We start from the raw sequence: 117,257 nt of genomic DNA on the forward strand, positions 1-117,257 counted from the left end.
CCCCAAGAACAGAGAAGAAAACAATCTTCATGTGACAAGTAAAAAGTAGTAATTATACACATGGTTAAGTGTAAATACGTCACAATAAAAGCTGCTCCACAATAAACCCTTTCCTTGCGTTTTCACATGCTGATCCAGATACTGAGGCAAGGCTCGTCTACATGCAACTGCATCAGCTATTATACACATTTCCACATCTGCACATGTGGATTAGGTGAAATGCACCGTTCATGTCACAACATGGAAGCTTAATGAGGACACTTGTCTGTAGCTGTCTGTGCCCTGCCACCTGTCAGAGCCGTTACCCGACACACGTCCAACACATGACAGGCTCCAGCCTCCGTCATCAGGACTGAGTCCATCAAAACAGCAAGAGGGATAGACGGTGGTCTTAGTCAGGCTAGCGTCCAGAGACAGTAGCCCAATATGGCCACAGGAGGGCAGTGAATTACAAGACGGACGTTGACAGGGCAGCGTTCTGTCAAATAAAGGATGCCGTACTGCTTAACGTGAGCCTCCATTATTCTACTTGATGTCAATATTTAGCTTTAACTGACCAAGTCGGCCTTGTTTTCCCTGATAGCACATCACTGGTAGCTGCTTATTGAAGGCGGTGTCCGTGGTTGAAAGTAGACAGGCGGTGTTAAGGATAAGGACCATTTCATCTAAATGGAAGTGGCAGCAAACGGAGAGAAAACAGATACAAAAGTTGTGCATTGTGTCAATCAATAGCCTATAGGGAAATTGGCTCTACTCTATCCAAGCACATGGTCTAAAGTGCACAAAGCTTGTGCATTTTGGATGTTTGCAAATCCAATTTTGCAAGTTGCAGCGGGGCATGGGTGCATGGCTCAGGGTTGTATTCAGTCATTTAATTAATCATGGAGGTGCAATATACCAATGAGTGTGCCTTTTCTCTGTCCCTGTGAAAGCCAGGTGCATTTGCACCCTTGTGGATTGCTATTTTGACAGTGTTCTTGCCAGGTAAGAACATTTCTCTGCAGAGGAAGCGGATCTCTGTCAGAGCAGGGACAGGACTCACAAACAGCTGTTTATGGCTTGCAGCTCTCACTCTCTTCATCTCTCTCTCTCCCTCTTATTGACTGTCCCCTGCCCCCATTTTTCCCCATTCCCTGGGGGAAATAGAATTACGGCTGAAAGTTTTATTTACAACCATGAAAAGCAAGTAGGCCAAGAAACCACACACTCTGTCAGTCTATGATCTCCTCTGCACCGTTTCAGTATTAGCTGGGCTTTGCACTCGGACTTATGTGTTGTGTGTGTATGTGTGTGTGTGTGCAATTCATCCACCTGGTGCACATTATAACAGGCCCTTAAGATGACAGTGAAATACTGTCTTCAGACTTGAGGGTGAAAAACAGACAGGCAAATGCATCCAAACAATCACCAGTGTGATGATTACTACTTCTGCTGCAATCATTGCAAACTGAATATATTTGGACGAAACAGACTGAGCAAACAACACGAGGACGTTACCGTATGCTTTTCATTCCATGGACTAAACAATTCATCAAAATATATCCGCAGATCAATCAATTAACCAAAATTATTGTTGCAGCACTGTATCACATCCCATATTTTCATACAGGCTGACGAGCGAAACCCCTCATAGCCATCACATATGTTGCAAATAAGTTGAATTATCTCATATCACCAGAGCAGGTCATAATTGTTTTACTGTGACATATAAAAATCACCTTACAATCACATGCACCGTCACACCTTATTTGGACAATTCTGTAGAGTGATTGGCTAACACATTATATACTGCTACGGATTTTTTTCCACATTATTAGTCTTTCACATGAGCCCCTGATTGAACATAATGATTAATTGAGTTAATTGTGTAATGATTACCCTTTAATTTTCCTTTAATCGGTTCTTGTAAAAAAACCAATGGTGTGGAAACTCTGTAAGAGGTTGCCCTTTACACAACACCACACAGGAGCTTTCCACTTAAAAAGCCCACATGTAGATTAGCTTTTGAGAGCCAGTCTTATGTAAATTGGGAATCTACTGTTAGATTGAAAGACAGTAAAGCACTGAAATGTTGTTACATGAAGATTTGTCAACTAAACACTAATGCAGCTCATTAAGGGGTTACTGTTGTAGTTTAGGTACTGTATTGTGAAATTTAATTCCATTATATCTTTTTATTTATTATGTGTAGCATATTATGACTAAAAAGGTTCTATATTAATACTTTTACATGAATATAAAGAACTTCTGTAACTTTGTGATGTAACTACAAGGCTTCATCAACAACATTAGATCGTTTTTTGGTGCTCAAAACCACACATACTGTATCCTCTAGTCGATCAACACAGTGTTAAACATAACCTTTAATACTCAACCGAAAGGTTGTGACTTGAATTTGGTTAACATCTTCATGGTGTTTCATACCAGGGTGCTTGTAAAGTTCAAGGTATCATGTTCGGGATCATGATATGATTTGCATTTCATTTTCTGTTAAATGTCAAATTAGGCCTGTTATTTAGTATGACACTGTCACTAGTAGTTGCATTGGGGGTGCTAATTGCACTACTGCACCCTCTGGCAAGTGTCAACAGCCACTCCAGTGGGAAAGGGAGGGAAATGAGAAAGAGGCCTCCCGCAGCCATCTGGCAGTTCCTTGGGATCAAGTCCTATTATGTCAGAAAGTCAGAGATGATTTGGAACATATGAACAGGATCTGAATGAAGAACTTTCCACAAAGGATGAGAGACAATAAACATGCCTCGTAGTCTCCACTCGTGTCCAAAGACATTAAACATGGTAAAACACATTTTTGTTACTGGCATTGCTTCAGCATGGCAGGGCCAATCAGAAACTAAGCTTAAAGAATTAATTAGGAGGAACAAAACTGGAAAAATAAAACTTAATTAAACATGCTTATCCTTTTGGCCAGAAAGCTAGAAACTTGACGCCAAGTAGCCTAAAGACCAAACTGTGTGGTGTTTTGTTGGATTAATAAGGAAGCTCAGCCAGAGTCCTGTTTTATTTGAATTTCCATAGCATGTCGACCTGCTAGAGACAGACATCCTCTCATGTATAGCGACAGTGAATTTTAGCCAGAAAAATAAAGAGGGACTGGGAACATTTTTACAAAAGAATTGAACTGAAACACACTTATTTTGTGACAAAAAGGAGGAAAAATGAAATGACTGATACAGTCCAACCCTGATCCTTATCAGAGCATTCAACATCTTTTGATAAGCAGCTCTTTTCATCAAAAGGTCAAAACCATTTCAGATCCAAAAGGCTGAAAAGTGTATGAGTAACTCTTTCCCCCTCTCTCAACAAGTGCCAAAAATATAACTGAATGGGGCAGCGCCGCGATTCCTCCTGTGATTTCATGTAATCTGCACCATTGTATTCAAATGCAAATACCCTGTACACACTGGAGTGGGGGAATTGTTGTTCCAGAGTGGAAGGATTACATGAATGAGATGAGTAGATACATGTTGTTGTCTGGATCTGAAATTGCTGTGTGAATGGGTAGAAATGTGATATTATTGCCCTTTTTAGACCTGATATTAACATGAGTCACTCTGCAGTGATCCAGTCCCAAGTGATCAACTCAGAGTACATCAATCTGTACTTGGATTTAAAATGTGTCTCCAGTGACAACTTGATTGGCTCTCACTCTCACTTTATATGCAAATAAACAGGTATGTGAGGCTGCTGGGTGCACATGTGTGTGTGTGTGTGTGTGTGTGTGTGTGTGTGTGTGTGTGTGTGTGTGAGAGAGAGAGTGTGTGTGTGTGTGTGTGTGTGTGTGTGTGTGTGTGTGTGTGTGTGTGTGTGTGTGTGTGTGTGAGAGAGAGTGAGAGAGAGAGGCGCTGATGACTGGAGTGAATCAGTGCGCTGTGCACAGCTCTACAGAAAAATAAGATGTCAGCCATTTGAAATAGTAAAATATTTTTGGTTTATTCATAATGTTGCTAGTAAGACTAATGAGATGGGATGTGAGTAGAGTAGGAGGTCCATCAATTAGGAAACATTTGGATCCCCACTGCTAACATGTGGCCACATATGGCTCCAAATGTGCAGAGTGATTGTATCTCAGATGTGTCTTTAATGTGTCTCGGGTGCGTTTGCAGCCGTACTTAGGGCTGACCACTTCTGATCGGATCACCCGAGACGGATGTTAATACCAGGAATGAACAAGGACTATGGTCTATTAGGCCAGTCATTACAATGGTCTCTTATCTGAGATAAAACACAGAGGATATTTAATACACTTCTGTTTTCTCTGCTGATGAGATTGCACGTTTCATCAAGGCAGTTCTCGCAGCTCTGCACCAGTCCAGAGGTGGGGAAATGGACCTGAAGCTTTTAAACTGAAAGGAACAATAATGCACTTCAGGCAGTTTAGGCTTTGCTAGCAGTTAACCATAAACTACTACCTAGCATGTTTAGGGGCTGTATTAAAGGGACATTGTGTAGAAAATACTCCCATCTAGCGGTGCGGTTGTATATCGGAACCAACTCAATTGTATTCTTTATGCTGCATTCACGGACGACTGCCGCTGCATGTAACAGGAACATGTAAACAAGTGGTCTGTTGGCATGAGGCAAAATGATACACACATGACATATGTTGTCATGGTGATGTCGTATTGTTTACCTTACCCACGTTTTACAGGCCCTCTCTTGTCGACTAAAATGACATATACTATATCCTATGTATATATGAATGGCAAATTCAAAGCTTACCAGAACACTTAATTACTTATTAATGAAACATGTACTTTGAATGAAATAATAATTTTTTTTTAATAGACAACAAGAGAAGTTACACAATGTGCCTTTAAAAGTAAGTACGCAGGTTTGTTTGTTTGTTTGTTTGTTTGTTTATTAGATCCCCATTAGCTGCTGTACAAGACAGTAGCTAGGTCACAGATTAATGCAAAACTCAGCCAACCAGAAGAGCATCAGACATTGACACAAAATGTCCTGTTCTTGCTCGACGTCCAAAGAACAGCATGAGATGTACTGTAACACAATACAGAGTTGTTTTTTTCCAGGGTTGAAAATCCCACTGATGGTATGAAACTGAAATTATTCAACTGATTCAAAAACCTTGCAGAGAGATGGACAAACAGTCCAACTGTAGATGGTTGGAAAGTGAATTTCATGGAAACACAACGAAAGGGGAATGAAAGAACAACATAGTTCAGTCGCTGACTCAGAGAGCAGCTTTTGATGGCTCAACCATTTGCAAATGGAGTTATTCATATAATAATGACAGGCTAATTCTGCAGACATCACTGTGATAATACAAGAAAAGGAAACATGTGAAAATGCCCAATTAGAGTCCTATAAGTGATGATGAAGATAACTGCCATTATGAGCTTTGACTCAGAGGGGAAATGATTGACTTCATCACAACAACATACCTGTCAGCTCTGCACAGACACAGCTCATCATATCGCATCACATTTCTGTTCACGTGCCAGTTTCCTGGGGCTGAGTATGCCAGTGACTGTAGGAAGACATCGACTGTACTGCTGCACACCATACCTTTGTGTGTTGCAGGATGCATAGGAAGGAAATAAAAACCTGAAGCTCAAAGCACGTGAAGTCCATAGAGAAACAGTTTTCAAGCTTGGTTTCCTGATCAGGTCTAACAGTATGGGGTAAAACAAAATGAGATCTTAAGTCATCCCATATAGTCTACTTGCCAGCCCATAGGGCCCCATTGTGAACCCGGAAATGTTGAGTACCCCAAAGTTTTATGTTAGAAATATATAGTATGGGTCTCCAGTATTCAGAAACTGCCGGATGCTAACTTATATATATTGGGCAATTAGCACAATTGACATAATTAGCATAAATTAGCATAGTTTCCTATATGGGCAATATTTCAGCAAAATTGACTTGGCTGATCTGGGCAATATTGGAGTGGTTTTAGGGGTTATTGATGATGCTGAATCCATTTCTGACATTTTCAAAAATTCAAAATGGCTGTCTAAACCGGTAGTGACCAGATTTAAACCGCCAGTGGGCCGATTTTGATGGATTTCAATCTGGTCCCTTCCGGTTTAGACAGCCATTTTGAATTTTGAAAATGTCAGAAATGGATTCAGCATCATCAATAACCCCTAAAACCACTCCAATATTGCCCAGATCAGCCAAGTCAATTTTGCTGAAATATTGCCCATATAGGAAACTATGCTAATTTATGCTAATTATGTCAATTGTGCTAATTGCCCAATATATATAAGTTAGCATCCGGCAGTTTCTGAATACTGGGGACCCATACTATATATTTCTAACATAAAACTTTGGGGTACTCAACATTTCCGGGTACTCATTTTTGGCAAGTAGACTAATATGAAATTCTGGTGCCAAATATTCTAATTTTATATTATTGCAGAAATTTAATGTGATTACATTTTCTATTCAAGTAGAAATAGCAGAGAGCACCACAATGGCTTTCCAGGCTGAAGGGCCATTGGCTTTGACAGTGGGGAAGGACACTGTTAACAGTGTTGACAACCAGTTCATCAATATTCATTGTGTAGGCATCTGGCTCTGGAAAAGAATAGTTTAACTCTCAGTTCTTACTCCATAGTAATACTTCATTAACTCTGTGCAGCCACACACATTTTACCTAGGTCCATGTGTATACCTTTTATTAGAATATCTTTGCACCTGTGAAACACACTAGGTCTTTGACAAGTCTACAGTTGATTTGCCATTCTAACTGCTCTCATTATTGTAGCTGAGTTCGTAATTAAGTAAGTAAGTAAGTAAGTACTTTATTTATATAGCACCCTTCTCAGTACGAATACACAGAGTGCTTCACAGCGTAGATAAAACCATAATACAGTACATAACAATACGCAATAAAATATAGAAACTACTGTGCATATTACATAGGAACAGCACAGATGAAAACACAGGAGAACATCATGTGGCACTTGACCGACCAGAGGGGGTCAAGCCAAAACAATGTTAAATGAGAGGTGAGTCACATCCCACAACACATAACACCCAAAAGCCCTTTTAAACAAAAGTGTCTTCAGTTGACTCTTGAAACAGTCTGCCGACTGGGCAAATCTTAGCTCCAGTGGGAGCACGTATTGATTATAAGCACATGTACTTTGGGATCAATGGGCTTCATTCACCAATATCTTCTTAAGAACCTTCTTAGATTCTTTCTTAAGTTGTTCTTAAGAGGTTCCTTAAGAAAACCCTACGTCAGATTCATCAACGCGTTCGTAAGCCTCAGAATTGTTGGCAGCTGTGTTCCTACTTGATGAATGCCATCTCCTCGTAAGTTGAGGGCGTGTGCCAGGTGAGTCTAATTAACATATGATTAGCATAGGTAACCACCCCATCAATGCCCGTAAAAGGGCATGAGACTGCAGGGCCGTGTGCACACAGCACCCACAGGCACTGAGCAGAGAAGGTGAAGTGAGAAAGAAAGTTGAAATGCGCAAATGAAAATCTGGGAGGGAGCACCAGACTCCAAACATAAAAAGAACTTAAATAGTGAAGTGGCGCTACTGCGGCAGGAATTAAACAAAGAAACAAACAAAAGGCTTATATTTAGTTTATATTTTATATTTATATTTAGTAGCGTCAGCCGTGGATGCAGCTCTTCGGTTGTTATCAGAGAGACCACACTCTCACGTGTGCCATCATAAATATCATCATATTATCACATATGAAAAAAAAACAGTTGTGTGTAGTGTGAACACTTACAGTAAGTGCACTGTTGCAGCCCGCAATTAGGAAAAAAAAATCATATCAGCAGCTGTATGCCCCCCCCCCCCCCCCAAAAAAAAAAGAGAAAAAAAAACTGATATGAATTAAGTGTCTATAATGTTTTTTAAGAGACTGCAATGATTTGTCAATTATTATTATTAATATATATGATTATTAAAAACATCATAAAAGATAAGAAGATAATTCTTATTCAAATCATATAATATCATACAACTGCAGAACAAAAGAAAACGCTATAATCGGTTATTTTTGCAGAAGTCTCAACACCTAAAAGTGCGTAAGTACGTTGTTACTACTGTTCGTAGATTTTGTTCTTAGTTAAGAACAAATTCTGGATAAGAAAACATTCATGAATGCCACAATCTTCGTAAAAACTTCGTAAGTAGGACGGTTCGTGAATGAGGCCCACTGTTTTTAGATTAGTGACATCAAAATGCTAGGACATGTGTAATTACCTCTGTGAATTTAACCCCCTCAAGTCTCAGCCCAAGCTAATTCCAGTTTGATTTTATACTAAATTTTACAACTTCTTACTAAACACAAAGGTGTAAAATAATGGCTCTGTAATGTGAGTGTTGCTCACAGTGGGTAGGCCAGTGATTTGTGCAGCAGCCATCAGCGCTTGAGTGTTTGTGTGAGTGACTGAGTTGGAGGTGCGTTGTAGAGTGCTGTAGTCTTTTCAGAGCAATATGAATGCAGTTCATTTATAATCTACCAGTGAGACAAATACTTCATCATCTTCATATGCTCTCATTCATTTTTAAATGTCTACTCAGACCAACAGCTCTATTCAGTTTATTATCACATACAACAAAGCAATGCATCAATCTTCCAATTTGAGAAACTGAAACCCGTAAATGTTCGGCATTTTGTCTGAAAATAAAACTCAAGCAATTATTCAATTCTCAAACTAATTGTTGTTTATTTTCCTTCCAAATTGAGTAATTGTTGTCTACTTAACATTACTGATTACCCTTGGTTACCTAATTTTACACATTATGTCATTTGGAAGTGGCTGCAGCAAAGATAATAATAAAGCAAGTGGCCTTTTGTATTAATGAATAATGAATCCAGTGTTTGTAGCTGCCAGATGCTCAAAGAGTTTTAAAAAATGTTAAAGTGAACAGGAATCCGCTCCACCTTCTTGGTAATACAGTCTCATGGTCACCATAGAGACATAAAATCTTCAACGCAAGGGGGGGTGATAAATATACCTACAGATATCACACAGCTACACTAACGGAAATGCTTTTTGACGTACATTCAGTTTTCATTTCACCACAATCATGTCGAATCACCATTAAAAGAGCACGCTCACATATACCCAAGATTGGTGATATTTATAGTGTTTCATTTTAAAGGTGGCCTCTAACTGCCTCGGATTTCTTTAAAGTGTCCCTTTTGTGAATGGTTTGCTTCACCTACAGCCAGCTGTAACACTGCCATCAGAGAGCTTTCAATGTACACTATCCTCAACAGCTCTGCGTGGTCAGAATCAGTTACAGAGTTTGCTGTATATGTACACTAAAATCCAGCAGCCCAACATTACAGATCTACAACAGCGGGCTTGATTTGAATCGACTGGTTTCTATTTTTTACCTTTAGTAAAATAAGATTGTGTCGATATCTGTCCAAACAGAATGTAATGAATCATCTGAAGAGGTTTTTATCATGATTATTACAATATGAAGGAGTCCATTTTAATTTACATCTTTCCCTCCTAGCGAGGCCAACAATGCCCTTCTGCAGCCAAAATACTGTCCAGTAGAAATAATGGAATAATAAAAGTGTTTACAACTATTCTATCATACTTAATCATATTAGAATGCATTGTATTGCATGGACGCAGGCCTGAATTGATTTGCACTGAGTCACCAAGTACAGATTTTGATTTGTATAAAAGATGTTTACTCAGGCGGTATTAGAAGTACAGACACAGTGACATTTTCTAACATGGCTGGGTGCAAATGTGTTTGACTGACACGCTGCAGCACAGTTTTGCTCCACATTACATGAAATCAAAGACCAGAGCCGTGGTTCCCTCGTGTGGCTTTTGTAATTAGTTATTCATGCTTATAAAATGTTGATTAATTGAACTGTCCCTTACCACAGAAATAACACACAATACGAATATAGGGCAACTTTTTCTTCCCTCAATTAGTTATTATTGGGTTATTTCATACAGCAAGTCGTTACAGTCCGTCTAAAACCTATTCATTTCATTTCTTGTGGAAAAATAAAAGTCAATAACAGTAAATGAGGGAAAAATGACTTCAACTATGTGACACATTTGCAGCCAAGAGAAAAAAAAAGACAGCATATTGATGCTTTTTACCTCTTATTTAGTTATGACCCACAATTCCCAACTACAAGTAAGACGGCCTTGAGGATGCAAAGACAAAAGTACAGAAACCCAGCTGTAGAACCAGGTGTTGGTTCAGAGTAGAGCTGAGGGGGATGTCCTGAGCCGAGAGAAGAGGATCTGTGGGGAAAGTAGACATGACCAAAGCAGAAACCCATTTGCAGCGGGGTAGCGAAGTGCCCGCGTTACACTAGAGCACTCACAAAGCAGGGCTGATGTGATGTATGCAAAGAGAAGAAGGAACGTTGTGATCCGACAGAGGCTTGGCTGTCGTACGTCTGGATGCATAAATGCATAGTGAGCATTGTTGAAAGTCAGGGAGTCTCATTTCTCTTTGTATCCCAATTAGAGGATTTATTTTTTTAATCAAAATCAAGCACCTTGGTTTACAATCCACTGGATTAGCTAAAGACATAGGTTCAAATCCACCTTATTAATTACTCTATCCACCTCTGAATTCAAGGATTCAAAGGTTTAGTCGTCGCATGAGGAGGCAAATGCATTAGTGCATTTAAAAGACCAGAAAAAGACTTAGAATAAAGGAGATATAAAGGAGGAACCTATTGTGTAAAAAAAATGTTACAAATGCCACAAAAATGTTACATTTACACCTCCCAAACTCAAGGAGATCATACTATAAAACTTGTGATTCATTTGCTGTTGAAACTTTGAGGACAAAGCGCTTGACAAGGCTCAACTGAGGCCATTCAGAGGTCTGAGTTCATCCACATGGTCTGACGAAGGGACATTTCACTGTCTTTGTGTGTTGCACCGGCGGTCACAGAGGTATTTACCTTGAAATAAAGGCTGGAACCATCTGTTGCTGAGGACCATTCATAATCCTACCAACTGTTGCTATCCTCCTTCCGGTGTAGGTCCTACAGAGTGGCGATCACATTGCCTCTCTATCTCTCTGTATAAGGCTCTATAGTAGTTTCCAGACCATTTACTGAGGCTTCCTTTTAAGGGATGTTTTCCACAGTGTCATATAGACACACGGTGGGTCGTGGCAGGTGAAGGAAACACTGATATTGTTTATTGCTGGTGAGTCACACACATCTCATTGTTGCTTCTGCCTTCGCCTCCATTGTTTGTCTTCTCTCTGCTTTTTGATTTAGTTTTCTGCTTCTGTCCTTCAGTTTATATAAATACAATCTACCATAACTCTAGATCCTGCTCTCAGCCGTGCACTCGATAATCCACCATTGCATTCAGCTCAGTGGAAAGTAGTCAAAAGGCCTGCTTGACAAGCCATTAAATGTTGCTAGATGATGTGATACGCTAATTAGCTAATTACTGATTTCCTAATCAGCGTATTCATGGCGTCATTGTCATATTTGCTTTCTGCTTAGCATCACCCGGTTTCAGCCCTTTATGTTTGCTTCTCTTCTATCTGTGCTCATAAATACAGCACATTTAATACAGCTCAATTCCCAATAATTGTTGTCAGACAACAGAACAGGTATGAAGTAGACACCGGCACACAGCCTATTCAGATAAGATGCAGTCACTTTCGAGCCATTTCCAAGCTGCTGCTGCTGCTGCAAATCCTGATTTTATAACGGCCAGAATGTCTGTCTCATTTTGTCTCTCATACAGAGCACAGCCTACGTCTGGGTTACAAACTGCTGCTCCTCCTCTCTGCCACTCACTGAACAGAGCGGACACAGAGAGAGGTGTGCCTCTCGCTCGCGGGGCAGCACTGGCGACTCTCTTCAACGGAAAGTAGCTAAGGTTTGTTGTTCAAGATATGTGGCCTGGTGCTTCAAATATTTATTTATTTTTAAAAGCTGTTGAAAGAGCCTGAAAAGACAAACTGCTGTGAAGCTGTTAATAACGCCCCATAGGAAGTGTTTGCGGCACATTATTTTCAAATGGCAACGACCGGGAACGGTAAAAGTCCAACACTTGGTTGACTAATGGTGTGACCACCAATGGGAACATTTAGGGTGCATTCAGGAACCAAAACAGTTTGAAAAATGCATCTGTTTGCTTGTTGTTTTTTTGTTGAATTGGCTACTAATCAAGAATGGTAGCCAGATGGCACAGAAGTAAAGGTATTGAAAAAATAGAAAAAGCACACACATCCCTAACTGTGCGTTCACACCAAAAGCATCAGTAGCGTCAGCAGCATGGTCAGCAGACGCTCTCAACGTTCTGTTCACTGGCATCTCACCGGCTGCCAGCTCCAGCAGCCGGCAGCCAAAGGGGCGGGACTTTCAAGCAGCGCGGAAGATGTGTCCATTCAGGCACTCTCAATTTCTCCCACTGTGAGACTCCCAGTCTGCAACTGGCGACGCTCCTCATTTGCATAAAGTTGAACTTCTCTAAACTTCTAATTTGACGCTCTCGACACCCGTCGACGCCAGTCTCCATTGAAAATGAATGAATTCTGGCCGCCGCGACGCTCCTGATGCTTTTGGTGTGAAAGCGCTGTAAGTCTAAACGCTGGGTGCCGGACAACACAAGTAAATGATAAGAAAAAGGAAAGTCTGCACTCCAACAACAGCTCCAGAGCTATAATAATAATAGAAACCCTTCCTCAGACAGAATTTAAGGTAACCATGTTAAAATAAAAGTCAATTGGATATTGTGAACATTTTACAAGTGTATTCATTGAGTGGAAATGTATGTAATTTTTAGTAACTCAGGACTTTGGTCCGTCCAGCCAGATATAAATGGAGGGTTCAGACCGTGGTGAAGATGATTCAGTAGCATCTACCGAGTCATCTTGACTTATTCATTTAGCTGGCGGCCACGTTCCGTGTTTACTTCCACATAGACTCAGTGACAGGCATCCGAAACACTTCATGTATAAACCTTGTTTACTTGGAAAGCTTTACAATGGACCTGCAGCATAACTACATTATTTTGCAAGAGTCCTAGTCTCCCCCAGATATACAGCGGTGGTGGCCAGTGCAAAGTTAACATGATCTACAGGGTCAGAACAGCCACAACTGTAGATCTGTGCCCTGTAGAAATATAATAATGGGGTTGCGGCTGTTCCTTACCATATGCTGGCCTCTGATTTTCAGTTTCTGAACTCGTTTACTAAATAACATGTGTGTAATTTAACCAGTGTCATACAAGTTTGGGGGTCAGCTGTAGGGGGGGCAGTGTAGTAAATACTGTATGTGTCTGAACCTCTGAGGCTATATAAGTAAAGTCCAGGGAGAGTTCACTAGTTCAAGACTGAGAGAAAGAGGGAATGCATAATTGAAAAGAGGTGGAAAAAGAGGGAGTGAGAGGTGGAAGAGAGAGACACTTACAGTATGTGATGCATATCTCGGATGGACTGATTCTCTCCGTGTCACGTTGTGTGATGTGACTCCGTCTTTTATTTCTATGATTTCAAAGCAGACGATCACTTAAACTCTGATGAATCCTATTTCAAGACTTAGAAAAAACAAACAAACTGTAATCTGAGTGCAATTGTCAAGCTGATATCAACCCACTGATGTTTAGCTAGGCTGCATGTTGCCTAGCAACGCAGCAGCAGAAATTTGAAGGCACAGGAACTTTTGTTTTGATGATACTTTATAACAAAAGAAGCATTATTAAATATTACTTCTCCACCTACGAAACACTTGGTCATAGAAATGTCATCATTTGATGAGATGGTTGATGAGTGTGTGGCTGCATACTGCTGTTAGAACATGAGTAATGGATGACACTGTGATCATGTGCTCCATTACCCCAGCTGGATGTGGTATTATCCCTTAAATGATACATGTGTCCTAACAAGGGTAAAAAAAAAAAAAAATCTTGCCTCCCTCCCTCATTTATTTATGTTTTGTTTTTTATGTTCCACACATGTGAAATGGAATTTATTGCGCAGCACATGATATATACAGAGAGAGACAGGGAGGGTGTGTGGAGACCCTGCTGTTCTTAATGTGGCCATCCATCACTTGCATAAATCACAATCATCATAAATCATAACCCTCAAGCACAGATAAGCATGCATGTGCATGCAGTTACATAAAAATGCTCACACACGCCGAGGCATTTCATTAGGGACTTGCTCAGAACATTCCTAACCACAGCTTGGTGGATCGGATTTCCTTTGGGATATTTTTGAGCTCTACCTTTAGACCATAGTGTGCATCTCATGCGTAATGCATACATGCACAGAATCGCTCTCTGTTTGACTTCAAATGATGTTCTCTCAGAGCAGAATAGTCTCGCAAGCCCGTTTAGATGTAGGTCAGTATAGCCTCGCTTCTAATGAAGTGCATTTTGTGTGGTGAGAGGAGAGGATAGTGTAGGAGGGTAAACACGCTTAGGCTCAGTTAAACATTAACTGCAGAGACAAAACACACTAACATCTTCAAATTAGCATGAAAAAATATGAACTCATTTGAGGTGACAAAAAAAAGGCATGAATTTGAAGGTAGAGTTTCCCACGGCTCAGTGGGGGCGGCTTCTCCTGCTCGCTGCTGTGACAAATTTAGTCATCTGATGATGTCATTTACTTTCATATGCATATCAATCTGGATGTGACAGAGTTAAATGGTAGTGACTGGTGTTCAGCTTCTGTTTGATTACAAGCAGGCTTTAATGATATAGTACGGTACAGTATAGTTGGCATTCAACACATTTCTGTCACTGCAAAGTTTGCATTTTCTCTCAACGTCATGGAGCTTGGCTGAAGGCAAACCAGGAATGATATATAAGACGGCTATTCACTCTCTGCACAAGGCCACATACTTTCTGATCACAAAGACATGTAAGAAATTAAATGACATGGAGATCAAGAACTGTCACCTCAACCATATCAATGCAGGAACAGTATTTGAGTGTCAAACTCACTGAAAACTGAATTAACACATTAGGTGTTATATGAGGCAGCAAGTAAACAAGCAAATTACCCACATTTATCATCTCTGTGCAGAGGAAGTTTGAAAAGTCTGAGACTGAATATTTTGGAGCGGCTCTTCTCATGAATAGATCAGTAGGTACAGTCTGCACCTAGCGAGAGAGATAGAGATAGACAGATAGCACTAATATTAATCTGCATACACATATTTATGGGATGCACAAAATAATTATAGCAACTCTATCCACAATACTGTATATTGATCTCTACCTTGTTCCCATGCATGTATTGCATTAATAATGTATGTCTTTAGTTATGAAAACAAATTGAGAAGCCTTTAATGAAAAGCTTCCTGTCACACCATTATTAATCATACATTTCCATTCAACACCGTCTTGTTATCAAGCAGAGGATAGCAATTATTTTTATGTTCTGTTCTAATTGCTTTTATAGGTGAGGTTTAAATATACTGTAAGCCCATAGTGGGTTTCTACCTCACCCGCACATGTCTTTTTTCAAAAAAAAAAAAAAAAGTAACTTTATTGTTGCTTTTATAATCGTGCAAATAAAAATAATATATATAAATAAAATACTTTCACTTTCACTTTTCAGCTGAACACCTGATTTTACAGAGAATTTCTTTGTTTTCTTATAATACAGGCAAGTCTATTTTGATGCAAAGGACGCATTCTGTCTATCGATCGCACAGCATCGACACACTAGGGCTGACCCCAAAAAATCGAAGCTTCAAAGCTTTGTTCGTTGCCATGGTAATCGATCATGAAGTCCGTGATTGATTTTTTTTTTCTTTTTTTCCCCCCTTTTTGAGACCGGGTCTCATCGCAATTGTTATTAGGCTACATTGGAATGAGTAGGCTACTTGGCATCCTGGAAACCTGCCTGATTTTGGAGACATGCCATTGTTTGCCATACATCCATTATGTTCGCTACGCTTTATGTTCGAAATAAAATTCATTCATTCATTCATTCATTCATGTAGACATCTTTGTCATGTTTTTACATTCTTCCACCAGCCACTGACACATCAAACAAAAAATAAATCAATGCTTTAACTAGGAAATTTTAAATCGAAAGCAACTGGACTTGGTTATTTGTCTAGGAAGACGTTTCACCTGGTCAGATGCTACATGAACTGATGAAGCCTCTTGGATGAGAGGTGAAACGTCTTCCTAGACAAATAACCAAGTCCAGTTGCTTTTGATTTAAAATTCCTTTGAGATACTATGAGAATATGCATGGGCTTTAACTAGGAAATATAACTTGCTCATGATTAATCATGTGTTTGTGTGTGTGTGAGAGAGAGAGAGAGAGTGTGAGAGAGAGAGAGAGAGAGAGAGAGAGTGTGAGTGTGTGTGTGTGAGAGAGAGAGAGCGCTTAGGAGAAAGTATCTATGTTGCAGAGATCAAGAGCTTATACAAGCATCAGCACCCAGGAAGGCTTTCCTTTTATGTGTGTTGTTTTCCTTTAAGCAGAAATAAACCCAGTGCTCTAATCTGTCCTTTGTCTGTATCGTACGCAGCGATTAGAGTTTGATCCATGTCAGTCATGATCTCATTTGACGGGGTTGTGTGGATGTAACACAGAGGCTTGCAAATACACCCTCCTACGTGCGTGGGCCATACACACATACATGAACACAGCTGCACTCATATACACAGACCTTGTTATGTGAATAATTTCCAACAACCCAAGTGGGGGTGCAGACGCCATTCCACTGGTCTCATTAAGTTTCACTTTTCAGAAAGAGACAATCAACTTGACACATCCAGCCTAGTTCCTATTGTCTGTCTCTTTTCCCGGTCTTTAGGGAAATGAGGGAACACGCAACTTCACACAGAGAGGGTGGGGAGGTAGAACAGGGTAATTGGAGCCCTGAGAGGAGTAAGAGGCTTCTGATCCCTCTGAGAGTGGCTGGCATATGTCTGTGTTACTTCCAGCTGTCCTGACTGAAGGCAAACTAATTACATCATGTTTGTATCCCGCTAATTAGTGTCCTAATTAAAAACACATAAAGGCATTGGAGGGGGGTGGATGATAGTAGAGACTGCTCTGGACATCTAACCTGTGTTCTTGAAAAGACCGGGGCTTTGTCTTAGAAGTAGTTTTCCTTTAGAATACGTACAAAGAAGGGGAGCGGCATTTATATCTGTTTGCCTTTCAATTAAGGTAGTTAGTGTTGTTTGCGATGATATCAAAGCAGGGAAAGTATAGACTCACATGTGTCATTCTATAAAGTTCAGTTTTCAGTTCCCAGAGTCTCACAAAGTGGGTTCTCATGCACGAGGCATGTACTGTAGGCTACAGGGAGAGCTGGCCAGCTCGATGGGAGGACTGGGTGGTAGACTGGTCCATGGGAAGGGAGGGCAGGCCGGTCTAACAGCAGGGGAAAGGGCGGGAGGGGGGGGTGCAGGCGGCGGCTGGTGCAGAGAGATGGAGCTCCGGAGTCATGTGTTGGGCTCTTATAAAATAACGAGGGAAGAGGGATGAAAACACAGCACACTGTGTTGTCCTCACTCCTGTGTAAAGGCCCCCACACACCGCCCCGACGCAAACCGACGGCCGACGACTACATCGCCTCTCATCGGACACAGTCGACAGAAAGGAAGCAGTGAAACACACCACCTCGACTACTGCCGAGTCGACTACACAGCAGCCTGTACGTTCTGCACCAGATGCAGTAAGTCTCCCTAACAGCGGGTGGCGCTAGTCTCGTGCCAGTAATCCGAAACATGAAAAGGAAATGCCGTAACGGAGAAACCATAGAAGAGACCACAACATTAGCTTGTTATTAGTTTTGAGAAGACGTTTTGAAAAACAAAACTTGGCAGCAAAATGATCGCTCCGGCTGAGCTGATGGTCGCGTTGTCTGCTCTCTGGCTCGTTCTTTCCTGAGGAGGGAAAAAGTACGGAGTGACCACACAGTTTGTTTAATATCGTCACTTCTGTCCCTCCCACGCCCCTCCCACGCCCCTCGAACCGGGGCCGCCTGCGGTGAGGACTGTAGCCTCTACATGGGGCGGCCGCTCTACCCACTGCGCCACGCACCGCCCCGAAAACTCACAGTCTTTCAATGAACACCAATGATAAAATAATAATTATGTCACTATATTTATAGTGTTTTCTGTCTGGTAATTACTTAGGGAAGAGGGATGAAAGCACAGAACACTCTTGTCCTCATCCGTGCATAGGCTGTGTCACTAATTTGTATTACCCAAAACTTTATCAGCATAATTAGAATTAAACGAATTCATGCGCTTTGAAAATACAACACACAAAATATATTTTGACTGTCAAACGAATTGATTCTTAAGAACTACAAATGCACACAGCCTGTGTTCATAAACCAAGGCTTGAAATGAGCCATCCAGACTTCTGTGACTTTATGATGTCACAACAGAGCTGTTACCGAGCTCAGACATAAACTCAGCCCTGCCCGTTTACCTGAAAACTGCTATGTGCTATTAGATTACAATTATATCAAGATGGTTCATGGTTCTTAAAACCACAAACACATTTTTATGGATCAACACTTCAAACATACAGTAAGACAGGGAAAGTGTAAAATATGGGACCTTTAAACAATAACGAAGGTTACGATATTGTAACCCTAGTTATATTAACACAGGCGGAGCCCTCTACTGGACTCTATGGGTATATCTCTCCTCCAATCGCGTACGCGCGATGGCCCACTGAAATTTGCATGTACGTAGCCGGCCAGTATGGCGTGCCTACCTTTCCCGCCCTTTAGCGGGCTATATAAGCAGATGCACCGCCAGCTGCCCTCATTCCACCAAACTTCAGCGTAAGGCGAAAGAGCGGCAGGGCCCTAAGTAGAGGGCTCCGCCTGTGTTAATATAACTAGGGTTACAATATCGTAACCTTCGTTATATCTCACACAGGCTTCGCCCTCTACTGGACTCTATGGGTACAGTAGGCGAAGCCCTGATTTATGTACTCCCTGCCGCGGGAGAGGCTCCGCCCACTGACCACACCAGCTACCGGTTAGGTACCAAGACCCAGTCACCACTTTATTAATCTTAACCACCGTATGGAGTGATAACGGGTCCAACTTCATCCCAGTTAGCAGCACCTGACTAGGCTGGGTGAAGTTGTGGTCTAACCTCGCAGGGGTCTCAACCCTAGACCTCCTGCGCACCTCATTGACAGTGTCCTAGCAGAGCACAGTCCAATGCAGGTGCATGACACCCTGTGGGGATCAAGTATTTAAAACACTTGACACATCCTTCCTCTCACATGTCCTGTGACCCTACAGTGAGCACAGACCTGGAGAAGAAGCCTGATACATCCAAGAGATAGAACCTTATGAACGGGCAGGGTGAAGACCACGATGCCGCCGTACATATGTCCTCAACACTCGCACCACTGAACAGGGCCGTAGACGTCGCCACACTTCTTGTGGAGTGCGCCCGGACCACAGTGGGCGGTTCTCGACCCGCTTGACTGTAGGCTGAGAGGATGCATTCACACAGCCACCTCGCCAAGCGTTTCTTGGACAGGGCTCTGCCAGCCGTCCCGTCACCATAACACACTGGTCTGTGTTCCTGACAGTGGCTGTTAGGTCGACATAGTATGTCAACGCACACACAGGGCATAGGAGATGCAGTTTCGCCTCCCTCGAATCCTCATGAGGGGAAGGGTGAAAAGCCTCCAACTGGATGATTCTGGACCGAAATGAGCTCCTTATGTTCTTAGGAAGAAAGGAGGGGTTCGGTTTAAGGATGGCACCACTGCGGTCCCCGCGAAGGAGTAAACAACTCGGGTGGACTGACAGGGCACACAATTCACTCACTCTCTTGGCTGACATCAGAGCAAGAAGCAACGCTGTCTTGAACGACAACACCTTTAAGGAGGAGCGTTCCAAAGGCTCATAGGGGTCCCTTGTGAGGGCCTCGAGTACCAGTGGCAATTCCCACTGTGGTACAGAAGTGCGTGCCACTGGTCGTAGCCTTCTGACCCCCTGCAGGAACCGTTTTACCAGAGGGTGGGCGAAGACTGGACCTCCGCCCAACCCTTCATGGCATGATGAGATGGCTGCAGCGTAAATCTTAACAGTCGCGTGAGACAGCCCTCTATCAACCAAAAGCTGTAGAAAGGAAAGAGTGTCCCCCACTGAACATGTCAGTGGGTCCACTTCCCTCTCTTCGCACCAATGCTGGAAACCCAACCACTTAGCCCTGTAACAGGCAATGGTGGATCCAGCCCTAGCCGCTTGGATGGTTTTCACCACCTGCGCAGTCAGCCCAGCCCGCATTAGCCTGTCCCTTTCAGGGGCCAGGCTTGAAGCGGTTGGCCCAGGATCGGCAGCGCCTGTATCGCGCCTGCCTCCTGTGACAGTGCCCCCCGGATTTGAGGAATGGGCCATGGTGGGGCCGCCATCATTGTGGTCAGCTCCGCGTACCACGGAGCCGACCGCCGGTCGGGAGCCACCAGAATGACCCTCAGCCGCTCCACTCTCACTCTCTCCAGTAGCTGGGGGATGAGACGGAGGGGGGGGAAGGCATAAAGTAGCCCTCTTGGCAATGGAGCGTGTGCAAACGCGTCCACCCCCAAGGGTGGATGGTCTTGCAGGCTCAGGGAGAACCAATGGGGGCAGTGGGTGTTCGACCTGTTGGCAAACAGGTCCACCGTTGCCCTCCCGAATCGTGTCCAGATCTGCTGTACCACTTCTGGTTGCAGTCTCCACTCGTCTTCCAGGGGCCGCCCCTTGACATGAGGTCGGCCCCCCTGTTCTCGATTCCTGGAACGTGGAGGGCTCTCAGAGATTGTAGGTGCTCTGAAGCCCATGACCACAGGTTCTCTGCCATCGCTAACAGGGCAGCGGAATGTACACCGCCCTGTCTGTTGATGTAAGCGACTGTGGTGCGATTGTCGGTCCTCGCCAACACGTGTCTCCCCCTTAACAGGTGACTGAAGTGTTGGAGAACCAGGAACACTGCCTGTAACTCGAGGAGGTTGATGTGGCGGTCCTCCCCCGGAGGCCACACACCACCTATTGCTCTCCCCAGGCAGGTGCCTCCCCACCCCATCAGGGAGGCGTCCGTGAACACCGACGTGTACGAGGACACTCGTCCTAGTGGTGTCCCGGTCAACAAATGTCGTGGGGACCTCCAGTACTGCAGGTTGCCCCGCACTGTTGGAGGGACCGTCAGCAGCCGAAGCTTCTGCCTCTTGAGGTCTAAGCGTAGGCTGGTGAACCATCTCTGCAGGCGACGCATGTGCAGCAGTCCTAGTGGAACCACCGGGTGAGCGGCTGCCATGTGCCCCAGTGCTTGCGTGACGGTCAAGGCTGTGACACGTGGACCCTGTTGCAGCTTGAGAACCTCCTGCTGTAGGGCTGTCCGTCTGGACTCCGACAGAGTGGCTCTCAGGCTGACAGAGTCGAGCACAATCCCCAAGTATTCGACCCGCTGGTTTGGTTGGGGGTTGCTCTTCTTCCAGTTGATGGCAAAACCCAACTTGGTCAGGTGAAGTATCAACTGAGCTGTGTGAAAAATGGCCCATTGTTTGGACCTGGCCATCACGATGAGGTCGTCCAGATAAAAGAAGACCCTCATCCCCTGGCTGCGCAGCGGCTGTAGCGCTGCGTCCGCACATTTGCTGAACGTACGAGGGGCCAGGGAATAGCCAAATGGCAGCCTGTTGTATTCGTAGGCTGTTCCCTGGAATGCAAAACGCAGGAACTTCCTGTGTTTTGGTGCCACATCGACGTGAAAATAAGCGTCCTTCAAGTCGATGGTTGAGAACCAATCGCCTGGTTGGACGAGTTCCAGCAGCCTCCTTGTGGTTAGCATGCGGAACGTTTTGCGACCGATACGTGTGTTCAGGGCACGGAGGTCCAGGATGGGTCTGTAGCCCCCTGTCTTTTTGGAACCAAAAAGTATGGGGAGTAAAAACCTCGTTCCTTGTCGTGAAGAGGGACAATTGACACAGCCTGTTTTGATAGCAGGTCCTGAATTTCCCCCTCGAGGAACTCTATGTCTTGTTGAGAGGATAGATTCATCTCTTGTATGCCCCTGAACGCTGGGGGGAGCCCGCAGAACTGGAGAGAATATCCTAGTCTGAGGGTCCTGTCCAGCCAGTCTGTCAGTACACAGCTGCTCTGCCATGCTTCGTAAAAACACGTGAGAGGACGCGCAGACAGCTGTGGAGCGGCTTTTAGAAAGCTGTGGTACACAATTTCGGCCCTCTCCGCCGCCAAACCCACCATAAACGGGAGTTTGGCCCATGGGGGGCCCTCTGTGAAAGGGCTGAGTCGTCCCTGAACGCACCAGGCCCGTTGTCCGAGCTCTCGGGGCCGTCCGTGAACGCACCTCTATGTCCGAGCCGGCGTGGTGTCACCTGAACGCACCACCGCAGCCCGGCACCTCACCGTCATGGCGTCCCTGCTGCTGTTAGATCCGCCCGTGGAAATAACACCCACAGGACCAGAGCGGTCAGACACGTTGGCCGCTCCACTGCTGTTTACCGGGGAGACAGTTCGTGTTAGCCCGGCCGCTTCACTGGAGCGGCGCGGGTTAGACGAGCGTGAGGCAGCCGTCTCATTGTCCGGAAACACAGGCAAGGCAAGGCAAGGCAAGGCAATTTTATTTGTATAGCCCGTTTTTACAAACAGTTTGTCTCAAAGGGCTTTACATGGCATCGTAACAACATCCTCTGTCCTTAGACCCTCACATCGACTGAGGAAAAACTCCATGGAAAACCCTTTTAACAGGGAAAAGTCGGAGAAACCTCAGGGTGAGCAACAGAGGAGGGATCCCTCACCCAGGACGGACAGACGTGCAATAGATGTTGTTACAGACAAGAAAACAGTTTACAGTTTGTCATAGAATGTGCGAAATATGGAAATGTTAGCAGGAGTTGATGAAGGCAGTCTCTGGTGAGGGGAGGGGGCGGGGGGGGCGGGGGGGGGGGGGGCCGGGAGAGCTGGCCAGCTCGATGGGAGGGCTGGGTGGCAGACTGGTCCATGGGAAGGAAGGGGAGGCCGGTCTAACAGCAGGGGAAGGGTGGGAGGGGGCGATGCAGGCGGCGGCTGGTGCAGAGAGATGGAGCTCCGGTGGATCTGCGGAAACACAGAGAGAGTGCGAGACACCAAGGCCAAACTACAAAGTGCAGCAGAAAATGACAGTTCAAAAATATACTGAGGAGAGGGGAGGAGAGGAGAGGAGAGGAGAGGAGAGGAGAGGAGAGGAGAGGAGAGGAGAGGAGAGGAGAGAAGAGGAGGAGAGGGCTCTGTGTAACCAGATGTGTCCCCAGCAGTCTAAGCCTATAGCAGCGTAGCTATAAAATGGTTCAGAGCTACCTGAGCCAGCCCTAACTAAAAGCTCTGTCATAAAGGAAGGTCTTAAGTCTAGACTTAAATGTAGTTAGAGTGTCTGCCTCTTTGACCCATGGAGAGAGCTGGTTCCACAGTAAAGGAGCCCGGTAACTGAAGGCTCTACCTCCCAGTCTGTTTTTAGAGATACTGGGAGTCACTAACAGACCTGCGTTCTGGGAGCGGAGTGCTCTGGTAGGACAGTAAGGAATGATTAGTTCTTTCAGATAGGTTGGAGCTTTATCATTAAGAGCCTTATAAGTCAGCAGAAGGATTTTGAAGTCTATTCTAAATCCTACAGGAAGCCAGTGGAGATAAGCTAAGGTGGGAGAGATGTGCTCTCTCTTCCTAACTCCTGTCAAAACCCTTGCTGCGGCATTCTGGACCAGCTGGAGACTCTTTAGAGAGTTTTTCGGACATCCTGACAGGAGAGAGTTGCAGTAGTCTAGCCTAGAAGTGATAAATGCATGTACTAGTTTCTCAGCATCACTCTGGGAGAGGATATTCCTAATCTTAGTGATACTGCGCAGATGGAAGAAGGCGGTCCTAGTCACGTGCTTTATGTGGGAGCTAAAGGAAAAGTCCTGGTCAAAAATGACTCCAAGGTTCCTCGCGGTTGTACTCGGGGTCAGGGTGATGCCATCTAGAGTAGCGATCTGATTGGAGAACGTGTCCCTGAGATGTTTAGGTCCAAACACAATAACCTCAGTTTTATCTGAATTCAGTAGCAAGAAGTTAGAGGACATCCAGGATCTAATGTCTTTCAGACAGTCTTGCAGATTGATGAGGCGGCTTCTGTCATCTGGCTCCATGGACAAGTAGAGTTGCGTATCATCCGCATAACAGTGAAAATTGATTGAGTGCTTTCGGATGATGCCACCTAATCAGCCCTGCCGTGCTGCTGCGAACGATGCTTGTCACCGCTGTAGCCGTTAGCTCGGCGGTGACAATCATCGCTCGTCAGCCGGTCAACACGCTGAGCCGGACGCACCATGGAAGTGACACGGTGTCGGCTAGCAGCGCGCGGGGCTAACTGTGTGGTCGCTACAACCAGTGGGGAGCGATGTTTTCTCGTGCAGCCTCGCCGGTTGTAGCGCTCATATAGAGGGACAACGGTAGCTTTTACCCGGTTGACAACGGTGCTCCGCTCTACCGTGTCTCCCACAACGGGGACGGTAGAGGGTGTGTTGTGTGAGTGTGCTTGTGAAACCGTGACCGGGGGGCCTTGCTTGCCGGGCCCGCTGCAGGGATGTGACGGTGTAACACAAGCCACCGGCAGCCTGACCGACGGTGTAGCGGTGGCTACACCGGTCGGGGCTGCGCGGCAAGCGGGGAGCATGGTGGAGGTGGGAGGGGGGATTTTTGCTCTGTTAGTGGAGTAACATGTTTTAATAAAAACATTTTTCACATCCACAGAACAGTGAACACAAGCAGAACATACAGAACCATATGAACAATGAGGGAGGGCGGCGAGGCAGCCTGCCGGCGCCGTCCCTCCCGTTAACTGTCACTTTGGTCGCTGTGTGCCCCAGGACAGCTTCGGCCTGGGTGTGCTGCGAGCCGCCGCGGGACGGGACGCGCTGGGGTCCCGTGCGGGGCGTTGCTGAGGCGGGCCCGCTGGGGCCGGCTGTGGGTCAGCTGGGGGATCTGCCGCGAGAAGCCTCTTCGCTGGCGGCGATCCCTCCGCCTCGCCGTAGCGTAGCGGTGGGCAGCTTGACCTCTCCCTTCTGCTTGGCGGCGACAGCGAGCGGTAGATGACGGCTCAGCTGCGCCTTTTCCTCCTCCAGCCTCTTTAGCCGCTGCGTCACCGTAGTGAGGAGCCAAAGAGACCAGACCGGTGCAGCCAGAAGATCCTCTCGGTCCCTTCTGGGGAGGGCGGTGAGACCTAGCCAGACGTGGCGAGAGCCGACGCCCGACAGTGACATCACTCGTCCGGCAGCAGTAGCAACTCCCTGTCTTGTTCATCTGACCGATGGTCCGGCCGAGATACTCCATAGTGTCAGAGGAAGGGGGGGCGTCGCGCGGGAGTGAAGCCGCCGCTGCTACGCCCAGCACACCGAGGTTGTTTGCTGCTGCTGCTGCTGCTAGTTGCGCGCCCAGCTGGGATATCTTGTCAAAATATTCCAGCGTGTCCTTATCCTGCAGCAGCGGTGGTAGTGGCTTTCTGTGTCCTGACCAGCCGGCTGAGTGTGGGATAATGAGCACAGCCAGAGCGTCTTCGAGCGGGGGCACACCGGGGAACACAGTCTCCGTCTCGCCCTGCACACGCGGAGGCGGCTCACCGGCTTCGGGGGCAGTGGGGGGGGGGGGCAGGGGAAGCCCGACACACTCCGCTGCAGTCGTCATGACTTACGGGAAGTTGAGCTTGATAGAAGCGGCGCCAAACACCGTCGAGCCGTCGGAGAGGGAGAGTTCATCCTCCTCGTCTCGTAGCGGCGGCGAGTCTGCAGCAGAGGCTGAGGCGTCTGGGCGGTGAAGCTTCATCAGGCGGCGTGGAGGTGGTGTACGCTGGAGCGGCGTCCTCCTCCTGCTGTCGCTGCTCCAGCCCGGCGGTGGCGCGCTTCCTCCCGAGACGCTCGAAGCAAATAAGATGTAGGTCTGCCGGGGCGATGATACCGTTAGGGCAGGCCGGCAGAGGCGTTGTTCCTGAAGCGGCGACTCCATCCTTGGAGCTAGTGTGACAGTGGGCACTCGCCGACGCTGAAGTAAAAAGGAATGAGGGCAGCTGCCGCTGCATCTGCTTATATAGCCCGCTAAAGGGCGGGAAAGGTAGACACGCCATACTGGCCGGCTACGTACATGCAAATTTCAGTGGGCCATCGCGCGTACGCGATTGGAGGAGAGATATACCCATAGAGTCCAGTAGAGGGCGAAGCCTGTGTGAGATATAACTGACTCTTTTAATTACATCATCATCATCATCATGGTGTCTTTTTCTGCAGTAGCAATTTTTGTATTAGTGCAACCAGTTGTTTATCTTGATGGTCTGATCTTCTAATAATTACAAAACAGTAGTGATGAAATGCATCCATTCATTCATTTTGCTCTTTTTTTTGGAAATTTCTGCAAATATGAATGGAGACCTGTCACATTGTTGGCTACTGTTCTATCTCATACATTTTCTCAGAGTAATGGTTGCATTTTATATGATTGGCTGAAAGCTGAGGATTGTATTTGTTTATGCACTAACAATAACATTGGATGCAAAAATACAGACTCTTATTTTACTAAATAGACAAACAGCAGAGAATCTGCACTATAGTAACAATTCACATTTACCTTGTCACGCATATAGAAATGCACCTTTAAAAAATAAATCACATGAACCTTATTTAATACATTTTTATGGAAAAAAAAAAACACTTTGTCAGAAGAGTGATCTACAGCTGTGTGTTGGATGTATGAAGGCCCTCCATGTGCACTGATACAGCCTTTATACAGTATCATGAACTTTTCAAGGGTGTTCTCTATGTTTTCAAAGCGATGCACACCACTAGAGGGGACAATCCCAGACTTAGGAGCCAACTCCTCTCAGGATTTCATCACGAGCTGCTGCCCCTGTGACAGTGTTATAGGGAACTAACTAGGGAGGAGGAAACGTCAGCCAAGTCATCTCTGAGTCTCACTGCAAAGTTGTTCAGAACAACTGCAAGCGTTCTTTTCTTTTCCCATTTGAACATTTCCCGATAAGTAAAAAGCTCAAGTGTGGGGAAGGACAGCATAGAAATGCTTCTTTTTTCAATGTTGCATGAGCAAATGTAATACCCGCGGGTAGATTATTATGAGATCCACAAGGGACAGTTGGTGTTTGTCCCAGAGGTAAATGAATCCTTTTTTTTGCTCTCCAAAATTATAAGTCTGACTTGGATCTTCAAGATGTGTCTTGACAGCTATTGGCTTGTCACTGGACGTCACATTAGCTCTGGCATTTTATATGCCTGGAATGTGCTGTCCTCTCAGACAGTGACAGAGGTTTCTCTGTGATCCTGAGCAGAATTAATAACCAACAGCTACATTTCCGCCACACGCTGCCATCCTGTATCAGTGGGAAGGAAGAACTCCTGACTGGAACGTCCGCCAAGTTCATCCCGGGTCATTGTCAGCTGGTTGTAACTCGAGGACGTTACCTTGGCCTCACTGTTAAAGACGAACTACTTCTGTGATTTTTTTTTTTTTTCTTCTCTATCATGGATGTGGTGCCAGCATTTTCAGAGAGATTTCCACAGCCGGGCGGAGGAGGACAGCTGTGCCTTCAAATATGTGCTGCAATATTGCTCTTGTTGTGAAATGCGACTCGGGTGTCGCCCCCAGAAAACAATATTGGAGAAACAGCAGCAACTCTTCCTGCAACTGGAAAATTCCAGTACTGAGAAAGTGCAGAGGTTCCTCCTCTTCACTGCGGGGAAGCAGTTTGTCACCGTGTACGTTAGAGAGCGGTCAGTCTCGCTCACCAGAAGCAGAAGTGATGAGGTCTGGTGAGGCAGAGTGTGTTGACAAAAACATCTTAAGCTATCAAGCCCTTTAATGCAGAGTGATGAATAAAAAAATAAAAAGAAAGCATTTCCAACTCGTGGCTGAAAGCCATCAAATCACTAATGGCTATTTGCAATGCAAGTGTTTTGAGAGGTGTGAGTAGCAGAGTGAATAACAATGCTCCTCATTCAGCCGAGCACTTGAAGAAAATCATGTTGGAGAAGCATAATGAGTTTCTTTCTGCAAACAACAGCTCCGATGTTTGTGAGGCAAGAACATGTGAGCTGTGCTACAGAAGAGCAAGACACACAGATAATGAGCTGAAGTGACTGCTTACTGTGTGAAAACAGAGAGCTTTAACCATCAAATAACAACACGCGATGGCCTTCAACCACAGGCACAGTCACTCACCAGAGTGCATGAAGAGTACACGCTGGATGGATTCAGGTTCAACAAGACAAAGTGTGAGAGCGACGATTTCAAATTGATAATCCCCGGTAAAAAAAAACAAAGATTAGGGGCCAAGAGAAGTGTTTTCACACTACATTTCCCATGAGCCTCCGCATGCACAGTGAAATTCTTGGACCAGTGCAAGACAGACGAAAGCGAGAGCATTTGCCAAGAATGTTTTCATTAATCAAGAACGAAAGTCGGAGGTTAGAAGACGATCAGATACTGTCGTAGTTCCGACCATAAACGATGCCAACTAGCGATCCGGCAGCGTTATTCCCATGATCCACCGGGCAGCATCCGGGAAACCGGAACTAAACGCCGGGCAAGTCGACCACTAAATAATAATATCAAAATAACTATAAAGACAAAAAGATAATATTTATCGAAAATGGACCCATTAACAAGTGTGGGTAACGTAGATTCATTCACATTATTAAGAGACTCTTTTATAACCAAAAGCAAAATTAAATTATATGAATACACTGTAACCTGCAGAACCTATAACCCATCAGAAATTGAAGACAGAAGCTAAAATAAGACTATATTCAAAGGGTTAATGGGGTGCTTGGTGGTCAAATAATTAGAGCAACTCCAATGTTAGCAAGGTCTGAAGCGGTGATCGCTGGTTCAATTCCCCACCAAAACTATCTTTACCGCATGTCAATCCCCCAGTCTCCCCACAAATTCCCCAAATATATGTATAAAACAGTCACACTAGTTGCCATGGTATGCTTATATAACAGTGGATTCCATGTATCTCTTACTTCCAGTTATCAACAGATAAACAACACTGTCAAGGACAGCACAGTAGCACACGCTTCATTACTTGTTGCAATGAGGCAAAACATGTCTGTAATATCCACAGTGTAATCTGTGTAATCACAAAAATTAAGTGGGTAGATGATCGGCTCATTTCTCCGTTGATCTTTTTTTTTTTTTTTTTTTCTCCCACCTGACTCCATGTGTGCATCTGACTGTGCAGAGGGCTGTGTGCCCCTGCGTCTCCTGTGGAGCTGGCATCAGAGCTGACATTAATGTGCATGTGTTCAGAGCTCAGCTTGAGCCTCTGCTGCGAGTTGTTCCTGGTTTTTTTTTGGTGCACTGCTGAAATTGTCTAAGGTATGACAATTTGTGCAGCTGTCTTCACTTCCTCACTCACATCCACCTGAGAGGTAGATAAAGCGTTGAGTGAAGACTTGTCAGCCTGTTTGATAACATTTAAATCAAAGCTCTGCTCAGGGCATACTCGTCTGAGCCCCGTGTTACAGAGATCTGCCTCACACTGACAACAATCTCAGCTTCAGCAGCAAAAAAGTTGAACCAGGATAATTTCCGGGCGAGATTCTGAAAGCTTTAGAAATTGCTTAGCCTGGCAAAACTCAATAGCATTTTGTGTAATAATAAGGCATCGTGGATTTACCTGTAGCCAAGTGGCGAAACAGCCTATTTTTGAGGTTTAGTCAAAGAGTGGAGAATTCAAGAGTGTAAAAACCCTGAGGGAAACTTGGATGGCTGTGCCTCTGCCTCTCTTTTTACTGTGAGGATCAGTTTATTGCTACATTTACAGGTACATGAGGAGATGAATGTCAAAAACACTTAGTAATTTGTAACAACATCTCAACAAGCTTGACTTGACCAATGGGAAAGCGCTGACATTTAAAGGTCTTGAATTATTCACTTGTTATGATTTCTAATTTACTACTCTGGTAAAGGAAACATGCTATGTGACAGGACAGAGCTGTTTATTTCCACTAGATGTATTTTACACTATTTACAAATATAACTCTGCATTACACCGGGAATACATCCAAGAAGTAGGCAAATTCACGCTTTATTGAAAATGTAATGGTTAAAATAAAACTAAAGTTTGTTTACTGTTGTATGTATAGATACAGCTATGGGCTGCATTTGGATGGTCATACTTTTACAGTATTTGCGACTTGTGGCCTTGCCCGTGTTATTCAATAAGCCTATTATGTGAGTGAAGAAAAGGCCTTTTATATCAAATATCTGTAAATGCATGAGTAATACAATATCCCATAATAATTCCACATAATTACTGACATTGTGCGGTAATTGAGATTTCAGTTGTAGCAAAACAATACATGACAAAAAAGTGCAGGTAGGCGAGTTCAATTGAAGTTTTTCCCGTTTGATTATTTCAGCGTTAATTAAGATTTTCATAATGAAGACTTAGGAGAATTCTGCAGGTTGGTTTAAGCTGTGGGAGACACTGAGGGAGTCCGTCCACCTCAGCCTTCTGAGCTATCTAGAAGCACATGAGATTTCATCATCTGCTTAATTGCTTACCCTAATTTGCTTTACTGGCACTGTCACAGCCCCATTGTACTGTTATCAAATCACTGGGCACTGTAATTAACTTTACATTGTAACCACCACCTCTGTAACTGGCACAGAGCAGCTGTTAAATGGCTTTCACTTTAATGTCTTTGTTTTTTTTCTGTGTGTGTGTGTGTGTTTTTTTTTCTCTTTTCTTGCAGAATGAATACACATGTCCACGCCCCCTACCTGGTGCCTGGCTGGGAGATGTGCCTACCATCCATTAACCCCACTGAAAAAGTAACTGCTTTGGATGGTTGCAGGAAAAACCACAGAGAAACAGGGATACACAGGAGAGGGGACATGCGAAGACAACCCATCAGGATCCTACTCCCATTACTCACGCCACCCAAGAATACATTTCAAACGGTCCTCCATGCTAACAAGGACAGCTGCGGACCGAGGGAAAAGAGGAGATACTACTGTCTTTTTCTTTTTCTGAAGATTTTATAACATGTTTGTTTTTTTTGGGGCCTGTGGTCATTAGCCATCAGCTTTGTCGCATTTCTTCATGCTTTCATCACACAAACACTGACGTCGATCATTGTGGAAATGCAGTCCTATGGTGAACGGCAGAGCAGTGGAGGAAGACTCATGAGCGCTGATGGATGGATATAACCAACGCGGGGATGTATAGAAACTGCAATAGCTTATTGTCTCCATGAGGACAACGTGGCATTGTTTAAAAAAAAAAAAAAAAAAAAAAACACACAGGCAAACGACTGTACAAAAATCCAAGAGGCTTTAAAAAGTGTAAACTGAGCAATGAATCATTAATGAAATGCACTGAAGTAGCTCTGACCGCTCTGCTAACACAGCTGCGTATAATTTAAAGTGAGTTTGCATAATTTGATTCCATACAAAGCATCATGTTTTCATCTTTCAGGATTTTTTTTTTCTAAAGAGACTAATCAAAAGACGATGTAAATGTGCCTCACTGGAGCGGAAAAGCGATGAGATGACTCACTGATTTCTCGTGCACCTGTCAGTAAAGAATCAGGGCGGAAATCGAAGTCAGCAGCTGGAAGATTGTTTGAAGCATGTGAAAAAGTTGCCAGAGGAACGCAAACTATCCTCCAGCCAATGACTTTGGTGAGGTTTACTTTTGTTTTTGTTTGTTTGTTTGCTCTTTTTAAAAAAGTTTTTTTTTCTAAGTCGGAGGACAGAAATCAATCAGAGACAAAAGAGGGAAAAAATGAAAAAAGCTCCTATCAAGGCTAAAAATGTACTTTTCTGCAATTGTAATGTTGTTAATGTTGTACTTTATGAATATGTGTTCCTGCCATTCTCAACACCAAAGAGCCAAATGGAGCACTTTTTTGGCATTTGGCTCTCCCAACCGCGGGTTGTAACAGATCCAGGATTTCTTCTCTTAAAGGTACTTCATGTAAGAATGGGAAGTCTTTTACACATTAATCACAGATAATTGAAATCTAACTGAAGAAATAAGACTTCCTTGGTTGCCTGTAATAGTTTGTGGACTGATTTCTATTTAAAGGACTTGGGATGTGATGGTTAGACTCTTGGGTGCCTTTCCTTAATGCCTACCTTCCACACCACGCAACATTGACTTCTAAAATCCACTACCGTCCATAAAAAGCTGCACAAAACAAGAATAAAGTCCAACGTTATCACATGTTTATAACAGATGGTCCATCATCTCAGCCCGTTGCAGTAGCATCATTGCTAGTTTTTTCAAAACCAGACCGAACCCCAGACTTTGTTTTAGCGCAGTGATGAGTCAGAAATAATAACAGCATGAAGTTTAGTTACCTCATCTACTATGATTACACTACATCCAGACTCGTACATGTCACATCAGTGTTGTGGTTGATTCCAACAACGCTTGCCAACGGCACGGCAGTTCATATAACAACCACCGGAGTCATTAACATAACATAACAAGGCTTTCCTGAACATTACATATAGTACCTTTAAAAGAAATCCATCAAAGAAAAAAAAAATCTAAAGAAGCCTCAACTCCTCTCACATCCAGCAGTGCTCTGTTAACTGAATTGGCTTTCTTTTTCCTCCATGTGTGTAACGTGTTCGTCTTTGTGAACAAATGTTGCAACGGCAGTCTTGGTTAGGAAGCACTTGTCTGAAAGATAACTCTGAGCACTGCTTTACATTTTGTGACTTCTGTTTAACACGTGCTACACTTTCCTCAAAATAATCCACTCGTCTCTCTCTCTCTCTCTCTCTCTCTCTCTCCCTCCCTCTCTCACCCCCTGGAAGAAACAGCAGATGCTGCTGTGTGCGATTCCGTTTGTGCTTGTGTTTCATCCACTCTAAGTTTTTAATTATATTTGAGACGCATTTAGTTGTGAATCGTTTTGTTTCAACCTGCGAACATAATCTTTCTACGCCAGAAAATGGTAATTTTCTATTGTAAATTTCTGCTTTCCCCCCTCTTCAATTTGTTGATATTTAGTAAGCAGCTGTATTCTTTGTTCACTTTCAACAGTATGTTTTATAATGAAAATAATGACTTTATTGGTGAGCAATATGAATTGGTCAAATTAAAATATTCAGTAATCATTTTTTTTGTGTTCAGGCTGTATGCATGTGTGTAGGGGTGTGTGTGTGTGTGTGTGTGTGTGTGTGTGTGTGTGTGTGTGTGTGTGTGTTTTGTGTTGGCCGCTGTAATTGAATGAGCTTGTACCGTGTTCATGTCTCCATTCATAGCCGCTGAAGTCTCCACGCTGCTCCCTACAGATCTGCAGTGACGAGGCTGTCACATCAACATTAGCCTCATTAATTTAGAGAGCAGAACATTGATCTCTGTTCGACCGTTCTGTTCGCGGTGACGTTCGCGGCGGGCCCCACCAGCCCTCTAATTACGCTTCTTGTGTAATGTGTTGCATATCTCAAGAGGGGGGCCACGCTCAGTGAATTTCGCCGCACATTCACTGCACTTGGAACACGTCAGGCTGTCAGCTCACAGGTCCAGATGGCCGATCTGCCCGTCGCTCCCTGTGGTATTTTCACATCCACACACACATACACTCCGTACCTATCTGCCCCCCCTGCTACTACATCTCTTCCCTCATCCTGCCTTCCTCTCTGTCGGGTGCCCACATCTCACTCACTTTTGATTTCTTCCCATTATATGTGACGTTTTTTGGTCACTCGCCCGCATCTCCATCCCCTGCTTCCTCCCCATCTGTCTAAAGGGTCACTTCACCCAAGTTACTGGACTGAGAGTTTTCCCTTCCATCCCCAGGGGTATTTGTCTGTGCAGATAGTTTCGCTTTTACCCTCCGTTGCCATTATATGAGCTGACCAACACAGAAGACAGTTTCATGCTTTGCAGCAGTTATAAGCTTATATGTTATCTATTTCTGTAAATACATCACATTTGAAAAGCTTCCCTAAATCGTCCTTCCTGGTTTCTCAGTGTTCAAGGTCATATTTTCAAATTGTTTTATCTGACATCCAATCAAACAGAAAATCTTTATTGCATTTTAGCTTTAAAAAAAAAAGCACTACTTGGGAGATTTATTTATTTTTTCTAACAATCAAACAACTAATTGTTGTGTCTCTGCAGCAAAGATTCACAGCAAGACAAACCAAGGACGCAGTGATTATCTTGACCAACCACTTGGCGCCTTAATCAACATAAATCAACAAAACGGCATGACTTAATCATTCAGGTTGTTTATCAAGCAATGATTCAATTCAATTGCTTGCTTTTGTACTGTTGTATAGAAAGAAACTGGGAAGGAAATTATTGATTTGATTAATCAAAGATTAAAGAAATCGCTTATTGCAGCACTAGTACAGCACATGAAAAATATTTTTATAATTTGAGTGAACTGATCTTTTAATATACACATTCTGTGTCATGCATTCAGTATAGCATGTCTCTATACTCTGTTGTGTCTGCTGTATTTCTCTGTCCTCCCTCTGTGTCTGTCTTATCCACTGCTGTTCTCTATGATCTCCATAACTCAGTCTGCGTCTCCGCCGCTGCATGTCCAGTGGCAGCACAGACAGGGCTGTATGCCTGAGAGCAGACAGCATGCATAATTCATGCAGCCTAGGCTCCCCGTTGACCCACGTCCAAACAGTTGGCACTCTATAACGCTTCCACAGAAAGGCCCCAGGAAGAAGATTTAGACTATAAGCAAAACACACTGATGTAAGATTTATCAAGCTGCTCCCACGACACTGTAAACATCATAACTTTCAAACAACGTCTCTATCATGCCATCTCAGACTGGATGATAAAAGGCCAGTTTAAAGTCTGTGAAAACCTTTGAAGCGCAGATACGCACACGCAGGCCAAGCAAGACAGTGGATTACTATATAGAGATTTGAAAAAGCTAAAAATTCAGACAAAGATTTGATAAGAGAGAATTTCAGTGCTTCATGGTGACTTCAGAGATGGTGAGATTTTGTCACACATTACAACAAAAGCACAAAATAGATGCAGCGGAGGAAGTTTTCAAACCCGTAACAAAAACAGAGCACAGTTTGCAGTGGTAAGACGTTTTCAGGAGAAAGGAAACGCAGACATAATCAGTGCCCTTTCTTCACTTGATTGGCGAAGGCATGAAAGAAAACTGCAGATAACCTGTTTGATTCTCACATTCCTCCTCTTCATCATCATCCTCCACCTCCTCCTCCTCCTCCTCCCGGCTCTCACTTCAAACAAATGTGCCACTAATAACTTCACCTAACCTCACAGCGATTGATTCACAGAAGAATCATTCTTTTATTTAAAAGCGAGTTAATTGGATTTGACACTCTGATGTGAAGTTTCGTTCAGGAGTCATTCAGGAATGTTTAAGAATGACTTCTAATTACTCATACCCTCATATAATCTGCAATGCCGCTCACCAGGTGGGATTCACTTTGATGATGGCTTCTGGAGCAGAATGAATCACTGACAGCTTAGGGATGAAGTCACTAAATTGGAAGGTAAAATACTGCAGCATAGAAGGAATGGCTACTCTTTATGTAAGCACTGTTTATTTCGAAACGGTTGAATCGTTGCTTTCGCAACCCACACGTAGAGTGATGTTCAACAGATCATCTGCTTCGGCCATCTGCTCCTGAATGAGGAGCTGCAAGGTTCTCGTTGCGATCATCTCCGATACCATCATTGCCAACTGCTGGTCGATTCTTCATCCTTTTTTTCCCACCTCCCTCTTTTATCTTTTTAAATCTTCAATCAAAATGAGTACACACAGTGCCATGGAAACGGAGGAAATGTTTGCCTTTTGCCCATTCTTCATCGATTTTGGAGATTGCTGCCTGCAAGGTATATATGTCCCACTCAAATATTCACACTGCATGCAAAGTCAAAAGTACACATCCACAACCTCTTAGCCATTTCTTTTTCAATACACAGTGACATAAAGCGATAGCCCCAACACCAGTGTTGTTTTTCAGGGCTCTTTCTTCAAGTGTTCTCTTTCACCAAATGTGGTTTCTCTGTGGGAGCAGGTGGTGGCAATTGTTGCTCGACAAGAGCCATATTGTTTTCTTCAGAGATCATAATACCCCCTCTGAGAAGTGCTACATCTTCAGGGCAGATTGGAGGCTACAGTGTATCACCATTGTTAAATGATGAGACTGGTTATACGAGCTGCAAATAGTTAGATTCTAACTTAAGTGGAAAACACTATGAGAGTCAACATGGCTTTGCTTACAATCACTGTAGACAGCTGAATAAAGGAATTAAGTTTGATGTCTCTTTTATAGTCTGGAAAGTAAACAGCTACTAATGTTATAGCAAAAACCTACACTCTAATTGAAGCTACTGTACTTCCTAACTCAAAAATAAACACAAAGGATTCCGTGATGAAATTAGAAGAAAATCAAAGTAAGCTGCAGTTCATTCACTCAATTCAGAGGAAATTGATTTATTCCATCCACTCTGACAATTTGAACTGAGTTAGAGACAGGTTAATCGCCCACAGGGATACACAATTCAGCAACTTGTGACCCTGCAATCAACCAACACCCATCATGAGTGGAAAGTTAAAAAAAACAAAAAAAAAAGAGCTGACAATGTGTGACACAACCACAAATCTCAAACAAAAAGGTCCTTTTCTGATGTAACCACCAAGCAAAACTTTCAATACTTCAAACGCAAACATCCTCTTCAGCCTCAAGCACCGAGCAAAATGTTCACTCTCAAACAAATAGGCCCAAGTCCTTTTCAGCCAAAATGTTCAACACAAGTACTGACAACAAAACAAAAGCAGCTCAAATAAATCAACAGAAAATTGAGTTTCGTTTGTAAAAAAAAAAAAAAAACAACAGTTAGGCGACTAACCTGGAAGTGGCCAGCTATCTTGCTGTTGTTCAGGTGCTTTGCAGTCCGGGCGTAGCTCCAGTAATCCGTCGTGACCCGTGGGTCAAGGCTTTACTGTCCACAGCCTGTGGACCACAGGGCGACGGTCAACACGTCTGCACCGTGGACTCTGTCCACCAGAGGCCTGGTGCTGAGGAGAGGAGAGGAACCCTGTTGGTCCAGTAGACCGGCACCATTAAAAAAAAAAGTGCGTGAATTCATACGGAGACGCCATTGGCTGGGACTGGAGGTGAGAATTAATGACGGAAGGAACGGCATTTATTTGTAGGCTAGGCTATTTATTTATTTAAGGGTTAAAATAACAAACAAACAAAAACTTTATTTCTAAGTGACCACTAGCATTGACAAAGTCAAGAAAAGAGAAGAAAAACAAGTCACTTACAACAACAAAAAAGAAGATAGCCTACTGGTCAACATTTTAAATAAAGACATTAAACATTGCACAAATATGAATAGTCTTAACTGCTTTTTGTTCTGTACTACAGGATAAAGAGTCAAGATGTAGCCTAGCTATTACTCCATTTCTATTTTTAGCACAGAGAAATGTCTGCATTTGTGGATGTCAACAGGCAACAAGCAAGATAAGATTCATAAGAAAACATGCATGCTTATTTCTGTAATCATAACAGCTAACTTGAAAAGGCTTCTTTCGTTTTATTTTACAAAAAGACCAGACTTTTTTCTTCAGTCTATGTTAATGACAACCTTACAACGGCAGAAAGTTGCATAAGGGGGCACTTTCTTCGACAGGCAAACAGCGGGCAGTGTTTGAGGGGTGACAACAAACCTCATGCCTGAAACTTCACAAAACACCAGCCTCATCTCCACAACAAAGCATCTGCAACTTTTACAGTGCCCTATCTACCCCATCACAGATGGAGATGCATAAATCTAAACGGAATAATCCACCTGACATGAAGCACCAGGCTAAGATATGTCAGCTAAGCAGCAGATAATTATCAGCTCACGGATATTAAAGTGTGAAATCAAAGCCTTGGAGCTGAAAGTCTCTTCTTATGAAACGTACTGCAGCAAAGATAAGCAAGAGATGACCATCAGTATGTGAAGCCTACGGCACAATGTTGGTCATGTATGCAGCTGTCTCTAGAAAGAGAACACACTACTGAAAGGGCTAAATGTTAATAGAAAAAAAATCCTGTCCAGTGGTGTTACTGTCACTTCCTGAAAAGAGACCATCTACATCGCTTCAGGAGCTTCACTCATTCTTGTTTTCTCAAATTAGTCTCCAGATGTATCAGCAGTTTTGCCCAAGAGGGTTGTTTTACACATAGCCTATCCCATGACAGATCAGTGTAGTGTAGAGTAAGCAGGGACATGAATAATGTCAACTGTAAAGTAACACATTATGGATCTAAATTTAGACAAAAAGCTTTCTCAGTAAATGGCTGTCAACTTTTGAACACATTAATTAAATCAAATTAATTAGACTCCTTAACCAGGGGTGAGGGCTGAAACCACGCAAATTTAACACAGTACAGAGTATGTATTTATTTTTCATGTAAATGTACAGTGGGTACTAGTTTAATTTGGACCGATTCACACATGATTCTCATGTGAGAAACATCCATTTTTAACTAGTACCCACTGTATGTATATAAAACAAAATGTATAATGTAAAATCTGTTGATTGAAACAAGACACTGAGCCAATTTCACAGATCGGCTCATACAGTATGTCCAACCATAAACATATTGTGGGCAAATGGTATATACTAAATATATGTCCATCTCAAAGCCTGTATGTTGTTATTAGTATGAGAATAAGGTTTTGATTCCGTCCCAAGAGGGCCCCCCCCCCCCCCCCCTTCCTGAGTGGCAACATCAGAGCAAAAAGACTGCCTCTCCATCCTTCTTCTCCCTTTTTCTTCATCTTCCTCTTCTTGTTTCGTCAGACTCAGGTTCTTGCCACCGATGCCAGCCTTTAGAAACCAGATGAGAAACGTTTGACATTTCTTGCGCTCCCTCGTTGACTGAATCATAAACTCTTCTCTTCCATGAGAGCAAAAGGTCACAGCCAGGTGACTTTATGTTCCTGGTTTGTGTCCATGGTTATGTCCATGTGCTCATTAAAGATGCATCTGGATGATATTGGTGCAAAATGCAGTCTAGTGCAAAACACTTTATAAGACATAAATCTTTTCATATTCTTTGCCAGTTTTGCAGTTTCTGTCTTTTTGTGCTGCTTCCAGCTGAGAGGGAAACTTGTTGCTGTAATTTGTAAGGCTATCTCCACCACGAATGTCGGTTTCTAAAAGTCAAAGCAGAAATCTTAATTAAAACACCATAACACTACAGGTTTCTAGAGGAATGATTATTATAATAGAGTGATATTGTCACTTTTTAATCTTACGAGAGAACATATCTACACAAAATGTTTAAAAGTGACCTGGGACTGACTTTCTTTAGGATCGGTTCACTTCCAGTGGTGGTTTCATCTTAATGATATAGTAAACTATTATATTTAAGATAATAAGAGTTTTTATTGAAACCTATTGTCCATAAAGATCAAAGTAGCACTTTTAAAACTTTCATAAGAATAAAAGCTATATATGTTATTGTGTATGCAAGAGATGAAAATTAGAAATAGCTAGAAAGCACATCAGTTTCAGTTTCATGCTCCATACTGGAAGTATTTCAAACTGCATCGTTCATATCTATAATAAAAGAGAGAGAGAATATAGGAGCTGGAATTACAAAAGCTAATATATAATAGTGAAGCAAGCTGCTAAACAAACGCTTTCCTTTGAACTGAAATAGTTGTTACATGAAACATTGATTTAGCTTTCAATCCAATAATACAGGGGAATAAATAACTATATAGATGGGCTAGAACAGCTGCAAATTCACACAGTCTGTAGGAGACTCGATTGCTGATGACAGTGCTGGCCAGGAAGACACAATTACAGACTCAAAGATGATCAAGTGAATGAGGCGTACAGGCAGACAGGCAGGTAGACCTCTGGAACACAAACAGATAATCCAACAAGGAGCCGGTGACAGTAGCAGATTTGAATGGTGGCTGGGGTGAGGAGGGAACGCTGAGCAGATGTCTGAGTGGGCAGGCAGACACAGGAGATGGAGGATAAGGACCAGGTGAACAGGTGGGTGTGGAGACTGGGCACATCTGGTAGCAGGGCTGCAGGGCTGCAGGGATGAAGGGAGCAACCGATCCAGGAAGAAGTGAGCGGGGCTGGAGACAGGGGCTTAGGGAGAGAGAGCCTGAACAAAAACAACAATGAGCAAAAGACAATTTTCCTCCTAACACTCAAACACAAGTGCTTCAATCGATTAAAAGAGGTAAATAAACTAAAAGCATCATGTTGCACCTTCCAAACAATAACCAAGGAAAAAAAAAATAGAGCTCAGCCACAACAAGTAATTAACTCACAATCAATAGCAATACGAAAACAGCACCTGAGATAACAGTGTGACTTGAGAGAGAACAAATTAGCAGCAAGCACACACAAAACATCAGACACAAACCGACTACACAGAGCAAAGGTAAAGCACAGCAGAGCAGAGGCAGCTTACTGTGGTGAAGTGAGGCTGATAATTCATCTGTCTTTGGGAATTTGAGGTGTTGACAGCAGATGTGTACATGGCAAACTTGTATGAATGTTTATGTTTGAGACGTGAGTCAGGATTTATTTAGAAGCCGATAAAATAAATAAATATCTGGAGCTGAGTCGATAATCCCAAACCTGCAAAAAGTGCAGGCTTATCCACATTTGGCTGCATCATTGTGAGCCTTTTAAAGCTTTCTCCAAACAAAAGCATTTTGACCAGGCCCAGCCATTTGTTAGGAGAGTTACCAATCAATGTCAGTGAAATAATTTTCAGTCGAGCATTTAGAGGAGAGTGGATGCCACAAGAAAAGCTCAATCCTTTGGCGTCTCGAGATGTGTTTTTTTTTTTTGCTGGAAAGATACCATCTCAGCCATGACAGTCTCATTTATCTCTATAATTTACTAGAGCCACAAATATAAGGCAACACACATTACATTAATGCTCTTAGAAGTATTCTTGCTATGCTTTGTGCTGTGCTTGATGGGAAAAGTGCAGTTTGATTGCTGTGACCACTTTGGATTGCAGGTAATGTTACTTTCATTATTTTTGATGTGTAGTAGCTTTAACAGGAGACCGGTGCTACAGTGTTTGTGCAACAACTATTACCAGGCCAGTTGATGGCAACATGAGTCAAGATAAAGCCCCTAATTTGGCCAGGATGAGGTACACTGTAACATTAGGAGAGGACTGCACAGGAACATACTTGAATAGCCCAATTAGCCCAATTATATGATTCAGATTCACATCTTCATGCAAATTGCAGTGGTGGCTCTAATCTGATAATGGCAGGAGGGGAAAGTTTCAGTGCCTTCAGGATGTGAGGGTTGTACCTGACTGAGGATGCAACACCACAGGGTAACTTGCACAGCGTGCTACATAACATTGCCAATGCCAACATTTGAGAGAAAAAAAAGAAGAAGAAAGTGTCCTGCAGTGGAGGTGCAGCTTGATAATGATCTTCAGCCAGTGCTCCTTGGCCACCCCAGTGTCAGGGCTGCAAGTGATGGGATTGTGGCCCAATATATTGGATAAGTGTAAATTAATTTTCTAAGATGCATCACATTGACCATATAATGAGTTTATTTTCATATTTGTTATTGGCCTTGAAAGGAAGAGGGATACAAAAGGTTCAATTACTGTAGGTAAGACATGATATGATTCAAGCTCAGTATCACTGCCACCAACCTGCTATTTGTCAAGCCACAGAATTTCTCTTTTCAGCTTCCTAGCATCACAATTTCAGTGCTGCATTGCTTTTTCTATTTAATTTCGATCCATAGTTATTTTGTGTATAGGGAGCATGCATCTTCGGATCCCGCGGAATGACAAATTACCAAGTACATTAGAGACAAACAACTTTTAATATCAACTCACCTCTCTCCCTTTTTCCCACTGGCAGGCAGCTGATGGATTGTCTACGGGAGTGGAATCCTGCCACAATCACTCTGTAGCGACGCCATGGGCAAATTCATCTTTCCAAAATGAAGCACCAACTGGGTTTTAACTCACACTGAACACAGCGAATGATGATTCTCAGTAAAAAAAAAGAAAAAGATTAGTATTTAAAAGACAAAAAAAAACTCCTTGTGTGCCAATTAACACATTCTCATTTTTCTATACTTTACAGATGGCTCCACAACTACTTGCTGAGGTACATGCAGTACCGTCATCACACAAACTACAGATGATATAGTATATATACTGTATGTCTATAGTATTACAAAGGGGGAAATATACTACACTGTTGTGACTGTCATATCCTGACACTGGCTATACAGATGAGCCATGTGCTAAAAGCCCAATTCTGGCTGCTTTTTTAATTATTTTTGGTAAATGCAGAGGAAAGGAAATACTATTCTATAATATATTTTAGTGTTGACCACAAATGCAAAGCTGGAACTATAACCATGATGGCCTGTGACTGACTGACTGACTGACTGACTGACTGACTGACTGACTGACTGACTGAGTGGGTGACAGAGTTGAGTGATCTCGACTCCACCAGTTGTCAGCTGAATGCCACATGGCTGAATTGAGTCTTCACATAACCTCAAAACAGTTTAAGAGGCTGTTTAAAGCTCACACTGCTGCTAGCTCAGGGTATTTGTTGCTACAGTACATCTGTAGATTGAGGGACATTTTTCAAAAAAGCAGCAACAAATTAGTATTTTTTTTCTCCAATCCATAACAGCATTCCAACAGAAATGTAGATTCTAATTGATATCTACATAACTCTGCATGTCTAAATGGACAGGTAATTGCACACACACACATCCTTATACTTTATACTACTTTGTTGCAAAAGCAGCAGCACTCCACTTCTCCAAGGACGTATCAAAGCTCTACATTATGAATTAATGAGGTTAATACACAGATTGGTTCTATGTGTGATTTCAAAAGAGAACAGAGGAACAGCATTTGAATGGCGCCGTACTGATAAATTACCTGCTGGTGTTAACAGACGAGCTAATGCTCACATGCTCAGAGGTTCAAACAAGAAAAGAAACAGTAATGAAAAAAAATTAAAAAAAACACGTTGATATATATATATTGAGCATTCTTCTACGCAATTTCAAATACAGGAAGTCCTATCATATTCTACTGTAGGTTTTGATCTGGTCTAACATGTCCTGTTAGGTCTCCAGCTCAGAGAGTAAACCATATAAATGTTTTCTAAAAAGTCAAAATGATAATGAGGGTATGTGCATTGACAAACATAAACAAATGGTATAGATTACATTACATTTTCATACTCATCTTTTCATAGTCACTGACTCCTTGTGGTCCATGGAGTGGGGGCGTTGTCATCCACTTCCATCAGGGCAGACATGTTCCATAATAGGATAAAGGTGATCAACTTTGTATTGATTTGCAGTAACCCTTTTCTCTAATGGGACACGAGGACCCAAACCATTCCAGCAAAATCAAAATGCCCCATCCCCCTCTCCCCCTTCCCCTCCCAGTGCAACAGAGCCACCAGATCCCATCCTGCATCCACATGTTCAGGCACCTGAGGAAGCCCTTAGTTCTACCATAACCACACAGCCCACACGCACAAATACACTCACAGCACAGTCACCAGAGAGCTGTGAATAGATTTTCTCTATTACACTTTAAGTAGGTTGGTTAAAGGTCTAATAAGGTCTTGATAATAACCTATTAACTGTTAAAATATTGAATAGACTCAATTAAAAAATAAGCTATATTTAAATATCACTTCACAGTGTTACCTTGAAAGAAATGATAATTGACACTGATAGTTTCAGATGTTTTTTTGTAAACATACTTATATCAGCAGGTGTCTGGTTTGTGCTTTACCTTGAGCCTGGCTGAGATTAGCATGCACATTAGCGATACATTTTGTTGAGTGGTGCCGCTTAACAGCTCTGTGTGACAGCATGTATGTGTGACATTTCTTTCCATTCTCCAGAATAATGGCTGTCTGGAGTATTTCTCCATTATAAAGTGATTTAAATGTTGACTCAATTAACTCAAAGACTGGTTTTCTTTAGGGAGACTAGAATATTTGAAATGAGGCCAGAATTATTCAAATATGCATGAAAAACATATGGAAACTTGTCGAAACGCCATGTTATTTATGTCACATAACTGAAAATAAAAGAATACAGTAGCTGGCTACGTCCAAATGTGTCAGTCTTATCAATAAAGCAAAACTGACAACAGCCACTGGGAATAAAAATGATGTAAAAATAATAAACTAAGCACAACTGATATTCCAGAATTGCAGAACAACTCATCACATATGCACAACACAAGCTATAATACATTCAGAGCTATGCCCACTGGCACGAGAACGCTTACTAATAAAATGAGATTTTAGTGAAGGCTCTTCCACAGGCTTGCAACCTCAAAAGCCTGAGCTCTCTGTGGAATCGCTAAAGAGTTTTAAATGAGCTGACCTAAAAGGTCTGGGCCATCCGGTCCATTTAAAGGCTTCAAAACAAGCAGCAGAAACTCTAGAGTCAAACTGGGGGCCAGTCAAAGGAATGAAGACCATGATTAGGTTATGTCATCTCTCTCAGCAGCAAGAGCAGCTTCACTGCATAATGTTAACAGGGAATTTCATACAATTGATTATCTGCTAAAATCCAAAAGGTTTAAGGAGACAGAGCTCAGTATTTTCCTCATAGCAATTATAAGTTACCGAGCACAATGAAATCAATGGGATGTGGCTGCGTCACCTCAGGGAGCCATATTAAGGATAAATTGGAGCCAGGATTGAATCCTGTGGCTGAACAACTGTGGTAGCCATACAGTAGAATAATAATAGCTTGATACTGTAGCTATACTGAAGAGGTGTTCTTGAACCCTATATTAAACAAAGCAACCTAATGAGTATGACAGAAATGTACTTTAATTCAGCTGTTACAGACCCTTGAAAAAGAATGAACATTAGAAGGAACACTCTAACAAATGCTGGCTCAACGTAAAAAAAAAAAATTGAGGTAACAATTTCCATGGATATTTTTAAGTTATTTCAACTTAGCTAGTATTAAGTACATGCCACAAGACTTCTCTAGTTAGGCCAACTTAATTACTTAGGTACAAGCAACATGATTTCCCTTGTCCTACAAGCTTATTTAAGTCAAATCAACTTAATTTTAATTGGGTTAAAATTACCCCTTTTAGTTATTCTAACTTATTTATTTTCATTTCATTCTACTCAGAAATGTCCATGGAAATTGTTACCTCAATTTCTTTCAGTAGTAAGAACTTATTTATCTAAGTCAGAATATATCACACATTGAACTTTCAGTTTGATCTAACTGTTTATTCAAAGACAAGTCCGCATCTCACTCTACAGCAACAGGACTGAGTGTATATGATATTTAAAAAAAAAAAAAAGTAGCATTCATAAAATAAATTAAGAAACTTACAATATAAAATATCCCTTTAAAACAGTCTTTTGAACACAGCATACAATAAATTAGGAAACTTACAATATAAAATAGCCTTTTAAAACAGTCTTTTGAACACAGTCTGAACATTTTGACAGTCATACTCTTGAGACTGATTTTCCCATGAATGTTGACTCCAGGGCAGGCTGACAGTGGTGATCTGTCTTAATTCTTGGTTTATCTGAATAAAAAGAAAAGGCACAAATAAGTACAACATGCTAATTTATACAATTTGCACACAAACTACTGCAAAGAAATGGCAGTGCACACTCATGCTATTCTAACAACTAGCTTATAACTAGTCCTGTGGCATCTCAACAATATTTGTTTGTCAACACAGTTGACAACTGCTGACAGAGAAACAGCATCTAGTGGTGAAAAACGATTTCTTATAGCCTACTAACTGTACTGATAGCTGTTGTGAATAAAACGAGTCAAGATTGTACTCACCAAGCTGTAAAGTTTGCAAATGGGTGTCTCCAACTCTGTGCTCTGGTCACTGGTGTCTTTCCAATCCTGTGCTTCCAACAGGCATGCCGCATGGTTCGCACTAAACATGTACTAGCAGGTTAGCCTTGTACTCAACTTCTAACAAAATACCGACACAGATTTTGTTGTGATTTGATTTGAAGTTATGCTAACTGAATACACTTCTATGTTAAGTTAAGGCTGAAATATCTGTTCAAAATTCATGTATTATTGAGTTACGACAATTTTATTTATTTTCATTTAGACCAACTTATCAAATTAAGTTATCAACTCATTATAATGTATATGCATAACAAACTTAAAGGGACAAAGAGGAGTTTTGGAAAAGCGAAGCGTTTTCACACTACATTTATGAGCCTCCGCGCACCGTAAAATTATTTGACCGGCGCAAGACAGACTCATCAAAGAGGTTCAGTTACCGTCGTAGTTCCGACCATAAACAGCGATTCAGCTGCGTTATTCTCATTAAGGAAACGCTGGTCGGCTCGACCAGCATTTCCACCACCACTAATAATAACAAAATAACGATAGAGACAGAACGATATATTTATTGAAAATGGGCCCATTAACAAGTGTGGGTAATGTAGATTCATCCACATTAACGTGAGACTTTTTTATAACCGAATAGAAACTCCTCGTTGTCCCTTTAATTTTTTAAGCAGAAAAAGCTCTTGATTTTGAGCTATACAAACTAAACCCATGAATCACTTTTTAGAGTGAAGACAGCATCAAGGTCCCAGCATCAACAGGGAGGGGGTCAAAGTCATCCATCAGGAGACAGTGGACAGGTGGAGATCAGTCATGAAGTACATTCACATTATCAACAAAGAACACCCCCAATCCAGAGGTTACACTCTTCATCTCACCTCCATTCGGTGTATGGCCACTTGTTATCTCATGTCAGGTCACAGGACAACTCCTCAACCAACTCCATTTGATGCTGACCACGAGGTCAGAGCAACCTAAGTGGGCCTTAGAGATTGGATTACAGTATATGGTCAAACATAAACTGCTCACAAAAAACTGGGGATATTCGACTTTCAGATGACATTTCAGAATGTGCTATACTAAACCTTCACAGGTGAACTTCATTTGACCTTCTCTAAACTTCTGAATTCACATTTCCAACTTTTCAGTGTTTCAGTGCTTATAACATAACATGCTGTTCTGGCGATTAACCGCAAAAATCGCAACAAGGGTCCGATCCATCAATCCACCACTAAATACTCTAGTTCAATGACAGTTTGTATTGAAGACAGTCCTCTTCATCTGGCAGTTCACATTTAAGCAATATTACGCGAGAGGGTGTGCTTTAACGTCATTTGAGCACGACGGTGATGCGGTCAGGACCGAGGCGCTTGCGCTTCGAGGGTAATATTGTGATTATACAACAATTACCAACAAAATAAAGCGTATAATTAAATAAATATTCATGTTGATGGACGTTTTGCTCTCAAAATTAAAAGTTTTTTGCGAGTGTGCTTCCCGTTTCCATGGAAATACATGGGGTCTGACTAATAACTGAAACACAATCAGTCACGTCAGTAGACTCCTATGTGTAATGGAACCTAGTTCACCTCTACAGCAAATAGTCCGAACCTTAGTCCCAGATGAGTGAACTCTGAGCTGACGTTCATGTTTTAACGCGGTCTCGGACTTTCCCCAACTAAATCAACACTGCACAAACTCACCCAAGTTATAACAAAGATGCCGTTTTTTTCCTTTCACAGATGTAGCTTCTACAACCGCAAACTCTGCATGTAAATGAAGTTATAGCGCCGTGTCGCCGACACAGCTGATAGAGAAAGACAAACGATTACTCCAGGGGCCGTATTCACAAAGCCTTTTATCTTACCGCTAGCACTGCTCCTAACTCGCGCTAAAAGTTTTTACGTAGGAGTTTTTTCTTAAAAGCTATTCACAAAGCTGCTGAGACCGACTCTTACTAAGGATAAATCACTAAGAGCAGAGTAAGAGTGACGCCCTGGTGACGCCCCGTTGCTATGGATTACGTCAATTCTCGTGCACGAATTCGAGGCGCTCAACACGGTGATTGGTTGTTGAGTGCCGGCGGCGCACCCCCCCTCCCCCTCCTCCCTCCTCCTCGCAGCCGCCCGCTCCACTCCACTTTTTTTTTTTGCCGTCAGGTCCGACGGGGCTTTTCAGACAGCTTCGAGTCCAAACCACTGTCTCTGCTGCCGAGTTGGGCTCTGAACTTTCTGTCTTTCTCTCTGCCATCTGCATCTTTCTGCTACAGTTTTTGTCGCGTCTCACTTTCACTTTAGCAGTGTGACGCTGTGCAACTGCAACTCCTATGAGGGTCAGTGCGTCCACTCGCAAAGCAGCCGCTGGTTTTTTTTCTTCCCACATTTTAATATTAATTTTCACATTCGTTGACAGCCCTAATATTATATGGTGATCATAATAATGATGAGACAAGAAAATACATTACCCACATTTGTGGCCTATAGCAGGATTCGAACCCAGACTGAAAACAAGTTTAGTGAATTGGAGGAGCTGCCCTATCACGTGAGCTATTACTACTAACAGATGTTTGTGTCTAGCGCACCCACCAACTTTTAAAAAATATTTTTGGTTCACATCAGCATGACTGCATCGCAGCGGTCACAGTCACCTCGGTCCGACCGTTGTGACGCCTATAGGACAGTCCGTCACCGTCACTACTCCCGTTTTATAGCGAAAATGTTGGTGATGACAAAAAAAAAAAAAAAAAAACACCGACAAAAAGGCACTTTGGGCATCAATGAGCAAAGGGGCAGGTGCTCCAGCTCCCCCCTCTGCAGCAATTCGCAGTCCTCCATACATTTGCCTGGCTGCAGCCATTTCTGATTCTTTGTGAATAGGTCTTACTGAGTTAGGAGTCCTCACCAGGACTTTTAAGCTCTCCCAGACTTAGGAGCTACTTTTAGGCCTAAAATACTTTGTGAATTACTCTTATTTTAAAAAACTAGGAGTCCTAAATTTAAGACTGACACGCCCACTTTTTTTAGGAGTTGCTCCTAAATTCGGCCCTTAGGAGCTACTTTTAACCTTAAGATTCTTTGTGAATACGGCCCCAGATTATTTAAAAGCCCAAAAGGCGCAAGCGAGAGAGAGGGAGAGAGAAACATACAGGTCATCACCTCCGTTTTATCCAATGAAATATTCAGCTCCAGGCCATATTTTAAAAACATATTCACCGCGATCACAACTCGTGTCTCTCCGACTTTGTAACGTTACACACATGGGAGGGAGACAATCCTCTCGGCTGTAACGGGGAAGTTTACAATATATTAACAAAAAATAAAATAACATAATTGTTCTATAAATGTGACTTTGGCAGCTGTCAGGAACAACCTACAAGAGGTCAATGTAGTTGTGATTTATTTTCACGAGTAATAAATTACGAAAAATCCATGTTGCCATGGAGATGTGTAAACAACATGACATGGCGAAGTAATATTTTCAGTGATAAATCAGCCGTGCTGTAATGCTGATTTGAGCACGTTCTAAATGTCTTATTGACCAATCAGATTGCTTGGTCGGAACTACTTGTTGTATAATCTGACATCATGAGACCAAGATGACACCTAACAATCCATCAACAGCACCTGGACATGGATTCACATGGGAAGTGTCCGGTTGAACAGTCACATAGAGACTGGAAGAGTCACAGAAAGGCAGAGAAGTGGACGACCTTTGGTCACATGACAACTTACTGAGACATTGATATTTTTTATTGTGGTACACCCTCCACTGTTGTTGGCTTTTGTTTCAATAAATTGTTTGAGATGAAGAAATTACCATTCCATACTTTCAACCGAAATTTGAATATCCTTAACTTTTTCTAAGTAGTGTACTGAGGCAAAGAATGAACTTCAGAGCTCAAAAAAAAAAAAAAAGGAAATTAGGGCTAATTGTAGGTCCAGTAAAACCTTTGAAATTCTCTTGAAATACTATCATCTGTTTAAAAAAACAACAACAACATAATAATAATTATCATGAACATTTGGCACAATAGCATGTAAGCCGACCTTTATCCAATTCAACCTTGATCAAATTCAGCCATAATCACTATGAAATCTCTGTAAAAGTCCTTCTTAAAAAGCATCATTTAATCCTCAGAAATATTTTCAAAGCAGCAAAAATGTATCCAAGGTTAAAGAAGTTGCATAGTAAACAAACACAATATAATTAACTTGCTTGGTTATTGCATGTAGCACCTCTGGAATGTCATCATATTTCGGTTCATAATAATTTAGTTTTTCATTATCCTGTGCTTCACACTGGCATTGAATTAAAAAAAAAGAAATAAAAAAGAGACGAATGAATGTCTTCCCACTCTCAACAAAGACAACTTTTGTTCAGGACTGCATGGAACTGGAGTGTATAATAGCCTGCATGCACACACATGCAAGCATACACACTAACACACACAAACACACACGCCAAGAGCTAAACAGAGTTCAGAGGTCACAAAACACAGAAAAAGTATTACATGAATGCATCACTGAAGAGATGTGTGTTTGCCTCACATCCTGTATACATGTCTATCTAATATCTACACATGTCTGTATATTCATATACAGTGTGTGTGGTTACATATGGATATATCATATAGTTCCTTTTCATACTCTTCAAATATACACCGACTCCTCGATACCATCTTGTTGGAGCTCAACTGGACCCGGTTAGTATGCATTAGCCACGTATTCAGGTCAGTCCCAGAGGGTTAACACTCAGCATAATCCACGCTAGTTGTTAAGAATATCCAAAAATATCTTGCAGCTGTCCAGAATATATAGGTCAAAAAAAAAAAAGAAGAAAAAAAATCTGTGAAGATGTCAACACGAGACACAAATGTTCTTTTCTTTTCCTTTGATACAACATATTTAAATGCCAAAAATATTTACCCTTGGACAGGAGGAAGCTCCATCACAATATTTTATATTTTTACATTTCCAAATCTGTGATATACACTAATTGTGTCATATGATTTGACATCCCCCAGGTGGTCCTCCCTGGGTGTCTGGCAACAACATGTCTTCTCAAAGAGGATGAAAGACCCAAATAGAAACCCAGAATATGACAATCTGCTCTTGTCCTTCTTCAGTGTTGTCCTATTTTATGATCTGTCAAAATATGGCATGTGAATACCATTGTGTGGGGTTCCATTGCTCTTGCCCCTCTTCACTAAGTCAGTCTCAGTATGTTTAAAATATACAAGTGTTTTGTGGATTTTTTCTCTGCTGCGTCACAAACAGTCATTTTAACACAGAGCTTCAAACAGCATGTCTGCTCTTTTGCTACATTTTATGTGGCTTTAAAATATTGAAGAAAAAAAAGAGAAGAATATCGATTTCCAGGCCTTTGTATTCGTCCGTCTTCTCAAAACAGAGATGAAAAGGAAAAAAACAAACAGACTAAATAAAGACCATAAGAAACAACCCATAACACTTCACCCTCAGTAATATAATCACTGACCAATGGTTATCTCCTAAGGATTAATTCACATGTTAGACAGTTAGTCAATACATATGTTAATATTTCATGTTTGTGCAGGTTGGAGCAGCACAACTTCAGAACTGCAAATGACACTGTGGGATTGTTCACTCAGGTGTATGGAACAAAGTGGATATTGTATCTTAATTGAGGACACTAACAAGTTAGCACTGAAGATGGGCACTGGACGGGGTTAGGCTTACTCCAGCAGTTACTGTAGATAATGAGGGAACATTTGGCACCCAGGGTAGTGCAGAAAGTAAAGAAAACCAACCCACTCATCCATCCATCCATCCTCTATACTATTTTTCCATACAGTTTAGCAGAGGTGGGGTGGTGGGGGGACTGTGGGAGGAAGCAGGAGAACCTATAGAAAAGATTCATACAGGTAGAACATGCAAACTCCACAAGGCCTCAGCTCAGGAATCAAACCTTCAGAACAGTGCCAACCACAGCAGGTGCAGCCCATTAACCCTCAATTCCCACCACCTGCCGCTACCTGGCCTGTCGTCACCAGCCCAGTGACAGCTGTGGGATTAAACCAGAAACAAGGACATTCAGATATGGGTTCCACAATGTGCAAAAAAAAAGTATCTATATTTTAGTTCGATTTAAAGCAGAAGTAAGCGGAATGTTTGTGTTAATCTAAGTCTTAAATAGTTGTATCTTCCAACAGCAATCACTTCTATAGAGTGTTTGGTCTGAAACACGGGTCTGTCAGTCACTCTGCTCTGCTCTGAGCCCAGGAGAAAACTTTCCTTGTATCCTACAACCTTTATCCAATGAGGAGAGAGAACGGCATAAAGGGGCGGTCCTCTCTGTGTGTGCAGCCAAGGGATGCGTGTGAATGTGGTGACGTAGGGACGAGGGCGGGGACTGCTAACTCCATCGGCTGACAAGAAGTTAGACAAAACCACCGGATTGCTTACTTCTGCTTTAAGTTGTAAGGTTCTTTTTTTTAAATTATTATTCAGAAAAAAATATAAATTGATGGTGGGAATTTTGCTTTGTCTTCTACCAAACAAGCACGTCCCTTTACACCTTGAGATAATAATGGGTTGACCAAGGTTTCACTCTGGCAACACAACACTTTTGTGGCAAACAATGCACAACAATGTTAAAAGTAAAACACATTTTTTTATTAAAAAAAAAAAAATGCAGCTCCTGCAACTGCAGTTGGCCATATTGCGATATCGATTACATTAAGATTAATTGTGCAGCCCTAATTCAGATTCACCAACAACATTAAAAATCCAATTATGGGTCTCAGGACTCAGTGGTTGGGATTTACTGTAAACACAGATCCTAGTCCACATTTTCCCCTCAACACTTATGTATGTATGTACTGTACTTTTTCTCTCACTTAGATGGAGTGGCTATTGATGGGAGAGATAACTTACACCAAGTGCACTTATGTATGACTGAAAAGACATTATTTTCACAAGACCCATCTCAAACATTCACCATCTTTGACATACAGTACTGTAAAGGGTATTTTTCAACCCTGGACTGTGTTCTGCTGTAGATTATTTTGAATACCTTTATCAAGGTATAAACAAAATTCAAATTGCAAATCTCCATGTGGTTAAAAACATCAGTGAAGATTTAAAAAAAAAAGAAAGACATCTGCATCTGCCTGCTCTCCTGCTTTCAGTCATTATTGTCAATGTCCTTAGTTCTGAATTGTGGATGTGACTAGAGGGTGTGTTGTGAATGCAAAGGCAATGTACTGCCACCGCGGTGTACTGGTTCTCATTTTTGTTGTGCATTCATGGATGTTAGTCCTGGTTTGGCGGCTGGGCCTGGTTTCTTCTGGTTGTGCATCCTCTGAGGCTAACTATACACCTTGTTGCTCATGTAATTATTTTATGTTCCTCCCCCACGTGGAAACCTGAGTGGAAATCTGCCTCTCGGATTTGTTCTGGCACCGACGCTGCGCCGCACATCGAGATGTTGGGCTGTTGTCCTCGATTCAGCCTGGACAGGCTTAAATGAAACCAAGGAGAACAGGCAGCTGATCCAGTGCAAGCTGGTGATAACAAAGACAAATAGTAAGCCTGCAGCACCAGAGCACTGCTCGGTGATCAGAGGGTGTTGGGGATACTCTCCAGGAGAGAAATGGGGGCTGACAAAAATCCTTTCAATCAACGGTGCAATCAAGTGATAACACTTAAATCACTTTCTCTGGGATCACTTTATTGTATGATTGGTTCATGCTGCTATATCTACAAGAGTGAGCACAGTCTACAGGGTCTACACTCTGGACAATGTTGGCTTGTCTCCCTGAAAGTTAACTAATACTCCTTCAAAACACACACACACACACACACACACACACACACACAAATTAGAATGCATTGTAAAGCTGACTTTTCTCAAATTATTTACATGGGTAGATAAAATTATCACAAACAGACAGAAAGACAGAAACTCAGTATTTACAAACTTAATGTTGATAATGGACTTAGCAAATCCCCAGATTTCATGAAAGTTTTAATGTTAAATCCCAAACACTGTTTTCACAATAATTATGCATTGCAGTTAGCCTATTGTTTATGAATTGGAATGGTTGACATCTAAATGCTTGTTTAAAGATGAAGGTTAAATAAAACATTAACTTTAATTGGTCTGAGACGGGAACCGAATACCAGAGTGAAAGTCTGATGACTCTGACCTTGTTGCCTTTTTGAATCATTATATAAAGAACATGGTTGGGATTGGGCACCGGATGTGAAAACGGTGCTGTTCAATCATTGTGCAATGTGGAATAATAGTATTTTCAAAGAAAACTACCCTGGAACTAACGTAACTGATTCACAGCTGCAAAGACAGCTGCACGGATGATTCATTAAGTTTTCAAAACAAACAGCAAAAATCATGATGTATGGTAAATACAGGAAAGCTGCTATGGAGAAGAGGAGCACAGGTCTTAGTCAACAACATCTCAAAGACACTTGCTGGAACATTAGCATAACAGAACAATACACAGTGAAAAGATAATTGACAGTCAAATCAACCCCTTGCTGACATAATTCAAAATAAATGAACATTAAGAGGTCTATGTATTCCATGGCTGCTAAATTGCAATAGTGTTATTTTTATCTCATGCACCTGTATGTCAGAATAACATAACAATAACACTAGAAAATGACATAGGACATTTGTTTGATGGAAGAGGCTGTGGCTGGTTGGCTTTTTACAGCCACAAATACAGATGACACTGCAGTGCAATGTATGAATTTTTAAAGTTGGTGCTGTTGCCTGAAGGCAAACGCTAAGGCGAGTGCAACAACAGGTGTTTACAAAGGCTGCTGTAACTACAGCAATATTACTTCACTGGAAATCTTATACTGGACATATGAAAAAATAGTAATACATTTGAAAAAAAAAATCTAAAAAACTAAATACGCACACATAAACACACTTGGTCCACAGAGCCGAGTGGAGCCTGATGATGAAAGATGCTTAACTGCCTTTGCTGTTTTTAATCTATTAATCTAATTATTTTGGCCTCTGCACTTAAAGGCCTGAAAATGTATTACTACATGTTCCCCTTCCCTCAGTACAATCAAAACATCAAGCAAATCATCTTTGATTTGATTTGATCGTAAATAGAATATTTCCTCAGTATTACGATGTTACTGTGTAATAAAGACTGTGCAGTGATTTAATCAAACATGTGCCTTTTATCAGTGAAGATCTATGCAAAGAGTTCAGTCAAGGCTGCAAGGAGACTGTCCTCCTTTAAACTACCCATGATACATCTGTGCAAGCGGCTCTTTATGGCTTCTACATTTAATTGTTAGGAGACCATCAGTGGAAGTGGTAATTACGACTGGAAGAAAGGAAGACTTCAGGTGAAGAAGTAAAAATCCAGAAAGCTTTAGGCTGAGGTTGTGGTGACTGGATTGATTTTCATACGGGAGATTGTTTCCTGTTTGAAACCGATCGATTGCTTCTTCTGAGAGCATTCTACAACCTTTACCTGTGTGTTTATTCCTGTAACCATGACGACAAAGCTCCTATACACCTCCAGGATATACTTACTTCAACTCAAATCTCTTTATGTTAAGATATTTTAAAACTACACTTGTTGTTTTTGTTTCCAACCCGAGGCAAACCATGACCGTTAAACAACCTTATAGCTTCTCAACTATTTAAAGCAATAGTTCTTTTTTTACTCCTGTACCCATGTAATGTTAAAACCAAGTCCAGCCATTTGAGAGGGCACCTCATCTCATCTATTACTATAATTCATTCACACAGTGAGACTGTGTGAAATGCTCATGCTTTCACAATGATCAGACTCCACAGTATCCCAGAACTGACCTGCACTTAATGACAACCGCACCGCGACAGTGACAAGGCAAGCTGCCAGTCCCCCAGATGGTACATTACTGCATGCATGCCTTAAGCTGGTGCTGATATATAGCAACGAAGGAAACCTCCACACCATGGAGTCCCTGAAATAGCTCCCCCATCTGCTTTATCCCCCGTCTCAGTGGGGACAAGTTGGAAAATATGCGTGTTTATTATAATGTATGGGTATGGGATTAGTTCAGAAACTGAAATCCACAAGAAAACTGTTACTTTTTTTGACTATTGACAAAAAAACGACCAAATCAGTGACCGATGGTACAGAAAAAGTCTCACATGCACGGAGACGGGCTGCTGGCCTCGATTCAGCCTGGACCGGCTCAAATGAAACCAGGGAGAAGGTGGGCAGTTGATTCAGTGCAAGCGAGTGATAACAAAGACAAATAGTAAGCCATGGCGCCAGTGGAGACAGAGACTACCATCCAATGATCAGTGGGCGTTTGAGAGACTCTCTAGGAGAGACATGGGGACTGACAAAAATCCTTTCAATCAACCATGCAATCAAGTGATAGCGATTAAATCTCTTTCTCTGGGACGTTATCGTTGCGTGACTGCTTCATCCATCTTGCGCTCATTCGAATGTCTGTTGGTGGTTTTGTGGGCGCACAAATGCGCGTGTGGCTCGGCTCCAAGCCTCTCAAGCAGGTTTTATGGCTCTCTGGGAAACAATGCAAGGCATACGGTATGAAAGGTCCATTTTCCCCTCGCAAACTGGTTTAAACACAACGCGATCTCTCTGAGCTTACATGCACAAGCTAAATGCATGGTCTCGGTTTTAAATGTTCAGATCAGAAATCAGATAAAACACTGATTCAAGTTCAAATATCTCCCATTGATTCGTCAGAAAAAAAGAATGAAAAACAGTTGAAAGGGGAAAAAAATGGAGTGAAGGTTGTGGAATTAATGAATGACTTTAATTTGCAATCAAGAAGTGGATAAAAGTACATTTTACATCACTATCGAGCAACATGGCATGCTTATAATGCATTTCAGTACATATTTCTCATAACTAATGTTCTACTTTGTTCTGAAATAAAACTAAAAGAAATAAAAAATAAAAATCAGTCAGCAGTGATCAGACGTCTGAATGAAAACAAACCAGATATGCAGATGTTTCACTGTCATCTGTTACACTGGGAATATATGAGACTTGGTTGTTGCAACTACATTTGTGAAGTATGCTGTGACCTTCAGCAAAGCATTCTGATGCCGGGCCAACAAGAGAGCAGCGCTTATTGTTAACGCCACACTGACCACAGCCTTGCTCGTGAACAGAGACGTTAGTTTGGATGATGTTGTTTCCTGTGCGGGGTCCTTGGCGGTCTGACCGCGCCGTGCCGCCTCCTGCTCCTCCTGGGTCAGGGTCGTGGGACTAAGTTCAGCCAGTACTTCAAGAGCCGCTCGCTGTCCGGACTGCACCGCGCCGCTCATGTAGCCGCACCACTGTGTGGCGGTCTCCGTGCCCGCCCAATGGATCCTTTAAATCAAGATAAACATTGAGCTTGATGTTGCTCTTCAAAAAGACATTTATTATATTCTCTGTTGGAGCAATTAGATCCCTTTCAGCACATTCATACAGTGTCTTCAGCCTGTAACATTCATTTGTATCAGAAGTTTTACAGAGTACATGTGATGTGATGCTGCTGACTGGTGGTAGATCATCAGACTTTCTGTCTGATGAACTGATACACTTCAAGTTGTTGCCCTTTAACAAGTCTCCGGTGGTTTCAGTGCTCCGTGTCTCTGTGCACTGAAATTTGCAAGAACATGCTCAGCAAATTAGGTTGCGCCTGTTCAGCCCTGTAGGGCTTACTCACCAGAAAAGCACTGTAACAATGCTACTTCTCATTCACTTCACTGACAGCATATTCAAGGATGCCTCATAAGCCATATAAATTACAGCCCACAGCACCCAAGTTTGTTGTCCACATTAGTCCAGATCATGTACTTTGCAGCTGCTGCACCAGTTAACCTTCAGCTCGAGTAAGCATTGTAATAAGACAAATGTGACCATAAAAAAAGTACTGTACTGTAGTGGGCCTATCAATGGGAAATGGGAGAATAACTGTTGGGGTCAACATGAGGTGTGTTTGATGTAGTAGAGAATGATCCTGCTGCAAGTAGCTAGGCTAAGTATGTGCAACTAGATTTTAAAAGAATAATATGAGTGACCTTTGAATAGCTGTGAGTGACTGCACCAATGACCAAAGACAAGGTTTGTTTGGTCAATCACACACGGTTACTTCAGATAACAATGAGCCAACAACATGCCTCAGTTCACCTCATTATATGACTTACATGCACAAGGCCTCACAGATGGGCGCTAGTGTCTTTGCTATTGAAGCGATGGGGGCACTGGATGAAAAGATTATGACTATGTCAGACTGAAACTAGCAAAGACACGTGTTGTATTTTATGCTGCGTGTAAGATAGAGCACGGTGTAGACACTGCATTACTTTTTCATCAGTGGCTGGCCATGTGAAAACCCACCCCCCACCCGAACATGATGGAGAAACATAAGAAAACATTTTGCTCTTTCCATCCCATGGTCTTGAGAACTCACAATTTAAAGGGATAGTTCAACATTTTGGCAAATTGGCCCTTTGCCATAATCCATATAGTCATAGCAGTAGGTTCATTACCTTAAATTGTCGGTATAAGATGTTTTTAGAATGGCGGAGCAGAGCCGCGAGCTGCTCAGAGCTACGCTATGGAGGCTAATGGAATTTCTTGGTCTCCCTCCGTCTCGTAACGTTCAGTTATTATCTCATAGCGTGGTAAATGTGCAGGTCGCAACTTGTCCACCAGAGTGTTTTGGAGTTGTTGGATTGTGTATTTGATGAGTTTGTTGAGGGAAACCAAGAAATCCCATGAGCCTCCATAGCGTAGCTCTGAGCAGCTCGTGGCTCTGCTCTGCCGTTCTAAAAATAGCTTGCACCAACAATTAAAGGTAACGAACCTACTGCTATGACTATAGAGACTGGCAATGGGCTAATTTGCCAAAATGTTGAATTATCCCTTAAAAGCAAAATACAAGGTGGTGGACAAAATGTAATGCTCTAGGATACACTTGGAGAGAGATGGTCGTCTGTTGTTCCACTGATTGGAAAGGTGGAGTTGAGCAAAACCACAACATGAAGAATACCAACCCCGCCTATTGAGAACATAGCGGCAGCGTGAGAGGAAAAGAGGTGTGCTGCCTGAGAGATTCCTCCTCCTACAGCTGGTCACCCTATACAGCCACTGATAGATAGATAGTATCACATGTGATGGTACTGTATGTCCTAATGAAGTATCTGGACACTTGGGTCACATTATGCTCTTCAGTGTTCCTCAGAGGTGAGCTGAGTCACTCAGAGCCAGCTCTCCAGATAATGGAGAGGCCCTCCTTCAGGAGGTTAAAGTGCTCTACAGAAAGCAGCAATTTCACCAACTCTGTTATTTAGTGACTGTAGTGTAATTATTTTCTGCCGTCTACAAAAAAACAAATGCCTGTAATTCTGCATGCAGGAAGGTTGGAACTTACTAACCTGGGCTGCATGTAGGTGAAGATACATACTTCACATGGCTCTATCTATCTATCTATCTATCTATCTATCTATCTATCTATCTATCTATCTATCTATCTATCTATCTATCTATCTATCTATCTATCTATCTATCTATCTATCTATCTATCTATCTATCTATCTATCTATCTATCTATCTATCTATCTATCTATCTATCTATCTATCTATCTATCTATCTATCTATCTATCTATTATGAAGCCACCTCCAAAGAGGGGCTGTACCAAAAATACTCAAGTATTATGCTGTTGAGCTCTAGGAGCATGCTGGCTCAGATGTAACCAGAGACTATGCTACTTATGTTATTTGTGATTATGCAGTAGGTGTTACTGTACATGGGTTCCATCATGTGTCAACCCATAATCCATAAGCCTTGGGAAGGGAAACTGCAAGGGGTAAATAGGTTACATCTTAGGTAGGTATTATGTCTGCATGCTATGATGGAAATTTGTCATGTGCTATTGTCTAATGTTGTGTTGACTTTATGACTTGTGATTTACGGTGGCTAGCGGTACTGAAGTTAAACTCACTCACCCATAAAAAAGACTTGCCAAGTAGTCATTGACCTCTTGATGAAACGGTTAGCATCGTCACCCGTGATGTGGGAGACGCAGGTTTGAAACCCGCTCAGGGCAGACCACAGCACAACATCGGTCACACTAGAAAAGGCTGTGATGACACTCACAGAGCTATGACTGTAGTTGTTGTCACCTCCAGTGAAAAGTTCACTCCTCACTCTCGAAGCGACAGCTTTTTTTGGTTCATCTGGTTCAGGCTGCACCTTGGAAAACGATGTGACTGAACGGTGCATGTAAATATTTTATTTACTACTAGGCATAGTATCTGACATCAACTGCTCCCTCTACATACTCTATCTGTGGAGTGTATGTATGAAGGACGCTCCACTAATTTACCATTCAGACTGCTTGCGAATTCACCAGCCCATCATACTTGCATATCAAGGCTGTCCTCCTCCACCCCTGTCTGCCAATCGAAAGAGCGGAGAGGGGTTCCCTCGCTGGACAGCATCCTTGATGATTAATGTATGTTGTCTGAGCATTAGAGATAGAGGCCTCGACAACAAACTCCTCTGGATGCCATACTGTATGAACGCCTCTCTGATGTGGTTTAACAAGCTTTGACAGTGAAATTCACAAAGGGGTGTTACTGTACTCATCAGCGAGGATTCAATCAAGAATTGGACACATAGACTAAACAGAGGATCGGTGTGTGCCAAAGCTTCAGTGACAGATGTTTAGAGGTGAAGATGTTCCGATAGCTGCTCCGGGAATATTTTAATGGACTATAACTGTGATCAAACTGCGATCCTTTCATTGCTGTAGCTACTCTGCTATGTTTTGTCTGCTGCAGCCAGCCGGGGGTTTCAGCTCTGCTCTCTGCACTGTCAGTGCTTGTCAAAGACAGTTTGTGCAAGAAGAACCTCTCACTCTGTGATACCAGTGCACAGCCACAATTGAACTAAGTGACTCTTTGGTTCCAACAAACCCGACAGAGTGTGACACCTCCTTTCTAGTGGATTGCATCACGTCTCTGTCGGGGATGGCATTCTTCCAGCTGAACTTTCATTTATATCATATTGGTAATTTTATCTTATAAACTTTATAATTTTGAACCATGGCCTTCAGTGTTTGGATCCAGAAGCTCATAAAAGTTTATATGTGTGTGATTACGACTCTGTTATTTCACTGTTTCTGCATCGGCAATGTAATCAACATTTAGATAATGTAAATATAAGTTTTGGATCAGACTTGGTATCAGCAGATACCCAATAAGACTCAAATTGGGATTTGGGCCAGAAAGAACTTGGTTTGGATTTGCCTGTTCAGAGGCCTTTTGATTGTTCACTCCAATCTACTCCCAAGAGTCCTTCAGTAGTAGTATTTCAGCCTTCAACAGCAGACTATCCTAGAGCTCAGACTCAACAGGCTCGGTGTTGTAATACATACCAGCTGTCTGTCCACCAAAGGATTGGACTCCTTTAGCTACTGTAAATGGCTATTCATGGATTTTGAACATGGTTTCTTATCAGGGATAGATGGTGGTGCTTGGTACTTCACAAGAGCTACAAGCCACATATAGCAAGTGTTATACAGTAATAGACTCTGAGCTGTGGGTGGATTGGAGGCTACAGTGACTCGCTATCGAAAAGTGATTAGACGGGACCGGGGTAACTGGGTTGGATGCAAACCTCAGAAGAAAAGACATTAGAGAGACAAGACTTTTTCATAATATATAGAATTTCACACCTATTCCACATGTAACTCTTGCCACCTTAGACCCCCATATTTTTGTACCTCCCAATCACAGTTATGTATACTAGAATATGGAATTTATTACCTGTACATTTTTTTAACTTATCTTTACAACAATTTAGGAGGGCACTAAAGTCACTTCTGCTAACCAGTCAATACTTTCCACATGGTCTGCCTATCTAAACTGGGATTACTTTATATTTTTTACCATATTTTATGAAAAGCTTTTATCAAGCTTTTGTATTGCATTGTACAATGTTAAACCATGTTTGTATTTATTATGCATAAACGGTTTTTGTACTTCACAAATGTATGCACAGTAGCTTAGTACTGTAGTTGGAGAATGCCATCCTACAAGCCCCTGGAGGGTTCTTTTGGCATTTCTCCTTCACATTGTCTTGGATTCTATATGTTATATCTTTTTAAACTTTTCGATATGTGAAATAAATAAACAAACTTAATGACATTGATCTCCAGCTCTTTGAGTAAAAGAATTAAATTGGATACGTGATAATGAAGCAACAGCGAAACTAACCATTAACACCTTTAAACTGATAAAGATCTCCATCTTGGATAAATTTGTTTACTTGTTTTCTACAATTGCAGTTATACTACAGTTGCAATCTATAACACCATAGGTTACACGGTCCCTTACTGAATCACACTGTTATACAATTATGTCAGGGGGAAGCTCTGTAATGGATTTATACAGTAGTGCCTCAGCTAGGAGTGCAACCAACCCAGAGATGACTCAGATAAGGATATACAAATGATAATGAAAAAGGAAAGCAATGGGTCCAGCACGTATGGTAATAAAAAATTCAACAGACAGGAGCGGTGGAGGGAGAAATCAACCATTACAGCAGGATACATGGCAGGTGGTGGTAAACAGCATAATAAGCAGCGGCATCATGATGAGGAGAGTGAGAGCTTGTCAGATTAAAAAATACTGCCCTGTGACCTTGACTCAATCTGATCAGCGTCTCGTTTAAATACTGGAGGTGTTTATGAGACAAGTTAACCCGAACTGACCAACTGACAGCACCGATGACTGCAGTGTTCCCGACACAACGCTGTGTCCCTAAACGCACGCACGCAAGCACGGCGGTCTGCCACTTACAGTGAAGCCGGCGACGCGGGCAATTCCAGAAATGCAAAAAGTACGAGATTAATCCGATCTGTAGAACTGGGAATAAAGATAAAAAAAGAATCCCTCTGAGCTCGTGGGATATGGTTTTGACCTCTGCTGTATACAAACTCTTTAGCTGTATTCAATTTAATCACATTTCCCGGCGGGCTGAGTCGAATATATATCATAGCAGATGAACAAAACGGATTTAGAAAGAAGCTGGTCCTCGTTGTCACATTAAACACAACAAACTGTGGGAAGAATAAAGCTTTCTTCCTCATCTGTCATTGACCTTTCCAGAGCTGTCTCTAGGGAAAAAAAATGTTGTTTGTTCTACAGCACAGTGAGAAGTCTTCTGTCTTATCATCTAAACAGGAAACCTTACATGTCACATTTGATCAATTAGCACAGAAAGAATAAAGGTGTGTATGTATATTTCTCCTAATTATGACTGAGTTGATGTATAACACAATCATCTCTCCACTGAGTGTCTTCCTCTCAACTGTGTTGACAAAGTGTCAAGTGTGTGCGGAGAGTGTTGCCAACTCTTGTGTGGACAGATATTTGGAGCTGCTCAGTGTGACTGTATGAATTCCTCTGACACTTCTTCACATCATAATCTTTGTGTATTTTGGAAGGCTGTATAATTCCCTCAGGGCGCCAGTTGTGTTATGTTTCCTCCCCCCCTTACAATTGTAAGAAATCAGTAAACCGCCTCTGTTTGTGCCGCACCGGTGAGATCTTTACTAGATTTCGAGGTTTATGTTTTTCATAGTCAAAACCACTTTGTCTCCACCTGTCCGCTGGCAGGATAGTGTTATTTTGTTGCGTATGGGTGAAGTCGGGGTCCTTATCCCATGAGTTGGAGGATTCGGCAGGAGTGAGTTATAATAGAAAAGAAGAAAGACATTTTTCTTTTATCTGCTTTGCCCCTTGGTACCTGAAGTATCTCACCATTTGCTTTCTTGCTTATGTTTCCATCACTTTATAATGCCGTCGGTTGAGCGAGGAGGCAGCCTTTCTTTTTTTCTTTTTTTTTTTTTGGTTCATCCTTATATAAACAGATGCTTTGCTTTTGGCTTTGTGTGGGCATAACACAATATGTTGGCAGGACAGGATCCTCCTAAGGCTCGTTCATACAAAAATCTACAGGCATGCTGTCTTTTCCAGCAGCGAGGGTTTGTGCAGCGGCTCTGTAGCTAAAGCTTGCTCATCAGGTGTGACCTGTTAGATGTATTTAGGTGTGTTATGAGGGGCCTTGGGACAAAAGACTCTGTGCTCAGCCTTCTTGAACTTTAAAAGGCTGATTTGACAAACCTGACCGCAAAGCTTAAACAGAGGGAGCGCGATCTAAAAACAGCTCCTATCGATTGTTTTTAGACTACATATGTAACATACGCATGCTGGGAAGAGATATCAGCTTTGATCGCAGCTGAGTGCTGCTGTGTTGTTGAAGCACATTGTCTGGTTTGGTCACCTGTGGAGCATTGTGCTGTGACCTTGTGCTTATCGGGAATGGCAGGTGTTTGGAGCGTTCATTTCTTGCTGAGCGACCAGATGTTAGTTGGCCGTCAGGTTTGTGTTGTACATATTAGGAGTGTAAACATCAGGTATTATTACCCAATGAGAAGCAAAAGTCAGTGTTTAAAACAAAAGAATGCTGTTGACAAATGATAAGTCCCTGGAGAGTCACTCTGGTGCGTGAGTGTTCCTGCTGCCCTTAAAAACAGAACAGAGAGGGAGTGATGGGCTAATCCTGACATGGCTGAATGAATAGAAACTTCACTGTGGGGATGCACAGAGATGAACTGCTGAGCTCAGATGGAGAGCTCATCTTGTAAATAGTATATATAATTATCACTGCCATTTAATAACTATTGTATAATCCTATGATTTTAACATACAGCTCATCGATTCCTTACATTTACAAATGTATTCTGTCTCACTCTGTGTGTCATGGGCTGAATGAACTAATCCCTCTGAGTTGGCAGTTATAATCCAAACAATGTGAGGAGCAGCATAAACATAAAAAAAAATCATCCCACCAAGCAACTCCTACCACTGCAGTTTTTATTTCACCTTCAGCTGAAGCCGTTAACTTAGTAAAGCACGAACCTGCTAGAGACAATTTATTCATAGTTCTTGGCAGCTTCTCTTTCTTCTTCCTCTCCTCTCTCTTCAACCGAGTAGGGAGGGTCTCTATAGGTGCTGTATCTCACACACTGACCACTCAGGCATAGTATCCACCCAGGATAATTACTCTAATTATAACCACTACTCAGTGGTCAGTGGGAGATTCATACTATGCCAGGTGAAATCCCATAATCCACAAGACACTACCTGAATCCACTGTGCTGTTAAATACAGAATGTATAGAGCACTGGCTGCATCTCTGTCAGCCAGACATGGGCTTGGCTTCATTACATGTTCTGGATTAGTGTCAAGGTCACAGCTCGTCCTTGAGGATCCATTTCCTATATGGGCTAGGAATATGGATAAGGGGCTACCGCCCCATGCCGCCGCTCCAGTCATGTTATGTAATGAGCTTCCTCTGCTCCCCATGGACTTAATGTCATTATGGAGATGAATTACCTGGATCCCCCTCCCCACCTTTCGTTTTATTCGTCCAGCCTTCTGCATCTCCGAACAGGCCATTAGGAATGGATTATAGGACGTTTTCCTATGAGAACACCACTCCTCAAGACCTCTTGCCATTTTGTTAGAGCTGGACTAATGTGTGTCAGTGAAGGCATAATCACTCCCACAACTCACGTCAATGATCTGTAGGCACTGGGTGCTGCTGGTGAGTAATACCTGGTCAGCAGGGTGAACTGCAGACGCTGTTTTTGTGGTATAAAAATAGTACAGACATCCAGCAGCCATATCTCTCAAACAATCACGTGTGTGCAATGATACGATCTGCTAAAGCAGGAATTCTAAATTCAGCTTTTGGAGGAAAATAAACAACTGTCACGCACGTGAGCTCCACTACGGGTCTTTGTTGTGGACACACAGGAAGGTGACTCTTGAGCAAAAGGAAGAAGGAGAGGTGCGATGCTGTGGTGTATTTGTCATCAGTGGTGTGATTACCTGCCACAGGGCTTCCTCAGGCTAGGATGGTAATATGTTAGCAGACCTGGTGCCATGACATTAACAGGGCAGCCTCCACTGTAGTCCTCCTTAGCCCAGTCCTGTGGAGCAGAAAAACGAAATGAGTCTCTTATTTCATGGCACAGTCCAAAAACATTGGCTTGGTTTCAACAAAACCACACTTTCAAGCTATAATCGTGTGTAATTTTATTTAAGAGCAAAACTCAACAACCCAGCTGGGCCAGAGGGTTTCACTCTGTCTGACACTGTGGGCTCCCCTTAACAAAACTGAGACAATCGAACGCTCTCACCATGGAAGTACCGACAACTATCACCGGATTACTTTGATACTGACGAGCGCTTGAAAATGTGATGATTCTCGGCTTAAATTCAGGGGTTTTAATTTTACAAGTCTTTTTTTCTTCTTTTTCTAAATGAATTTATGGATTTTTATTCATGATAGACATTGGCGATAACGACACACTCCAGATGTCTTGGTCATACTTCAGGGACTGCATGAAGTGGAATAGATTTCAACATAAATTACTTGATAAGAGTTATGAAGTACCTCGATTACCTCCACGAGCTGCAGCTGTAACCACTGTCTGTGTTGATAAGGCAGCAAAAATCAAGAAGCTCTGATATCCATTGGGTTGGTGTGAAATCAAGCCAAATACCTCTCAGCACTGTGCTATCAATTTATCAGCTTTTTGTCTCTCCAGTTAGCGAGGAGTTGTTGTTATTGTATTCTGTGAAATGATGCTTCCCTCGAGTCTCTTTGTCAACAAAACCATCAAAAATCATCAACCTCCAGTTACCTCGGGGCAGTTTTTCTTTCCATCCTGCCTTTCAACAGTAAAGTGAAGGGACTAAAATCTACATGTACATTTGTTTGACTTGCTCTGTTTCACAGTCTACCAGTGTTTGCTCTACATCATGTAATGGACCTAAGTAGCTGCTCTGTATGCGTGTGGCATGTCATGATATGGAAATCTACCGCATGCAACGTATTCTTAGTGTGGTGGTGGTGGTTCATGATGGAAGCTGTGGAAGCTTCATCCCTTTTATATGCATTTTATTTGATTAATTTGGTGGGTTATTTAGAAAACTCAACAAAACACAATTTCCAATATCCTCTTCCTGATGAGTAGTTTTAAGCAATTAAAGGTTTTTTTTCCCCTTGCATATATCATTTCATTTAAATGTGACAACAGATTTCCGGCATTCTGTCTCTTGGTTGGAACTGAGAAATATTGCTCATGCATGAATTTAATCTTTAAAAAATTAGCAACATTAGAGGTTTTATTTCTTTTTCAGGGAATTCATGTTTCCATTTCTCATTTGCCATTTCAAATTGCACATTAAGCAGGTTAATGGAAATGCACCTAGTGAGGAAAAAAATATAGTCACGGATCAGCTGTTACCTTATGCCTCCCTTAGCATCCTTGAAATTGTTTCCTGTCACAGAGTCATTTCAAAACTCCTAGGATCACCTTGTAATCCCATGCTGCCTTCCCACCCTCCTATTAATGTTAATTCCTTCAGCTGTAGTAATAATCATATGTTTCTCAACAGTAGTGCCTTTCAAGTGTCATAAACCATTGTGGCCCATATTTTCACATTCCATGAATAAAATATTGCAGTAAATGGCTCTAATACAAAGGGGTAATAAAAATGTAATTATCTTATCATATCTTTTGCTCTGCCCACATTAAGACCCCTGTTGTAATGTTAATGATATCAAACTGTTTTAAAGACAGAGCAATTGTAACCACTTTTTAGTGCGTGGTTTGCTCTGTGTGCTCTGGTCTATTCTATATTTCTTTTGAAAGAAATCAGCTTTGTTGCAGAGGTGCCGACTTTCGCAACACAATATTGCTTTCCTCTCTGGAATCCAGAGAAAATATGTAACTGTGAATTTGACATTACATATTCTGCTTCAGATCAAAAAATATGGTTGCTTTATTGCAAACATCTGCCTCTGAAGTACTTACTCTCTCCTCATAGTGGATGAAAGATGCCGCCTCAGGACCCAGGTATTTGACCAGACTAGAAACCACAGCGTTGCTTCTCTCCCCAGCCTGCAAGCAGAAGGAAATCACTTTCCAAACTCGGTCCTTCTTTTATATTCACCTATCAATCAGGAATATAACAGCAGGCAGCTGGAATATGAAGACTAGAAACCTATCTGAGCTGGACACAGGAAGCAGCAGTCAATTTGAATAACTCAAGCATCGTCAGCACATGCTCCTGGTTGTATTATCACACACACGGTGAGTTATTCAGAGAGCAGCTGAGGCCTGAGGGCCAAAAGGACAGATCACCATAAAGCATGCTGACAGATCCTCATCTGCATGTCACTTTACCTTTCCTTCCAGCGCTAGCCTGGTGCAATAATTTGGATACTCATATTCTCTTAACAAAGGGGGAACAGCAGCATGGTGACAAATTGCTTTCAATATAGAACTGAGAGAAAAAAGAATAGAATGATTTCATGTTCTGAGCCGACTGCGTGAGAGGTAGATGTAGAAATGATGAAAAAAATCGATAGATAAAAACACTGACAGATAATATTACTGGCTAAATCATAATTAAACAGCAAGCTCAGTGTGCGGCCGTAACCTTGATGACCACTTGCTCACAGGCACCAACACTGTTTTCCTCTATTGAGCAGTGAAGTAGCAGGGGGAGGTTAATTATTTAGCACCCTGTGCAGCAGAGACACAGCTAGTCTAGAGTTTTGTAGCAAGTCAGGATAATGACAGTGATGCCAAAACAATGCAAGACACAAGGCTCCGATTTATTTATTTATTTTCAGGTATAGGGGAAGAGACAGGGTCTAAATGAAAATGTCATCACAGTATGACAGAGGGAGGAAAAAGCAGAAGAGGAAGATGTAGGCTGAGTGAACTGAATGCAGAGTGTGGTTACTGGAGAACTGTGTGAAATGTAGCCTTATCAATCAGCAACATAAGCATAAAGGGAGACTAATGCAGCATGAATCTGCTACCAAAACTGCTGCAGGAAAGGATTTACATGATAAATTAAAACATAAAGACTTGCATTGATATTAGCTGAGTCCCAGTGCAGAGACTGTATTCTTTGCAGGCTGCATGTGAAGGCCGGCTGCGTCACAGCGGCACGACGAGTCTGTCCTTCTCTGAAGGATCCGTTAAATGTTGAAATGTGTCCTTCATTTGTTTTGCAATGGAGGATCCAGCAGAGTCTGCATCCTTCATGTCCAACAGGAACAGCATGTCTTATCCGTCCATACGCTCACATTATGTTCATTTGGTTGCATTTACTTTCAGCTAAAACATAATTAAAGATATCACCATGATGGGAGAAAGAAAACATTTGCCACTTTGCTTGTTTTCTCTTTGATGTGACCAGTCAATTACTTTAAATCCTAACAAACAAACAAGTTTAAAGCAGAAGTAAGTGATCCGGTGGTTTTGTCTAACTTCCTGTCAGCAGATGGAATTAGCAGCCCCCGCCCTCGTCATGGATCTATTGGTCCTCGTCCCTACGTCACCACATTCACGCGCATCCCTTGGCTGCACACACACAGAGAGGACCGCCCCTTTATGCCGTTCTCTCTCCTCATTGGATAAATGTTGTAGGATACAAGGAAAGTTTTCTCCTCGGCTTACAGCAGAGCAGAGTGACTGACAGACCCGTGTTTCAGACCAAACACTCTTTGCTGTCGGAAGATACAACTATTTAAGACTTATATTAACACAAACATTCCGCTTTTTTCTACTTTAAAAAGCTGACATGTTAAAATTAGAGATGCATTTACAACAATGGATATTGAAACTGTCTGCTACGGTGGCCACTTAGAGATGATGCATGACAAAAATTCACATCACATGCGAATAAATGGCGGCAAAACGGGAATGTTTCCAGAGAACACAAGACGGTGGTGGGGGTAGCATAAAGGTGTTTGAGTCCAACTCATGGCCCTTTGTTACACTATCCTCCCCCTCACTCTTTATTCTCTTTTGGAATAAAGGGAAATTATAACGCATTTGTTATTCAATGCTTGTGACTCCAAGAGTCACAATTGCACATTGAACAACAACTCCTAGCCAGGTTCATCATGTTTTAGAGTTCCCTGGAAACACTTCTGTCGTGTTGTGGGACTGAATTTATTTGCATGTATTGTCATCAGAGTTGGAGCCGATCATTGTCTATGTCGTTTAACTGCCTGTTGTCCCCTGCTGCCGTTTCAAGCCTGATGTTAGTGGGTCTTTGTGACTTTCTGACCGGTGGAGAAGGAGCTGAAAGCAGAGGAAAGGTCTGCATGCTGTTTAGGAAATCACCCAGTCTCTATTTGACTTTTTTCTTTTATCAACAGTGATCCAAAACACCAACCGCTGAACCCCCACATAGTGCTGCTGAACGCTTGCTGGGTCTAAATACTGAGCGCTAAAATACTGACAGTGGTTCCCCCAGCTGTGACTTTTATGTTCCCTTCCACAGCCGGTGAGGTCTGCACCGCCTTTCTGTTGTTCCTGAGAATCTCTGCTGTGACTGGGGAGCGCATTCGGCTCAGCGTTTGAAAACTTGGAGGAGTGCCGTGAGACCATGAGGCTGAGTCGACTGATGATGCCAAATGAAGCAATTCATTCATTGTGCAGCATCAACAATTGTTGTGTGGAGCTTTGTGTTTGTCACCTGCAGTCGCTGTGGACTTCATGTTGCTTATCTGTACAATGCCATGCAACTCAAAAGCACCACACATTCAACAATGCTACAACAATTTAAAGAAAAAAAAGCAGAACATTACAACCTTCACGAAGGATCATTCATTTCAGGTCTGTTGTATTGAACTGCGTTAGTACCTCTAACCATGTTCTCTCTTTTAACCCTTAGATGCATAAGTGGGGTCAAAAATGACCCCAGGGGTTGTTATTCTTCAAAATCTTTGAAATTAAAAGTATTTATATTTTCATATTCCAGGTATTCCTCATAAAACATGTTTAAAATTGCATTTTTTGTATCACTACCCCACTCTTCCATAAGCGGGGTCAAAAATGACCCCAATCATTTCCTATGGAATCTCCAAGGGACCTTTGATTCTTATCAACATTGACTGTCAGTATACTGTTACTGTCCCACTAGTCTCGCTCGCCAGACCCTCCTCCAGAGAAGAAGGTCTGGCTGGTCCGCCTATGATTCTGCGATCAGAGAAAAAAACGCTCCGGCCGTTTGGAATTTTTTTAACCAGTCACAATCGATGGGGTCGGTGCCATAGCAACGGTGCGCTTGCAAAATATTGCCGGTTGGAAACTGGATTTGGGCCCGTGGTGTAACGGCGGTTGGCAACCGCTGACGGATATTTCTTCTTCTGTTCAGTTCAAGACACGGATGTATAATAGATCCATGGTTCGGTTCCTGTTGTGGTTTGTTGATGTTTCCCTTTACCAGGCGGACTGTGAAAGCTGCAGCACGGAGGCGGGACTTCCGCCGGGGGGCTCGTTCCGACCAATCAGAGGCTAATCGCAGCAACGCACTTCCGTCAGGCCAGACTACTGTCCCACTTACACATCTAATGGCATCAGTCTCATCACTCAGTTGGTCATTTTTACACAGCAATGTACATGTAAGTATTATCTTCATTTATGAACTTACTGTATTTTCCACATCCATGAATTTTCTGTGATAGAGTATAACGTTAGTATTATCGTCATCAAATTAGCCTACTTGTTGTTACAAATGAGGCACTATTTAGCTAACTACAAAGTAGCCTAATGTTAGTACTTTAAAGCAGAAGTAAGCGATCCGGTCGTTTTGATGGAGCCGATGGAGTTAGTAGCCCCCACCCTCGTCCCTACGTCACCACATTCACGCGCATCCCTTGGCTGCACAAACAGAGAGGACCGCCCCTTTATGCCGTTCTCTCTCCTCATTGGATAAAGGTTGTAGGATACAAGGAAAGTTTTCTCCTGGGCTCAGAGCAGAGCAGAGTGACTGACAGACCCGTGTTTCAGACCAAACACTCTATAGAAGTGATTGCTGTCGGAAGATATAACTATTTAAGACTTACAAACATTCCGCTTACTTCTGCTTTAATGTTAGCTAGTTTAGTAAGGAAGCTAACATTACTGCATTTGTAGTTTTCTTGAGATTTTTGGGGATTATTCTGTCATATGTATTTTAGTGATTATGTATGAGTTGGTATATTTGTGTTTAATTTTTTGTATGTTGTTATTTATTGAGTCTGATGTAAAGGCTTTATATCCTGTATCAGATATTTTTCATTAAATTTCATTAAATTAAATTTGTTGTGTAGAGTGAGACTCTTAATATATTTATAATTTCCCTGTAATAAAAGCTCTGTTATACGATTATTGATTATTGATGTGATGTATGTATATGGTGTGTGGGTGTGTGCGCGCACATGTATGTCTGTGTATGTAATTACATATAAATGCAGAGACATTTACTTCATGGCTACGTATTGATTCATAGAGTATTTTTGTGTGCCATTCAAACATTGTCCTTTTTATGTTTTCTCATCTGAAGTATCATGGCCTCTATAGGAGGCCAGCTGGGATTACTGAGGACCTTGCCCGACAAATGATCCTGCTGCACACAGAAGAGAGAAGATGTTTGTGTGTTTACTTACATATAAATGCAGAGACATTTTCTTCATGGCTACGTATGTCAGGACCACATAATGTGGTCCAGACATAAGACTGTCTTTTTTGTTAAGTTTTTAGTTTTAGAGTTTTCTGTCTTTGTCTCATTTCCTGTTTTATTTTGAACTTGTGTGATTGCCTTCCCCGCCCCAATGTGTTTCACCTGTGTCTCGTTGTCTCCCTAGTGTGTGGCTCTTAAGCTGTGCTTCCCATTCCTCCTGTGCCAGATCGTCTCGTCGTGTCGTTGTGAGCTTTCCAGCATTATTCTCCCTGAGTATTCCTCGTGTGACCAGTTTTGTGTATTTTTTGACCTTTGAGCTAGCCCGCCGGATCTGTACTGTTGCCTGATTGATTGACTTCCTGGTTTTGACCTTTTTTGAATAAACGACCCTGATTCTGCCTGAACCCTCTGACTCTGTATTGTGTTGCCTTTGAGTTCCTGACAACGTATTGATTCATAGAGTATTTTTGTGTGCCATTCAAACATTGTCCTTTTTATGTTTTCTCATCTGAAGTATCATGGCCTCTATAGGAGGCCAGCTGGGATTACTGAGGGCCTTGCCCGACAAATGATCCTGCTGCACACAGAAGAGAGAAGATGTTTGTGTGTTTACATATGTGTGGACAGTGTAATGGTCCCCGGACCTACTGAATGTTCTCTGTTTATCCTCCATAGTCAAACAGACAGACGGACACACAAACAATGGATTTTGACATTTTTTGATACCTGATTGATTGTTTTGTGATCAATGTGAATAAAAAGTGATAAATGAACATGTCAAAAATGAAATCACTCTTTTGTTGACCAAAATATAATGAAAATCATCATCTTTAACCAAAATTAAAGACATTTATTGCAAAAACGCATTGATTCTAATTGGGGTCATTTTTACCCCACTCATGGAATAGTGTAGGTATTGGTTGCTCATGCATCAAAGGGTTAAAGTGATAGTTCAACATCTTGGCAAATTGGCCCCTTGCCATAATCCCTATAGTTTTAGGAGTAGGTTTGTTACCTTTAATTGTCGGTGCAAGCTACTTTTAGAACGGCGGAGCAGAGCAGCGAGCTGCTCAGAGTTACACTACGGAGGCTAATGGAATTTCTTGGTTTCCCTGATCAAACTCATCAAATACACAATCCAACAACTCCAAAATGCTCTGGTGGACAAGTTGTGACCTGCACATTCACCACGCTATGAGATAATAACGGAACGTTACGAGACGGGGTTGTTTTCTAGGTACACTAATGCAAAACTGCTGATGCACGTTCCCGTCCAGAGCAGTTTTTCAGCAAGCAGTCTCTGCATTTGCCCCGAAAACAACTCTGTCTCGTAACATTCCGCTATTATCTCATAGCGTGGTGAATGTGCAGGTCACAACTTGACCACCAGAGTGTTGTGGAGTTGTTGGATTGTGTATTTGATGAATTTGATGAGGGAAACCAAGAAATCCCATTAGCCTCCGCAGCGTAGCTCTGAGCAGCTCACAGCTCTGCTCCGCCGTTCTAAAAAAAAGCTTGCACCAGCAATTAAAGGTAACGAACCTACTCCTAAAACTATATGGATTATGGCAATGGGCCATTTTGCCAAAATGTTGAACTATCCCTTTAAATGTAACATATTAACTCACTTACCTTGACCTTTGTGTGTGCTTTTACACAGATGATTTCTGCTTCCACTTTAAGGAAAATTTAAAAACTCCTTTGACACAAGTTGAATTCTCCTGAGCTCTTTCCTTACCGGCCCCACACTGAGAACCCATTACCTCTTTGGTGGTCCACTGAGAAGCCTGCTGTCCTGCGATGAAGCCCACCAAGGCAGCGTTACCACTGGGGCTGGTGGCATCAAAGGTAACACAGAATGGACTGCCAGTGGAGGATCCTGTCACTACTTCCCCAGAAAAGCCCTTCTCCCTCCAAAAAGCCTGTGGAGAAACAGAGGCCACAGCTCGATTGTAGTTCAACAGTCCAACACAAAACAAGTAGTTAAAAGTAAGAAAAACTCTGTCAAGGGGATAAGTCTTAGTCTTTAAAGTGACATATTATGGAAATATCACTTTTTGAAGGCTCTTTAACATATATTTGGGTGTTTGTCTTGCCTTCCGGCCCCTCAAAATGTGAGAATTGACAAAAAAAATCTGTAATTTGCAGGCTCCATAGATTGAAATCCATGTGGTTTTATGAGCTGTTCCCTCAGTTGTTTTCCAGTGATGTAACTAGTTTTCAAATTTGCATAATCCCACCCCTACCTGGGACCGGTAGAAGGGTTGGGCGGGGCAAGCAGTGGTTCATTTACATTTAAACCAGCAGTTCTGAACAGGGCTGTTTTGAGCGGATGAAAGGAGAGCTGTGATGTTTGATCCATGTTTGACCACAACATGCCACAGATACAGTATGTCTTTAAGACACCTGGGGACTATTTTAATTTGTGGAAAAGGGGCATAATATGTCTCCTTTAATTAGAGGAACAGGTGGTGGCTACTTTTGTTTAACAGAAATCTTCGTCCATTGAGACAAGTTGTCATAATACGTCCAGTGCTATGTCTGAAGGTCAGATTGGAAACTACAATGAGTGACTGGAAGTGACAAGATGGGAAAAGAACAGAAGAGTCAACGCTGGCGTCGCTTTTCTTCACTGGAGACAGCTCCAGTGTGTATTGGAATGAAGTTGGATGCTAAACTTGCAACATCTCCTCTACAACTCCGTTTTAATGCCAAAGCTGTGTAGCAAAACCTATTATTCTGTGTATTGTGCTAAAAACCCTGACATATGTTCATGAAAGCCTGACACTTTTTTTTTTTTTAAAGTATATTTTTTGGCTTTTCATGCCTTTATTCGATAGGACAGTTGAGAGTGTGACAGGAAATGGGAGGCAGAGATGGGGGGAATGACATACAGGATAGGGCCGTCCGACGCGGGACTCGAACCGGGGCCGCCTGCAGCGAGGACTATAGCCTCAACACATGGGGCGGGTGCTCTACCAACTGAGCTAAACACCGCCCCAGAAAGCCTGACACTTTTGACCCTAATAGTTGTGGCGGAGGCATGTGTACCTTTAGTATAGGAGAAGCTGAATTGACCGTGAAAGCTGTCTTACTTAGTCCCACTGTACTTTAATTGTGTAACATTGTATAACCATCTGGACACTATACAGTTTACAAAAACCTTGGTGTCAAACACACAATATACTGCAAGAATATGAATATAAAAGGTCATTGCAGGGTCAAGGCAATTCACTTTGTTGCCTTACTGAATCGATACATTTAAGTCATTGAATTCTGGTCAGGCCATTGGTCATCACCTCTCTTGTAGAAAAGCTAAGGAAAAAGACATGTTTTCTCAAAAAGGGTCAAAATATTGTTAATAATTTCGATTTAACTTCATTACATGAGTAAATACAAAATAATCTTTTAACCTAATTCCTGAACATGTTTCCCCTAAAGCACAGAAAACACAGTTGGGATATATTATGCGCCAAAACACCTGTTCCAGTATTTTCTGTTCAGGGGCTCAGTGTCAGCATATGCCACTATCCTATTTCTCATTGTTGACGCGCATCACTGCTCCAGAAAATAAGTTTTTCTTTTGCTGGATCAGTAACCCAGCTATTTTACCTTGACTTTTTATTTTGTGTGTTTGGCACGTCTTTTGTGTGTGTGTGTGTGTGTGTGTGTGTGTGTGCGCTATAGCCGTCAAACACAGCGACCATGTGGAGCAGCCTGTTGTGTGTTACACTTCAGCAGCATCAAGACAATTTGCAATTTAGACATTTCAAACTCTCTTCATATACAGTAATTGCATATGAGGTAGGTATGTGTTGTTTCTGCTCAACTAAATTTTGTTTCGCTACTGTAGGATCACTCACCATCATCAACTGAATAGATGTGCATGTATTTGAAGAGTGCGTTCAGGTTATGAGTGAGTAACCTACAAACTGAATGCTGTGCAGTTGATTTGTTGTGATTATCGTTACGCTCGTGGTGCATGTGAGATGCACTGGCAGCAGAAGACAAAAGCATTTATGTAGGACAGTTGTAGTGGATGTCGCTTGTTTGCTCTATGTACTGTAACAAACATTCATTCATAAAATATGCATTGTTGTACTATCATGCAAAAACAGAGTAGAGAAATGTATATTATAGTTCCAAAACGTATGCATGAATAGAAAAAATACATTTTCATATGGATTTTTTTTTACATTATAGTTGATATGAATACATTTCAGATGGGCCAAAATTATAGTTTCAACATTTAATGTGTTTCAGTGGTTCCTCCTAGGATGGCATGAGAAAAGTGACACAAATATTTCATGAAATAATAAGTGCTTGTCTCTCCTGCACGTGCTGTGTAGCCTGCTGACAATCTTGCAGTCTGATGTAATAAGTGACTCTAAAGTATCTGCATCAAAAACCTCTTTGCCAGTACAGACTGTCTTGACTGTGCATCAAAATAATGGTTATATTAATTTTGTGACTTACTGAGATGAGTTGCAACAGCGGGGAAATGAAATCAGTGATCGCTCTGTCACTTCTGCAAACTCTACGTACGCCTGTGTGCATACGCATATGCAGTTTAACTATTTGCATATGCATGCACATATGTTGGCCTGCATCTGGATGCATATTCATTGGATTGTGTGTTAGTTTAGCCATCCATGCTGATTCTGTCTGCATCTGCAAAACACTGAGAGCACGCTAATTCTTAAGTCTGAAACGCTAATTGCTGCGTATTTATTTATGCATGTTGTTTTCACGTCTTGATTTTCTTATTTCTATTTTCCAGTACAAATGCTGCCTTGATTTGTCACATGATCACTGGAGGAATTTATTAAGTATTCCAGTTGTATAACATTAACTTGCCCATTGTGACTGTAAAAGAATAACTAAGAGTTATTTACATTTGACTGTGCTTCCGCTCCCCTCGAGTGTTTCTTCAAGAATAATTAAAACACAATGTTCTTGCATTATAATTTTAACTTTACACAGAAAATAATAATACATAGTTTGTAGTGGGAAATACATTCTGGCATGAGAGTAAGTAGTCTTCCCTATGCGGACAGAAAGTGATTTTGTTCCTTTCATACAATTTTTCTCCAAGGCCAGCACAACACAGTTCTGCTCTGGCACCAAAGGCCACATTTGAGTGACAAGTGTGTAACAAGTGTGGAGTATGATGTCTTTGCTTCATTCAGTCATAGACCTCAGGAGATTCTCCAAGGAGAAGGCACAGTTGCACAGAATGTTGGATATATTTGCACATCTGCATAAACAGGCAGGTATAACACCTGTTGCAATCCGTATCTTCACCTGCCTTCAGGATATGTCCCCAAAAAACGAGCTACTCCAGGCTTCAACATTTAAAGACTGTCATGAATTTACATCCAGAATTCACATAAGCTCCATATAATGTGGGGATGATGCCACTGCTCTAAAGTGTTGCCCCGGCAAATCCCCCAAAATCAGGCGGTGTTTTCACAGGTAAGCTACGACGCAGATGTGAGTCCCACCCTATGAGGCTGCCCTAAGGACTTGCATCCTGAGAGGGACAAGCTGTTGCTTCCAGGATTGTCTCCTACTGTGAGGCAGATTATCCAAAGCATGAGTGCGGATTCAACTGTTTATGCTGAATATGCAAAATCCGTGGCCTTACACAAGTGTTGTGACAAGAGCATTCAAGCAAACTGCTCAGTCAGCTCCGTCTCTATATACTGTATATATGTTTTGTTTTGTTCCCTCACATCTTCAAGAGAGGCGTCTGCTGCCATCTGCCATGAAAGTGATTTCCTCTGGTCATGGGTTTTATTTTGGGATTGATCTGTGATTATCTGTCATTTTTCCATTAAAATAATGATCAAAATTTATGCTACTAGTCACCGATCACCTTTAAACCAATCACATGTGACTTGTACTTTGGTGTCTATGGCTGAGAAAAGCATGGTGCTGTTCAGTTAGGATAACAGGTGGTTCCTATGTCCTTGCTCCTATGAGACCTTTCAAGAACCAACACCACTAATAGCACAGTGGCTCCTACTCTAACTTAAAATTTAAGGAGCATAAGCAGAAAATGTATAGGGCCCCACAATGCAAATATTCACATTCATGATTCTCACACACATCACCACCTGTAAAGACAGATTCCAGATGTTTTGAGTCCATATTTCACCAGTGTTTAAACCTCCCAGCAAATTTACTGGTTGCACTTGTGCAAGTACAATATAAAATTTACTTGCACCCTTACAAATGTTCGGGTTAAATGACCCTGTTCAGGGGCAGTCTGGAGAGCACAGTGTCTTGTCTGTGATAGCTGCTGTATCTCAGTACTTGAGCACTCATGTTTGACTGTACTATCAGAACAGTATTTCACTGCTTGGTGTTACATGCACCATGTTTAACAAAGCATTTCTTTTTACTGTGACTTCATTGCTTGGGCTGTTGAAAGTTGCATGCCGAGCAACACAGTACAGAAGTCCCCACAGTCCACTACTGCTGTGATAATTCAACAACCTAAGTGCCAGCTCCAGTTGTTGAATAAATGCATTTGAAATTACACTTGGCTACTTACTAATATAAAAGTGAAAGTATTTGTAATGTTCACCAACAGCCAAACAGCTGAAATACGTCCAACTGGAAAGAAAAGCTTTCCACTTGGTCAGATCTTTTTTAAAACAGTAAAATTACATCCACTTATTGGTGTACATAATTTGCAAGTAATCAAGAACTTGTTTATAAGGTACTTATAAGCACTAAAAATGCCCAGACCTTTTTGTTTATTGGATGCTTTTGATGTCAAAATGAAAATCCTCTCCTTTGGACAGTGGACACAGGAGAAGTGAAGGGGAGGCATGGAGGGAGAGGTACTATAAGTACCAGATCTCAACACATAAACACGAAATCAAGCACTTATCAATCAGTGTGACAAACACTTCCTGAAGACATCATCGTCTAAGTCGTCTATCACAAATACATATCCATAATGCAGCGAGGATGCTTTGGAGCTCCCGTGACAATTTTCTCACCTTTAAATGTTCCCATTGAAGTAATCCAGTGATAGCTGCCTGTTCATCCACAGACATGTAAACACAAACAGGAACTGTGAATTTGGACTATTTTTAATGCCACTTTGCCAAATGTGAAAGGTAGGCTAAATACTAAAATGAGGAGACCATAATGTGGATCCTGGTACCTGCTTTTGACAGTAAAGAACACATTTGTTGAACTCTTGCTCTCTTCTATCATCACAGTGGCTCCAAAACAGGCCCACATGTTGATGTCAGCATGTTTCCATCTATCAGATTAGCAAGCACATTTCAGTTTCACTCCATTTTCACACAAAAGTATCTTTGTAAAGCATCCACTTAACAATACAAGGATGTCACAGCAGATGGGACTTCAATTACAAAAGACCAACGAGTTCGCTGGAAAAACCAGGTAATTGCAGCTTTTTTAAAATGATGTACTGACAGGGGCACCTGAAATACGGTTTTAGTCTCAATGTTTTTGCAAACAAAAAAAAGAGTTTTCTCTTATAACACAGCAGTTTGAATATTTTGGACTCAGGATTGTCTTGGGGTAAGTGATCCTGAACGAACAGTGGTATGAATACATTTTAGAATAAGAAATAATTTATGGAATAAAAAGAAAGTAACTGCTGGAAACAAATTTGGCTTTAACAGACCCACAGTCACTGAAACCGGATGTTTCCAGTGAAAAGTGATCAGCCTGCCACGACACCGTGCCCGCATTTGTTCCACTCTATCATGTAGAACTGATTTTGCTCAATGACATTTGTGGATTTTTGGGCACAAACAGCTTTTATCGGGCTGTGAAAGTGCATCTCAAGGGAACTTAACCCAGATAAGAGGCAAGTTTGACTTCTGTACCCAGTATTGTGACACTTTGATGGTAAGGAGGACGGTTTGTAAAGTATTCATGGGGAAAGACTGTCTGAAAATGTTCTGTAAATCTGACTGTTAGCCCAGATAGAAGACAGATAGCCCAATTTATTTTTGGACCTTTGATTGTCACGTCCTGCGATGCACATGTATAGTTGATACATGGATATGCTCCATTTATGTGACCTACAATAACTTTGTTCTGCTGGGTCTGTGCACACTGGCTCTGTCATGGAGCACTTGATGCAACAGAGCTGTCAATGATCAATTATCAAAGTAGTTTCACTTTTGCTTTTTCTGCAATGCAAAGCCTGTTTAGATGCCATTGATATGGACAGTGTTGAACAGAAACTATGTAAAATATAGTCAAGTCTAAAGGGCCTCAACTTGTGCATCAGTATCAATATTTATCTGTGCTATGTATTTTAATTGGTTTCTGACCTACTGATGATTTGATGTGTGATCTACAAAACGGGTGAGGTTAACAGATTCTCTGGAAGTCCACAGTCGACTGCACCTGAGACTCTGTAATAAATGATGGATTCAGGTTGACACTGCAGAGTGCAAGAGTGTGTGAAAGTCAGTGAGTCTGCAGGTTTTAGAAGTACACACATTTGGACTGAGCCTAAGTTAATGTCAGACACTTTGTCTTCATCACTTTGTGTCATCACTGACAGCCATCTGTTATTTTTGACATTTTTTAAAATGCAACTGTGTATTAAGGGATTGTTTGAAGCCATGGGCAATTTTTTTTTCTTGTTGTTGTTTTTTAAATCTGTTCTATGTGGGGAATTTAGAGAACTCTATATTGTGCAAATGACAAAGGAAAAAATGAGCTAATTAGAAATCAAAGCTACTATTTCTTATTCATCTCTATCTGTTAACACATAAATGTCTATATTTGGAATGGACATTTGGATGGAAGCAGGTCCAGATGAATGTCCAATTAGTCTTAAGATGAAGACACTAATAATACAGACGATAAATATTACTGAAACGTGTCCTATTCACACTGCACTTATGAATAGGGAATGACTGCTGATCATTGAATGTATTCATAGATGGACACCACGATAATTGCTAAATAGTGAAGCAGAACTGACAGCAGTATAGCTCATAAACCCTGTCCCCTCCATGTCTGCAAAACCAGCAAGACACAGTACACACAACTTCCCAAAGATGTGTCTTATTAATTTATGTTGTAAAGTGTGCTTTTAATTAGCTATTTGATGTTATGTGTAACACAGTGGGTGACAGCTGTGCCTGTATCCAGGATATCTTGTTGCTATTAATTTTGGTGGAGTGGGAAGAAGTGGAGGTAGTGTGACTTAAAGGAGAATTCCAGTGATTTTCTAAGTAACGCTCTACAGCTCTAGGTCCCCGAGCGCTACCATAGGAAAAGACCCGAGAAAAATATGTGCAGCCAGGACCTAGCTCTCTAAGGAAGCCAGCATGAACAGAGCTGTGTGACAAAAACACACATGTACTGTAGGACTGCTGTCTCATGTTAAAGGGTTAGGGGGGAGTTTCTATTTGGTTATAAAAAAGTCTCACATTAATGTGGATGAATCTCCGCTACCCACACTTGTTAATGGCTCCATTTTTGATATCATTTTCTCTCTATCGTTATTTTGTTATTTTAATTAATGGTGGAAATGCTGGGCGAGCCGACCAGCGTTTCCTTACTTTCGGTTTCGCGGACGCTCATGAGAATAACGCCGCCGTATTGCCGTTAATGGTCAGGACTACGACGGTACGAACCTCTTTGAACCTCTGACTTTAATTCTTGATGAATGAAAACATGAGTCCGTCTTGCGCCGGTCAAAGAATTCTACGGTGTGCGCGGAGGCTCATAAATGTAGTGTGGAAACGCTTCGCTTTTCCAAAACTCCTCGTTGTCCCTTTAACAGAGTTTATGCACAGTCAGTGTTGTGTGGTAAGGCACTGGTGGATGTTGCAAAGCATGTGTAGTGATATTTTGAGCATAATAAAGGCCAAAGTCACAGTTTTAAAGTTCTGCCCCCATCTAGAAAGAGGAGAGGTAGGTCCTGGCTGCACATATTTTTCTCGGGTCTTTTCCTATGGTAGCACTCAAGGACCTAGAGCTGTAGGCCGTTATTTAGAAAATGACCGGAATTCTCCTTTAAGGCATCTACAGAGAAAATATGAGAAGGGCTGCAACGTGCAACAATGTTTCTTGTAGCTGGGAATTAAATATTTCCTGTGGTGAAATGGTATAACCAACCATTAGGCCAGTATGATGCTCACATTGCACCTGTTTTGATCAGTATTGAAGCCGTTTGCTGTCTGTATTTATGTCGGTTTGCCTTGGCTCTTATCTGTGCACTGGTCTGTAGCGTTATTGCGTTTCTGACCCTCGGATGCCTCCTTTCAGTTTAACCTTCTATATGTATAATTTCTACATTCCCCCTCCATCATTGCCTGCCATATGTCAGGGAAAATTATCTATGCAGCTAACCTTAACACTTATAATTTTCAGTGCTCTATTCTTGTGTGAAAGGATTGCATGCCTCCATCACGTGGACTCCACCTCCCACTTGGCAGAAAAAAAATCATATTTATAACTGTAGTTAGACAAGCAGGCTCGCCAATCAGTCTCCACATAAGACTGCTAACACATGAGAGTCTGAAAAATACGTATTCTAGATCAGTGACCAGTATTTTCATGTTTTTATCAGCATCCAAATGCATCTTGGCAACAAACCAAGGCTCTGATCAAATGAATGTTTGCATGAGCACTAATGATTTTCTGTTTATTACAGTAGACAAATTTAATCTACTAACAAGGTGCACAGTCATTTTGTTAATTAATTGTGTGGTTGCAGAGTGTAAAATGGAGAAGATTAAATAAATCAGATTTCATGTGCTAAAGGGCTCTTTTGTACTAAGTGTTGAGATCTACAAAGAACTTGTGCCAAATAAGGCGTCTGTTTCCTGCTACGAGCTCTCTGGTTTATAAAATGGGTCAACATTCACAGATCTGAAAACCATCTCCACTTCACCTCTGCTACTGGGACCATTCTTACAATTTACATGAAATAAAAAAAATAAATGGTGTTTTTCCACTAAAACTAGGTCTTCAGATGTATTTTTGCTGGCCAATTCTAAAAAATTATAACTTGTTTCTGCTGCACAAACTCCAATTTGCAATTTGGGGTAGCTTCTTCTCCGACAACTCTCAATCACAAATTTCACTTAAGACAACAAATAAGGAACCAAATGAGAAACCTCATGTTGCCACCATTTGTCAAATTGGCCCCTGGATTATAACTGAAAATATTCAATTTGACAAATTTACAGTAATAACATACACAGAATAATAGCTTGACGAGAGCTTGCAAGTGTAATCAGCTGAATTATCTGTTACCACCCATACAGAAATAAAATGTAAATTCTACAAATTCTAATATATACTGTATATAAATAAACAGCTCTTCACAGCGCAGAGTGACTGTGTAATGTATAACGTTTGTGCCTTTGTATCATCATAACATAATTCATACAAGCATATGTTACACAGTGTTTTTATCCTGTGTGACTCACCGTCTGGTAGGTAATGATGAATTTGATCATGTGGCCCACAGGCATGTTCTGGGTAAGGAACGCTCTCTGGCTGGGCAGGGCTGGCTCGTAGTGGATCTTTGCTGTTGGGAAAACAACAGTACACCGTGAACACAAAAACAACAGTACACCGTGAACACAAAAACAACAGTACACCGTGAACACAAAAACAACAGTACACAAAAACAACAGTACACCGTGAACACAAAAACAACAGTACACCGTGAACACAAAAACAACAGTACACAAAAACAACAGTACACCGTGAACACAAAAACAACAGTACACCGTGAACACAAAAACAACAATACACCGTGAACACAAATAACTGTGTCCTCTTCGTCATTCCAGGCCTGATGCCTGAAGTGGCTCCAAAGGTATTGCTAGTGGGCTCAGCTGAGCTGAACAATCAATTTCAACAAAATTTCACATTGTTGATGTTAAAACATAAAACCTGAATAATTGCAAAAACCTAAATTCTCTATTTATTTTAAACACAAAACCCCTTCATTTTATGCTTTTAATTCAAATGTATAATAATGCTAGAGTGCATAAGTGGTAGAGTAGCCAATTAATTCACTCATATCTACCAGTGTAAACTGCTATTAAATGGAAAGTCTGACACTTTTGAATATGATGCACATCAGTTGAGACCCTCCAGTTGAATAACACTGGTGACCGTCAAATCCAACCCCAAAACATATTGCAAATGTTTTTTATGATTTCACCATGCTGCCTTTCTGTGTGTCAAGGGATCGTTTTGGACTGGTCTGAGGTCAGTAAATGGCCTTTTGCCTAAAAACATCTCTGTTCTAGTTGTATGTTACAGAGCGTCAGCTCCCCTCTGGAAATTTGGGACAGGGAACCAAAAGGTGAAGCAGCTTTTACTTTTATGCACCTCGCTGGCTGAACAAGCTTCCTGATCATCACCTATCACCCATCACCAAACTGCCAGATCGTTTAAATCCAGGCTTGAAATTTTACTTTTAGCTCCAGTTTACCAATTTAGAGAGTGTAATGTCTCTAGACTTTTTACATATTTTGCTGTTTTAGATAATGCACCTGTTTTGTATTTTTTTCATTTTGTCTACATGCCCAGGGATAACAGATGCATATTAACTATGAGCTACCTCTGGTGCGATTTCAATTAATTGTGTACTGTTCCTGAAAAAATAAACCGTTAAATAAAATAATATAACAAACATAAAAATCACTGGTTTATTATTATAGTTTTATTTTAAATACTTGTATTTGGTTTGATATATTTTTTAATGGCTCTGAAAGTTCCATTTGATGCGTTTACATGCACTTGTAAAGCACTTTGAATTGCCTTGTGTCTGAATGCTGCTTTGTAAATAAACCTGCCTTGCTTTTTTTTAAATCCAAAATGTTTAACAGCTCCTTTCAAACCAAGGATGGAAACTTTTGTGTTGTCTCAGACCAGACCACTTTTCCATTCTATTTGTTTGCTATTTCTCTGCACGTTGCATCAACTGCTGTATCAAAACGGATAGCTGTGCTCCTTAAAGGACCACTGATGGCTCTTACATCTGTAAAAGGTCCATTTCGCTGATGCGAGAGTCGGGTAACATCATCAGGACCATTAGAGGTGGTGCATGTCATACAGAGGAGCAGGACTGTTTTCTGGGCCTGCTCTGGTGAGTGAAGCGACATCTGGCCAAAAGCCAGGCTTTTAACGAATGAACCAGTAGAAGACGTGAAACATCATTTAGAAACTGTCAAGAGCCTGTCAGCAAGCTCAAAATAATGCCCTTAATGCTAAACAAAATTGATGAGCCTGATGCAGTAAAATTGAAAAACAGTGACATGATAAGTGGCTCCAAACTAATTTGACATGGTCACTTAGACATTCAAATGACAGCACTGTACACATGACATAAGACCTGTCAAGTGGTGTCGTATCCATAATGCTACTTGTTTTGACAACCCCGGCTAACTTAATGGCAGGAAATGCCTTCTACCTCATTATTTGTCAGGCAGATGTTAAACTGTCGATGGCTAAATGAGACGTATTCTTGCATCTTATTCTTTTGAATGCTGAAGCGCTCCACGCCGGCAACACCGTCATCGTCTCTTACTAGCGCAAATGAGCCGTGGCACTTTAGGGGAACTTCACCACAACTCAGCGTCACGGTTAAATCAAGATGACGTGTATAAACAGGTTCATCGCGGAGGCAGTTTAACAAAGGATTAAACACACAAATCTGCTGCTGTGTGCTCAGGAGGTGTGAGAGGGCTCAGTACTCTCTGCTGCAAACTGACTGGTTTTAAATATCTTAAAAACAAAAAGTATTGTCTTTGGTTCACGTCATAGTCTAGCAAAAAATCCTACACTAAACTTACAGATTTCAGGACAATCAATCAAACAAGATGATAAAGTAAGACTTTTGGGCGTTACCCTTAGTAATACACTTTCGTGGTCTGAACATATCAATCAAATTGTCACTAAGATGGGTAGAAGCATCGCTGCTGTTAGGAAATGTGCTACGTATTTAACACCTGCAATTCGCAGACAGGTAGTACAAACATTGGTGTTGTGTCATCTGGATTATTGTTCAGTTATTTGGGCTTCTGCACCCAAGTCTGAGCTTACAAAATTACAAACAGCTCAGAATAGGGCAGCTAGACTTACTCTTGATTGTTCTTCTAGATCGAGTGTGGACCGTATGCATTTTTGTCTTGGATGGCTGAAGGTTATTCATAGGTTATCCAGCAGTTTATTGTTATTTATTCGAAACATTATTCATAATAAGTATCCTACAGATCTTTTTAATCAGATTGGTTATAAAGCTGATGTTCACCACTACAGTACCAGAGCTTCAACTCAAGGTCTACTTCCATTACCACGACCAAGAACTAATTCAATGGAAAGCACTGTTGTATATAGAGGCATTTGGTTATGGAATACTCTTCATTTAAATATTAGGACCATTCCCAGTAAAAAAGCATTTAAGAAACATGTAAAGTCACTTTTTAGACTTAAGAGTTAATCTTTCATGTTATCATTTTGAGAACTTTCTCTTTCTTTTTATTGTAACTGGATCTGTGTATGTTTTGTAACTTGATCTGTGTATTGTTATTTTATTTTATTATTTTGAGAACTATCTTTTTCTTTTCCTTTATCTTTTCTTTTTATTGTAACTGGATCTGTGTATGTTTTGTAACTGGATCTGTGTATTATTATTTTATTTTGTACTTTTGAAAAGGACCCCAGGAAGACTAGCCTGGCGTTTGTTCGTCGGCTAATGGGGATCCTCAATAAACAATAAACACAATACAATCGTGTTATTATACTATTGTCCTACATTCTGTCTGGTATGCAGCACTTTCCAGACTGCTACTTTTAAAGACATTGCTTTTTGGCACCTTTTGAAAAGGTGGCCTAAATTACAAACCTTATCCACCGCAGGGTAAATACAGAGGATTTCTTCCCTGTCAATAGAACTGAAAGAGCAGCTCTAAGAAAGACACACTATCTTTAGCTTCACAACTTTTCTGGGTTTGCTTGCTGTTTGTTATAACTTCAAACTACACACACAGACATAAGAAAGAGGACACATAAAGGAGGCGCTGATTGCTTTGTCTGAAGAAAATAACGTAAAATTCAAGCTTTTCATTACTTTATTTCCTCCTGAGGTGACTGGGAGTGCAGCATATTCACATTTTGAGCCATGTTGGTCTGTCAGTCATTTGTTCCACCTCTCTGGTTCAGACTGAGGTATTTCAGTCACCACTGGATTGATTACTAGAGCAGATATCTATGGTGGCCAGGGGATGAATACAGACTCTCAACATTCATCTCACAACACCAAACAGCTGTGAAATGACATGTACATTTGTAAAGCGTTTCCAAGGTTTCAGAGTGGGGGCTATTGCACGAAAGTGGAATTAAGACATCCAGAAAAACTGAAAAAAGAGGCTTGACAAAGCCTCATTGCTCAATGGCTCAGTTGCATGTTAGCTTAGCCAGGATGACCAAGTGCAGATAGGTCAAACCAGTTCTAAGTAATCCAGATGCGAGCCTGCTTTCTGAAACAGATCACGGTATCGATCACTGATTCACTGATGAAGACGTGGAAAAGACACTCGCTGCAGCAAACTTTCCACTGAGGGAGCAGCTGCTCGTTTAATTTCCTTAATATGATCCGCGGGATCAGAGAAACTTGCCTGACAGTGAGTCAATAGCAAATCAACTAAAACTGTGTAAATTGTCAAAAAAGTGAACGGTAATAATTACAATTCAGTGAGTCAACATTTTTTCCAAATCAGCACATCACATTTGCATATCGGGATGGATGCCTTTCACATTTAAACCAATATGGTACCAATACCCGGTACCCACAACTGGTACCGGTATGCAAAGGTGTGTATTTGTGTTAACTGAAGTTATTTTGTTATAAAAATTTGCGAAAGCTTCAGAATTTTTTATATTTATTGTTATGATTAGGTGCAAACAAGCAAGTCGGCATAATGAGGGGTCTTCCTTAACGGCAACAGAGGGATCTCTGTTTAAAACTGAGCACACGGAGAGGAGGGGCTGTTCACAGACAGTAGCGTTCTCAACGGGCCTGAAAATGACCCGTGTTAAGTGACATCAGGGAAAACTGTGACACAGAACAGGCTACTGTGACTCTACTGATGCGTCTTTATAATCTGTGATGCATGTTACCAGCAATTTTGTACAAGTTGATAGAGGCGTGTGCCAAACATTTTAGTGCTAAGATCACATTTCTGATGGTGCAGAACTGATTTCCGACCTGCCCAGAAAAACTCTCTACAGTCATGAAAACTGTGATTCCTCCTCATGGAATACGTGTCATAACCAGCTTTGCAACGTCATCAATAGTTTCTAATATGTAGAGTATTCATCAAACTTCTGAAAGTGATGAACAGCAGTCTTAATACAATGAAATAAGTTTTATATAAATGTCATGTTACAATTCAAGTAATAACAGTAGGCTTCTTCACTGAATGACGGTGGATCTGTAGTATTTTAATGAACGCTAATGAAAATTTGACCCTGAAATAACTGTAAAACTAATTTATCTGCCTTAAGACTGATGGCTGAGTGAATGCATACAACACCAGCATAAGTTAAGCCTGGCTGTTAGCCTGGTCAGGAGCAGGCTAGCTGCAAAGAATAAATGTCCTTGGCAACATACACTACTCACAAATAGTTGGGGATTAGGGATTAGGCTACTGGGTGAAATTTCAGAATGCACCTAAAATGCACTATAACCTTTAAAGGTGAACTTCATTTGACCTTCTCTAAACTTTTGAATGCACATGTCCAACTGTTCCACATTCAGTTCTTATAACATAACATGCTGTTCTAGTCTAGTCGTGTATCCCTCACTTTCTCTGAGTTGTGCCTCCGCTTTTGTGCAACCAAGTCCTGGCTAAATTCAGACGGGGTCATTTAAAAATCCCAGTTTAATCTGCTATCTTGGTTTTGTGCAACAATCCTCAGGCTACTTTGGTGGACATTTCAAAATATCCTTGGCCAAGTTACTGAATCCCAAATTGGCCTCATCATTGATTGTGTGTGTGTGTGTGTGTGTGTGTGTGTGTGTGTGTGTGTGTGTGTGTGTGTGTGTGTGTGTGTGTGTGTGTGTGTGTGTGAGTATGGTTTTCATTGTAAAAGACTTTGAGTGGTCGATAAGAGTAGAAAAGTGCTACACATGCAGACCATTTACCAAATCCTGCTGAATGGAAGACTTCAGTTCAATACTTGTGTTTACAACGAAGCACATCTTTTGTGTTGGTCAGCAAGTAAACATTTCACTCACTAAACCAGTGTGGTGAACATAGTAGACATTATTACTGTGTCCCATATCTTCCTCTAAAAAAGAAAAAAAATTATATCTCATTGCACAAACTAGAGAAAGATATAAATAAATAATCCCGTCTGCACGGCACCACATAGGCTACAGCTCATTTATATACTGTATGTATTTGATAACTATGCATCAAGGAAAGATGAGCATGGTTTTGAGCAATTCAAAATGTGTGTATCTTGTTTGATGATGTGTGCAATAGTGTAATCATTAGGTCTCCTTCAGTGTGTTAAATTATTTGTGGGATAAATGATTTGGGATTTGTGCCGTTAAGTACTGTAATTTATGAGTGACAGAGACTTTTCTATTTTTGTATTAGTGTTACTTTTTTTGTACATATGATTGTATATATTTACTGGTAGTGAACATTTATTTCATTAAAAAAAACAAAAAAAAAACATGGAGATGTGGCAGGTGGGCTGGAGTGGGGGATCTGCCCAGCACTATAGTATACATGCTCGAACTGCAACTGGTACTGATACATTTGTTACAAAAGCCACAGCACATTATACTATTTCCATCTGTGTAACTCAATTATTCATAAATCTATACATATAATTTATATGGTACCATTTAGAAGCTAATATGCAGTCCTAGACCAAATTTGACCCAGTTACAATTAGCTTAATTTACATAATTTTGCATTAGAAAAGCAGTTTGACTTAAACTTATATAGTAAGAGCAGTCTCTGTGATGTCAATGAGTCTCAGTGTCCCCGCCAGAGAGGGGGAAGGTGGAGGTCAAAGAAAGACAACATTTTGCCTTGGACCACACATGGAAGAGTACTGTGTAGCAAGTTCTTCCCTGAAGGCATCTCATTTGACAGCTCATCAGCCTCTCTTTTTGCATCACTCAGTCATTCTTGGGGAAACAGCTGCAGGTTCAAGAGCATCTTTTGGCTCTGGAGCAATCTGCACAACTGCTGATTCCTGACCCTTAACACTCTGACTTCTAAGGATGCTGCTTCTTCCCCTAGAGTGGTTTTCTTTCAGTCTTTTCATCATCTTTCTGTCGGTCTTAATCTTGACTTCCTCCTCTTAAAAGTACACTGGCATTTGATCCTTACGCTTCATTTTTGCGAATGCACTACTAGAGAAAGTTGACCTTGCTTTCTCAATTTCCTCTGTCACTGACCTGTGAGTCATACCTGTGGCAGCCCTGAGCGAGGGGCTTCAACCTTTCCATTACTTTCTCACCCTTACTTTTAACGTAGCACACGGGCACTTTTAAGTGTTTTTGGTTGTCAGAGGGATGAGGACATGAAAAGCCACTCAAATCAAGACGTAACATCAAAAAGGTACAATGATTCAAAAATGCGGCTTCCAAATAGCAATTTATAAAGGAATGCCAAAAAAAAGAAAACCTCTAAAAAGTATGAAAATAGCAAAAACTGAAGTCTGGTTCTAGCAGTACCTATGTTTGCTGTGAAACTGGATTATCCCTTTAATCCAGAAAAGCCAACAGAGCACTGTGGAGTAGATGAAGTCAGAAGCCATTGTGGAGAAGAGAAACTACTCACATGCACGACCTATAGGTGTGAAGCCCAGATAACGTCCACGTGAGCCTCTGTGCTGGGCTTAAAGGGATAGTTCACCCAAAATTCAAATTTCACTCATTATCTACTCACCCTCATGTCGACTAAGAGCTGTGAGAATTTTCAGAGTCCTCCGTTCCTTCTCTGAGTTACGGGGGGGGGGGGGTATTGGCAGTATTTGTCCATATAATGGTTGTCAATGGATACCAACTTTCTTCGTCCAAAAAGACACACCAAAAAACATCCAAATACCTCCATGCTGCTCGTCTGTAATGTCCCTCTGGTATTGAAGCCCCAACATGAGAAATTGTTTCGTCGGTCAGCACTGACACAGGAAGAGCAGTGAACTGTTTGGAGCTTCCACTACAAACAAGTTTAAAATATAGACTTATTTAATTTTTTTCGGAACAATTTCTCATTTCGTGGCTTTAGTACAAGAGGGACATTACAGACGAGCAGTATGGAGGTATTTGGATGTTTTTTGGTGTGTCTTTTTGGACGAAGAAAGTTGGTATCCATTCACAACCATTATATGGGCAAATACTGCTGCGCGGACCCCCCCGTAACTCAGAGAAGGAACGGAGGACTCTGAAAATTCTCACAGCCCTTAGTCGACATGAGGGTGAGTAGATAATGAGTGAAATTTGAATTTTGGGTGAACTATCCCTTTAACATTCAGTGACCGCCATGTGTCAACATCTTGATTTAACCATAGATATAAGCAGCTCTTATAACTCTGGGCAGGTATCCATACAGCGGGGCAATTTAAAACACACAAAAAAACCCCTAATAACAGCAGATGGGTTCTAAAAAATAGCAACGCCCACTTGAATAAATCTTTAAGGCCATCAGAGATGGGCAGCCGTGTTCAGCAGCCACTTCATCCAAATGTTAAAGATAGAGCCCTACATCTGTGTGCACGTTACATCACAGCTCTTTTATTTAATTACGGACTAAGCCCCTTGACTCTGGCAGCAGACGCCCTCCCCCATCTCTCCATACACACACTGTAGTTTCCAACGTTACTTAATAATTTCTGCTGCTGGTCTTGACAAAAATAGACTCATGGAGGATGATCCTTTTGGCTAAAAATCGCCCTAATTAGCTTAGAAATTCATCTAACTGTGGTTTAATATTGGATGGCTGTAAATCTCTACGGGATACATACCTAAGTAAACATAGCCGGAGGACCACAGACGATGCATTTAATTTTGACAACTCATTTGAATGCTCTGAGAAAATATTGCATTATTATCTCCTTACTGGATGCGATGAGATCCTAGATGAGCACACTATTATCTACCACGGTGAGAACTGAGTAGGCTGCGCAGGAAAAAGGTGATAATGATTTTGTTTCGTTTTGTTTTTTTCCACAAACTGATTTGATTTGTTTGCTGATGTTTGATCACAGTGACACTTTTCTTTTAGAGTGATGACAAATTCATTACATTAAGTTTTTCCATGAGTTATTTGTAAGGTTTGCTATAGCTACAGTACACCCCTAAAATTAGCATCAAGAGCTGCTTACCTACTGTACCTGTCTAGAAGTATCAAACTTAATTCTTTTAATTAACAAGACCTGTCTGCAGAGGAGGAAAGCAGCACCTTGCAGCATATTACTATAGCCAAACTTACAAATAGCCCTTTTAAAAAAAACTGCTGCACACAAATACATTGGTGCTGTGTTTAGCACCAACACCTCACAGCAATAAGGTTCTGGGTTAGATCCTCTGTGGGTGCTTTCAGACAGACACAGACCTGGTTCTGGTTCTGGCTCTGTTCTGGAGTCTCAGAACCGTGGTGCTTTCTGGAACCAAAGTGGGCATATACTGTACGTGGGATAATGCCCAATGAGGTGTCCAATTATCAGGAATCAATGGACTACTGGAGGTGTGAAACATCCGATGCGAAGCGGCCCATTAATTCCTAATCAATTGGACACCTCGAAGGGCGTTGTCCTGCTTATACCATGGTCAATTATCAGATAAATAAATATTGAATCAAATTGTTATACTTTAATGTTTTTGTACAGTTAAAATCATGAGCTTTTTCACAAGCCACAGCTGAGCAGACTGTTTAGTATCTCGTGTCTGCAGGCGGGAAAAAGGAAAGCCACTGTGGCCACAGTGTAGAGCCACAGCAACTCTAATAGCTGATCAGGGAAGGGAGGGGAGATGATGGCTTAAGGCTCGTGTGTTACAGTGGCCTTGATGCGCTGGAGAAAACTTGCTGATGCTCTGAGTCTCTGTTGCCATGGTTACCAACTAGCATTTGAGCCAGCGCAATAATATTTAGAACTGTCGTCATCAATTTGACCAGAACGTCTTTCTGGGTGTCCATTATCACTTTTTAACCGACACCATGCAGCCAATCAGAATTGAGTGGTATAATCTGCATTTCTCAGGCTGAAGTAAACCTAACAGCTGCATTTTATTTAATTTTTTTCCTTTTTTGCTGTCTTGGTAATCCTTCTTCAGTTCTTTAAGTTTAATAATCATTTGGTCTACTATACTTCATTAAAGGGATACTTCGATAATTAATCAATCATCTACTCACCGTCATGCCAAGGAAGGGTTTGGAGAACTTTCGGAGTCATCAAAACGCTTTAGGAGTTCCAGGAGGGGGTCCGGCTGGCAATGGATTTTCATATAATGGCGGTGGATAGTGCTCACTTTTGAATCGTCCAAAACACACACTGTGAAACATCCAGATACCTCCATACTGCTCTGCACAAGCATCTACAGAGCCACTGGGAGCTGCTACTACAACAAGGTTTAGCCTTGTTGTAGTAGCAGAGATAACAGTGATCAAATTATGTTTTTCCGAACAACTTTTTCATGTGGCGGCTTCAGGACACTTGGGTCAGTACAGACGAGCAGTATGGAGGTATTTGGATGTTTCATATTGTGCCATGATATGAAAATATGTTGCCAGCCGAACCCCCCCTGGAACTCCAAAAGCGTTTTGATAACTCCCAAAGTTCTCCAAACCCTTCCTTGGTGGGTAGAAAATTGGTGAATTGTCAATTTTGGGTAACCCTTTAAGCCCCAAAAGGGAAATTCATTCAACTTGTTCTTTCTCGTGCTGCTTTTTAGCTTTTTTTTTTAATTCTGTGTTTGCCCAAATCGCCACCAAACATCTTGTTTCTCTAGCAGACCACAGCAGATGCATTATTTTTCTCCAGGTGGTGGTTGTTTCTCCTCCTTCCTGCTCGTCTTCACAGCCTAGAATACAACATGCTCACTGATGAAGTCATGGTTCCTGTGCCTAGATGAGTTCTCTCCAGGTTCTCTGGCCTCCTCCCACAGCCCGCAGACCTGCACATTAAACCTAATTGCTGACTCTAAAATGCCCATAGGTGTGAATGTGAGCGTGTGAGGTCGTTTGTCTCCATATGTCAGCGCTGTGATGGATTGGCAACCTCACCCTATGGCAGCTGGGATCGACTCCAGCCCTTCCTGTGACCCTGCACAGATAAGCGCTCCAGCCAATGGATGCAAGGATGTCATACAGAAATAGAGCTTGACTCATTGGTTGATTATGGCATATCACAGGTGCAGCCTATCAGTCTGTTTGCCGGTGTGAATTTACAGCACAAAATGCCAAATATAATAATGTTCAATGTAATTTTAGAAACATTATCGCGGTTCTGTAGCAACCAGATATAAAGGATGCCTGTCAACATTTGTTGCTTGGTGATATTATGTTGATTCTTTTTCCTTTTATTTTTCTTGACCACGGTCTGTCCGCTCCTCAGCATTTGAACATTTTCCATTTGTGATCTAAGCTTTGTAAAACCACATTTACTATATTTGCCTGCTCATCACTGCTATATTGCTCATCAGCAGAGATGTGAAATGCACACAGATAGCTAAATTCATTTCCACAGAATCTAAACTCAGCAAGATAAGAATCACATTGCATTAGTTATCTTCACAATCGCGTCGGCTTCCCACTTCATGTTTAATCCCTAAATTAAGCTCCATTAGTTTCATTCACAGCGCAGCGGATACTGGCCTAGAATCCCGGCTCACACAGTGTCAGTTGGCAAATAAAAGCCAACGCGCTTGCTTACCTGTTCTCTACGAGTGTAAACAAGGCCCCTGACTAAACTGTGAGTGGCAGATGTAATAGTTTCCTCGCCACTGCCCATGCCTGCTGTCATTACAGCAGCTCCTCCTTCAGGAGAAGATAGATGGCAGCGTCAGATCTGGGTGTTGCTTGGCTGCTTGTCGGCTTCGGTTGTGCTCAAATGAAACCCGCCTTTAGTCAGGTGCAGCAACTTTTACAACTGACATCGGGAACTTTAGCGTCACCCGCTCGACAACAAATGCCCACACGGACACACAAACACACACACACTGTCAGACGGTTAGCTCGTTCTGCTTGTTCTAATAAAGAGAGACAGAAAAACACACTGAAACTAAATGTTAATTTTGTGACTGCAGAACTGCCTCTGTAAGTATCTCTGAATATTAGACTGTATGCCTGATTGCATTATACTCCAACTGCATGATGTAAAAGCCTCATTAGGGTTTTTTTTTTTTGTTATGCAGTCTTGGAATGAATATACATGGAAACCTACAGTACTTGCATATCAACTCAAACATGCATAGTTGTTTTTAAAAGTCAACACATGGCCAAAATCCTCATTTTCACGCTTATCCTTCTTGTGCATGTCACAATCTCAAGTGCAAACGGTCCATAAATCATTGAGATGAGCAAGAGAAGTGGTAACGGGGAAAAAGAAGAAACTAAAAAAATTGACGGGACTCATTATAAAAGATGGATGGATGAATGGGGAGATAAATCCAGGAGCCAGGAACAAGACAAACATAATATATTAGGGAACATACGGCTCATATTCAGCAATTGTGTTGCTGTGTGAATACAGTGGTGGGCGTCTTTTGATGTAAAGCACCTTGTGGACCCCATGAAAGTATTCGTTTCTGTGTTCATCCATCTACTCATTCAGCGACTCAAAAGCAAGAGCCTGGAGAATTAATTAGGGATGTTAGAAACAAAAGTCTGTAAAAGAGGAGCCACACAGGAGAAGCTATAGATACTAAGAACAACGCTTTGCACTTCCACTTCCACTGTCCAACAGAGGCTTGGAATCATCCCCCACTGTCTGTGTTAAGCTCTCCACCTTCACTCTCCCACTACCCAGAAAGCTCCTCGGCTTCGCCCGTTTCCAGAAAAATTAAAAGGAAACATGTCACACAGATGACTTCAAAATGCAATCCTATCTTTAATTTATCCCCGACAGCTTTTGGGAAAGGTGACATCTCAATCACTGGCGTGACTTTGGCTTTTGAGAGTCCCTGTCAACGTCCCTACACTGATTTAAGGCCAAAGCGTGGCACTGTGGCATCCGAGCCAGAGCAATCTGTGCTGCATAATTCAACGCCGCTCTCAAACCTGTCTCATTAAGGATCCTGGCCATGGTCCACGGCTCGCAGTACGAGGCTTTGAGTGACAGATCTGTTGCCAGCTTGAGTACAAACAGGCACAGACCCAGAGCGAGCTCCGGCTTCAGGATCCAGCTCCGGCCCAGGACCAGGAGCTTCAACTCCACTCGTAGTTTGTGACAAGCAACAGACGAAAAGGCAAATAAACACTGTTTTACTCTGCAGTTGATTAGAAGCTGGAATGTACTGTTCAGGATTTAGACATTGATGCCTTTGGCTCAGATAGGCAGAGAAACTGTAGGGTCAGCTGCAGCCCCAAAAAATGCCAGTTTATTTGAGTATGCCGTTATTCCTTGATTTCCGTGACGTAGCAGTCAACTGTCGACCTGAATATGAGACTCGGTTCAAGGTCCGATATAGAAATATATATATATTCAAAATAATAGCTCATCAAATGATTTCTCTCACCTGGTTAATGTGATAACTGCTTCTGAACGTCACTGCACGGGTTCTAAGACGCCACTTTCATTTTCACGAGCTCTCATCTGTGAGACGCGAGCGATGTTTACTTTATGGTGGAAAAAAACTTAGGCTACGTGATGTATATTCTGATCGACAAAATATTGAAACAAGTTTTATTTATCACATGAGCACCTCAATCTCCAAAGAAATAACTACTACAATGAACAAGTGAATGGCCATATCTTTTTTTTTTTTTTTCCTAAAAAGAGCTCGTCCTCTCTAAACCACGAGAGCCAGACGGGAGCCACAGCAGAGGGACAAAAGAGCCGCAGGTTGCCGACCTCTGGTCCAGACAAAGTGTATTACTGTATATCTGTAGCTACTTGTGCTGCTAATTAAAAAAGACCTTTTTTATCCCTCCCACACCCTTGTACAGTAAACGTTACTGTAGCTGGTTCAATGAAAACTTTCTGGTTCTTGTGAGGAGCCAAAAGAAGATATTTCTGCAGGGGTCCAGATTCCCCCCCCCCCCCTCTGTGGCAGCTCGATCGCAGAGAGGTCGGTAATGACGTGTTTGCCACTTTCAACTTCCCACCGCCAGCCACAACCAATGTCTCATTAGCCCCTCAGTTAAAGCCTCGTCCATGCTCTGGTTCAATTTAATCCGGGGCAATTCCTCAGCTCGGGGCACAACCTCAGAGTGAATTTACTTCAGCGAGGAGTGACTGCCACACCCTGCACTCAGCACAGGGAAGATTCAGAAGGGAAATCATACATTTATCTGCATGGATGCCCGGTTTGCCACGTTGGACAGACGTGGTGAGAGAGGAGGACATTTGCCTTCTGCATCAGTGAGAATTTCATTTAGCGCGTTCGACAGAGGTGGAAGACGCAGCACTGACCTGCCAAATGAGGAGGGCAGGTGACAATCACAGCTCTGCACAAGAAGGTGTCGGTGGCAGTCGTCACCCTGGCCCACTCGTCACCCTGAGCAGACATATAAACACAGATGGAAGTTTATTTAATGAGCATTTTCCATGGGTTTGATTGTAGGTTTCATCTGGTGCGGTGAGGTATGATTTTCTGGCTGATTTTAATTTACACAGCACACACTACATTAAACTCAACTTCACTGATGTCACTGCTATTTTCCAACTGACCTCCCAACTGTGCATATCTCAAATTAAACTGGCACAAACATTTTGCATTTCCATTGTGTTATCAAAGCTGGATGGTTATCCCTGTCTGTCAGGAGATCCACTCACTGGTTGACGTTTTATCTTTTGTCTGCATGCAACTCTCTGCAAGATGAATTAAAATTGTTGAACCTGATCCCTCTAGATAACCTTGTTAAGATTCTTAAAACTAAGGAACTCGAAAGTATTGGGCTCTGTCAGATGTTGCACTTCCTTCAATCTATCCCTGATAATTTAATTTTTATTTATTGAACTATTGTTAGTTATTTGTATTACTACTTGTAATTGTAATTTTGCTGCCTCTTGCCAGGTCGCTTTTGAAAAAGAAATTCTACATCTCAATAAGCTTTACCTGGTTAAATAAAGGTTTAAAAAAAGCTAAAGAGATATTTTGTGCAGTATGTTACATTATATGTTTGTACAACTTTGATCTTTTGAGAATTGGCTCATGATGTGTCATTGTAAGCCACACTGGACTCATGCAGATGAGCTGCTGTGTTCATTAACCATGTATTTGATGGGGAAGGGAAAAAAAAAAAAAAACTTCTGGAGATATGTATGAATTATGCACAGCTTTATAAATTAAACAGATTTGTCTCCATTAGATCCAGTTTTGTATTTTCACTTGTGTTGATTTTGAACTTCTGGTGAGAGAGGAAGATGATGCAGCCATTTATGCAAACGTTGTGGTAAAATAAAATTTAATAGGTGCTTAAATTATATTGTGATGGCTCCATATTCCACTTCACATCATTCATTTGGACTCGGTGCAGACAGTCTGGCTCTCATAATTGCACAGCTCTCAACTCCCTTTCTCTCACATGTATTTCCACTAAACTTAAGCCTCTGGCAATAATTGAAACTCACCCACCAGAGTGTGTCTGTGCAACAAAGGAATCTCTTGTCTTCTAAGACAGCAAGATATTTTTGGATGCTGAAAATTAGATATTAATATATATATTCCCTTCTCTATACGGACTCTGCTGTAACTTAAGGATTATTTAGAACAAAAGAGATTCACAAGGTATTAACAGTGTAAAGCTGCTCAGTAGTTTATATCTGCCAGCCTCACTGCAGCAGCAACCCTCCGTTCTTATAGAGCAGAAACAACCAAAATAAAGTGTCTAATCTCCTGGAGTTTGAACAAACTTGTCTCAATAAAGTCGATTTATTATTTTCATCAACTCTCATATATACTGCTTTCATAATGTTTGGTTTGTATGTATGCACTATTTCCTCACAGCAACAAGTGCCTGGGGGTGGTATCATCCAGGACCTCTGTGTGAAGTTGTGAAGTTCTCCCTGTGCCTCAGTGAGTCAGTGTGTGTGCTCTGGTTCAGCTTAGGTGAAGTGGAAACTCTAAACTGCTATGAATGTGTGAATGTGTTTGTCTGTCAAAATGTTTTATATCTGTGACAGACAGGCAAAATGTCAAGGATGTGCCCTGCCGCTCACCCACTGCATGCTGGGATATGCTGCAGCCTCATCTGATTCAGCACATGGTAACCCTGCTTTAGAAAAGACATGTTTTCCTAACGTCTAAGTGGTTCGACTGTGGTCGAAAATCACTCTCATTAATCCAAATATCATTATACATTTCTTTTTTCTATTTCTATTTCTATAATTACTGTAGGTAATTATCAAGCCGTTACTGATGGAGAAGAAAAATGACGCCAACAGGAAGCAGCAAAAAGTGCAGCATATCAAATGGCCACTTCAGGCTCCAACTGTGAGTCACTCCCTTGTTAAAATGTCCAACTTTGCAGCAGGAATAACCATGTTTATACATCCTGCTCCAAAAAATGTTTTGATCTCTGCTTATTTACTCTTTCATGACAGCTGCACAGGGGGTAAATTTATATATAACTCACTTGTTAATATTTCATTAAGGCACAAAGTTATGCATGATTGAGAGTATGCTGCTTCGAGGAACAGGTGGGTGATTGTATGCTTGCCACAAACCACTATTCTTGGCTCACCCACTTGTCACTCAAAGCAGCACCTCCTCAATTATACAGGACTTTCAGCCTTAATCAAACTGAAACAAACGAATTGTTTAAAAAGTAACCACCTGCTACAAAAGGGGAAATTAGCTGTACTGTAGAAACCACAATCGTTTTTGTTCATGTTTATATGCACAGTTGGGTATTTTAACATGGGAATAGAGAGAATCAATTCCTGGGAGTTTTGATTAATACAAGACGTGACAAATATATTATCAAAATTATCAATACTTTTCTGTTGGTTGATTTATTGCTAAATGTTGCATCTCTCTACAGGAGGAACTGCAGATTTCTTACTGATGGAATTCAGTGTTCAGTCCAATATTCTATAGTCTATAAGACGAATCAAACGGAGCATTAAGAATGCTCAGAAAGAGGAAAGTTCAATGTTCTATTTTCTAATTATCAATAATCACAAATAAATCCACAAACAGAAGAAATGAACAGTGTATCGATGTGGAACACTGGGCAAAGCGCTACACTTAGGGGGTGCACAGGCCCCTCTTGGTCTCTGAGCTGTGGATAAGGAAGACAGTCAGGCGGAACAGACAGTGCCTTCACAGGAGACGGCTTGTTTCCCCGCTGAGGACGCTGTTATCTCCGTGTCATGCCTCATCAGTCCCTGAGAGAGCTGTTACTGTACTCTACCTGCCATATGGCCGTCACAGCAGAACCCAGTCGGACATTCTTCCGCCCCAAACGCTCTGCCAGACACTCTGAAAGCTGTTGGGTGCCCCCCTGTGGAGAGACAGATATTACAGTTGAATGTGGGCTTGGGACCCATAGACGCCCACCTTCCCTGGTAGGACAGACAGCTGGAGCTTAAATTGTCATTTTACCCAAATTACATAACATCAAACCCCTGCTGGTGTCCAACCAGCCATGCAGATAGAAGCTATCTTTGCTGAAATGATTTGTTGGTTTGTTTTTTAAAATATCTGTATCTGAGACTTTTGCTGACACCCTGATATTGCAGAATGTTTTGTCATGATAGCAAGCAATTTAAAAACCGTTTAGAAAATATCAGCAACATATTTCCAGAGACATCTTTGTTATTCTGAATATACTACAGAACTGGTGACACACGACTTTCAAACCAAACAATTTTCTTCCAAAGATGTTAAAAAAAACACACACACACACTGAGCAATATAAAGGCCCAGTGTTCAATGTGAGCTCTATTGTAATGTACAAATGAGAAACGCACAAAAGAAAAGGAGAACTGTGCACACTATTATGTGCAATGTGTGTTGCACTGCTGTTGGCCTTTACTTTTTTATGACTTGTATATCGGTGCTGCTTTTACTGCATGTGTGGTATTGTCAGGATAATTTCTTCTAAAGAAATAGCTGGAATACAAAAATACAAAAACTGCTGCAGGTGGGGAAAAATGGAGGAACTTCGCCAAAGTCTGCGTTTGTAATTACAAAAGCCTTGTTGCCATTTCCTCTAAGGCCTCCTTGTTCGTCTCTTTATCCTAACAGCCTGATCTTTTGTTTTTTAGCATTCATTTTACACTCGACCACTGTGAGGTTCAAAAGCAACAAGACAGAAACAAAACAGTATGGAACCATAACTTTCATTCTGCAGGAGGACAGAAAAAAGGAAAAATCCAATACAGAGACGGCTGCTGGAGCTGTTTAAACATTCCTGGTCAATGCTGCTTCAAGGGCAAAGGAAGGCGATGGCAATTGGACGTGGCTTGAACGAGATGTGCAGGCTGTCGAGAGGCTGGATGCTCGGTTTCATATTGATGTGGGGGAGAAGAGAAGGAACCCAATGTGGTCTTCACTTTTAAAAAAAAAAACCACTCAAGTAAACAATTTGCAGTGCGGAGAAGGACATGAGCTGCATACCTTTATCTTGAACTCCTGAGCTGACCCCTCGGTGCTCTCCAAAAGTGGCAGCAGCCCTCCAGCTGCTGCAGCATACATGAGGAAGAAGAGGAAGGACATCTGGGATGGCTCTATGCCAAAGACAGACCTGATGCACAGGCCGACCTCCTCCCTTAGTTCTGACAGGGAGGGAAGAGTGAATACACACACACACACACACTGCGCTGCGGCTTTCACACATGCAATGACAATGCACACTCCCCCTGCAACGGCAGTGCTCTGTAAAGTTGTATGTCATTGTACAACTAACCATTATATTCTTCAATGTCAAGAAATTACAATTTCATCTGCCTCATGGAAATCTACTATTGTCAGCCAGTCAATAAAGCAGAGACAGGGTATCGTTAACAAAGAGACACCTGAGAGAATCGGGATGATTAACATTTCTATAATCATCACAAAGCCTTGGCAGGAATAGCAAACAATGTTTAGACATTTCATATGCTGACATTGGAACGGCAGCAGCACAGCTTTACAGCTGTCAGCGGCCCCTTCATCACTTTTCATCCGTACAAATATTAGATGAAATTTGGCACCGACATTTATAATTCCAAGGAGATGAATATTAAATTACTCTAATAACCTGACTCACCTTGAGCCATTATTATTAGGGCAGATGTTTCAATTTATCCAGCACTTTAGTCAGTGACCAAACACTTAAACACAAATGCCAAATTGCAAAGTAACAAATGTTAGCATGCTAACAAGCTGGAGAGTAAGGATGGGGGAGGGCTGTTTGATCTAATTGTTCTTGTCATAACTCAGTTCTTACTTCATAAAACATATATTCATATAATTCAGTGTGTCTCAATAAATGTCAATAAAACCCTTTGGAGTTCATAGCAAGAAATGCTTCAGTTTCTTCAGTACGAAGTAATCCAAGAACTGTTGATACCTAATTCGGTGCCAATTGTAGAGAGAAATGGGACAGAACCTGAGTCAGAAGAGAATACTTGTGGCTGCCCATTTAAGAGCTTTACAAGGTCTGGCTTCCCTGATGGCCTTCATTTCTTTGCCTTCCATCATGGTGGTTAGTGTATAGGTCTATAGGTCAGAGGTTAGATTAGAAAAAAACATTTCTGAGATGCTCCATTTTCACGCAAGGTCGAAGACAACGTCATTCAGTGAAGGACGGCTTGGCTTGGATCTAAAGGTCCAGTGTGTAATAATAGGCAAGGGTTATTGGCAATTCATCTTTTATAGCAAGGGTCTTGCTTTAGAGAGCGCCACCATCTTGCGCCGCCATGTTTGTACAGCGGCCCAAATGGTAAATCCAGTCAACCAGAGAGCATGGTTCACGAGTTTCGTGTGCATTAAGGCGGAGGGAAAGAAGAAGGAAACAACAGACATATCGTAAAATGGTTTAGATCTTCACCTCATCGCTCCACACTCCTGAAATACTCCCAGTCGTGGTAAACAAGTTTTTTTTTGTCTTCAGAAGCCACCGTCACTTTGCCGACAGGAGTGTGGGCGAGTGAGTGAGCGCTGCAAACTACAATCTGAACGCTAGATATCACGGTTGTACCTCCATATTACACACTGGACCTTTAAAACAGTGGTGATGAGGTTCGTACAGTATTTTCTGGCTCACTAACAATAAATATGATGGACTTTTCTTTGACTACAAACAAAGAGTCATGCATATTTGAGACAAAGTAAAGATGAAATATCAATTAGAGGGAACATATAGGCTCATACTATATTCATAGCTACACTAAACACTGACCAGCAGTCCAGGCATGTTGCTCAATGTACGAGTGCAGGGTCATGCTGTCCAGTTCCACAGCGCTGGGAGTCTCTGAAGGATCCTGGACACATACTGTTGCACACAATCTGTCGATCTGAGAGCAAAACAAAGTCACCACACACTAATGCTTTGTGGTGTGTGGTGTTTTCTCCCACATTTCCTACTCCACACTGCTGCTCTAATCATTTATCACAATAGGAAATTTTGCAGTTCTATTTCCTTATTATTACTCTACAAGTACAGTGCATCTTAAAATATCCATCCAGGCTCCTTCTTGATTTCAAACCTAACCCTAAGTGCTACTCATGAAATGGTAAATACATTCTGTACATCTCCTCATACACGCAATCAGCAAGGCAGGGCCTCATAGGGAACAGCTGTGTGCCTGCTTGTTCAATTATCCAATCAGTCAACCATGTGGCAGCGCTGCAGTTCAAAAGATTCAGATACAGGTGAGGAAAGTTCAGTTAAAGGGATAGTTCACCCAAAATTCAAATTTCAAAGTCAAATTCAAAGTTACGGGGGGGTCCGCGCAGCAGTATTTGTCCATATAATGGTTGTGAATGGATACCACTTTTCTTCGTCCAAAAAGACACACCAAAAAACATCCAAATACCTCCATGCTGCTCGTCTGTAATGTCCCTCTTGTATTGAAGCCCCGACATGAGAAATTGTTTAGAAAAAAATTAAATAAGTCTATATTTTAAGCTTGTTTGTAGCGGAAGCTCCAAACAGTTCACTGCTCTTCCTGTGAGATTTGCACTGACCGGCGGAACAATTTCTCATGTCGGGGCTTCAATACAAGAGGGACATTACAGACGAGCAGTATGGAGGTATTTGGATGTTTTTTGGTGTGTCTTTTTGTTACGAAGAAAAGTGGTATCCATTGACAACCATTATATGGCCAAATACTGCTGCGCGAACCCTCCCGTAACTCAGAGAAGGAACAGAGGACTCTGAAAATTCTCACAGCTCTTAGTCGACATGAGGGTGAGTAGATAATGAGTGAAATTTGAATTTTGGGTGAACTATCCCTTTAAAGTTCACATCAAACCTCAGAAAGGGTAGAAATTGTGACTTTGTCTGTGGCATGTTTGACTGGTTTGACTGGTTTGAGTGTTTCTGTTCTCCTGGGAATGGGCTCTATGCACAGCTCCACTACTTCCTGAACTTAATGCTGCTCCTTTATTTCCTGTCTTACATTATTGGACACACTGATTAATCCAGGTGTGTCTGAGTAGTCACAATGGTCAGACACACCTGGATGAATCAGTTTGTCCAATAATGTAAGACAGGAAATAAAGGAGCTGCCTTAAATTCAGGAAGTAGTGGAGCTGTGCATAGAGCCCATTCCACACAAAACAGGCTCTAGAGTTACTGAGCAGTGAGGAAAGAAAACATAATCCAGTGAGCAGCAGTTTTGTGGAAGGAAACATCTTGATGATCTACAGTAAAAGGTCGGGGATGAGTTCAGAGACTGGTTGGAGCTGACAGAAAGGCTACTATAACTCAGATACTCACTCTGTGTTACAGTATATGTGGTAAGCGAAAAGCTTCTCAGATTAAACACGACTCCAACAGAAGAAGACCATGTCACCCAGGAATAGAAACCTGAGGTTTTACTAGACACAGATTTACCAACACTTGACAGCTGAAGCCTGGTAGATGGTAGCATGAGAGTCTCCAAACTGTTTTGAGTCAATCATCCACAGTCAATTACTGCTTATTACCATTTTGTTGCTGATCATTAGTTTCCTTTTTTGGCCACATCCTAACATCCAGTTGCTGCTTTCATGTGATGAAACAAAAACCAGATCTGAATTGAATCAGAGGTTTTAGGCATGGACATGCAGGTGACGAATCTGCAGGAATTACTACTATGTGCTGCAGTCATGTCAGCATGGAGCAAAATCTCAAAGGCCTCCCAACAACTTGTGACAAACTCAACAACCTCTGTATCAGAACCACCATAGTTTTAAAAGAATAGTTCACCCAAAATTCAAATTGCACTCATTGTCTACCTCATGTGGACTAAGGGCTGGGAGAAGTTTCAGAGTTATCCGTGGCTTCTCTGAGTTACAGGGGGTCTCGGCGTAGTAGCGGTAGCTCGCGCGATTTGCGCCGGCGTCAGTAATCGCACTGACGCCAGCGCAAATCTCGCAAGATTTAGATGGACCAGGAAGAGGAGCTTCCGCTGCAAACAAGCTTGAAATATAGACTTATTTAATTTTTTTCGGAACAATTTCGCATTTCGGGGCTTCAATACATGACGGACATTACATGGATGGTTTTTGGTGTGTCTTTTTGTTACAAAGACAGTTGGTATCCATTTGCAACCGTCATATGGACATGCACTGCTGCACGGAGCCCTGCTGTAACTCAGAGAAGCCACGGAAATTTCAATTTTGAGTGAAATATCCCTTTAAGTGTATGCAGGACATTGCCCAGCTTTCTAAAAATGATATCCGTCCACTGACAGAATATCAGAAGTATCTAAGCACTGAGGAGTCTGTTGCCTTACCTTCCACAGGAACAGGGCGAAGTCTATCATCACCAGTGGTGATAGAGTAGGAATACTGGTTGAGTAGGTGCGAACTCCGGCCCCTGGTCCACCCATGTGGTACACCTTCTTGCCATCATTGAATTGTTGGAAGGTCTCTAAGCCCAGCTCCTGTATGAGCTCCAAAATGTGGGTTTGGGTCCTAAAAGAGAAAGGAGGCAGATTTTCTTATAAGGCTCAATGATGTTGATCGCTCACACTGGGTTTCTGGATTTGCTGTGGGCTTATAAAACCTGCAGGTGATAGAGTATGATAAATGCATTTATTTTCAGTTGATTGGAGTGGGCTTGAGTGTACAACATTGCTTGACTGAGTCCTTGAATAACTGGAAAAAAGGAGAGTAAAGCACCTGGGAGCGCCCTCTATAAATCAAACTGTCATCAACGTGTTCTTGAGCAGTGCACTTAACAAGTTTTCCATTTTTAAACTATTCTGCTGCGTAACAGTTGAATGTGTGAGACTTTGTGCTGCCAAAGGACACCAAACCCTGCCTGGATTTTCACATAAACTCTACAGAAAAGCTTGGACATTTTACCAAAAATGAAAAGGTGAAGAACCTAAAAGAGAAATTGGGATCTAACACTCGTGAAAAGATACAAAAACGCCCTGTTATTTTCTACTGTAGGCAGCTGACACACTTGACATGGTCATTTGATTTTTTTAGACTCAATAGACTGTTACCATTGCAAAACTCTTCCTGAAGCAACAGGAAAAGAGAAACACTTCTTCATGTTTAATGTAGTTTAAACTTGAGTGAAAATAATATATATGCACATACGAGTGGCACAGTTGCACAGTGGTTAGCACTCTGGCTTCTCGAGGGCTCTGGGCTCGATTCCCAAGCCTGGGGCCTCTCTGGGAGGAGTTTGCATGTTTTCTTTGTGTTCTCTGGCTTCCTCCCACAGTCCAAAAATATGCACACTAGGTTAACTGGATATTCTACATTGTGAATGTGAGAGTGTGTGTACAGTATGTGTTGTTTGTCTCAATATGTCAGCCCTGTAGACTGTCAACCTTCCGGGTGTACCCTGCCCTCACCCTACAGTATGTCAGTTGGATTGGCTCCACCACTGCTGAAACACACAGGGGCAACGTGTCAAAAAAAGTCAAACCAGAGGCAGCAAACTCTCTGCAGTATACAGGAGAATATGAGTTACCTGCGGCCAATCCAAGGCACCGTGCTTTTTCTGAGAGGAGAAGTTAGCAAACACTGGCATGAAGCCAGCTCATCTGCAGCGCTATCTCAACACAAAACATGCACGTCATGTCGGTGAGCCTCCCCAGTGTTTTCAGAGGAAACTTAATGAATTCAGGTCAGTGTTTAATGACATTTTGAACAACGGCATCAAAGTGATTAACTTCATAAAGTCATGGTCACCGATAGGCATTAGACTGCATTTGCCACGTCTGTAAACACAACAACTGCTGCTACACACAGAAGTGCGCTAGCTGGCTCTCAACCCGTTGGAGTTATGATCTGAAGCACACACCTGTCTGATTGACCACCGTGTTACAGGACACAGACGCTAAATACTGTATATATATATATATTTATTTATTTATTTATTTATTTTTTGTTAAAGCAGAAGTAGGTGATATATTTGTGTTAATATAAGTCTTAAATAGTTATATCTTCCGACAGCAATCACTTCTATAGAGTGTTTGGTCTGAAACACGGGTCTGTCAGTCACTCTGCTCTGCTCTGAGCCGAGGAGAAAACATTTATCGTATCCTACAGTTTTTATCCAATGAGGAGAGAGAACGGCATGCATGGCTGTGTGTGCAGCCAAGGAACGCCGTGAATGTGGTGACGTAGGGACGAGGACTGTTATGGTGCGTTCAAGGAAACTCGTAACTCGTGTTTTTCCGACCTGTGAAGTCGTACCAGTTCGATCTGGTACGAGTTCACTGGTCAGAAGTTACGAGTGGCCGTTATAGTGACTTTCACCGGTAAAACAGGTCGGAGAAACACGAGTGGGTTGCCTGAAACGCTACAAAATCGTAAGTTGTGACTTGAAGCTGTACAATTTACGGTTTCAAAAGCCGGCCTGGAACGCAGCATTAGCCAAAACGACCGGATCGCTTACTTCTGCTTTAAGTGATGTTTATTTATCTATAATTAATTTCATGAATTCAGTTTGAACACAGACATTTATTATAATCCCAAAAGAGGGCATTTAAAGTTGATAATTATTCTTGTGTGCACAAATCCTTTTATATAATTAAGTTCATTATTTTAACAAGTCTGTATTTCTATGTATTTTTATATCCAAATCAAGAGAGACCACTACAAATGAGCAATGTTTTGCACAGTTGTGACAGTGATGACACAGTGCTGTGTTTTATATCTTTTCTTAAACCAAAAATGCTTTGCACTGGTTAGGGGTACTTGGCTGAAAAAAAGGGGTGGATGGATGGACACAGAAACACATGCACAGGCAATAGATGATGATGACACAAGCTCCAGTACTAGTTTGGAATATAATGAGCAGCACTGCAGCAGAGCCTACACACAATGTGGCCACTGCCTTCTGACGACCGCCCTACAAGCACAACATAGAACAATACACACCCCGCTCAGTGCTTTTCACAATATCCCTGTAAACCCAGTCACAATGGATTGTGTATGAGTCATTAAAAACATTTTTCAGCCATTATTTCAATATAATCAGATATGTTTGTTTGTTTTTTCTTAAATGGACAATTATAAACATTAAAACACTATCTCCGAGGTAAGGGGACAGTTAGTAGTAGTGGCAGTCATAGCTCATATTCAGCCTGTGATTTATAAAATAATCATTGCAGGGTCAACTATTCTACCCCAGGTGAAAAGATCTTGAACAGTATTTTGCCCGTTTAACTACGTAAGTGGAATCTCAAAACTGAACAGTACAAGGAAATGTACTCAGCTATTTCTAATATGACATTTACTTAACCCCAGGCATGCGTATTTTAATATTCAAATATCCAACCAGGAAAGTATTTGACTTCCTGAGTGAAAACAACATGCCTCAAATGACAAACTAAACAACACAGAAGACTTTTAAGACTATTAAATGACTAAAAACTACTAAAATATGATTATAAATATAGTATTGATGCCAAAACATACAGTACAGTATCTCTGCAAAAACCTAACTCTCCTTTGTCTCACTTCTCATTACTGAGCTGGTGTTTACTAACAATATTTTTATTGGAAATCAGATACCTAAATGTTTACTTCCCTTTTCCTATCTGTTACACCAACACTGGGAGTCTTTCCATTAGTTAGCTAAACTGCAACAAACAACATCCAGAAATAATCGTATTCAGACATTTGAATGTAAGAAGTGTATTAAACAAGATAGGTAGCCACTGCTGCTTATATTTAGCTACAGTGTCTCAATTTGCATTCCAAACAGACAGCAGCAGAGATGCTAGCCACTGATGGGAGTGAAGGGAGGAGAAAAGACTTGCAGCTACATCAAGGTAAAAAAAAAAATAGTATGGGTGTCTAAAGCCATAGTACAGAAATTCTTCAAGGAAAGGATATACTTCAGTATTTATCATTACAGGCTATATCAGTGTTACAACCCCTTTTCACTGCTGTTTTTACCTCTTTTAGGGCCACAGTCTTAATCAGTGGGTTCAGACTCAAATATGTAAAAATAAATTAAATAAAAAATATACTCAAATATGGAGGCTGGACTGCATATTTGAATGATTCAAACCCTGCATACAAACCCTTGTACCTTTGTTTGAACTGTGTAGATGGAACTCATTTGTTTCTGCCTGTTCTGACATAACAAGCCCTGATGATTTCTCTAAAAGCCTCAGGCTCTCTGTGTAGAGACTCTTGCCAGCAGTTTCTGATTTACATTACCTTCCAACCCACTGCCCTCCAAAGTCCCAGCAATCAACACCATTGGCTGCTGGTATGTCCTTGGACACTGTGCGACCTCCCACCCGATCTGGACGAGACAAAAAAAAAAAGACAGGATCTATTTTAGAGCGATGCCTCTTTCCGGCAGCAACTGCTAAAGTAAACAAATCCAGTGGAAAATGGCTCACAATTTCACTTTTAGTGGTTGCTCTTCAATCCTGCTGTAATTTTACAAACCTTTTCCTTCCAGTATCAGTATTTTCAAGTCAGCATCCCTTTTTCTGAGTAAATGAGCTGCACTCAGGCCAGATAGTCCAGCGCCTACAATGACCACGTCCCAAATTTCTGCGGTCATCGTCAAACTCAAGTGACTGGGTTACTCTGTGCCAACTGGAATGTGCTGGTTAAACAGTGCAAGGACAGAAGGAAATCCAGCTCAGATTGCCTTTCCTTCTATTTATCAACAAGGTTATCTTGCAAAGCCTGGGTGGCTTTCATAACAGTGCACTTTGGAACTGTGAGCCACTGGGCTTGTGACATACTTGGCAGACAATGAGTGGTGTAAATTCCAGCAATAAAAGCCTGGAGATACTTTTGATATTTGAGCATCATCAGAAGTAAAGTTTTTGTGCATCAATAACTCTTGTGTTGAAAAAGAATATTGAATCAAATATTTGTTTTAATTCAATTCAATTAAATAACACTACAATAATTAAAGGTAGGGTAGGGTTGGGGATCTTATTCTGTGGCATTTTTTTTACTGAATTGCTTGAAATCCTCTCCACATCGTGATTGCAAACAAGTAATTTAATGCTTTTTCACGTGATCTTAGAATTATAGGGTTCTATCTCCGTTTTGGGTAGTTCCGAGATATTGAGCATCAAAGTTCCAACTCGGCTTGTGTTTTGGTTGATAGAACCTTTTTATTTTATGAATAACTAATTAAAAAATGTTGAAAATTTAAAAAATAGCACCACACAGGCATTAACAGACCACTGATGGATGATATTATGCAAAAAACTCAATTTTGAAAAAAATGGAGATAGAACCTTATAATTCTAAGCTCACAAAATGTAAAAACTCAGTCATATGAGCAACAAACAAGCCTGGAAAAACACCATCCAATCAGGTTGAGTGCGACATTCTTGATGATTGGATCTTGATGTGTCAGTTAAGCTGCCGTCTCCGTCTCTCTTTCTCCCTCCTCTGCACGTGACCGCTCCTCCACTGACTCCAACCTGTCCTGAGTGGACTCTCTGCTGTACAGTATCTCACACTGCTGTCACAATAGGGTTAACTGAGTACCACATAACACAAGGTACGAAGAAGTTCAATCACAACCATGATTATACAACACTTGTAAAGCATAATATGGGGTTAACATCAAAATTTTCCATTATAAGACAAAGCCAGTGTTACAATGCACTGAAGTCTGGTAAGTAATAATGTAGCTCTAAGCTGGATGTTGGGTGGTTTATTATGATGTCAGGTGAATGAGTCATGATAAAAAGCTGGAGGAAAGTCAGCGATGCTGCGCAGTGTCGGGTCGCGGCGGTGATACTTTGCGGTGCGACCCAATGTAATCCAATGTGAGGAAAGGGGGCGTGGACTTTTGTCTGTGTATTTTCAAAATGTGGCCTGCTAGAACCCTTTTTCCAGGATCTCCAACCCTACCTTTAAGTTGTTTTCAAAATGCAGATTGTATTATGACTTCTATTTTTATGGAAGAGAGTTTTTTAATAAGAAAACTATTCTGTTTTTCAGAGTGTACAATTAAGAGACCTTCATACTAATCCTGATGGAGGAAGGGTGGACAATTCACAGGAAAATGTACAAAAAGTTTGAAGGGGGTGTATAGTGATATACAATAACATGAAAAGCATGCTAAAAAGGGTTGGTGAAACAAGTAAGACTTATGTTCATTTTTCTAGGGCTCATGTATTAGTCCAGGCAGTGAAGCTCCCTGCTGTATTGGCTTGGAAAGCCTGTTTTCTCATGCCTTTCTTTGTTTGTTTTTTTCTGACAAAAGCTGTTTTCTAGCTCAAGAAACATAAATCCCAGAGAAGCCAAACTTGGCATGGAGGTGTGAATGGCGTCCAGCTACTTAGGCAAGGCCAAAAACTTGTTAGCAGGTGGTGAGCTTGCTAGTTCAGTAGCTAGTGATAAGCCTCTGATACAGTTATTCCTGGAATCACAAACAACGTGCAAATGACTCCTGGGACCGTGACTTTTCTGCAGTGGTTGTTGAATGGACATCGCTTTCCAGTGTGAGTAACTGGGCTCTGGTGGTTGTTTGGTCTCATGCCCAGATCAAAAGGTATCCACAAAACATGGAGAAACTATATTCTCATTAGTCTTCCTTCATTTGGAGCCGTGTTTCTCTTCCCTCTTCACTTCATTTATTGATCGGAGGTTTTTCTTTGGCTCGTTAGGCGAGGCGAATCAAGGAGAATGTATTTATATAGCACATTATCATTCACAGGGACCATTCATTGTGCTTAACAAAATCTAAAAAAGCATATTAAGAGAAATAAAATTAGAATAAAATGAAAGTAAAAGGCATGAGAGGAAAACAGCAGAAAACTTAAAAAACAAAACAAAAACAGAGTTGGCACCGTTTCCTTGATCTCAGCTGGTTCCAGTCATCTGACCATGTGTGTAGTCTGAACTCTAGGAACTACAAACTGACCAAGCTCCTGTAGATCTTAGAGACCTACATTCTGAAATTTATTTAGGGCCATAATTTAGGATGAAATCGTCTTTTAAGATTTACTGTATGGAAAGTGAACTCTATTCTGGTTTAATAACGTTCTTTATCTTTGCCTTGCTTTTTTCCCCTTTTATCTATGACTTAATGAAAACAGGTGTCAAGTCTATGTCTATGTAAACAATAAAAAGAAAAGAAAGAGTAAATGATAAGTAAATTAATGAAAATTTAATTATAGAAAGGTTGCAAAGAACAATGTAATAACGATAAAATAAAATTACGCATCCAGAGTTTTTGGCAATCTAATAATTATTGATAACATATAATAATGTAATGATTATTTAATCACCAGAGCGCAGCAGCTTGGGCATGACTGTTGGTCAACAGACACTATTCATCCATAAAACTTAGAAGCTGACTCATTAACTACTTCATGAACTTGACTTTTGTGTAAGTGACAAACAGAGCGGGAGATAGAACTGTGGGACAAGCTGTGTCTTTGGCTTGGTCATGGGGGGGTTGTGTGTTGACTTGCGAGGCTTAATGCTTCCTGTGATCATGTGTGTGACATGTGGTGACTATTACTGATAGGCGAGCAGTACAGCTACAACCCCCCACTGTCCCTCCGCTAACTGACTCTATTTTTAGCTCTAACAGGGTTAGGGTTTTGCGCTGGTGCCACGCCAATGGATCACACTTTTTGAAATGTCACATCAGTGGATCAAGTCGTGCAGCTTTTGTCATTTGTCAGATCACAGCCATAAGATAATGATTAGGTTGGCGGGGCTGTCCATCCCGTAATTCCCAGATGTTGCAAACTGAAAACATTTTAATGTTGTTGAGGTGCTCAACTGTAGACACAGTTATTTATACACTCAGCTATCTGACCCCTCTCCAGATCTGGCCATCAGCTCTCTCTGTCACTGATCACACATTAACAGCCCCAGATAACAGACTCCACTCTGAGGTCAAACAACAGCACCTCCTCCACCATGATTGGACACTGAAGCTCTGCAAGGCCGTGTGGCGAGCTTCATTCACCACGTCCCAACTCAACACCTAATGCACACGTGATTAGTCTTAAAGGGGACATATTATGGAGATATCACTTTTTGAAGGTTCTTTAACATATATTTGGGTGTTTGTCTTGTCTTCTGGCCCCCAAAATGTGAGAATTTACAAAAAAAATCTGTAATATTCAGGCTCCTTAGGTTGAAATCCATGTGGTCATATGGCGCGTTTCCACTAGCACGCTTTGGCTCGGCTCAGCTCGGCTCGGCGCGCTATTTGCGTGTTTCCACTATTACGCAGTACCTGCAACCAGGTACACCTTTGGTATCACCTCAGCCCTGGTTCCAAGCGAGCCGAAGCGTTACTAAAACGTGACGTCAGCCGACTGCCTTCCACTGATTGGCCGATGAGTGTCGTCACTGGAAGCGTCATAACCGTGCGACGACCGACAACAGAAATGTTCCTGCTGAAGCCTGTTATTACATGACTTTATTAAGTTTTAATATTTTTTCATGCTAGAAAGTAACTGTTTAGATCCCCATGTGCGGTTAGTTTATCCAAACGACGGCTGTTTAGAAGTTTGCCCCGATGTTTTTGGGAGAAGTGAAGCTCCAGGTCCGAGCAGCGACCGCGACATCATGAGGCAGCAGCCGGTCTGCTGACGTGCTCCGCCAGCCAGCCTACCATCGTCACCCCGGGGAGAAAACGACCGCTAATTAACTTACCCGATGGCTTTTAGAGGTTTACCACCGGCTGGTTAAACTCTTTTTAGGGGATAAATGTTGGTCTCAGTGATGAAATCTAACAATTGTGGCTGTAGCAGAAGTTTGTTTGTGGTTAGACAGAAGAGCAGCACTGCCTTGGGTTCTGTACGCACAGAAAACACCACATTTACATCAATAAATAAATGTTTTACAATGAACCAGGCCGATCTCAGAGCTGGCGAGACTCTCCGGTAAGGCATATTGAACGGTTAAATGCCGTTAACGGGACGAGAGCAGTCAAAACGGCGGTTTAAAGCTAGCTACAGCGAGGGTAGGTTCACTTCCTGTTTACAAAGTAAAAGCACCAATTCTATCGTAATGGCTTTCCTTATGATAAAAGGCAACGGGTATTTTATTTTGTGAAAATAACCGGAAGTGCGTTGCTCACTACGGCTAGCTTTAGTAACACCGACTTCGTCGGAACAAAATTGTAAACAGCTGGTATTTAGTCAGATTTTCAACACGTTGGGGATCTAAACGACTACTTTCTCGCCTGAAAATGTTTCAAATGTTGCTAAAGTTATATATTTACAGAGTTTAGAGCGTTGCTCAGCGCCGTGTAAATGACGTCACGGTGGTTTCGCGCAGCCGTGTTATGACGACCCCGCCCACGTCGAGGAGACACTAGTCAAACTCAGTTGTAATGGAAACACAACCAAACCGAACTGAGCCGTGCAGTGGAAATGCGCCATTACAGGCTGTTCCCTCAGTTGTCTTCCAGTGATTTAAATTTGCATAACCCCACCCCTACCTGGGACCGGTAGACAAGGGGGTAGATCGGACTACACGCAGGCGTAGCTCCCAGTCGGCCATATGAGGACGGGCAACTTGCTCTGACTCTGGCTGCAGCTACAGTGCAGTAGATAGGTGATCCAGTCATCTGCACTAAAAAAACGATTCATAACTCTGTGAAAAATAAATCAGTATGTAGCTGTTACTTTAACTATTTGCATAATGTCACTATAATGTTACTTTTACCAAAAAAAATACATTATTAAAATTATCCGTGATTCTAAATATGCTGCATCATAACTGCATAGACGTTCATAAAAATCAAACCGTTTTGAAATCGGACAAAAACTGAGCAAGTTCTGGTCATTATAGCAGAATATGCAGCAGAGGCTTAATGCTCTGAAGGAGAGAGTTGCCCGTCCCAAGATGGCCGCCGTACTGGCTACGTTTTGTCATTGGGAAACAGCTGCGGGTGAGTCATCTAGTTCTTATATATATCTATGCCGGTAGAAGGGTTGGGGTGGGGCAAGCAGTGGTTCATTTGCATTTAAAGGGACAGGCACTGAACCCAGCTGTTCTGAACAGGGCTGTTTTGAGAGGATGAAAAGAGCTGTGATGTTTGATCCTCAGGGTATTTTGACCAAAGCCTGTCACAGACATCTTTAAGACACCTGGGAACTATTTTAATTTGTGGAAGGGGGCAGAATATGTCTCCTTTAACAGCAGCAATAAAAAAGGTAATAGGGAGTACATCCTCCATGTGGACTGAAATTATTGCCTTAATCCGACTATAACTGGACAACTCCAACTCCAATTAATGGTGCGTTCCAGGCAACCCGTAACTCGTATTTTTCCGACCTGTTCCTATGGTTACCCGTTAGAACGTACAGTCAAACTCGTAACTTCCCACCTGTGAACTCGTGCTAGATCGATCTACTCCCAGTTCCCAGTTCGTAACTCGTAACTTGCCTGGAACGCTACAAACTCGTAACTGGTGACTTGAAGTCGTGACTTACGGGTTAAAAAGCCTGCCTGGAACGCACCATAAGACACCCAGATAATGCGATTGGAATTTTCTCCTTCATGTATACGCCTTACTCGGACTGAAGCTGGACAATGCATGAGACAAGCACAGAAGTCAGATTAGACGCCAAAATCGAATTTTGAGCATAGCTCGATTAAGCTCTGCATGTAAACGTACTGAGTGAGAAAGGTCTTTGTCTGAGGAGCCTATGAGACCCTGTCCGTCTGTCAGAGTGCAGTAGGAGATGAGATGGAAAACACTGCTGAGGGTGGTGAAATCTGTAGTCAGATGTTCAGTATTTAAATTCAGTAACAATGTACACAGCATGTGAACACTGACTTTGCAGTGCTGACACCCGCTGTGTGCGATAACAGATGATTGATAAAAATGTGACATTGTCCACTGATGGTGAAGGTGAGAAAAACACATTTGTGGCAAATGTGTTCTCCATACAACACATAAAGTCATAGAAACAACTATTTTCCATAGTAAACATAAAGCTCTTTCACAGAATGCCACACATGATTCACACACAGGTTTAGTTGGTA

At 41.7% G+C, this 117,257-nt stretch overlaps 2 protein-coding genes across 4 annotated transcripts in view; one reads left to right on the forward strand and one right to left on the reverse strand.

Moving 5' to 3' along the window:
• The window catches only part of lrrtm4l1 (leucine rich repeat transmembrane neuronal 4 like 1), a 69,963-nt gene extending 37,831 nt beyond the window's left edge, over window positions 1-32,132 (forward strand). For 2 of the 3 annotated variants that reach the window (XR_015037288.1, XM_085793896.1), the window contains exon 3: window positions 30,723-32,132. Coding sequence is in view for 2 of the 3 variants with exons in the window: in XM_085793896.1 (XP_085650022.1) it covers window positions 30,723-30,788 (66 nt within the window). In the remaining variant the exon portion in view is untranslated. Of the gene's footprint in view, window positions 1-11,722; window positions 11,858-30,722 lie in introns of all 3 variants that reach the window. The other variant, XM_085793895.1, reaches the window with a different exon arrangement.
• Window positions 32,133-56,655: 24,523 nt separating this feature from the next.
• On the reverse strand, window positions 56,656-110,953 carry LOC146977573 (putative flavin-containing monoamine oxidase A). The gene is made up of 12 exons (XM_085793897.1): window positions 110,709-110,953; window positions 110,472-110,559; window positions 106,571-106,751; window positions 104,029-104,143; window positions 102,264-102,421; window positions 101,056-101,145; window positions 98,111-98,195; window positions 83,926-84,026; window positions 74,236-74,394; window positions 67,819-67,905; window positions 65,825-65,925; window positions 56,656-57,240 (listed from the first exon to the last, which is right to left on the reverse strand). The coding sequence occupies exons 1-12, from the start codon at window positions 110,824-110,826 to the stop codon at window positions 56,892-56,894; spliced, it is 1,632 nt and encodes a 543-aa protein (XP_085650023.1). The 5' UTR covers window positions 110,827-110,953; the 3' UTR covers window positions 56,656-56,891.
• Window positions 110,954-117,257: the final 6,304 nt, after the last annotated feature.

This window comes from Trachurus japonicus, chromosome 12 (genome assembly GCF_045865225.1).
Source record: "Trachurus japonicus isolate A0001 chromosome 12, Traja_1.0".
Lineage (NCBI taxonomy): Eukaryota > Metazoa > Chordata > Actinopteri > Carangiformes > Carangidae > Trachurus > Trachurus japonicus.

Bases quoted from the DNA above. Each gene is read 5' to 3' on its own strand.
- LOC146977573 (XM_085793897.1), bottom strand. From the start codon at position 110,826: ATGACCGCAGAAATTTGGGACGTGGTCATTGTAGGCGCTGGACTATCT. The intron at 101,146-102,263 runs GTATGCAGCTCA...GTCTCTCCACAG, and splicing joins CTCAGGAGTTCAAGATAAAG to GGGGGCACCCAACAGCTTTC. The intron at 84,027-98,110 runs GTCAGTGCTGCG...TTTTCCCAACAG, and splicing joins CTGCCCTCCTCATTTGGCAG to CAAAGATCCACTACGAGCCA.